Below are 103,228 nucleotides of genomic sequence, written 5' to 3'. Positions count from 1 at the left end.
ATAAGTTCTCAACTATTAAGTGACCATATATATATTTGAGAGAAACCTTCAAAACGAAGTTTTGAAATGCCGTGCGTATATATAATTGTGACCTTTTAGAAATGATTTGTTCAAAGGCGTATAAAGAACAAAACCGCATGATTGCAAGACTCCGTTCTCACACTGGCCATAGCTTTTGCAGAAGCGGTGGTTCCAACGCCTCGGCAGTGGAGGATTCGTCGCAGAAGCGGTGGATAAATATGGCCGGGTTAATCTAATCAGTAAGTTTTCTAATGAGTTTTACTTATTTTTTCAACAACCATTTCCTCGTTATCGGTGAATTCTCATTGCAGGCGTATGAAATAACCATCCAAAAATGATTCCAACGCAGGGGCGGTGGATACAGTTGCAACGCATTGCGGTGAATCACCGCCTTTGACTTTTTACTAACCTGAACTGCACTTTTCCCTGGGATACGACTATTACATCACTTTGACACAAGACAGAAATAGAAAATGGATGTTTAGTAATAATGTGCTATTATTTTTTACTTCCGTTTTCTGTCTGTTGAATGTAACATATATTTTGAACCATATGCTACTTAATCTACTGCTAAGAACTAACACCATGTTATTATCGTAATAGCTAATTGCAAATAAAATGTGCTGCATTTTGTATGTTTATAATATGAACGCATAAAAGAATACTTTAACATTCATTCCCCCAAAATATAAACAAAATTTCAATGGACTATATTTGATTAACGTCTGATCCGATTCGATTTTTACATCATATACAAAACAATACGTAGACATATATCCATAGAATATCATAAGTCAAAATTTCTTGTTTGAATATTGAAAACTAAACAAAGAAACAGATAACCAACTTCAAATAAAAGGCAATCAGAAAACCATGATACTTCTAAAAGGTTAGAACTTCAATTACCTCGCAAAAAGGACACAGTGCTAACCAAACATCAGAAACCTTGGGTTTTGATTTAGTTTTGAGATGAAACGTCATTTCTTCCCTTTTTCTTTCGAAATATTTTTTACAATCTCATTTACTGTAAGTATGGGATATTACTCTATTTTATACAATCGCAAAAAATACAATGAAAATATCACTTTGAGTTTCCGAAAACGATATTTTGAAACTTGTATATGCATCAAAATCTACAACTTGTGAACTTGATTTGATACCAACTAAGAAATTAAAGGAGCATTTTTCACAATTTGCTCCCGTTGTGACAGAAATTGTAAATCGATCACTGCTATCTGGTGTGTTCCCTGAGAAATAGAAAAGTGCTGTGATAAAACCTTTGTTGAAGAAGAAAGGTCTCCCACTTGAACTGCAAAACTATCGCCAGGTGTCAATTTAACATTTCTCTCCAAAATTCTTGAAAAAGCTGCACTAAACCAAATCAATAAGCATATTGAAGCTAACAATCTCCTCCCAGCTTACCAAAGTGCCTATAGAAAATATCATAACAGCAATGGTCAAAATGTATAATGATCTTTTGGAAACCATAGATGAAAATCAAATAACAACCGTGGTCATGATCGACTTGAGTGCAGCGTCCGATATCATCGATATCCCGATACTGATTCAAATCCTTCAAGATGAATTCGGTATACATAGCACTCCCTTGAAATGGATAGAACCTTATCTCACGAACAGAACAATGAGCTGCTCTATGTATATCATCTGCGGTGAATAAGAATATTGACAATAAAGAAATTTAAACATCCCGGCAATCGTTTTGTTAAAAAAAACTTTTAAGCGAATTGACAAGCAAGTATCCGTAGTTGCTCAGAAACTATGCAAAATCCATGTGATTACACGTAGTGATCGAACGTCCTTTATTCTGTTTATTTCTTTGTCCTTCAGTTTCATCCGTGATGAAATCCTAAAAAGACAATAAGCTCTCACTAAAATGCATGGCTACCAATTTAAAGCAAAAAGATGGGATAACGTGTTTTAGAATACCAAAATCAGTTTTAAAACTAAAATGATGGGGAAATATCAAATTCACTCTGAAAACTTATGTTACTCTGCACAAAATAGTATTTAAATTTTTGACTTATTAGCCCTATAAGTATGTGATTTATATAAGGAGTCTTGAGTTATTAGTCAGTGTGATGTAATGGTCGTTACCAAATCAAATCCAGGAAAAGTGCAGTTTTTGTAAGTTTAAAGCCTAGAACGGACATTAAAGGAATCGGACACACCGTAATGCGTTGCAACTGTATCCACCGCTCACTGTGTTGGAATCATTTTTGATCAGTTATTTCATATACCAGAATTGCCAATTCACGGAATACAAGGGAATGAATGTTTGATACTGTCATACTTACGCTATAATTCAAACGTAATGAAGGGCCATTTTGTATAATTTTTTTACAGAACTTTTTGATCGAAATTCTACAAAATCAGCAGTCCCTCATCAAACTGTACAGAAGTGTTACCCGTGATTAATAGCCTGAAGAAATTGCACTGAACAACAGTTTGTGTCTGGTAGAGTACATACGTGGGCTCCTGTCTCAATTGTTGTTTCCAGCAAAATATGAACAAATAAAGAAAAACTCATTTAGAAAACTTACCGATGACAGCGGAAATACGGTCACCCGGCCATATTTATCCACCGCTTTTGCGACGAATCCTCCGAAATCGGTATCTTAAAGTAACAAAAACATGTTTGAAATGCAGGAAAACGCACGAAATGGCACCCTCGAAATTTTTTTTTATCGGGATAGCATGCCATGACCTCCTAGAAAGTGCCTCCCTGTTTTTTTTACCTCTGGCTACAGGCCACCATTTCATACCTATATTTCAACATTGTCCAGGCGAAGAAATCCCCCTGAACCCCTAAAATGAGAGGTACCCCCAGCAGCATCTCAAAATTAAGACAAAAAAAAAAAAAAAGAAAAAACATGCACCCGAGGCAACCATTTCATAGATTTAGAATCTAGCTCTAGATCTACCTGTATTTCAAAATTTCAAAAATTTCCAGTGGAAGACCCCCTTACCCCCTAACACGAGCGGAGGTTCCCCCTCCCGTACATACCCCCTCTCGGCGCTATGGACCTCGCCGGTGACGCATTCGTCCTATGCTGATGACCCTAGTCTCCTCTCCCCGAAATAGGCCCTATTCAGTCTGGAACCAGGCCTGCTATATGGCCAGTACACTTTTGGGGGAACTGGCTTATACATGCAGTACTATATTAAATGACAGTATTGTAATATAGATCTAGATCTAGTATGAATTGGCAATTTTCCACAAAAATAGTTTGATACCCGACCCCTGTGAATTTAATGTTTTAAAGACATTTTATACAAAAAATCCATGGAAATGTCACTTTTATGCTAACTAAGACATGCTTATCCATTTGAAAATAATTTGACATCTTTTTAAACTTTCGGTGTCAAAACACGGCTGAATTTACATTAGATTTTTTTCTAGATTTCTGTTACATTTTAGAAAAATAGAAATCTAAATACTCAAAATCATTTTGTCAACAAATTTAAAACTCATCGTTAAAATAGTTCATAGATCTTTTAGATATACAACCGGAAGTTCTTTAAAATATCAGTGGTAGCTCTATTGTGTTATAATTCAAGAGAAAACTCTTGTGACAGAAAAGGATCAAACAGTTACGTCATAGATCTATAAAATTCCACATTTTATTTGAAACTTTTAGATAGATAGATAGAGTTTACGAAGTGAGGAAAACGGAGCGTAGCGGAGTGACCGACCGAGGTTTCTTTTTCTCGAAGAATTCTCTTCATGGACTCTATCTGACATAGTGTGAAATCTACGTTTGGCCGATCAGAATTGCAGAGTCAGTCGTGTCGGATTCTACGCCTACCTTTGTTTAACAAAAATATGTCGGCTTCGTTTGAAATACGATGAAAGGGCGGTCATTGGTACACATGCGCATTCAGTCGACGCTCTTCAGCATGTACAGTTGTTCTTCGAAAATTATTATAATATTGCAATAAAGAATATATGTCAGAATTAATATAGACATACTAGCTGTTTGATGACGTTGGTCCGTCTAATTCGTAAGTGGATTTTTCCGTCGATTGCGTCCTAGTTTTGCAAGATCCAGGCATAAACTATGGATATGTGGACAGAAAATGGATAATATATGATAAACTATAGACTACATCATTCTCACCAGTGGTACCATTTTGGCTTTTTAAGACATCTTTAAAGATGTCAACTTTATGGCAAAAAATGTGACCTTGTGCATACGATCGGGCAAAAATTGATCATGATTTCGGAAAAGTTATTTATACAAACAATACCCGGACGTGTAGCTTTTATGCTAAAATAGAACTATCCTGAAATTTTTATTACAATTCGTTCTCAAACAAAATCAGAGTTGAACTTTTAGAGATGTTCTGGTTAAAAATGGCTGACGATAAATTAACCAAAGCCTTGAGATGTCTGGTGGTTGCGGGTTTTGCTAGATTTATTTTCTGTTTAAATGCCGATCTATAAATATACATGTATAAGAAAATATACAAATGCGCCTCATATCTAAGAGTAACTCTGCCTGACCTTAGCTGGAATACCTTATCATTGATAGATCTTGTACAATCTAAATGGTCAGTGTGATGGATAGAGGTTGAATAAGAACTGCTTGATCATTGATAATTCATCCGCATTGTTCATGAATTGGACTACTTTGTGTAGCACATGAACATCCTTTGGATGTGATTTGAAATCAAATAAAGATGCTATATGATTGTCAGAAATACATTTGTAACTTTGGTAGCGGGATAAACCCGCAACCCAAAACTACTTAAGATAGCCTATTTTGAAGGGGAAAAAACCTATAACCACCACCGGAATTAGAAAAATCAAGGAAAACCTTGTTAGGACTTGAAAAATACTGACATAGGCTTAACTGAGATAAAATCATGCCTAGGGGTGGATCCAGGATTTTGAGTGTGCAGACTAATTAAAATCAAATACCTCGATAGTTCGTCTTTGTTTCTTAACGCTAAAAAATCTACGAAAGAACAGCATAACGTTACGCTGCAGATAATAATAATAAAAAAAAAAAAAAAACAGAGCTCAACATCATTCTCATGACGTCTTTCCTGTTTATGAACGTAAAAATGTTAATTTATCTGATCACCAGCCCTAACTTTAATGACATACAATATTTTAGGTATAAAGACCTACGAGCTGCTGTATGTATGGTCCCTTTCAGAGTTTCATAGTACCCAGTTTATAACTTTCTTTTCACCGTTCATTTTCAGAGCTCTATTCGTAATGACCCCATGCAATCTGTTCTTTTCCAGTTGCATCTCTTAGGTTCAAAGCTTGCGTTTCTGTCACCAGTCTCGGTGAGAAAGACCCCGGGTGTCCCTTCTGGAATTATTTCAGACACGGGCGGACACATGGGTAAAACCACCGACCTTCTACAAGCCAGCTTTGTGGCTTTCTCTACACCTAAAGTGAGTTTTCAGCTGCGATCCAGGACACGTGATTCAAAGTATTATAAACGGGACGGGACAGGTATCGCCAGTCAAAAGCTATCACGCTGTCCCAAAACCTCCTGTTATTTGGGTTTCAAGATTTGGGAACTTGATTCTGGATGTTGATACTTCATACATTGTAAAAGAATGGTTTTAATAGAATTCATCTTTTTACGGCTTTTCGGAAAACTTTGTAAATTTGACTGTTGAAATATTTGAATTTAAAGCGTTTTGACAAAAATATGATCAAACTGTTTGTCTTAATAGTGTAGTTTCATTACCCCTCATGAACAGACTAGATCAAACCGCATATACTATTACTTTGCTTGGTTACATTTTACGTTCTAAGCTTCCAAAAGATATTCTAAGACTAATTTTGTCAAAATATATATACATTTTATTATTATATTATATATGATACCAGATTTATATAGCGCTTTTTTCATGATAAACATGTTCAAAGGCGCTTTACAGATCGCAAAGGCAGCCACTAAGGGCCATGCAAATTCATCCTCTACTAATACAGACACAGAGCGATCTGACCGGAGGGAGTCTCCAGAACAGAGAGATTGAGGAAATTCTTTTAGATACAGACCTGTCCGGCTAACTTAGCCTCGCTCTTTGAGAATAGACACTCTGGTTTTATATCTGCTAGTGGCTCAGCCACTTTCCCTATGATTGTTATTAAAACGTCAGGAACACTTAAAACAAACAAACAAACAACAACAACAACAAAAAAAAAAAAAAAAAAAAACAACAACCACAACATCTGATGCCTTTCCAAATGTTACAGACATATTTTCCTGTCTAATATCTCTTCTCTGCCTGACACGTCCGTTTTTCACAAAAGTTTGTCTGCCAGCTGTTCCTGAAAATGCTATTTCTAATATTGCATTTATTTTAATTGTTAGAAAGGATATCAACCTATTTTTATAGACGCAATTTGTCGCCTTGTTTAAAAGGGTCGGGTACAATTATATATAGTAATGCTACATGCCAAATATCTAAGCTCTGTGCATTGTGGTTCAAGACAAGAAATTGTTTAAAGGTTTTCCCTACACAACTCTATGTAAAGCTAAATTTGCTCCAGGGTGGGGCCAACCCCAACCCTACCCCTAAACCCTAATCCTAAAGCGGAGTGATTCCGAATGTTTCGAAGGTGAATATAAAGCTAATAATTATTCTAGAATCCGTTGCTGCTTGTTTTTGTTTTTGTTGTTTAAAACTGAAGTCCTCAGTTGTTCACACACTCACACAATACCAAGATTATAAAAAATAAATATGGGGCTATTTTTACACGTCCAGAATATTTGTGTGATGTGGTTACATAGAAATAGAAGGAAAAACTCAAACGACGCGAGGTTGAAACTTGGTAGTTGATTTAGAGCCATAGCCAGTTGCTAAAGCACTGGCTAATAAGATGAACATTTACGATATCTATACTGGATTAGAAAGCGATATGCCAAGATTTGCAAAAACGACATTAATGCTGATACAAGGCACTGTGTTATTAATGTTAATATGACTGTTATATGACGAGTACTAGTATTGAAACTATAAGAAGCAACGTTGAAAGGTGTTTCTTGATTTTATTATCACGAAAGTTATTAAAAAATGTCTCACAACCTCATTATAGTATATCACTTATTCCTCGTCGGCCTGATCTTGCACTCCTGCCCTGAAAATCAAAATCGTATGGACATGTTCACACTAGAAAGTGTAAGATCACAAAAAATATCACAGAGAAAATACATGGGAAGAAAAATAAAGAATCACCGCTGGTTCAGTCTAACGTGTATACACAATATAAGAATAAAAAAGGCTACTAAAGGCACTTATACCTATCTTAGTTCGATCACACAGAGGACATAGAAGATATCTTTTCTTTCGCATGCAAGCGAATGCAAAAGCTCGGGGCAGGTGAATTGCGCATAGGCTACAACACTAAAACGTACGCACAAGAAAGAAAATATATATCTACCATGTCATATCATACTACTATTTGTGCTACTTGTCTTTAAAGTCGGACGAACTCACACATACCAGCTGTGTAGTTCACTGTTGCAATAGACATAATTCCGTACACTGTTCAAAGCAGTTTCTTCCGTACCATCTTCCCAAACATCACTGGTATCAGCCATATTTAGATCGGACGTGGTACTATTATTATCGTCACAACTTCTAGTATCAATCCAGCCTTCGCAACTGGCATCGCTTTGTTACTATCAAGTCTGTCATCGTCCGTCACTGTCAACTCTGCAGTCCGATCTACCTTCATCTCCTTCAAAATCAGTTCTGCCATTGCATCTCCCGTCGTTTTCGTCACTATCAACTTTGCCGCCGCATCTTTCATCACTTTCGTCATTATCAATTTTACTATCGCATCTACCATCGCCTATAGGTCAGAGACCACCAATTAAAAAAAGTACAGGGAACTTACTGGGAATGAGGTAAGTGTATACCTGGGAATAAGGTAGCATCTGTGCGTTCTGATTGGTCAGTCATGTAAACAATCCCAAGAAGTGATTATTTTTTCAAAATGGAATATTTTTACTGCATTTACAGTATTTCATTATACATTTTGACAAAATTTGCTACATTTTATGTGTATTGAAAAAAAGTGTCATCAAATGAACTTCTCCCGCTATGACAACGATGTAAACAGGGGGTCATCTCATTCACACGAAAATTATTTAAATAAAGTATCACTATTCATATGTTTTTCGTCCGATATTTTGGTGGAACTAAGATAGTTTTTGAACGAAATGTGATTGGATATATATGTTTCGATGTATGGAAGGCCGTACACGCCATAATGTTATTATGGAAGTTCTACCCTTTATCACTATTGATTCTGCTATCGTATCTAACATCGCTGTCGTCACAGTTAATTAATTGTGCCATTGCATTTATTGTTGCCATCGGTCGCTATCGGTAATATATCGCATCTGTCTTCACCGCCCCCACTATCAATTCTGCCATCCTATCTACTGCCTCCGTCACCTTCGACACTATATAGCAGTTCTGTTATCGCTTCTGCTGTCGCCGTCGTCACTATCATTTCTGTCGCTGTATCTACCATCATCTATGTCACCTCTAATCTAATATTATATAACCTCACACATGACTTCATTAACACAATACTTGTTATAGCTTCTATTGTCGTTTTCGTCAAAATCAGCACTATCATTGCATTTACCATCATCTTCGTCTATTCCGGCATATCCATCGTATACATCATTTTCTTCAATTGCATAAGACTTACCATCGCATCTATTTGTTTCGTCATGCACAGAAGCTTTTACATCACGTCTACCATCGTCCTTGTCACCATAAACCGTACCATTGAACCCACCATCGCTTTCTTTAACATCGGTTTTACCACAATCATAGCATCCATCGTTTTCGTTATTAACAATCCTGCCATCGCATGATTGTTGTCAGCACCAACATCTCCGCTGCTTTTTTGTAGTATTCACCTTTTTCCCCCTTGAAGCAGTGTTAACCTCTTCATTTATCCGTCGAACTTTTCTCTCCACCCTGTAGTGGGGTCGACATCCGTGTTTAAAGAGGATTGAGGACCATATCTACAACCATCGTGGATGGATTTGACTTTTGCTATGTATCTGACTTTTTAAATTCTTCTGATATTTTACATGTAGGTGGCTCCAAAATCGAAAGACAAATATCTATGCATGTAAACAGCTGTACTGAGTGGATATTAGTTAGATATCCAGAGTTCAGTCCAGAGTTCAAAGTCATAATGCAGAATTTAAAGGCTAGTCTCAAACCTAAAATTCCATCTTATTGACTGTTACTGGGCACACTTTTGACCTGCTGTTGTACGAGTGCCCCAATGTTACATTTGTTAGGCATTTTCTCTTATTTCAAACTGCTACAATTTATTTCAATAGCGGTACAATCTTAAAAATTCTTTCACTGCTATGACTTTATGGAAGATGGGTTTAGAACATGGTGGGGGTAAGAGTGAGGTTGGGTGCGCACCATAAACCGGTTTAAGCTCCCCAGTGGTGTTTTTGCCACTGACCGTTCCAAGGCGGTGCCCCACTGTGTTCCTTTGTTTGTTCGTTTTGTCCTGATGTGTTGGCTTTATGTGTGTGTGTGTGTGTGTGTGTGTGTGTGTGTGTGTGTGTGTGTTGGCTTTGTGTGTGTGTGTGTGTGTGTGTTCCTTTGTTCGTTTTGTCCTAATGTTCTGGCTGTGTGTGTGTGATGCACGCGTCTGCGTGCTGTGGGTTTCGTTTTGAGGAGGCTGCGTTTTTGGTGCGTGGCATTCCCTGTTTGATATTTGTCTTTGTTTTTCATTTAACTGTTAGCATTCCTTCTCCTTTAAATATCTAAAACCGAATTGCTTGAACCGAATTGTTTGGCAGCCCGCCTGCTTAGGTCAATAGGGAAAGCAAAGAGCTACGGATCGCGGGGTCGTGAGTTCGATCCTCAGGCGCGGCATATGTTTTCCGTGACAACTTGATAAAAGACATTGTGTCTGAAATCATTCGTCCTCCACCTCCACCTCTGATTCATACAAGGCGTTAAACCCAAAACAAACGGAATTACTTGATTTTCAAAATCCGTAATTTGCAAGATCCAGATATAATCTGTAAATCATCATTAAAGTCTCCATGCAGATTTATAATATCTTTATTATATGTCAGTGTTGTACTATGTATTCTAAAATTTACAACTTTTTACATGGAAATTGTGCTGATATCCTGGATGTCCATTGACAATCTATCAACAATCTGGAATAGCTGAATTTATAAACTTCAATCCCAGCATCAAAATGTTTTTAAAGACACTGATTCTGGTATGCCTGGTATGTGGCCTATGGAGATGATAAGGTCTGCGTATTGGCGATAAGGGCCAATACACAAGTCAGGACCATTGGTAGGCTTGCTTCTGTTTATCATAATAAGCTACTGTATAGCTACTGTGCAGTAAATAAATTGCAGGTGATATTTCTCACCTTTATAGCAAATCAGTTCTCACCTTTATATTTTTATTTATTTATTTATTTATTTATGTCTCATTCATTTACAAACATATAAAATTACATACAGACTAAAACAATTGTAAATGACCGTTCTAAATAGAACTATAAGAGACAATATACATACTCACATTTAAAAACATACCATATAACTTATAAATTCATATTAACTTAATTAAGAATTAAAATATAAAATCATGTGTACTATATTCAATATCATTTATGAATAAAATTCATCTGGTATGACACTAAATAAAAGTTGACAATGGCCAAGTAACTACATGAATACATCTATGGATGTTGTATGACTACCCGAATGCATGAAAGTTGAGTAACTGACCGAGTGAGTACATGAATGTACGGATGTTGAGGTAAGTAGCCGAGTGGGTACATAAATACATATGAAGATGATGAGTAGATGACCAAATGAGTACATGAGTGTAAGGATGTTGAGTGAGTACATGAATGCACAAATGCTGAGTAGCTAATCAAGTGAGTACATGAAAGTACAGATGTCGAGTGAGTACATGAACGCACATATGCTGATTAACTGACCAAGTGAGTACATAAATGTACGGATGTTTAGGTAGGTGACCGAGTGGGTACATGAGTACATGTCCAGATATTGAGTGGGTGACCGAATGACTACACGAGTGTGTGGATGTTGAGTGAGTACGTGAATGCACTAATGTTGAGTACCTGACCAAGTAAATACATGAATGTACAGATGCTGAATGAGTGCCAGAGTGGGTACATAAATATATGTACGGATGTTGAGTAAGTGTGTGTATGTGTGTGTGTATTCTGGTTAAACGTCTTGTTCAACAATTTTAAGTGACTAAAAGAGTACATGAGTGTACGGATGTTAAGTGACCAAGCGAGAACACGAGTGTACCGATGTAGAGTAAATAACCGAGTAAGTATATAATACCTGTATTAATGTTGAGTAAGTGACCGCCTGATTATATTTTATATTTATTCATTTCTATAGTATCATCTATGCAAATAACTTCTAATAGAATATAGCATTGTGCATATCCGTTCTTAAGATACAATAAAAGGTCATTGTGTCATTCCTTTCTAGTACACTATAATTACTTTTGTTAAGTATTTACAGACTAACACTTAAGAACATAATAACAATGTTAATCTTACAGAGAGTAATTGTTACATATTCTAAAGAAAACAGCAAATACTGTCATAACTGTTTATAACGAGTTTAGAAAGCTTGATTGAAATAGGGCTAAATAAACAAAGTGATAAGATACAACAGTGTTTTATCATATTTTTAATAAAGTAAGTTTTTTAACAATTACATCTCATTATTGCTGTTTTTTATTATCAAAAATATAAAAAATGCATTCAGGCACATAGCTTTTAGAAGTAATAAATTATTGTGTATTTTGAACAATGATATATCTTTATTGCTGGATTTTATTATACATAAAAGAAAGTTGACATTATTTAGACAACACAAGAGGAATTAAGCATTTTTAATATATAACATCCTTCTGTCTATATACCTTCTTTATCTATTAAAAATGCAACTGAACGCTTCTTTAATTTCTAATAAAATCCAGCAATTATCTTCTTTTTTTTCGTTTTTATTTTGTTACTTTTGATAAAAAGATCATAATCATTGAATAAACAAACTTGTAATTTCTCTTATTAAGTTTTGGATAATTATTTTATAGTGAGAAATGCTTTGCTATAAGAGTTATAATTTAATTGGCCAGGACATTACTCAACATGACTGAGCAATCAAAATTAGTATATTATCAATTAAAATAATTTTGTGTACATGCTGAGAAAAGACTGAAAAAAAACAACAGCATTTCAATTAATAAAATGCAAAACACAGGAAATAACCAATTTACCTGTAGGCAATAAAATCTATGATTCTCTGACAATAATTAGGCTACATGTCAAGTCTACAGGGGTTTTATGGACCCTTATCAGACTGGACCAGACAGGATCTTGTATATTGGGGATTAAAAAGTCTGGTATTTGGGGGGGGGGGGGGGGGGGGGGGGGGTCACTTATATAGGAGATTTTCTTTGCCTTTAATGCCATTGTGTCTACTCGTTTTTTACTAACGAAAGAATTATATACATTTGTATAGTAATTCATAATGCTAATGAAATTTCGTAGTAAAAGATTTTTGCAATTTTACGCATAAAACACCGCCATGATAAAAAAAAACTCCAAAGTACCAAAAGTGATGTGTAATTTTATTTGGTGAAACATAAACTCAAGTAAGGCTAGGCATTAGTGCCATGTGGGTGGATATTTTAAGCGAATAAACAAATAGTCACATGTCACATTTAGGCCAAGTATAGGACAAGCTATCTACTAGTATTGGCATCCTAGAGTACCGGATGTGGGACGAAACAGGGAAAACTTAAGAACTTTTCAACTGAAAGCCGAAAAGGTGCAAAAACGTCATTGAAATATACATGTAAATTATGTAGATTTCAACGACGTACATAAAAGGTGCCGACAGTGCCTGGTAGGTCGGTGTCTAAGAATGATATGATAATGCCAAACCAAAAAAAAAAAAAAATACACTTGTGTTACTTTTATTTTTTGCTAAATTGTATGTCAGCCAATAAAATCACTCAACCGATGCTCCTTTCTCTTCAAAATAGAACATTTTCTCTATATCCGGGTCCAGGTGACTTGCAGGTGCTAGCAGAGCCACAACCATAAGAATTACCACAACGACTGAAATACAGACATGTAATTTCGATCAGTTAGTAAATAAGTAAATGACCGTAAATATGAAAGAAAGCCCGAATAAGTTGCATTCGTGCCGTAGCAAAATAATTGCATTACGGGTTGAGTTGACAACAAATCTAATGGGACGTCTGGGACGTCTGAAGGGAAATCTAATGGGACGTCTAATTGCATGAATTTAGCCCACAGATTTAATTTTTGTTAGAACATCGATCTGTACCTGGTTATGTTCTGCAATGCGGCATCATGAAATCAATAAAATCATTGAATATAGGTTAGCTGCTAGCGCAAAGTGTACCTGAGAACATGCGCCAATATGCTCGAGTTTGGGTACCTTGCAGCTACTCTGGGAGAGAGTTTCAAATAAGCTTGGCTTTCTACTCAATCCTTCATGCTTTAATTATGTAGCGTTTCATGTTGTTAATGTATATATATGAATAAAATATTGTTTAAACCAACTACTCTAATGTGCAATTTTCTGCAAATGTAAACAAAATCAAGGTGCATTCATATAGTTCTCACATGTTTTTTTTTTTAATTTCTCATGTTTTCACACTAATCATGCCTTGTAATAGTTATACGAGATACTTATTCCAGAATGTCTTTGGTAAAATTGTATGCAAAACGTATAATTATAATAATCTATTTCAACGAACACCTTTATATTTCGTTCAAGAACGTTTGGAATAACGTTCACAACACTCTGTTTGGACCTTGGAACTATTTACACGATGTCATTGACAACATCAGAACACCGCGCCTATCTAAGAGTAACAAAATAAATTCATACCATATATAAGATACATCGCTGGAAACAGTGCGGAATGCTGATTAGGACCATACACTGGCATCTTTGCAGTGTCACAAACGGTTCTTGTCAAAAGGCAAAACACGTATGCACAATATACGAGCACATGTGGCCGCATGTTTTTGTATACCTGAAAAACAAAATGTTGCATATTAAACATATAATTAGGGAAATGCCAACGTTTTTACATCTTTGGCATATATAATAAGGGAATTGCCAACGTTTTTACATCTTTGGCACATATGATAAGGGAAATGCCAACGTTTTTACATCTTTGGCACATATAATAATAAGGGAAATGCCAACGTTTTTACATCTTTGGCATATATAATAGGGGAAATGCAACGTTTTTATATCTTTGGCATATATAATAAGGGAAATACAACGTTTTTATACCTTTTGCATATATAATAAGGGAAGTGCAACATTTTTATATCTTTGGCATATATAATTAGGGAAATGCAACGTTTTTATATCTTTGGCATATATAATAAGGGAAACGCAACGTTTTTATATCTTTGGCATATGTAATAAGGGAAATGCAACGTTTTCATATCTTTTGCATATATAATAAGGGAAATGCCAACGTTTTTACATCTATGGCTTATATAATAGGGGAAATGCAACGTTTTTATATCTTTTGCATATATAATAAGGGAAATGCCAACGTTTTTATATCTAAAGGGAAGTGTAACGTTTTTATATCTTTGGCACATATAATAAGGGAAATGCAACGTTTTTACATCTATGGCATATATAATACGGGAAATGCAACGTTTTTATATCTTTGGCATATATAATAGGGGAAATGCCAACGTTTTTACATCTATGGCATATATAATAGGGGAAATACAACGTTTTTATATCTTTGGCATATATAATAGGGGAAATGCCAACGTTTTTACATCTATGGCATATATAATAGGGGAAATGCAACGTTTTTTATATCTTTTGCATATATAATAGGGGAAATGGAACGTTTTTATATCTTTTGCATATATAATAAGGGAAATGCAACGTTTTTACATCTATGACATATATAATAGGGGAAATGCAACGTTTTTATATCTTTTGCATATATAATAAGGGAAATGCCAACGTTTTTACATCTATGGTATATATAATAGGGGAAATGCAACGTTTTTATATCTTTTGCATATATAATAGGGGAAATACAACGTTTTTATATCTTTTGCATATATAATAGGGGAAATGCAACGTTTTTATATCTTTTGCATATATAATAGGGGAAATGCAACGTTTTTATATCTTTTGCATATATAATAAAGGAAATGCAACGTTTTTATATCTAAAGGGAAATGCAACGTTTTTATATAATTGGCATAAAATAAGGTAAGTGCAAATTTTTGCCTCATTATAAGCATACAATAAAGGAAATGCAAGCGATATCTTCATTATAGGCATACAATATGAAAAACACAATCTATACCGCTTCACTATAGGCATACAATCAGAAAAGTGTAAATAATCGCTTCGTCATATGCATACAATAATGAAAATGCAAATTATCGTTTCACTGCAGGCATGCAGTAAGGGAAATGCAATGTATCGCTTCATTATAGGCATACAATAAGACAATTACATGGGTGGCGGCGGTGTCCCTTTTGGCGGTTTCAGACCACCCTGGTATGTTTTCCGTTCCAAGTTTTCAATAATGTAAGTTCATATGTAAATATTGTACATATATGGCATTTCAATAGATTATTATTATTATTTATTATTATACGACATTTATATAGCACTCTTTTCGTGCACATGTACACGGTCAAAAGTGCTTTACAGAATAAATTGCAAACAATACCAACAAATACGCATACAAAAATAATGCATTTCACATTAACAAAAATCATGAATGTAAAACATTTAGATAAAACAAGACAAACATACATACATATTTAAAAGTATTTAAGTGACCCTAACATAAAATACTGTTCTACGCTGTCTTATAAAGAAGAAGAAAAAAAACCATCAATGTATCGGCCAGTTAACGAAATATTGTACAAAGAAGTGGGTTTTTAGCAGGCTTTTGAAAGCAGCTAGCGTGTGAGCTTCCCTGATCTTGACGGGAAGGGAGTTCCAAAGCTTTGGAGTAGTGAACGAAAAGCTGCGATTGCCATACATCATGGTTTTAGTTTTTGACATGACCAGTGACAGCGTGTCTTGTGATCTTAGGTTTCTGACCGGTTTATACACTTCTATCATATCCCTAATATTGGAAGGGGACTGATTGTGTAAAGCCTTAAAGGTTTGGGTCAGAAGCTTGTACTGCACCCTGTATTTCACTGGCAACCAATGGAGTCCTACAGAACCGGTGTTATATGATTGCGACGGGGCGTCTTAGTGATGACGCGAGCTGCCGTGTTCTGGACATGTTGCAACTTGTTAAGTGTGCTGTTGGGAATACCACTTAACAAGGCATTACAGTAGTCAAACCGTGAAGTAACCAGGCTGTTGATAAGGGTCTTTGTGGCATCACTGGTAAGATACCGTCTGATGTGACCTATTCTGCTTAGTTGTGCATATCCAGCCCGGCATACAGAGTTGACTTGTTGTTCCATATCCATACTGTTGTAAAATACAGTACCAAGATTCCCAACACATTTTGTGGATTTTATCACAGAGTCACCGACCTTCACAGAGACGTCATCAATGTACGCCTATACCGAATCCCATTTTCACGTACTAGTGCCCGTTTGCCCTCATTCTGCCCTAAGTCATGCACCAATACATAAATACAAGCAGTCGCTACATCATATGCATACAATAATGGAAATGCAAACTATCGCATCAATATAGGCATTCAATAAGGGAAATGCAATGTATCGTTTCATTGTAGGCCTACAGTAAGTGAAATGCAAACTATCGCTTCATTATTGGCATACAGTCAGGGAAAATCTATCGCTTCGGTATAGGCATACAATAAATGAGATGCAATCTATCGCTTCATTATAGGCATGAAATAAGGGAAAAGCAATCTATCGCTTCGGCGGTATTGGCATACAATAAATGAGATGCAATCTATCGCTTCATTATAGGCATGAAATAAGGGAAAAGCAAACTATCGCTTCGGTGTAGGCATACAATAAATGAGATGCAATCTATAGCTTCATTATAGGCATGAAATAAGGGAAAAACAATCTATCGCTTCATTATAGGCATGAAATAAGGGAAAGCAATCTATCACTTCGGTATAGGCATACAATAAATGAGATGCAATCTATCGCTTCGTTATAGGCATGAAATATGGGAGATGCAAACTATCGCTTCGTTATAGGCATAAAACTTGGAAACGTTTTATTATAGGCATACAGTAATGCAATGCAAACTATCGTTTTACAATAGGCATACAAAATAAGTTGAAACTATTGCTTCATAAAAGGCATACAATAAGGTAAGAGCAAATTATCGCTCCATTATAGGCATACAGTTAGGGAAGTATAAAATAAGCGAAAGGTAGTTCTAGTGTAGTCTTTATTAGAGATTTTCAAATACTGCGTACTTACTGTAGGGATTTTCTCTAAATATTTAAAGGTCCGCAAGAAAATGTGTCTTTTACCTATATGTGTAGTAACTTTTGCCTTCACTGTAGAAATTAGTGTATTGTGATATAATTATCTGTTAATACGATACATACGTTTGAAAATATATGGATAGTGAACAGGTTACATTTAACACACGGAATCGCAATTTTCAGATGTCATATTCCATTAATTTTAGTTCAAGACATATTTTAACGATTCGGCTCCATAAATGTCTACATGTAGGATGCCTCTAGATTCAGCTAAATACTTTGTTGCATTTTACTCACCTTTAGCATGTTCTTCAAATATCTGTATGCTTTAACATTTTGTTTTGATATTTTGAGACATTTTTGGCGTTACTTATCCTCCGCGCGACTCGAACGACACGACATGTGAAGTTTCGAACCCACTGTACTACGATAATACTTAATTATGTTCATGCATTAAAAGATACAACTTGAAACATGGATTTGAAGATAACGGCGATTCATGGTTTTAATTTGTGTCCGTCCATACGATTCCTAGACTTGTTCTTCCTAGCAACAAGATAAGAAAAAAATGCAGTATAAAATATTGTGAAAAAATAATTAAACATCCTGAACAAAATGAACGTCCGTTTTTGTTGCATATTTCTGTGTAGACGTCTGTACGGAAAAGGTCATAGTTTTTCATTATTTTTGATAATTGTATCTAATGTTCCATAAAATAAAAGTTTTAATGAAATATCTTGAATGATTTAGTTCAACACTTTGTCTGAACATACAGGAAGTTCTCATACATGTATCTTTCATCCCCGTCGAGACGAGATCCGATACATTTACCATAATTTAGCGAAAACATCCAGAATTAGTTATGTATCAGCATGTTTGAAAATAAAGAAATGAAATAGCCACTTCATATTTTCATAATCTGACATCGGAATTGCATGTTAAAATTTAAGTTTTAAATTCTCAAATGGCTATTCAGTATGGATTGTCAGTCTCAATTAGACTTGATGTCTGACTATTTTGCCATGAATTAATTTTTTTTTCAATTGGCCAAAGATCTATTAGGATAAGATAAGATAAGATTTAATCGATTTATCAATTTGAAAAACAATACTAGGCAGTAAATCAAATTCCTTGATGTTGAATTAAATACATTGTATACCGGTATGTATTTTGTCAGCCCTTCTCAGATCAGAAGAAGGTATTCCTCTGAACTGTCAACAATCATAAACATAGTATTGCCAATGACTATAAGAGTTTTATGTAGATGATGTGTTTTTTTAACTACTTGTGATTTTTTTTTTCAAGTAAAATTTCCGTTTTAGTGGGCAACCACGATAAAATTATATGAATATTGTTATACAGATATTAAGGCTATAATGATATCATTTTATTGTACCAACATATCTCTGGTGGAGTGAATTGACTTTTTTTTCTGTCAAAACTATCGGAAACGGCGTGATGCAATCAGACAGATGGACTAAATCAACTTAGCAGCTCCTACTTATGACCTACTAATGTCCATGAATTCCTAGTCCAATACTACCACTTTATATTTCCCGCAGTAGCGTACTTTGACTATAATATTGTCACACGTAGGAACTACCAAAACTCCAGTTAGGAGTTAGTAATAGTACGTTACAGTTATTATATCCTACGTAGGATTTAGTTAACTACTGCGTAGCAGTTACTAAGTCGTACGTAGGTCTTACTACAAATCTCTCTGCTGGCACCAACACGCTTCCTTGTATAACATACCATTTCAACGAAAATTGAAAATCTGCTAAAATAAACTAACCTCTCATGTATGATCAAAGTACATGCAGACACGTCTACATCCAAATGCATGCAGGCATACCACTGAAAAACTACGTCAAGTAAATTGTACATTATATCAATTTATATGATTTATATTAAAATCAATAACCACACATACTTAATAGTTATTTTTTATTTGACGGACTCATCAAACTATACCGCAATGAAATTAAAGGTGTGACATCCGATATATTACACGGAAGCTAGAAAATTTTTAATTAATATAATTGCACAAACATTTTCCTTTCCTTTCCCTTCGTATAGTACAGATACCATCTGGTGTATACTCGTACTGGCGCAATGGTGATGTGAGTGGTTGTGAAGCTGTACAAGTGTCATCAAAATGTCTCTATTTACAGTGCATTTAAAAACAGCGTCTAGTACTGGTCTAACGGAGGGTGACTGCCTGTACTGCCCTCTTGAAGCTGTCAATACTGTCAATAGAGGGACAGTTGATGGTGGTCTGTGGCAGCCTATTCTGGGAGTCTGGAAAGAACGAGCGTTGGTACACCAGAGTATGGCCAAAGGGCACAAGAAAACTGTGCCCCCTGGCTGAAGTAATGTGTTGTAGGTGCGACAATGGGATGTCAACAATACCATAGACTATTCAATACATCATTATGACATTTGCTTGTGCTCTGTGTTCTTGTAAGCTGGGCCACTGGAGTTGGCGCAGCCTGTCTGTGACGCTACTGGTGCTGCGAAAGTCTAAACAGACCATCCAGACCATCTCCAGCTTCTAGATGTTAGCTGCCGTAAGCTGTCCCCAGAACACAGATGAGGGCGTATTAATGTTGTATAACATAGCTCTTTCGTCTTTCTAGGATATTGATAAATGTTTCGGTGTACAGACGACCTGGTGTAATTGGTCTTCTTAACTATTGGCTTATATGATGGTTCCAGCTCAAAGTCTTATGAAAATTTAAGCCCAGGTATTTCGCTTTGTCAGTTTCTCGAAGTATATGTCCAGAAGAATATTAACAATATTAAGTTAAACAAGTTTCACTTTTTGGAATTTTCATTTGCTGCCAAAATCGAGGAAGTTTATATTTTATACAAGCGATGGTTTATCTTCTTTTTTTTTTTTAAACAAAATTGGTAAACAAGCAGATGTTTAGTACGAATATTTTTACGTTAGAAATGAATTATTAGAAAAAAAGATATTTTATACATTTCAGATATTGACGATTAGAAAACGTTTTTATTTTTTGATTGATTGCTAAGAAACTAAAAAATTGATATTAGTATGTTGATTCCCGGGCAGTTTTCAAGTGAAGTGTTGGAAAGAGTGGGAGTGGGAGTGGGGGTGTGGGCGGCGAAGCACAAACTTCTTACATATACAATTTCTTGTTTGCTATATCGATATGTTAAGTACATGTATTTGATTTTCAAAATAGAGGTCATCCTAGAATTTGTACAAGTGTGTGCTAGGACGTATTAGGTTCTATATAAAGACGTAAATCAGCTTATTTTCACTGGTCAAATCTGAACATCATCCTTTGCAATACATGTCCACTGTCGTATATGTATTTGATGTAAAAATAGAACTAAATGGTACTAAATTTTGTTGCCATCTTTATGAATCTAAATGCAATATTCAACGTTGTTGTTGAATATATATGACTTAATTTTATTTTTTTAGTACCAAATTCATAATTGAGCCGTGCCATGGGAAAACCAACATAGTGGGTATGCGACCAGCATGGATCCAGACCAGCCTGCGCATCCGCGCAGTCTGGTCAGGCTCCATGCTGTTCGCTTTTAAAGCCTATTGGAATTGGAGAAACTGTTAGCGAACAGCATGGATCTGCAGGCTGGTCTGGATCCATGCTGGTCGCATACCCACTATGTTGGTTTTCCCATGGCACGGCTCATATTATGTTTACTGAGTGTTTGCTGTTTAATTTGTAGTATATTTCTGAGAGAAATTTTGGTTTGTTTTGATCAAGAACGTAAACTGACGTAGACCTCACGTATATTATAAGGATATTAGTACGATAGGATTTTCCCTACCCGAGGGACAGTGTGAAATGAAAAACCGGTAGCGAGGTTTTTTATCCAAGCTCTCTTACACAAGCAGACATGTTATCTAGATCATTTTTCTTGCCTATCACGTTAAAAATAGATCGTGGTTACAAATAGATTTAGCTATTTCCTGGCATTAATTTTATAGTTTAACATATATAGTGCCAGTACTAGATCTATGCGGCGTCACCTTAGCTATTTTTGAGGGAAAGACAGAAATATCTGTCCTTGTGCGTGCTCGGACAAATGTATACAGGCAGGCAAGAAATAAGTTTACTTGCTTTGATAGTTGACCATTGAAACGAAGGTAAAATCAGTTATCGCGTCACACCAAAACAAATCGAGAATTAATATAGATTGCAAAGTCGCCTCATATTTTTTGTAAACTCAAGAAATTCATATGAGAAACTGTTTACTTTTGTTAAGACTGCCAAGCGTTTATTTTTTCTTAAACTTTTGATGAGCCAGCTTAAGGTATCCGATCGTATCCAATATGATGTCTGGTAAGCCCATATAATTTTGGTATCATTTGAAAGTGTATTGTCTATTGAAAAAGAAAATATAAATTGCATGGCAAAAATATGTCATAGAATTTGTATTTTTTTTCACTTTATAGATCTACTGTAGATCTAGTTTTCAATGATAGTACCTAGTTATAACAGTGTAAGACTTATCATTTTGCAGTCAATAGTGATTCTTCATATTATTTATTGTCATCTTATTTACTAATTCTTGTTCAGCAGACACAACCCTTTCACATGATACAAAACAACAACACCAACAACAAACAAAACACACACACATGGGGTCACAAAAGATAATAGGTAAGGGTAGGTTTCTCGGAAGCACAGAGCACCACAAACACAGTCTCCGAGCCACGCATTTGCAAAGTAGGCCCACAACAAAAAAGAAGCTGTAAAGGAAAAATATTACAGACGGGTTCCTTCAAAAATCCACAAGTACTAGTACATTTTAATTTTATGCAAAATATAGATAGAGGGGGAGGAAGGGGTAATGGGTAAAAAGGGGGAGGGGGTTGAAGGGGAAAGTAGAACAAGAATGAATATACAAAGGGAATGCTACGTTCCTTGATCACAGTTACACTACAACGTAAACCACAGTAGCGAGGACATTCATGTACCAAAGACAAACACACCCGCCCACACAAGATATAACAATACTGTAGGGCACCGCCCAAGACATACAGACACACAAGCACACAAACGGACACGTATAAGCAGGAAAAAACCACAATCGGGCACTGCCTTAGGATTCCGGCAGCTCAAATTAAGGTGGGCACGAAAACTTACTCATAGTAAAGGGGAAGGGGATGCCAAAACAAGGGAGCGCAGTTGCAAGGGGAAAGGATGGGGGCGATAGGGGGAGTGAGGAGAAAGAGGAAAGAAACACTAATAACAAAAAAGACAACATACGCAACATATAAAATACAAGACAGACAGAAAACAAGTTGAAAATAGGGGCATCGCCTTGGAAGGCCTATTTGTTGATCGGATTCCTTAATTTAAGTAATTTATAGAACTATTCCTTGTAGGCCTACTTTTTTTACTGTGTACTACAGTATAGTCAAATTCATCGTTCTTTCGTTCATTCTATCATTAACGGAGCTATAAAAAATAACTTATAACTCTTTGGTTCATTTATTTGTTCGTTAGTTCGTCCGGTCCATAGGCGTAACCAGATTTTCTCGGAGAGAGGTGCGAGTACGAGTTGTGAAACGATGAGGGGGTAGGTGTGGGAGGGGGTTTCCCCCTGCCGCCCTCCCCCAGAAAATTTTTAAATCAAGAAGTCATTTCGTGCGATTTGGTGTGTATTTGAAAGCTTACTGTTGGGTAGATATGTGATTCATTTTATCGATTTTTTTCTGTGAATAGTAATTAATGTCTTTGTACGTTCAGTAAATTTATTTGTAATCAGAAAGTTAATAATAATACAAATGTAGATATTAATATAAAAAAAGACACAACTATTTTTAAATATTTGACAGATGCATAGAAAAAAGGTCATTGTTGTTTATGAAACAAAGTTTACATTGTACAATTTATTAGAAAATTAATGTAAATTTAAACTGTCATTTTTATATATTTCATTCCATTATTGTGAAAAGGTATATAACTATACATAATAATTTTTGCATAAAAGTAATGCTCTGATCTTTCTAAAATCATATTCTATGATACAAAGATTAATTACATGTATATATACACAGCTGAGAATATTTGACAAGTAATACCTACTTCACATTTGGCCCTGCGATGCGTCTGCGGAGCCCGTAGACTCCTCGTATCCTCCTTTCTGTACAGGATGCGGCAGTGCGATTTTCGTACGGGTTCAGGGGCTCCGCAGCCTCTACGATTTTGCTTAGTGAAAAATTATACAAATTAGAAAAATCGAAAGCCCGTAGCTCGTCGACGTGCCGCAGATGGCATTGCGCAATCCCCGCACGGGCATCTTTAGGAGGCCTTGCGCTGATCGTGCAGCCAACGCATGGTGCCCGAAAGAAATCGCATGGAGACTGTAGACTGGTTGGACCTTCGCACGGCCCTCGCACAGCTGTCGCAATTTTGCAGCTTGCTGCTCGTGCGGTACGCTTTTCTGTCAATTTAAATCTAATTCAATCTAAATTCACGAAAGCGCAGGAAAATTGCGTCTTTGAACGGAAATGTCGTCATAGCGTTTAGAAACCCCACGACAAAATATTTTTTTATTTTTAGCAGCTGTAGCGTGACACTGTATTTTTCATAAATATATCTATATTTGAAAAATAGGGACCTCCGTGGCCGAGTGGTTAAGGTCGCCGACTTCAAATCACTTGCCCCTCATCGATGTGGGTTCGAGCCTCACCCGGGGCGTTGAATTCTTCATGTGAGGAAGCCATCCAGCTGGCTTACGGAAGGTCGGTGGTTCTACCCAGATGCCCGCTCGTGATGAAATAATGCACGGAGGGGCACCTGGGGTCTTCCTCCACCATTAAAGCTGGAAAGTCGCCATATGACCAATCATGTGCCGGTACGACGTTAAATCAAAATAAAAAAAAAAAAAATGAAAAATACCCGGTATACTGAAAGGAAAAAGGCACAGCTATAAAATTTGATTTCATATGCAGTTTCATGTATAAAAATGCAGAACTATTTACGTTAGATTAATTCCTCATAAGGCTAGATCTAATACTCACTTATATAGCAATGCATTTATCATATCAGTACCTAATCCATACTGTATTCACTAGTCTTTTCGCACTTTCTGTAAATAAGACTTTTAAGCTCGAGTTTCCTTTGACGAACGTTGGCAAATCAGTCAATTATAGCTAATCAATCTAGAAATATAAGATGGTTGTAATAACAGTCCTCTGTATTGATTGATAGCCTACATCCAACCTTTCTTCAACATTAAAATATTAGGTAAAAGTCTGCAAAAAGCTGCCAGGTCTTTTGGGATATAGACGGTCATCAACAGACTTTATACAAATGTTACAGCGTCAGTAATAGAAAACACATGTAAGCTGGCGAGCGTAGCGGGCCGAAAAAAAAACAAAAAAATGGACATTCAAGGGTATTTTGGTGTAACGAAGAGGGTACACCTGACCCTCAACGTGTGCGACCGTGCCCTAGATAGGTATACGAGTCAGCTCCGTATACTTCTGGGAGACATTTTCTATTCATAGAACATAAAGTCCTTTTCAGTATGATAGCCATAAAATAGATTTATAACGATCGTTTCTATTTATAACATTATGAAGTCATTCTTAAAATAGAATTCAAAATGACCGCTGCGCATGCGTACTGAATTCATTTCTTATATGCACATGAGTTACTATTTATAGTAACTAGGTCATCCAAGATGGCGCCCGTTTGTTTGCAAGCAAACCGACGCCTATACTACTTCAATCCAACAGACTTTATACAAACGTTACAGCGTCAATAATAGTAAACATAATTATGTAAGTTGGCGAGCGTAGCGAGCCGAAAAAAAATTGGACATTCAAGGCATGCGCGGATCCAGGGGGGGGGGGGGGGGCCGGGGGTCCGGACCCCTCCTGGAAAATCCTAAAAAAAACAGGAAAGAAGAGAAGAAGGAAAGAAAATGTTTTTTTTCGAAAAGGCAACATTAGAACCGCATTCAAAGTGTATGTGGCTGCTGCTACATACGACCCCGACATAATTCATATTTATATTAATCATTCCAAAGAAACTAAGAATTTTACCTTTAAGAAAACTAAATTTTATCATTTTTCCCAAATTCAACAGGTTAGCACATAAAACTGTGAAAATAAGGGGTATATTGTATATATACGGTAACTGCATTGGAAAAGGTGTTCTTGAATGCTCCTAAAGCAGGAAATGAAGCGTTGAATATCAAAACTTTCCTGGGGACACGCCCCCCCCCCACACACACAGCTGGACCGCTAACTTTCTAGTCAACCTGTTCAACAAAAACTTATTGACGACCCTGTATCTTTAAACGGCTAAAATCCACACAACACACACATCAAATTATTTAGTGTGTGAAGACACATGTTTGTCCTAGCTGGAATACTTGTTAGATCTTCCTGGTCATAGTGAGTGGTTCGGTCAAGATACAAGATATAATAATAATAATAATAATAATAATGACTTTATTTTACGAGGCAAACATATTTGGAAACCAATCTTACATAATGGGCCTCAACATATATATATGTACATGAGAAAGAATACACTAATACAAACATAATTATTAAAACATAATAAAATTACAATGAAATACATTTAACGAAATACATTTAACTAAGTTAGTCTGTAAAATTAAATATTTATGGGATGGAATATTTAAGATTTACATAAGGTTTTGCTGTCCACCAGAGTACCACCATGACAAGAAAGAAGTTATAAATGTTGACAAGGAGCTTGATTGGCGGATATTAAGTGGGATTTTATTCCATATGAAAGGACCTGAGTAGGCCAGTGACTTTCTGCTAAATTCTAATCTTGGTTTAGGTACATTTAGAAATTGTTGTTGTGTGTGATCTGAGGGCAGTATTATTTGAATGTGAGAATAAGTTAGACATGTACTGTGGGAAAAGGTTATTGACTGATTTGTAAACAAAGATTGCGTTTTTATATGAAATTCGATCATGGATTTTCATCCATTTCAGTTCTTGAAAGAGTTCTTCTGATGGTGTGTCATGGTCTTTGTTGAGAATAATTCGTGCTGCTCTTTTTTGAAATTTGTAGATATTGTTCAGAAGATCACTATTACAGTTTCCCCATATTGTGCAACAGTAGTCTAGGTGGGGTAAGATATATGCATTGAAAAATAGTTTGCGCATTTCAGTACTCAAGTATTGCTTAATGCGTAAGAGAAGATATAGCAATGAGTTGCATTTTTTAAGAAGTTGGCCAATCTGTGTTTCCCAATGAAGTGTATGATCAACATGAATTCCTAATAACTTTTCACATTCACTGAATTCCATTTCTTGATGTTATAGGGTTACTTTAGTTATATCTGTTGATTTAAGTTCTGTATTATAGATCCTATTTGATGGTGATATTAACATTGCCTTAGTCTTCTGGGGGTTTGGTTTCATAGAATTTCTGTGACACCATTTGTTGATGGTATCAAGACTGTTCTGTAATGTTTTACGAAGACATGCTAGTGAGGTGTCATATGCACTGATGGTTGTGTCATCTTCAAATATGTCTGTAGGTGTGTTTTGTAGATGTAATGGCATATCATTTATGTATAAGATGAATAGAACAGGACCTAAAACAGATCCTTGAGGAACACCAGATGAGATTTCTTGAGCACTGGATAGTTTCCCTGAGATGGCCACCTGTTGTGTTCGATCAGAAAGATATAACTTGAACCAGTTGATAGCATCATTGGAAAAATTGTAATCCTGCATTTTATCGAACAAAAGAGAATGATTCAAAAGGTCGAACGCTTTTGTAAGATTAAGAAATATTGTACCAACCAATTTATTGTCATTGATAGCATTGATCCAAGAGTCTATTATTGAAGTCAGTGCTGTTTCGCAAGAGTGGGCTATGCGAAATCCGGATTGTGTAGAGTGGAGTAAACATTGCTGTTCAAGATATTGTTTGATATGTTCACCAACATGTTTTTCTAGAATTTTTGACAGAATTGGTAAGATGGACACCGGACGATAGTTACTGATGTCTGATTTGGTGCCTTTTTAAATATAGGTACAACTTTAACTTTTTTGAAAAATGAGGGAAAGGTATATGAAGATATGCTTTTATTGAATATTTGTGTAAGTGGTTGTGCTATTACTTCAGCTCCGATTTTCAAGTACTTGGCTCCAATACCGTATAGGCCAGTAGCCTTGTTAATTTCAAGGTTTTTAAGTTGTTTGGTAATGAATTCATTTGTTATAAGTGGAATGGTGAATTCTGGGGTTGAACTGGTTATTTTCGATTTGACAAAGTTGTTCAGGAATGTTTTGTCGTCGGAAGACATTTTGGAGCAATTATCTGGAGCAGATTTAAAGACTGTGGTGAAAAAAAGATTGAATGCTTCTGCTGTAGTGAGTGCATCATGGATAGGGTTGCCAGAGTTGTCGGTGATCATGTTTGTTTGGTGTTTTGTTGTTTTGCCAGAAAGGTCTTTGAGATTTCGCCATAGCTGCCGTGGATTTTTATGGTTATTATTGATGGTGTTTGAATAGAATTCTTTCTTCGCTTTTGATATAAGTAATTTGGCTTTGTTGCGCCAGTGCTTGTATTCATTTATGTCAGTTGATCTTTTAGCATGATCTCTTTTTTGTATGGCCTGTGTGATATCATCATTGAACCAGTCTGGCAAGTTTTTGTGTTTGACACGTTTTCGTTTCTGTGGTGCATGTTCATTTAGTGCTTGTGTGAACAATACAGTAAAGGTATCCATAGCATCATTTCTGTCTTCAAATATATCAATTATTGACCAAGGCTGGCTTTTTAGTGTTTGTATAAAATGTTCTTCGTCAATTAAAGTGTTTGACATCTCTGTATGTGATAATATTGTGTGTATGTTTATGTTCTAAAAGATACAAGAAGATTTATTTAACGTCGGATAAGTATAAACATATAACACTAGCTTAGAGCTATTTTCCGACAAACATATTTATAAGCTCAACATAAGGAAAACAGCTGTAATAAAATGCATATATGTTAAAGCACATTTAAAGCAAATAAAGCATCTGGCTCTAAGTAGATAAGAAACAAATCACAAATTATCACATACATGTTACAGCACATTAAAGCAAAATAGCACATAGGTACTAGCAAATAAAAAGAAAAAGCAATTTACAACATGTATACAGATTGAAACGCCCGCCCGCTTAGCTCAGTAGGTAAGAGCGTTGGTCTACGGATCTCGGGGTCGCGAGTTCGATCCTCGGGCGGGGCGTATGTTCTCCGTGACTATTTGATAAACGACATTGTGTCTGAAATCATTACTCCTCCACCTCTGATTAATCATGTGGGGAAGTTGGCAGTTACTTGCGGAGAACAGGTTTGTACTGGTTCAGAATCCAGGAATACTGGTTAGGTTAACTGCCCGCCGTTACATGACTGAAATACTGTTGAAAAACGGCGTTAAACCCAAAACAAACAAACAAATATAGATTGAAACACATTTAAAGCAACATAAAAAAAGATTAGCTGACACTACACAAAAATAAGAAGAGTCACATTTTACAACATGCATTTTAAAAAAAAAACATAAAAGAAGAAATCATATACATGCTATTAAAGCGAACATATGAACTACTTAAATCAGCTGAAGAGGACATTTGCATCACCAGCATAGCATTCTGTAACTAAAACTAAAAGACTTTTTAAAGAGGAAAACAAGGATTACACACACAGAACTAAAAGTACATTTAAATTTAAAACCATTGGTATTATACAATAAATACAATACAATACAAATTACAATACAATACAATACAATACAAATTTTATTTATTGTCGGTAGGCACAACAAAAACAACATTAGCTATGAATAGCTATTGACCGACTTAGAGATGACAACGCAAGCAAACCACAAAAAAGAAACTAAAACAAAAAACTAAGGGTATTTTGATGTGACACTGCACATAATACTCGCAGAGAGGAGCGCTGCAGTATAAATAGATAGATAGACGAAGCGGGTGGGGTGCGATCACACCCGTCGCACCCCGCTGGTTACGCCACGGCGGCCGTAATGACAAATACCATACTTATCACGTGACTGCTCATGTGATACATTATCTTCCTGTTTGACAAGATGGCGGGAACCAGGAAGGAACTGAAAACCGCAGAAATATTATTTTTCCTTGTTTTATTCGTTATCAGATTCCGTGTTAACTGTCTCAATTGTTTGTCACAAGACAATGAACCTATAGACTGGTAAGCATACACTTGAAAACACTGCTATTTAGTGGTAAACTTGTTTATTTTAACATTTTAACCAAGCTGCTGATAATTGTGCACATCATATGATTTTCGGTTTCAGTATTCATGATTCAGATTTCCTCGAAATTCATTACGTCGCTCAAGAATCTATCCACATCAGAATCTTGGTATAGAAATGATGTGTTAAAAGCATTGTACATAGATCATTCATTGTATTCTGTGATAACTGTTGAGGCAAACATTATGGCATCAATTTTGATTGATCAGGTCGGATATCCGGGAACTTCAGCGTAACGCGTTGCGTAGCAACAAGCGGAGGTGACAGCAAATGCTAAATTGTAATTGAAAAGCATTTCATGTTTCACTAGTGCTGGTTGTTTTTCTTTGCTTAAAGTAAAATTTTGGGCAATATTAATAAGTCAGTGAATTTATAATGTAGCATGATGTTCCAGAAATCACTCCTGAGAAAGAAAACTTTCTTTTTTAGGTTTCAGACGTGATATTCATTATTGATCCCTGTAAGCTGCAAGGTCCCATATTTGTGACTGACTGGAGGAAAATCATAATTTAAAAAATCAGAGGTCTTTTAATAAAAATAAATGAAATAGTGAATCTAGCTCACCTAATTAGATTTCTCCATTTGTTTCACTTTTCTCATTCTATTTTGTAGTCTGCCATTAAAATAGTTCAGAAAGCCAGATAGCTGAAACTGTGTTGTCAAAAGTTATTCAGTGACGCCAATTTTAATTAAATCAACACTTCTTAGCTAAATTCTGATTTGTGTGAGATTTAATGAGAGGTGTCATAATCTAAAGCTTAATAGTACCAGGAAGGTCTAATACGGGGAGTAGAAACTCCGTATAAATCAATACATTTATCTGTACTATGCTGTCGTCCATACCTGTAAATATCGACCAGTCGTTAGCGATCGATATTTTGTTTTCGCCACTATCGATTAGCGCGTAATTAGCATATTACCTCATGTTAATCATGGAGCTATAACACTTATTGTTCAAAGGGTTTACCAGTCACATGTTAAGTGGCAATAATTAGATGATCAGAGATTGATCTAAAGGGATTCTGAAGCCAAAACAGCATGCGACTGCATGTGGTGATATGCTTAATTATTATGAATTAACTCGAGCTCACTTCCCTGAAGAAATATTTTACCACGTAACTTCAAACCTTTATCAAAGGGCCGATTTTTGTTGGATTTGAATAAAAAAAGGAAAATAACAGAAAGCTGACACTTTGCTTAATCTTGTAGAGCCATAATTATAATTATTGTTTATAATGTCAGATTTCTACATACAGAAACAAACATTCTTCTTGAACGTAGGGAATGTTTCAAACGAAATTGTTGTTTAAACTCCAAAATTTGTTTAATAAATTTAATCTTAAAACTGATGTGTGAAAAATACAATGTATTTAAGTTAAAATAACAATACTTTTTTTTAAAAAAGGCCGACAACGAAGTTACATTTAGTATTCCGAACTTTTAGATAAAACTGCAGAAAATCATCTAGGTTTAACACGCATTTAAATGGTGAAGAACAGAGCAATATCATAAACAAATATTTTCAGGCAACAGTTTACAGTTTTGACTTGCTATTTTCATTAAAATATGTCCTAATTTTTTTTATTCTAAATACTCTGAATCAACAAGGCAAAAAAAACGACATCTTTCTCTCTGGGTAAGACAAGTCTAGATTTAGCCATTTTCACAGGGCGAAAAGTAACATTAATGTAGATATTTTCCATTTAAAAACAGATGCAGGCAATAATTTCATGGCAGAACTTTTGTTTTCAACAAAAAATTCAACAAATGCTTTCCCAGATTTTCACTGAAAGGACGAGTTAAACTGTAAGGCGTAAGTGTTTGAGTAATAGCAGAATAACCTACGGCATACGCTTCGATTGGACGACAGCATCAGATAAGATAAATGCCTGTTTCCAGTCCCCGTATCAGTTGTTCCAGATAGTACATTATGCGTAAATATTGGAGAAGGGATTTTTTCTCCCTCGAAGCGTATCAGAATCACAATGTAATATCTTTATCTGCATTTATAACACAAAGAGATTTTTTATACGTTACTATTGTTTTAAAAGTAATATGACATCTAGAGCTACTGTGTTAGACGTGAAGATAAAATGATATATGATAAGTGCATGCTAGCTTCTTTTTACAAAAAGCCAGGACGTATCAATAAATTGATGACTTCTATTTACGAAAATACTGATCTCTGCTTTGTAGTAAATTGTCAATTATTTAAAACTTCGCATCCATATTTTTTGTTAATTGTTAGATTGTCACAACTGACTGCTTCCACATGCCATAAAATTAAAGCATTTATTCCAGTCATAAGTCATAAATCACTATGGAAACCAATCAGTATGTGGTATATTAATGAAAATCAGTTTTGACCAGTTCCTAATGACTATCACTAATTAATAGATTGATTTCCTGTTTGTTTTATCCCTCTGATGTACCCCTTCGGGGCCTTATGGTAATTTCCTGTCTTATCCGTTTGATGTATGCCTTCAGGGTCTTATGATATTTGGAAGATGCACATTATTGTTATTTGCCTGTCAGCTGACAAAGGGATTAATAGAGCTACTACATAAAAAACTTAATATTAATACACATGCCCGAGCATAACGTTCTTTTGAAATTTTAAAATCAATTCACCAAACTAATTTTTGACTGGAAGGACATTTCTTCAAAAAAAAAATAAAAAGAATGCAATAAGATTGCACAGAATAAAGTATAAGTTTTCAACTTTATTTAAATGACTTTCATACTTAATGTACTTCGACATCATAGCATTTTACATAAAACTAAATAAAACATATCGCACAAAGTACATTTCAGAAAATGGCAACAATATAATTATTTCAGAGCATTAATACATTTAGAAAATCAGCCTTTTTTTAAAAGACATAAAAGAAATCAGAAAATTAATTTACTTATTTATTTGATATGTTCATTCTTGAAAAAACATTCTTTTTTCAAGACACTTAAAAGATTCTCTGACAGATGAAAGAAACAACTGCTACGATTTTAAGCAAGAAGTTGAATAAAAAAAAATGTTATGTTCTCAGATATTTAGTTTAGTTTAATACTTATATATGCAAACTGAGAAAATGTTGAATAAGCTTGGAAACTTGTTTTAATTATAACTGATCTGTAGCGCCGAAGAGCTGACAATACCTAATGTGTCACTGTTTCCAGACCGTTTTAAAATGCCACAAAATCAATTATTACAAAAACCCTACTTTTTTTGAAAAATATATAGATCGTACCATAGCGTAAGGACTGTAGATAATAAAAAATGACTCTTGATTTGTTTTTTTTGAAAATAAAAACATCACAACCCACACCGCTAGTTAAATTGCTACGAATAGCCGCGTCCTGCTTTCACCTCCAAGGTGATTTGCATAATCGATTGCTCCAGATGTGACGTCATGCCGACCTGATCAATGTCAGATAGTGCATCACATCTGTTTCAATACTACTGGATGAATGATGTTCAGCATAATTTCTATCTGTTTTAATCGGCATCTTACAAAGCAGATGTTTGGATATTTAGCCACTGGGGCTAACGCCCTTCTGAACTCTGAACCATGGCCCTGAGAAATCAGTCTTCAACATAAAGAATTTGAAGGCCTTCATTATTTGTTAAGCTTCTATTCAAGTTGTGCCTGTCTAAATGATTTACAGGTGGAAACCCTTTGTCAATCCACAAATTTTGTAACTATAATGTCCTTGTTTTTATCTAAGTATATGCAGGGCTCCAGATAATTTTTTTGGCCAATGAGTATTAACTCATCATATTTTTTGTGAAAGAGTAAAATTGTAAAATCTGAAATTGACTAGGAGTAGATTTAATTTTACTCCTGAAAATTTATAATGAATGTGAAAAAAAAAATAACAACCAGAAATGAGTTTTATAACATATTTATTGGTTCCTGATGAAGGTTGTTATACAACCGAAACCGGTAGAATATTAAATAATAGTTAAATTGACCTGGTGTTTGACGTGTCATTCCTCCTTTTGATTACTTACCAGTTTTTATAACATATTTATTGGGTACATAACACCCATGAATTTGTTTGCAGTTCAGTTTCAATTCAATATTCAAGGTTTTGCTTCTTTTTTTCTCCCTTGACTTGCTTTGGCTTCATTCACCAAAAAATATGAAAGTGCAACATTCAGTATAGATCTACCTTTAGTTATATTTTTGGAATCATTTTTGTTGGTTTAAAGAATTCATAGTGTTTGTTCACTTTTCCAGTCTTAGAAAAAGACATTTTTGTTGTTTACTCCGCAGTGGAAGTTGATATGATAAACCGACGCCCGCTTTAAAATACACTACCGTACCGTCAATATTAATTCCCAACTATTTGATTTACGCACGCATCAAGTGTATAATTAAGTTTAACCTAGGTCTATCGAGTACCATTCAATGCGTGTGTACATTCAATGTGGGAGAATGCTTACCGAATCAGATTTTTTTTTACGCTAGTAAAAAGTAATTGCGTGCGTTTCTGTAATTTCATATACGTTTTTATACGCTTAGAAATTATCAGACATGCATATATGCATTATTTCAAAGCGTAATTTACGCTAATACGCATCTTATCTGGAGCCCTGTATACTCTCTTGTAATATAGTTCCTTCGCATTTGGGTCCAAACAATGATTTTATGCATTAATAAAATTGCTGTTCCGGATATGTTATTTCTTAAATGAATAGAACAGAAGTGTAGCCACTGTTTGTAGAGACATGTTACCACTGTCTGCCCATCAGCCCAGTTCATTGTGAAGTATTTTTAAAAGACAGTAACTTCAGCTCCACTTGAGGTAGTACAACTGTAATGACAACAGACTTTTACCATTATATGACGTTTTCACTGTATGCAATTTTTTTAATTCATCAGTTGCTACGAAAATCTGTGTGACTCTGTGGGATACAATAATGGCTGAAGAAGGTTAAAAAGAATGTGTAGTCGGAAGGAATTTGCCAAAAGTTGTTAAGGGGCGACTGTTTTAAAGTAATTAAATATACCCTTGTGCAATCCCTGACTGTGGATTGGAAGATATGGAAGACATGTGCTTTAACTATTGAGCTTTAAATATATAAATACTGATGGGAGTCAAATGTCATATTAACTTTTAGTTTAAAATACCTGTTGCAAGCTATAAGAATGAAAACTATTATCTTATGCTAACTAATGAAAGACTGTATTCTATCAGTTAAATTTTTTTATATCTCATCACTCACGTTGTGAAAATATGAAATCTATATTTTCACACTGAGAGATATAGCTCCGCCCCCTCATACATTGTGTATGAATTTTAAATTATTTGCCTAAAACAGGATGAAAATTGTAGTCGCACTTTGTACTTTATAGTATATTTCTCGATTCAAATTATTTTACTTAATGAGAATTTCATAACGTTATGGAACAAAAAATAAAACAAAATGGAACTTTATGTTGTGTGCGTCTTTCTAACGTCACAACACGTCTGACGTCATGTCTGTTTCCCGCGCTGAGATTAAAAAATGTTGCAAAATGCACATCTCAATGTAATTAAGCATAATATAAAAAGAAAATTTGTTTGTTTTTCGTGAATATTGAATATATCTCACCTTGAAGTGAGAAAATGTTCACATTTTCACTCGCGCTACGCGCACATGAAAATATTTGAAACTAACTATATATATATATGATGCAGGCCATGTAAAAATAAATTAGGAGAACTACTCAGTCAGTGCTGATATTTCCATCCCAAGTACAAATTGTAAATGGCAAAGGTGTCTTTTCTTTTCTAATTAAAAGATATCAGTAACAAGGAACTATTAAACTGTTGATCTAGATATTTTTAGTTGCAAGTAAATAGTTGTATTAATAATAGTCATGTACACAATGTTCAAACATTGCACTATATACATAGTCAACGATGCGCATCATTTGTGTTTAGCAAAGGCTATACCATATTGCTGAATGGAAGTAAAACTTTCAAAAGATTGTTTAATCCAGATTCTTATTTGACTAACACAGTTTTTTAAAATATTTCTTCAGGTTTATTGCATACAAGCTTCCAGGATCAGAGAAAGATGTCCCAAAAAATTCATTTTTCTACATGGATGCAAAGTCACCAGCATGGACATTATCGCCAAAAACTTTAGAAGAAAAGGACCAGGCTATCTACAACACACTGAACCAGATATATAGGAAACAGTCACATGTAAAACCAAAGGTTTGGCTTAGTGACATTCACCACTTTACTTCAGATGTAATAGTCAAATTTTACACTTAAGTTTTATAGAAAAGTTTTAGGAATATAATATTATAACAACTGAGACAGCAATTCTTTCTTATCTGTACACTCAGATTCTTAAGTATCACTGAGAAGCAACTGTCAGAATTTTTCATTGATACAAAAACAATAACAAAAACCCTTTCCCTCTGGTATTTGTATATTCTGCTTTGTTTGTATACAGAATGTGAGCAGCCATACTGGAGAGTTGTTGTATCTGATGTATAATGATGAAGGTCCTGAACATAAGAGTGAGGGACATGGACATACCAAAGGTGATTTATTGTTTGTGTTCACTGACCTTTTGCAGCATATAGATACTGTAATGATAATTATGTCTTGAAATCTTTAAATGAATATATCAATTCTTACAAAAAATACCATACTAATTCACAGAAATGTCCTGTTTTAAGTTATCATATTGTTTGTTTATTTCTTAATTTCAAGTAAAATTAGTTTTATTCCTAAAATAACAAGGAGAAAAAAAACTTTCATTATTTACACAACCCAGATTTGAAAAGACATTTTGCTTATAATCTGTATTTACGTTATGTACAAGGTGTGTTCAGTAAATATGTAGACTTATGGTACAATATAAGAATCTCATATGACTGCCTGTTTAAGACAGAGTTTTCCCAAAACTGAGGGGCTACTTGGAATGGAAAACGGAGCACTAGGGATGCTGACCCAAGAGTTGGGAAAACACCCGCCTTACAGTCATGTTAGATCTTTTTCTTTGCCATCCGTTAATATAATTGAAACTTTTCAAAGATATTGAAAATTAAAAATCAATTTTACATGTACATTATGATGTCATGATATGATGTTAAATTATGTTGTCCATGTACACATGTGCTGCTTATCTTTTCCCAAGAGAAAAGATAAGGTAATCTCCTACCATCTTTCCCAGCTAGGTAGAAAAGAACTTTGTTTCTGATATATGTTATTAAGATAACTTGCTAAAACAGAATTAATCCATACAGCACAGAATTAGAGGTTATTCAATAACCATGGTAATGCTGTACTAGCCCAGCCAGGTAGTTGGCATTTTGAAATCTTAAAATCATATATAACTGCAAATAAAAATAAGAAGATCATTTCAGTGAAAGATCATTGTAATTTTGTGATAACAATTTTAAGCTATGTTTCCTTAGAATTTACTAGCATTTGTTGGTTATTTGAGTCTTTTATGGGTGTAATATCTTGGCCAGATTTGATAACCAGCTGGATAGTCTTAGTCACTCTTGAGTTATGGCCCTAGAATTACTCAAAATTCCCAAAACTATATCTCTATACCATCTCCATTAAGATAGATAATCAGCCAATTTGGATAAGTTTTCCAAGACTCAGTTGTTAAAGATTGGCATCATTTGCTCAATAGGTACAGTATCTTTAATGTTGAAATTTATTTTCTTGGACAGGCTTATTTTGTGACAGTTCGGCAGTCTTGTTTGGACTTATATTCTGTCGGCAATGTTTTCTGTTAAAAATAGATCTAATGATAGAAATTTGCTTATTTCCCTTCAGGTGTGATAGCTTTTGACAGCAAGAATGGTTTTTGGTTGGTTCACAGTACCCCAAAGTTCCCTCCTTCAGGTTCAGAAGGTTATAGTTGGCCATCGTCTGCAGATATCTATGGACAAAGCTTTCTTTGTATTTCCATGGAAACAGAAGGAAATGTTAATGAAATTGGTAAGAACAGAATTTAAGAGAAATCTCATTTATGTTCTGTTAGATATTGCAGTTAAATTTTTGTACGCCTGCTTGCTAAAGTCAAGACTCTTCTCCAAAGAGGTCACTGGTTTAATTTCCATTTTGGTCATAACCTGTAGCATCCCATTAAGCATCAGTACTGGATGCAAGGATAAGAACTGAATTTGAAGACCAGTCTTGAAATTCCATAATCTGATTGGTTGGTTCTGAGCACAATTTAGAAACTGGCCAATGGCAAGGTAGCACTCAAAACTCCAAGAATGGTCTCAAGTTTTAGTTTTATATTACCTTTGAGCCTGAAGACCAAACTTGTGAGTGATTCAAGCAAGCTTTATTTTCACAATCACTTGAAAAGGAACATTTTGACACAGATGCCATGTCCTTCATGATGATAAATATTACTTTCTGGAAATTAAAACTAATATGCCTCTGTCTAATGTGACTTCACAATTACATTTTGGTCAGTGTTTGGCAGGTGGCCTCCAAATGCAAATCTGATTGAAGTTAATTAATACCTCGGTTAACAACGTCTCTGGAGAGCAAAAAGCTCCTTTCAAAGGCAGATATTTTCCTTCCCTTTAGAAAAAATAAAGAATGTATAATGAATTAACGTCTTTTGAGCAACAACTTCATACAGCAAGCCTGTTTATTCGTCCAGGTGGTGTATACTATAGAGGTTGAAATGTATTGTAATTATGCAAGTTTTACTGATTATGCAAGTGTTACTGATACATCTTAAACCTTTAGCCTGCTGACGGCAAGTGATTCTGCTTTTGTGACCATTGCAGACCAAGATCAGCCTGATCTTCCGTGCAGGCAGGTCATGGTTTGCACTATTCGCTATTCAGTCAGTAAATTTTCAGTGAACACCCCTTTGAATAATAAATGGTATTGCCCAAATTTAATGATTTAGAAATTTAGCATGCTAAAGTTTAATTGATCCTAAATTAAGAGAAGTTGCACAATGGTTTCTTTTTCAGGACACCAATTACTGTTCAATTATCCATACATCTATGACAAGAATATCCCCTCCTTTGCTTCACGGTACCCAAATATGACTGATGCTTTAAAGGGAAAACATGTCACTGAAGAACCCTGGTACAGAGAAACTAAACTTACATCTACATCAGGAGTGGTGTTCCATTCATTTGCTAAATATTCAAAATTTAATGCTGGTAAGTATGTGACAGATTTAGCACAAGATAACATGTAGTTTTTGTTGAAACACTTGAACTTGGAACTATAAGTGTAGGTCGATGATCTGACATCCTGCATCAACACTTTAACTTAATCATCTTCTCTGAAACTGCTGGTAAGAATGACACCAAACTTGGTTTTTAGCATTGAAGCATGGACCTCTCTTAATTTTGTGCAAATTCTTCTGTATGGCCACTTTTAGGAGTAGCCACCAGAGCTAGAAATAGTAACACCTTTAAATTGCTTCTTCTTGTGAACCACTTGATGGATTTTCACTTAGCTTTGACTCTAGCATCCTTGTATGGATCTCTTTCAGAATTGTTTTTATGATTTTGCATTGCCTTTTTTTAGGAGCCAAAAGAGCTTAAAATAGAAAAAAATAGAAACAGTGAATGGCAAAACCTGAGTACAGAAAATTTGAAACAAATTAGAATTACATTCATTAAAGATGTGTAAGATAAGCATAGGCTTAATGAATTATAAGTATTTGTTACAACTTACACTGATGTGGCTGTATTTTATTTTGAATGGCTGTTTAATTGTGATATTTGCATCTACATGACACAGTTGTCAAATTTTGACTATGTTTAAAAACTTATTTCTCAAATATGTACAATCCATGTAAATTTTTCTGTATGATCTACCAGGGAACTGAAAAATATATTCAATGACTTTGTGTGTTGTTGGTATGCGGAAATTTGACCATATTTTTTTGGGTGGAGAATGACAGAGCATGAAACGAAGTGTGTCCTGAAATGCAGCACTGCAGAATTGAATACATTCATTTAATAAATATAATTATTATAGTAAATGGGTGCTGGATTTATTTTTTGATCCTGGACTGTCTGTGGATGGTTTTTTTTATTATATATAGCATCAGTATTGACCAAACAAATGTGCCGAATGCCTGTGATTCAACTTAGAAAATTTGGTGGAAATTTTATGTGCAAATTGTTAAATAAATGTTGGAATTTCAGGAACAGGAAAGAGGGTGGTTCAATTCACCTGTTTTACATAAAACACAGAATGCTTGTCCATCTGAAATCTAGGTCAAATCAAATACTAGATCACCTAGGGATGAAAAGCTGTATTAGGTGATCCACATAGGGCCTTTATGGCCAGGTGGTTAGAATTAATATTTGTCACATGAGTAAAGTAAATTTCTGAATTGCATTTTACAGAAGTATTAAAGTGTGATTTGAAGTCAAGATTGCATCAAACTATGTACATCTGTTTCAGATCTATATAGTGACATGTTAGCTCCAAGGTTTGAGAGCACATTGCTAGTGGAGACTTGGCAGAATGGAAGAGGGAAGATGTGTTCTAACTGCACTGGGAAATATAAGGTATGTAGAAGCTGTGTTCTGTCTTTACTGACACATTTGATGCATTATTTAACTTCAGTAGCAAGTATAAAGTGAACAGTCGAACAAAAGGTGATTTAGCTGTAAAGAAAATTATATATGTTTGGAATAAGTGTCATTTTAACATTGTTTTTGGTCACAAAACAGCGCTTTTTCTTTCTGTCTAACTGGAACATGCAGCTAACTAGTGCTACAATTACCCTCTAAATGGCTGTACACCCAAGTGAGAATTCTATTATATGATTGTTAAAAAATCTTTTATTATGACCTTGTTGGGGATTTGATTGGACCTATTTCATCTTTAGCTTGTCTGATTAAAACAAAAATTCTACAAGGTATTTTCATCTCTTGATCTGACAGTGTCATTGAGATTGGTTACTGTAAATTATTTGTTTACATCCATGTAAGGCCTAAACTCTTTGCTGTGTTCCCCTTAAGCCATATCCCAAGTTACATTGAACAGGCAGAAATGTTTGTCAACACAAATTGTTGTAATATATTTTCTTTGGATTATTTTTGAAGAAATTTGACAATTGGCCTTTAGATTACTCTACAACTGCCTCAGACTACAAAATAGTTAAATACTTGACCAGATGAGTCTAAACAAACATAGTTACTATGAAAATGAAATTGATAAACGAGAGCTTTTATGTATGTAATAATTGTAGACAGCTATAAATAAATGATACGTTCTTTGCTTTACTGAAGTTTATTCTTTCAGGTTTTCAATATAGCAACATTGGATTTTAAACAACGTGGTATGATGTTCAAAGAAACCCAAGATCATTCAAAGTGGGTTGTCACAAACTCTACAACCAATGTATGGACCTGTATAGGGGATATAAATAGACAGGTAATAGTAGACATAGTAGTTGAAAGATCAAAAGCAAAGTGGTTAAGGCGGCTTACTTCATTCACTTGCCTGTCATTTCTGTGGGTTTGAGCGCTGTTCAGGTAGTCAATTGAGGAATCTTTTCAGTAGTCTAGTGTTGAAGGTTGACTTTTCTACCCAGGTGCCAATTTCTTGTCCATTCTTAATGAAACTTGGTCTGACTGTTTACCTCAATGAAATCTGAGACAAGTTGGAAAAAATTTTTTTCAGGCTGGTCAGATGAACTTTTTTTTACCTTTATGATTATATGCAATCCCTACTTACCTACCCACAAAAAAAATTTGGGTCGTGTTACCGCAAACAATTTTTTAATTACGGCCTCATTGGGTCATATGATAGAAAAACATTGTAAATGTTCTAGAGGCCATATTTTCTTCCTGTTATATATAAAACTTTATTGTGTTTGTCTCTATGAAGTTTAGGTCAGTTTTGAAACCAGATTATCTGAAATAGAAAATTATGTCTCCGTGTCAAATCATCGAAAAAACTTGTTACCGCTCAAGTGGTCACATTTTCTACTTTATCATCATAAAGCTTTGTTAGATGTTTGTCTCTTTCAATTCAAGAATAAATTTGAAACGTGGTTACCTGAGGTCAATAAAACTAGGTCAGTGGGTCAAATAATAGATCAACCTTTAAACAGTTTGTCTGCATAAAATCTTGGTTATTTTCAAAACTGGAATGTCTGAGGCCAGAAACGTAGTTTCTAGGTCATATCATAGAAAAAGGACCACCATTTCTACCTGATTTTCATTAGCCAGAACATCACTAACAGGGACCACAATGGAAATAAGGGATTTCTTCCCTTTTTTGTGTTATCCCTGATATTGATTTACTGATATGGTTCATTATATATGTATATTTCATGAATTTTATTATTTTTTTCCTTGCTGATAAATCTTAATATCATATCAAGAATGTTGTCATTGTAGCCATGTTGTCAATATCGAAATAAACAAACAAAAGCCTTGGTCAGAGTATTTGTCTGTATAAACTTTAAGATAAATTCTAACTGCATTTTCTTTGATCTAAATCTAGAGCAATAAATAATTTGAAATCTTAGGAAAACCATGTTAATATTCTAGAAGCCACATTGTTTACCTGGTGTTCATGAAACTTTGTTACATTGCATTTATGAAATCTAGGTTAAATTCAAAACTTAATCAGCTTGGGTCAAAAACTAGGTCACAGGGTCAAGTCTTTGAAAACCTTTGTGAAAGTTGTACTTCATTTTTGTAAAAATATTGTCAGAATGTTTGATTTATTGAAATCTAGGTAAAACTGGATACTGTGACACCCCTTAATTTCTTAGGTATACAATTTTATGTTTTTTTCCAAAGCAGCTATTTTGTTTGGGTATGAATTTATGGATTTCCATTTGTTAACCCTTATCATGCTGGACACGATTGATTCTGCCTTTGTGGCCAGTGTAGATCATGACCAGCCTGCACATCCATGCAGTCTGAACAAGATCTGCACTGTTCCCAATTCAGTCTGTATGGTTTTCGGTAGGCACCTCTTTTAACAGTTAATGATACTGCCCAAATTGAAAGATGGACAAGTGCATTATAGAAATTTAGTGGGGTCAGTGTTAAGATAAAAGAACTGGAACTTTCCTTGTTTGTTTGGATTCCATTTTGTAGATTGAGACAACTGCAAAATCCATGAAAATTAGCCCCCATGAAAAATAGGCCCCATGAAAATCAGTGATTATTGACTTCACTGTAGTATGGTATCTCAGGTAAGATCTAGGTCAGGTTAGTGATAAAGGGCCTTCATGGCCCTTTTGTTGTAGCTTATCAGTGAGAAATGTAAATACTGAAATACTTGTCTGCTGGCCAATTAGGCCATGTTTCCACATTTCATCTCAGTACACAAACTATTTAGCAGTTTATATATTAAAATTCTATCCTATTGTTTAAAATAAACTTTAGACACATATTGTTTCTTGTGATGAATCACATCACGCTTATGAATAATAGCATAATATATAAATGAGCCGTGCCATGGGAAAACCAACATAGTGGCTTTGCGACCAGCATGGATCCAGATCAGTTCGCTAACAGTATCTCTAATACCAATAGGCTTTGAAAGCGAACAGCATGGATCCTGACCAGACTGCATGGATGCGCAGGCTGGTGTGGATCCATGCTGGTCGCAAAGCCACTATGTTGGTTTTCCCATGGCATGGCTCAGTTATGATTATTTATCTTATAAAGAATTTATTATCATTCAAGTCAGATTACTGTTTAGATGTGTGTGCTTTAAATGGCATGCTAAAAGATATCAATGACAGCATGGTTTTTAAACTGTGTTTCATACATTTATTGGAGAGATATGTGATGTATCTTCTATAAATATATAGCATAAGTTGTCAGTATACACTAGCAGAGATCTAGATAGTGCTGGAATCCAGGAACTCTTGACATTTGATTATGTTGCCATGAAATAACCAGTATACTTTCGAAAAATTGTTCAAAAAGTTGAATCGGATGAGAACTATCAGACATACAGTAATTGTCATTGCTGTTTCAACTACTCATATAATTCTGTTTTCAGATGTCACAGATGGAAAGGCCAGGTGGGACGGTGTGTTTCCAGAATAAATCAGTTTGGCAGAATTTCCACAACTTGATCATCTTGTGTCATAACTGTGGTCCTTACAAGAAGTGCATTTCACCATGATATTTTCAGGAAGCAATAGATCTGCAGATTGTTCTGTTATATTTTATTTTCTCTTTTCAAACAAGCAGTCTTAATTCCATTCCATTTTACAATTTGATAGACTATATATAAAGTCATAAATCTCAGCTGTTTGTTATGACATCAGTTATACAAAATTCATTTTGTCTGTTTCTCAGGTTTATGTGCTTGTGTATTTTGCTAATATTTTCTTGGTGCTTGCATTTGTTTATACTTTTTTTTCTATGACTTTTTTCTTCATTTAAATATAGCCACATAATTTTTGTATGCACTGTCTATTCGAAAGTTAAGATAAATAAGTGGAATTATAAATTCTTGAACATAGCGTTACATTTTAAGTAAATGAAATAATAAATTCTTGAACATTATATTACATTTTAAGTATATGAAATAATAAATTCTTGAACATTATGTTACATTTTAAGTAAATGAAATAATAAATTCTTGAACATTATGTTACATTTAAAGTATATGAAATAATAAATTCTTGAACATTATGTTACATTTTAAGTATATGAAATAATAAAGTTGCCAGACAGGAAAGTCTCTGGTTTTAAGTGTATGAAATAATAGTTTATTGGTAGGAATTTGAAAGTAAAGGTGTCACTTCTAGTACACAAAATGATAAGTTATGGAACAGAAATGCATTCCAGTCTATTAAAAAGTTAATATATAAGTATATTAAATATTGTTTTATTATGCAGGAATGTCTGTGGGTCTTTTGATATGAATTACATGTGAAGAGTTTGCAGAGAAAAACTATGAAAAGAATACTTGAATTTAATTATTACAGAAGGCATTGTTCGAAATTTCGTTTCTTCATAGCTGTAACTTGAAAAATAGGATACCGGTACTTAAAAAATTCATAATCATTCTGAAAAATAATCTTACTAAATGTTTACATTGAACATATGGGTAGTATAAACGTAAATAAAAGTTTTAATAGCTCATGTATTTATGTCAAAATATACATTGCATAATTTTATACTGTTGTTGGCCATATACTTTTATTTTTATAGTGTTATTTGTATATATTGCTTCATCAGAAAGAACATCAATGTGAGGATGCATTGCAAGTATTGAATTCATTTTGGAAGTTTTACATTTGTTAATGTTCAGCAGCTTTTAAAAAAAAAATGTTCATAAATCATGTTGATCATGAGAAATCATATTATGATGTATTACATACTTAATTATGCACTGCATTTCATATTGGGGCATGTTGCATCATTTGTGATGTCAGTTTCATGTTTGTTGTTGTATTTGAAAATATCTTAATGATGGTATTTTCAATTTTACTCACGATCAAAGATATTGATAGGATTTATACTATAGTTACTAGTGTAGATGTGTATGTAAGAAAACGATTATTTATTAGATTTGCATAGAGAAATACACACTCATTCTTGTGCAGAATAATATGCTCCTAAAGTTGCGCAATATTTCGACATGAGAACGTTTGCATATTTCTCGATACAAATCTAATGAGTAATAACCTATAAATGAGCCGTGCCATGAGAAAACCAGCATAGTGAGTATGCGACCAGCATGGATCCAGACCAGCCTGCGCATCCACGCAGTCTGGTCAGGCTCCATGCTGTTCACTTTTAAAGCCTATTGGAATTGGAGAAACTATTAGCGAACAGCATGGATCCTGACCAGACTGCGCGGATGCGCAGGCTGGTCTGGATCCATGCTGGTCGCATACCCACTATGTTGGTTTTCCCATGGCACGGCTCAAATGTGTATACATGTACTTGTTTGCTTCAATCTTTTGCTCTTTTCACTGTGCCATTTCTTTTTGGCAGCAATTATTTTATAATATATATAAGATTTATATGGTAGCTCATGTTTTATTATTATTATTGTTAATATTTAGAGCAGGACAAAGTGCCATGAAATTACTACTATATACATGTATATTTTTGTTATTATTCTTAATACCAACACATTTTGTAATCAAAGTACAGGCACGTACCAGCAATAGAATATCGAGAAATAAAAATGCTGTGTGTTTCAGTTCATTTGAACTAACACATAGATTGACAGCCTATCTATACCTGGCCTCGTAGAATGCTTTATATCCTGCCAGTGTACTAGAATAAAGACACAGTTCCTTCTGACTAATGCCCCCACCCCCTCCAAACTGTTTAATTGGACAAAGGCTGACAAATTCTATTTATCTTCATTTTTTTGTCATACTTATCCTCATTTTGAGATAATTGTTAAAAATGGATAATTTTCACTTTAATGTATTTTTCCAGTTCATGTTAAGTTTTATCTTTTTTTACAAATAAAATAAAAAGGGATGGTGGTGGGAGCGAGAGTTAGTTTGCCATAGTCAAAGTGAGTAGGCCTAGGGTGGGGGAAGTGGGGTGCAGAAGGATTTTGTCCTACATTCCAATGTGCCATGTATATTTTTTTGCAGGGGAAGTATATTTTGCCTTTTTTAGTGAATACTAAAAATGATAAATGTTTATTTCATTTAAGACAAAAGGAAACAAAGTCATATAAGTCTTTTTTGAAAACTTATTTTCAAATCCTATGTTTCTTCTGCTCATATGTAGTCCACTTGCATGTTATGTATACCTCATTTTCGAAACGGATACTGTTTAAACCAAGAAGATTTTGTATGAATATACTTGTGTATTTGAAATCTGTAAATAGAATGCTTTTTTACCAAAATGCAGTCTTGAATAAGAAATTTAGGTAGATAATTTTGCAGCTATAATTTAGTTTCCGTTTGAAGATTTCATAAGGAGCATTAATTAATACTTTGACTCAAATTGGCGTTAATAGTGTGTTTGTGATAATGTTAAACTGAGTGTTAAATATTTGTCACATTTTGCATGTTTCTATATTTAATTGCTTACTAGTAAATAAAGTAATAAAAAATATACAACTGCTACTTGTATAGTTTTGTGTAAACTGGATATTATGATTATCACCCACTGAAGATGGAGGAGTTTAGTTTTCATGTCTTGTTCAATTTGGTGTCCGACTACATCGCCTAAACCCATTGAATGATATTTAAAGAACTTTGGTGGAATTTTCATCGTACCAAGACATGCCAAACCCTAGTTGTGCCAATCCAAAGGTCAATGTCAATTAAAGGTCAAATGTTTGAACCTTGTTTTTCATGGCTGAGCGTCATGTCTTCTAAACCCCTGTATGAAGTGTATTTATATTTTTATCATGCCATTACTATAACAACTGCCTGATAGAGCCTGTCTGAGAAAAGCAGCGTTTCTCGGGTCACTGACCTGAGAACACTACACTGTGTAAATCTATGATAAGAGCCCCAACTACTTTATAGCCAGGCTACTTTCGCAATGATATAACTGCTATTAAACTGTTAAAAATGACAGAATAACAGGGTACTGTCTTATGAGTAAAGGATTTCTCGGACTCTGCTAATAGTACGCCTAGAGTTTTCAAAATTGTGACTTGCGTAGGCATTCTCTGAAGATGAACGACTACCACGATAAACGTTATCTACTAGGTGCCATAAGAAAGACTTGCCCGGTAGTCACCCTAGAGAGGCCCTTTATAGTGAAATAAACGAGGTCAAAAGTCATTCAGTGCATATTTTCATGTGTGTCACATAAAATACCTTGTACCTTGGTCATTTATCGGTGTTGAATAACAACAATGGTATCAAAATGAAGCCAGGGCTTTGTACATTTATTTACAAACACTTAATCAAAATTTTTCTCATTTACATACTTATGAATATTCATGAAAACTTTAAAAATGGGCAAATAATTCGTTAAAAATGATATTTTCAAATAATACAAAGATCAAATCTTCACTATTTGTGTTTATAAATGGACAAAAATAAGCAATATTACATTTGAAACATTACTTTATATAAATTTATATCTGTTTGTAGCATTATTTATTGTTTGCAAGAGTAAATACTGTCAAAAGTGGATGGGTACATTAATCATTAAAGAAAAAGACAAAAAATTGTCCGGAAGGAGCTCGGCAAGTTTCGCATATCAAGCCTCGTCTGAGAAACACTTTCTCAAAAGGCAGTAACCCGTTATTCTCTATAACTCGGCTGGTATGATCAACTGATCAAGGCAGTGTTTAAGAATACATGTTCAAAATGAGCTTTCGTCGTTCCTGTCCAAAATCGAGAACCTGGCGAATAGTCTTTAATGCTCTGGAGTAAAGGCTCTTGAATTAGTTGAACACAATAGATAGTTTTTTTTTTCAGCTCACCTGAGCACAAAGTTCTCGGGATGCGCTATTGCAGTCGCTAACCGTCCGGCGTCCTTCCGTCTATCCTCCATCTGTCGTCCGTCCGTCAACATATTTCTTCAAATGACATCTCCTCTTAAACTACTGGTCAAAATGAATTTCACCAAACTTGGCCATTAACATCCTGGCGTGGTCCTCTATCAAGTTTGTTAAAAAGTTTTAGGTTGGCCCCTATCACGGGCCGCCAGGCTAAAAAGAAATAGAAAAAAACAACTTCAAATGACTTTTTCTCATGAATTGCTTGATGGATCCCCATCAGACTTGGTCTGTAGAAACGTCAACTCTAAATTTTGTTCATATTGGGGCGCTTTGTCCCTTTTAGGGACCACTAGAGCTAAAATAGAAAACCCTATTAATCACGTCGTCGGAGGGGCATGTATACAGTAACCCCGAATTCTAGAATTGTCAAAGCCTCGGACTTGAATACTTCATTGTAGATCACGAGTTCTTTCCTCAAAGACTCGCGTACTGCATAAATTTCTGGTAAGTGCGATTTATTTACTTTATGTTAATTTGATTGACGAGCAGGTGATTCGGTGAGAAAACAGAAATGAAACAGAAGTTACAGTTGGCCTTAATTAAGCTATTTTATGATATGGCGGAACACGAAGTAACTTTGAATTCTTTGCGTGTCATCAGTGTACATTCGTGTTTTGTCATCCTGTTTTATGCATTGTCAAAAGGCCTATGGGCATTAGAAAAAAGGTTATGTATTCTTACAGTTGATATACATCGCAGAGTAACAACTCATTACCCTTCGTCGAAGGTACCGGCACTGCTGCCTATACTGACTGTGTAAGCGCTACTGCCTTCTTTTGAATCGGTCGCGAGATCTCCCAGCTTCAAGTAGATCTAGTTCTGCACGTTCGGGTCATTTTTTTTCCACAATGTACCGAGATTTTGATTAAACCCCGATTTTTCAAAACATCCGCACATTTCAGGCTAGTTTTAAGACATTATTTTGAATAATTTAAATGATTCAAAATAACGTCTTAAAACTAGCTTGAAATGTGCGGAGGCACTTACTAGTATCTCAAAACAAGCGAAAATGTTATATATATATAGTGAAAATTGTAATATTCCTATAGATATCGTATATGCGTCCATGCAACCTTAGGTGCAAGCGTTTTCTTTATCTTTTGAATGATTTTTAGTTTTTGTAAAATAAAAAGTTGATGCACCAAAATACGGTTTATTTTCACTTATTAGAAGAGTAATTAACTTTAGTTGTATTCTATAATAATGATGATGATGATAATAATAATAATATCATTATTAATAATAAAATCTTTCTCATATGCAGACGATATATTATGCCGCGTGAACATGTGGTATCATCGATAAAAACTCTTACAAAAACCAATCTCCCTTTAAGGATGTACGAGCGATGTTTTCAGCCATTTTGAAAAATATTTATTTGAATATTCCTTTCTATCAAAATTTATACTGGAAATAAATGCTAAATCATAGGAAGTATAAATTTAAACAAAAAGAACTACAAAATATAAAAATATCTAAATATCATCAGTTTTCAAACGCTTTTTTCTCTCTTAGATGCACGGCGACCCAAACATTTTTCTCTCCATTTTGAAGCATTTGTTTGTGCCATTAAATTCTTAAAACAGCAAAATATTTTGAAGATGTTAACATCTGATTTTTTGTTTTAAATTTTAAAACCATTGAAAAAAGTGGATGGGGTAATTATGTCAACAGATAAAAATGAAAGAGATTTCTTAGTGACATATAATTATGCTTATATAGCGTTGTATTCACAATAACCCGTAAGACCTTAAATCAGAACAGAACAGAAAAGAATCTTTATTAACTTGCACAACATGTACATCGTTAAATAACATATACATACAGTATATATACAAACACATACAATTGGTCACGACTTGAATAAATAAAACAACACATAATATTAATATTTAGAGGATGAACTGGCTACTACAATAATATTACCTTTGAATTAACAAATTTCTACGATTGAAGGAAAGTTTAATAAATTTACTTAGTTTGACAAGAGTATTTCTATCATTGCACTTAAACAATTCAATAAGCTTATACATACTTGGTCTATTATAGTAATATCGTTTAATATAACTGCGTCTTAGATCATCAAAGCATGGACATTTACAAAGAAAATGTAGTTCATCGTCAATATCATTTAAATTGCAATACATACAAAGACGTTCATTTCTAGGTATTCTATTTACTCCATACCTGCCTGTTTGAATTCTTAATGAATGTGATGACACTCGCAGTCGAACAAGACAATTCCTAAGATCAGATGGTAGTTTATCAAGATAGTTTTCATAACCAAACGTGTCCTTAAAATGATCATATAAATGAAGTACAGAGCTAGAAGACTTACTATTACACCATTCTTGTAGAAAACAATCAATCAATCTTTGTTTAAAATTGTCTAAAAATAAAGTTTCAGTCACAAGCGATGGATTTTCAAATACAAAATTAAATCCATAATCACATAACAACTTTTTAACACTGTACACCCAATTTTTCTTTCAATTTAGACAATTTTCATATGACATATTATAAACAGTTTTCAAAATTATATTATCTGTTTTAAGCACTTTAAACCAGTATTTTATTATAACATTAAGTGGGATATTATATGTTTTATAAAGTGTCCCATTTTTTCAGTATTTCAGTCACACAAAAAATAATAATTTACGAAAGTTAAGTGGATAATTGCGTCATCATATAATAATTATAATCCATCTTCAATGTCAAAGTCCACATTTCCGCATTTCCGAATGTATCTGTACATGGTAGAAAAAACTAATGCTTTCGTGGCATCCGTACACGTTTCTGAATGTTCACATAAACGTCTACAAATTATTCTTTAGTTTTGAGTATTGTGAGGATTTTTAGCATTTAAAACCATAAAATTTATATAATACCGTTATGTTCAGATTTCACGTTTATTTGCGTATAACAATCAATGTATCCTTCAACAGTTCAAACAAAATACTGTGGAAAATGTGAAACACATAGGTGGGTTTTCCATGGAATGTCAGGCAAACTTCTAATTACACCATTCAAAATGAAAAATGTTTAATTACTTAAACGCTTATTCTAAGCCCCACTAACTAACACATCTTATCCACACAAGTTGTAATACCCTATATATATTTCCCGTCAAAAACCTTGGCGATATCTGTATTGAAAAAAAACCAACAACAAAAAAAAAAACACAAAAAAAAAAAAACAAAACAACAACAACAACAAAAAAAAAAAAACAAAACACATGCTCCTTCTTTTGTAAGCGCATAAAAATTGAGTTTGATATTGGTGGGCCTGTATGCCCTCGGAAATATATTTTAAGTCTTTAATGCAACCTATATAATTATGTGTTCATGAAACGCGTGACATTCCGTCAGATGGAAACTTCCATGTTCCTTTCAAAATATAAACGTTTATTATATACCTATATAAATTCTGAAAAAAAATCGGCTTGTATTTCAAAATTAGATATGAACAGGCAGAAAAAAAAATCAGTATTGTACACACGGGGGAGGAAGTGTCACACGAAGGATGGAGTTCTTCTAATAACCTGTCATGTTTTCTTCTGATAACTGTTACGGAGTTCGTCTGATTTCTGAATGACGTGCCAAGGAATCGTAGAAAAAAAATGGTAATTATTTGTCTTTAAATAGAGAGAATGGGGTGTAAAACTAAAGTTTGATGATCAAGGTTGCCTGATGTCTTGTGCTATGCGTCAGAAAAAACTGTTTAGTCTAATAATCAGCCCCACTACTTTGAAAAGAAGACATTTTGAGTCAAATATCGAAATCGTTTGCTCATTCATTCATATTATTCTTCTTATTCACGTTCTTAATCCGCAGCACATGCAATAGAATAATTTTAGTGCAAAGTTGCAAACATATACCACTTTCTAACAATTTTATGCCCGATTCTTCAAATGTTACGGAATTCCGGTGATAACTCTGAAGATGTCACAGAGTTCTTATGATAACTTTTATTACTGCCAGGGTGTTTCTTGAGCTATGTTAAGATACATTTTAGCTAATTTTATTATTTAAAACGGGTGTTAACGATGTTCTAACGTAATATATTTATCCAAGGCACAGTATTGTGGTTATATAATGTACGGTATGAGTCTTTTGTAAAGTTTAAAACTATATGCAGTATAATGACATATATAGTAAAATACGAATAGATAATAAATGCAGTAAATTGTATTTTTTCGTTCTATCAATGGATGTGCTAATGTTCGTGAACAACGATTTATTGGTTTCCGTTTTGATTGATCACTGAATTGAAATCAAATCCGTTATCTTTAATTTAGGGTACATCTATTTGCTGCATTTGCAGAGGCTGTCTGTTTCTGAAGTGGTTGATCGGATTAATGATAAAAAATAATGCTATATAGTATGATTTACCATGATAATTATAATTTTACCATCATAATTTTTTAAATCCTTCATATAGTTGACACTGAAAAAGTTCAGTCACAATGCGACACTACACAACACAGAGGGCGAGCTACCGCTTCATGTGTAATCAATTGACATGAGTCATATGATGCTTTAGCATATTTACCACAGATTTGAGGCAGATAACCGACATGTTCGTAATGTGACTGGCGTTAATACTGCAGTATTGTCATTACATCTTACAGAATGCATATATTTTTCGATGCGCTGAATACTGCGTACCAAATAGGGGGTTGTCATCCTCATACGTGCATATACTATTTGTCATATAGAATATCATAATAAGTGAATAATGTGGATTTTAAAGTGCTATCTAAATGCTATAAGATGAATAGAATGGCATTTTAGAGTTTAGCTGGAAATATTATAAAGTAAGAGGATTCGGCACTTTCTTACAATAGAATCCACAATGTAATTTCCAAGGCTATTAATTAAGACATAATAAATATGTCCCTATATTTTATCAGTTAATAAAATATGGACAGGAGTTCGGATGCGTAATAATTAAATCACGAGTGCGTAGCACGAGTGATTTAATATTCGCATCCGAACGACTGCCCATATTTCATTAACTGATAAAATTATTGGAACATATTTATTATTTCGATTCTAACCACGCAAATTCTGCGCATTTTACAGCACTACATTTTAGCTCAATATGTCATTCGGCTGGCCATATGCTATTACAAAAACCTCCCACGAATGGAAAGCGTTGCATAAAACGGAATTTTCCGATATTCATTATATTTTAATTAAAGTATTAAGTTGTGAAAATGCTATTTTCAATAATATCTAAGGTCAGATATAGAAATCAGATGTAAATACTTTATTCAAACCTTATATATATGCAGTTTCTTAAAATAGTACACGTCACTACATGATGGCACTGAAACATACACGCCAGAACATTGCGGCATATAAACACGTAAACACTTGAGTCTGGAAGATTGGAACATGAATTATAATTTTATTTTAGTAATGTCAAAGTAGAATCTAGTTGACATTCGTGGTGCTTACAGCGCAGAAATTGTAAACTACGTACACGACCAGGTAGATGCACTGATGTTGAGGTTGAAACTTACCGGGCTGAAACATTTTCTTACGGTAAAAATATAAACAAATAAATTCATCAGTTAGAAATTGTTTGTTTCAGAAAATTTGATGTACATTTTATTACTACTGCTTAGCACTGAAAAAGTCGAGTATTTAGTCGGCATATAACGGAAGCAGAGTAGAATCTTACAGTCGTGTTACAATCGTAGGGTGGAATGGAACAGCTATATTTTATCGTAGATTAATGTATAGGCGATTTCGCTATATGTTTATATAGCAACTGCTGCGGATCGTGTTAGAAATGAAAATAAGAGTATATTTCTGTAACTGTTTAACACTGTACATCATTTATGTGCAATCTGTATTAAAAAAATTAACCATAGTTAGCCAGATCATCATTATTAGCGTACACAGTCCCTTTAAAAGTAACCGTTCTAGTCAGAATAACAAATATAACACTAAAAACTTATCATTGGAACTCAAAAACACACATACCGTACATTATATAACCACAATACTGTGCCTTGGATAAATATATTACGTTAGAACATCGTTAACACCCGTTTTAAATAATAAAATTAGCTAAAATGTATCTTAACATAGCTCAAGAAACACCCTGGCAGTAATAAAAGTTATCATATGAACTCTGCGACATCTTCAGAGTTATCACCGGAATTCCGTAACATTTGAAAAATCGGGCATAAAATTGTTAGAAAGTGGTATATGTTTGCAACTTTGCACTAAAATTATTCTATTGCATGTGCTGCGGATTAAGAACGTGAATAAGAAGAATAATATGTATGAATGAGCAAACGATTTCGATATTTGACTCAAAATGTCTTCTTTTCAAAGTAGTGGGGCTGATTATTAGACTAAACAGTTTTTTCTGACGCATAGCACAAGACATCAGGCAACCTTGATCATCAAACTTTAGTTTTACACCCCATTCTCTCTATTTAAAGATAAATAATTACCATTTTTTCCTACGATTCCTTGGCACGTCATTCAGAAATCAGACGAACTCCGTAACAGTTATCAGAAGAAAACATGACAGGTTATCAGAAGAACTCCATCCTTCGTGTGACACTTCCTCCCCCGTGTGTACAATACCTTTTAAATTATAGCGCACATAAAAAACTTCACTTAGTTCCATTTTGATATCGATAAACATAAAAGATTTCGCTCAATAACAAAACAACAAACAAAAAGGTACACGTATATATTAAAGGGTTCATTATAACAGTAGCTGGATCTGGGATTTTGTATTCGGCTTTCGCGGATTTTGCAAGGTCGGATCACACTCGGCGCTTGCGCGCCTCGTGAGATCCGATCTGGCAAAAATCCACTCGAGCCGAATACAGCATCCCAGATCGAGTTACTGTTGTAATATAGAGATAGTGCCTAAGTTTTTCAAATCACAGGTTTGAAGTTAAAAAGCTTTGAAATGAAGACAAAGGTCCATATATTTCTCAAAAACAGAAATATAGACAATATTTTAACCTGTGTGTGGAGTTATGAGCATTTAATATTTTCATGTTAACGAAAATTTTGTGATCAAGGAAATGTAACTCTTCTTGAACATGGAGAGCATAAACATCAAAGGGACATAATATAGTCAATATTTTCTAATTGGGTGCATTTGATTTAACATTCAACTTTGATCTGGATTGCTAAATAATGATCCATGATACTGTGTGCTAAAAATTTAGAACATCTGGAACAGTCTATTAACAGCAAAACCATGCTTTAGCAGAATCTAAATAGTTAAGCTCTAACTGGGACTCGAACCCAGGACCTCTCACACCTAAGGCAGACACTCTACCACTTCCCTATAACAGCAGTAGCTAATAGCTATGCAGTTTTAATTGCTGGATTACATTGCGTGAACTGGAACAATAATCGGTGAACTCCGGATTATCGGCGTATTCGCTTTGTTACCTAACGGCAATTTTTGTGTAAAGAAAAAATATAATCTAATGCTGCCAACGTCATAATCGGTCAAGTCTGCCCAAATTTCTCTGACGTGTTGTTCAGGGTATGAACTTACTAACTGGTAGTACCAGTGAAATATTACTTACACTGAATCTTTTATATTTGCCCTTTTTGCAGCTGTCGAACGGCAAAGACGGTGAGTTTTGGCAAAATTTAAGTAATTATTTTACCAGTTTTGAGAGGATTTCAATTGATGGGAAATTACAGTTACAAACTAAATACCTTTCTGCAACACATGGAGTCATTAGCATTCACTGTCAATCAGTATTATGACTAAGATCGACTGTCATTCATTCATTTCAAAGTTTCATAGACAGAGTCCGTTGTTTACATTTTTTTATCGTAACCGGTGCACTTGTAAAAATCACTTTAGTTTGAAAAATCAAAGTATGCAAAGAGCTATGGTACGGTCTCTATGTAATAACCCTACTATATGTGAAAAATATATTTGTTAGGTTCATAGTGAAGCATATCAAATATACTTTTGCAGTACTCCAGTTGGGACTACTTTAAATATATTCCCCCTTAGAGAGCCTCAGACACTGTCACCCATTACGATAATAACTTTAATAAGAATAGTTTTTATTCGTCTTTAGCTTCCGTCTCGATATGCGCCGTGTATTAACAACGCTTCAATGAAACATTATCCGCATCTGTTATCATTGATCTTGGAACAAGAAATTGTTTCCGCGTACACGTATAATTACCCTTGCCATAATCAAAAATGAATCTAGAATTTGTTTCGGGAATGTCACAAAATTTCCTTCCTCGCTCCACCACTGGTGAGAGTACTATTTTCGATGTTCACTTGATGAAATAAAATTGTTTATTCCGTAAATCAGTTAACACAACTAATAGCAACACGAGAATCCCGTGCTAACAAAAGTCCAATATTACGACGGAAAGAAACACGAGAAAAGCGCAATCGTGCGTTGTGAGAAAAACGTGCGTAAAATGGTCATGAGGACCTACAGAGTATTTCATATGGCCAGTTTTTCAACTCTAGCACTTAAAAAGTTTAAACCAGTATTAGTTAAGTCATCGCTTAATCTTGTTTTCTAACGAATTTTTACTAATACTCGGCGGGTATATTTGCAATGTGTTAGCTAAGCTGTTGTCACACACTATGAACAGGTAGATATAGGCATTGAAACTGAAAATATTAACTTCAAGTAGGAGCTATCTATATTAGATGTATGTGAAGGTAACTGCATCAAAATACAAGGACTGAAAAAATATTAAAATATCATTTCCTGAAGAAGAGTTATTTGAGCTGAAAAAAAAATGATCCCGGATGAAATATTTGGAAAAAATGGAGACAACTCCGCAAAGACTTTATGATAGGCTTAGGTGACTATTGACCTAGAACCTCATGCAAACTATGCACTTTTTACTTCTAATCATGAAAAAAGCATGCATACTTGCCACATGGATTAGCAACCTGAATACAAAACTATGTAAAGATCAAATAATTGATTGCCCTGGGGAAGGTACTAATAAGCTTTGATAATGTGGCAGTTGAGTCCAATAAGTCAAGGGGTGTTCAAAGATAATCCGTCACAGATCTATTGTAAGACAATCATTGGATTTACCTGTATTGAAAAATAAATAGTGTCGATTGTATTAAGGTCAACTGTCACATTATCAAAGTTTATTAGTAGGACATTTTTGTGGTGAAATTTGTCAACAAACAGATGATTTTTCTTTAAAAAAGTCTAAACCCACAGAATTTCACAAGGTGAAATATGTGGAAAAGGCTACTGCTGGAAAGAGAACAATCTCAAGTATGGGAAAAATATCTAGAAATACGAGAAAATCGAACAAATCAATTTCAAGACTGTTGCATAACTGTGTTATCATACATGGCATTATTCATAGATAGGCTACTTTTCCTTTGCACTGATATAACAGGGGCAGGATTAGGATCATGAAACGGTGTTCACTCAACAATATCACTATATAAACGGATTGTTTCCCTGGTGTAAAGAAGGCTTTATACCCCCTTCACATCTACGATTTTTCTTACGATTTGTGACGAATTGAACAAAATCGTAAAAGGTCACCGATTCCCCACATTTACGAACTATTTAAGAGCTGTTAACGATCAAACTGTGATTTATTCCGAGTTATTACGATGCATTTACGACTAAAGTTACCGATTTGTTGCGAGTAATTACGGATCAATACGATCGTTTTACGAGCTATTTACGAGTTATTTACGAGCTGTTGCGAGTGAATTACGGTATATCATGATTCACCAAAGGCTTTACGAGTATATTACGATTTGTTTACGAGTTGTTACGAGTAGTTACGTGTTAGATACGAGTATTTACGAATATCATGTTTTTATGATTTAAATTTGCACGAAGGCGAGCGTGCTCTCCTCTTTTTGTTGACTACCTTCTTTTTAGGTGGCATTGTTGCAGATAGGATTGAAGTCTCACTCCTTTGACGTATTGACAGCAACTGAAAGGAACTGTCCGGTTTGACAGCTTTTATAACTCACATAAATCGTAAAGCATACGTACGTACTTGTAAAGTACTCGTAAAGTACTCGTAAAGTGCCCGTAACAAATCGTAATCCCCTCGTACCGCATCGTGAAAGAAATCGTAAGAACTCGTATACACATCGTAAACACATCGTATTTAATCGTAAAACAAAGTCTTTACGATACATTTACGAGAGCTTACGAGTGGTTTACGTGTTGTTTACGATACTTACGACTTGTTACGAGCTCTTTACGAGCTATTCACCGATAATTCAAATCGGGGACAATCGTAAGAAATTTTTGACATGTCAAAAATTTTACCTCAACGTTCACGATTGCTTGCGATCTCCTGCGAGTAGTGCCGAGCTATTTACGACTACGACGAGCTGTTTACGATTGCCTGCGACTGCCTACGAGTTGGCAAATCGTAAGGAATCGTAAGAAAAAATCGTAGATGTGAAGGGGTAATAAGGGTAAGTCTCTAGTAGATACAGTCATCGGGCCGTCTCGCCGTATTTTTACCTATAAAAAAACGTGTTACTTTACCATGTCTAAACGTACGCAAAATTATACAACTTTTGAAAAAGAAGTTCTAATTGAAATCGTCGAAAATAAAAGCACTAATGCTCATCTGATCAATGAGAAAAGTGTTTGCTGGAAAAAGGTGAAAAGTGAGTTTAATTCAAGGTAAGACTACAAGCATTCCTTTTTAGCTCGACTATTCGCAGAATAGGGGAGCTGTCCTACTCGCCCGGCGTCGGCGTAAGCGTTAGCATGAGCGTGAGCGTCACACAAATGCTAAAGTTTGCGTACCACCCCAAATATTTTCAAAGTCCATTGAGATATTGCATTCATATTTTGCATACTTGTTTACCATCATGACCCCGTTCAATAAACAGGAGCAGACAACTCTATCAAGCATTTTGACTGAATTATGGCCCCTTTTCGACTTAGAATATGCTTATTGTAATGTTAAAGTTTGCGTATCACCCCAAATATTTTCAAAGTCCACTGAGATATTGCTTTCATATTTTGTATACTTGTTTACCATCATGACCCTAGTCTGTAAACAGGAGCGGACAACTCTATCAAACATTTTGACTGAATTATTGCCCCTTTTCGACTTAGAATATGCTTATTGTAATGTTAAAGTTTTACTCATAGCTTATATTATACTATCAAACACTGAGAATAGTCGAGCGCGCTGTCAACTGACAGCTCTTGTTTTGTTCATTGTTTTATTGTTATCATTATTCCTAAATATTGCGACTTTCATGTACAAAACACGTGCAATATACTTTTGTAATTAAAAATGCATTTGTATTAATAGTTACTGTACATTTACAGGTACATGCGTACATTTAAGTGCATAAAAATAGCCTTGCATGGACACTTTTTTTGTCAAATGCACCTGTACATATATAAGGATGTACTTATATATTATCAACTACAATTGCACTTGCAAATGTATATGTTCACGTATTAATTTACAAATACACACGTCATTAAAAGGATATATATATACATGCACTTATATATTTATGCGTGCACATATATTTTGAAACGTGTTCAAACCTAGCAAATCTAGTAAAGTATAAAGCAAAGAGTTGAATCTGTTACATTTTAATACACAGTTTTTGTATTTTGAAATTCGCTTATATATTATATACATTAAAAGATATCGACATGATTTGTATCTGTTGCATAATTCATTTTAGATCGAATGTAAACCCAACTAAAACAAGTCTGGAAGAATGAAAAGTCCAAAGCGAAAACAGATGTACCAGATGTATCCAAAAAGTCCAAATCGTGGTACATAACGAAAGGGTCTGCTCTGTCCCGTATCATTCTCTCCCTCCTCAAAAGTTCTGCTATTACTTCATGCTGGAAATTTAAATCCATGTCTAAATACTCCGCCTCCATCTTTTCTTAAACCACCTATGCCCCAGGTTTAAAATAACAATAGAGAGATAAGCCATTGCTGACACCGCTCAAAGCAGAAACATCCAATCGAAGGTTTAACATTTAACGAGCCCCGTTTTTCACATGCTGACTTAAGCGTTGTAAATATATCCGACACGGCTTAAGTCGGAGCGTAAGTCATTACTTAACAGTTGAAAAACTGGCCGATAACCATACAGCAAATGGCTCTGAATAAAATGTACATATGACTTGAGAAAAACCCTGGTATACACCTAAAATACTAACTAGATTATGACTAGGCAAAAGATAGCGCCTATTTAAATGGGTATAGTTCTACAAGATTTCTATTAGCTGTTTAAGCTTTTTCAGTATATATGAGCCGTGCCATGAGAAAACCAACATAGTGGGTATGCGACCAGCAAGGATCCAGACCAGCCTGCGCATCCGCGCAGTCTGGTCAGGATCCATGCTGTTCGCTTTCAAAGTCTATTACAATTAGAGAAACCGTTAGCGAACAGCATGGATCCTGATCAGACTGCGCGGATGCGCAGGCTGGTCTGGATCCTTGCTGGTCGCATACCCACTATGTTGGTTTTCTCATGGCACGGCTCATATATTGATCCCAGTTATAAAAGTACAGATATCGCTGTAGTGGACGCATTAGTATCGACTTATTCTACAAATATTTAGTTATGACATTTTCATTGTCACCACAAGATAAGAATGAAATGTAACTTTTTATTGCACTTTTATATAAAGCGTAGTAAATTGAATGTTAGGGATGAATTTCAATTTGAAATATTCATTTAACTACGTTGTTTTTCTAACCGGTTTCGGATTATGTCTTTGCTTTATTCTCACACATACTTGGATGAAAGTGACACCGAGGACCTGTTCTAGCGTCGCTGTGACTACATCAGTTCATTCAAGGAGACGTTTTGTTGAAAAACACACAATGAAGAAAGACAACACATGGATTGATGACTTTCAACCTGTGACTATCGAGGAAACAGTGATTGTATATTCAGCTTACGCGGATGGGTAAGTTACTATACACTCAGTTCCAAAAGAAAGTGTGCACTTAGTTTTCTGTTATTTTTTGTCGGTTATTTTCATGAAAACTTATAATATTTGGTACCAAAATTTAAATCAGTTCGTAAACAAATTTTAGATTTTGAGTTATACCTGAGAGTTAGTGTATGAAAAAATGAAACAAAAACGTCGGGGAATTTTTTTAAATATATTTAAACTTAAAAAGTGCACACTTTCTTTTGGAACTGAGTATAGTTCTTCATTGTGTATTGAACCACTGTTACATAAGTAAATAGATCTACAAAACCACATAATAGGTAAAACTCAGGTAAATTAAAGAAAGTTTGAAAACAGGGATGAATGCTAAACAAACCACAAGAAAAACAAAAACAATTAAAAAAGAAAATGTTTTGCGATGACCCGAAGCCTGACTGCTGCTAATTTGAGGTGTCATCTTGGACATTACTTTAGGCACGGTCGGGCGTCTGACTGACCAGCCGACTCTCCACAAAACAGGCCAAATATTAACACTTAAAAGACACTGAAAGTGTGGTGACATTCTTTATCTTTTATTTACTAATCTGTTATAATACACTTTATTTGTAGGAGACGATAAAGGCCTACAGTACGTTATAAGTTTGCGCTAAATGTATTTCCTCTCAAAACCATACGGTAGGAGAGATCTCTTTACACTTTACACATTTTTAAAAGTAAAAGACATTTGAGGAAGGTAGGCTATGTGTATCTATGTTATATTTTGTTGAAATAAATGTTCAATTCAAACTAATTTCGAAAATTGATCCTTGTATAACTGAATTGTGTAAAGGAAGAACATAACTTAGATATGGACAGAAATGTCGGACATCGGGGTCATAGTTTTGACTGTTGACCGCCAAACCATTCAATATGTATTTACGTCATTAAGAGAGTATATCATCAAACGAAGCGGGCATGTGCATATTGTCGGGGCTTTTATGTCCGATTATTTTTTCTGGAGTTATAATCTTTTTTTTTATCAGACATCTTATTTATCGATATGTGACACTGACATCACATCATCTAAAATGTGAGTTTTTGGTGAGAATGATCCGCAAAATATTATTGCCTAACGCTGTCATTTACACAACTAGATGCAATCTAATTACCGAAGTATTAGTGATCACTTATACTATAAGCGGGTACTAATACTAGTATGTTTTACAAGATCACTAAAACATACAAAAAACTAAAAACCAAAATAAAACACATAAAACTATAACTTATAGATCGTTTAAAAAAATTGATGAAGTAAATTTTAGGAATGAACTCTCTATTGCGCCTTTTGATACTCTTGAAACAGTGAATGACCCCAACCTGACTTTACAGCTGTTCTATAACATTATTAATGATGTTCTTTCAAAACATGCACCTTTAGAAGCGTGATACTCAGCAAGCATGGTTTAATGAAGAAATAAAACATGCGATTTTTCAAAGAGACCAACTGCATTAGAATAAAGAATTTAAAAGGTATAAAATTCTGCGCAATAATATTTCATCAATGATTAAGAAAAGTAAAAAGGATATTTACAATCAGGCTGTAAAAGGAAACAAAAGCACAAGCTATCTTTGGAAAAATATTAGAAATATCTCAAACATGAGTACTGTAGACGAAGGCATAGTTTTACCGGCTAAGTTAACGAGTAATGGTCGAGTTATAGAGGGATTAAAATATTAAATATGCTAAATCAACTTTCACCAATATATCAAATATTATTAAGAAAACAGGTTTTGTAGAATCAGATCGCTCAAACCTTAAGGACTTTGTTGATAGTAAACCCATACATATTTTGTTATTGAACCTATAACACCTTTCAAGGTTAAAAAATATATTGATAAATTAGATGTGCATAAATCAGCAGGATTGGATAGAATCGGTTCGAATATATTGCGCTACTGTGGAGACCATATTACAACGTCGATTGCTTTTATAATAAATACAAGCATTGTAAATGGTTTATTTACCGATGCTCTCAAAGAGGCTCACGTTCTCCCAACATTCAAAGTCGGTGATAAAGAAGACCCAAATAACTACAAGTCCATATCTATTTTGCCAACAATTTCAAAAATATTTGAGAGACACATAGCAAATCAGATCCATTCATTCATTAAGAAAACTAACATCATTCACAAAACTCAATCAGGATTTAGACAGTATCATTCATGTCATACAGCACTAACTAGACTAATAGAAACACGGTTTTTCGAAAACGCCGTCTAAATTCGTTTTCGTTACCTATGCCACCTGACTTCAAACTGCAAATCAAACTGCTTGATAACGCATAATAGATAATTTATCAAAATGAAAGATTTATGCAACACTCTGCCTGATTGGACGAGAGTGTCAATTTCTTTCACTCTGTTGATTGTGCTACGCTGAGTGAAATGTAGACAAAGCGTTTATCCTAAACGATGCTGTTCACAGTTTTAAAGCTAACTTTGGCTCAGTATATTTAGCAAGAATATTGATATATCTCAAAATGATAAGTAAGTTTAATAAATATGATAAAAACCTGTTCAAATACCAACATATATGAAATTAAAGAAAGAGCTGAATACGGTCTGCGTATCACATGAATAAGGGTGTGATAGGAGTCTTTTATGTAGAGAAGTGCTTTTTAAAAGATTTTCCTTGTTACAATTGTCGTCTGTGTATGAAAAGGTTTCTTGCTTTTGTGACTTATTCAGATTGCATATTAAAATGAGTACTTTTTTGCTTTGATATATTTGTTATGAATTATTTAACTGATTTATTATATATGAATATTTTCTTTAGTATGGTATGCAAATATTGAACTCAGTTGAAATCTGTTTCATTATATATATGCTATATAATGACTGAATCTCATTACACTGTAATGAAGGTACGATGAATACAGTTTATCTATGTGATATGACTATGGTCAAACTTTGCTTATGAAACAGAAATATTGAAATAATTCCAATTGTATGTTTTGCTTGACCTTCACTTTTTATAGGTGTGACGTCATTGTCCAAAGAGTCATGAATAGCGAATATGCATTTGTTAAAGCGGGATCAGCTGGCCTATTTTAGAAATAAATAAAAATAATAAATAAAAAAATCCTTTAATTGATTTTTTCTCATGTATTCTAATCAAACTTGATTTGTAGCATCATTATTAGGCCCGCAGCCAACTTTGTTCAGCTGTGACATTTGACCCCTTTTAGGGGCTGCTAGAGCTAAAACTAGAAATGCCTTTAGACAGCGTCTCATGAACAGCTTGGTGGATCTTTGTCATACTTGGTCTGGAGCATCATTATAAGGTCCTCTTCCAAATTTATTTATATAGGAACTTGGGCCCTATTAAGGACCACTATAGCTAAAAGTAGATATGCCTTTCTTCGCATTAACCACTAAAATTTAATGGATTTTTATCAAACTCGATGTGTAACAATATCGTAAGGTCTCCTGCTATTGTGTTACAAATGGGGATAGGGACCAATTTAACTAAAAATATAAACACGTTTAATGACCTCTTCTCATGAACCGCTTCATGAATCTTCATCAAACTACTGCTGTAATTATTCTTCTAAGGATAAACGAAACAAAATTGCAAACCAACGAAACCTTTGCGAAAAATTAAAAGAGAACCATTTAAATTGTTAAAGTGCGGTGTTTAGTTTTGCAATTTGAAAAATGCTAGATGAAAGATGAATGTTAGATGAAAAATTCATAAACTTCTTTCCTTATTACAATTCGCCGACCATCATTTTTAAAGATATTTCTTGTTAGATATAGATTCTGGTAAATATGTCGGAACTGGATTTTTGGATTTACGAAAAGCTTTTGATCTTGTTGATCGTAACATTTTATTGCATAAATTGAAACTTTATCATTTTTTTTTCAGATAAAAGTGTTGAATTTTTCAAATCGTATCAATCAAACAGAAGCCAAATGATAAAAGTGGGAAACACCAAATCTAAAAGTATGTTTGTAACCTCTGGAGTTCCTCAAGGTTCTATTTTTGGCCCTCTTTTATTCTTATTATATATCAATGATATTGCTTCAGCTTCAAAGAGTGGCAGTATAGACCTGTATGCTGACGACTCTACTATGTATGAATCAGATTTTGATTTAAATAAAGTGCAAACTAAACTCCAGCAGATTTTAGATGTTGTGCAACAATGGTGCAATTTAAACAATATGTCATTTAATCCAAACAAAACAAAATGCATGGTTTTGTGTACTAAACAAAAACGTAACAGTTGTAAAGACCTATTTTTAAGTATTTCCTAGCAAGTAACAGAAAATGTCAAGGTTCAAAAATTATTAGGTCATGGCCAGCTTTTAACGAGAATTTGCAAGAATTCTCTCCCTTGATTATTGACTGTGTTAAAGCAATTCCCATTAAATTGGATTGCCTCCCTTACATTAGCTAAAGTCGTGTCATTCATGACCCAAGTTAATAATTCTTTGTCATGGATTTTGCATTGATCTAAAATTTTGCATTAGATATTAGACGGAAATTAAGCCCGCATGTTACTCCATAGAAAGCAACAAAACATGTAGCCAGTTTTTGATATTAATCATGTTGTTTTATAGATTCATATAGAAATATTATTCTTGTAAAGATATAAAACATTTCTGTAAAAAACCATTATGTTAGCTTATGATATTGCGAAATTCGTGTTGTCTTGTAACAGAAAATGAAAACATTTAAATAAATTTCTTTTCTTTTGAAACTTGAATCCCGCTAAACATTGAAATCCGAAAATTATTTCATAAACGAGCTTTCCCACAAACACATGTATAATAGTTTTCCTCGAGAAAAACGAAACTTGTGTGAAGATACATGTATTCCCATTTTGTCTGATTGTTCTTGTCCATATTAGGTACTTTCGTTTAACTTTCATGCCTAGAAGTTTACTCTTTAAAGCATGATAAAAAGAGGACATTTGTTTGTTTCAGTGAAGTATCAATTTTATTTCACAAGTGAGCATCAAAAACTGATATTTTCACTGACACAAACAAATTTTCTTTTTATTTCATGTGTAAAACTCTACTTTTGTTGCGTAATTTATAAAATGTCGAAAATCGTGGGAAAGATCAACAGAAAGCATAACACAAATGACGTCATTTTAACGACGTCATCGTCATTATGGCCCCCGGTATTCATAACGCTCGGTATACAATTTGACTTCAATCGCGACGGAGGACCGGAAGTAGTTCTGCAAAAACAGTGAACAATAAAAATGATAATCTACTGTTTCAAAACTGTGGATTATCACTTTTATTTCACTGAGAAAACTCTATAATTCACTGGAAAACAGAAAATAAAATAAAGTAATAAACTAAGCAATACTGTATTTGACAGGCAATGGCAAAGAAAACCCCGAGCAATTTAACAAACTTAAAAAACATACATATTACTACATGTTTTATTAACTGGCCTTGATCCAAGGTGATTCACCCTGTCTACTTATTTATAGTGTCTAAGTTACTTGTATAATCAATGATATACATAAATCAAATATGCCATTCAGATATGTGTTTGTAAATATTATACAATTCAATCATGAAACCAAATTTATCGTGTAAACTAAAGTCTTTAGCTGTAAATGTGGCTATTTTATATGCTTTCCACGAACAAAACCGTGACAAAAAATTTAGTTCGTACTAAAGAGATAATCCTACCGTGCAAACTCATGGAAAGCATACCATTTTTTGTTATTTCTTGATACACTTTTGGCCTGTTTTTCAACTATCAAGTAAAGACTTAAGCTCCGACTTAAGCCGTGTCGGATATATTTACAACGCTCAAGACAGCACGTGAATAACGGGGCTGGACAAAAGTTGAACCTTCGATTGGATTTTTCTACTTTGGGCGGTGTCAGCAATGGCTTATCTTTCTATTGTTATTTTAAACTTGGGGCATAGATGGTTTAAGAAAAGACGGAGGCGGAATATTTAGACATGGACTTAAATTTCCAGCATGAAGTTAAAGCAGAAATGTTGAGGAGGGAGGGAATGATATGGGACTGAGCAAACCTTTTCGTTATGTACGACGATTTGGACTTTTGGATATATTTCGTCTCAGTAAAGCTAGTATTAGAGATGTTTTACTTTATAAAAAAACTTAAACCAACGGCGACGCCGACGCTAACGCTGGCGCTGAGGCGAATGCAAAGGCTCTATTTTTATTCGAAAAGTCGAGCTAGAAATGTAACAGATTCAACTCTTCAATTTTAACTTTACTAAATTCGCTACGTTTGTACACGTTTCAAAATATATGTGCAAGCATAAATATATAAGTGCATGTAAATTATAATTACATGTAACGCAAAAATATGTAGTTGAACATAATTATATATATGGATACGCACGTCTACATATATACGTCTCCTTTCAATGACGTGTGGATTTTGAAATTCATGCATTTGCAAGTGCAGTTTGAGCACCTATACTATTAATTTAAATTTACAAATGCATTCCTAATTACAAGTGCATATTGCACGCGTTTTGTACATGAAAGGTGGAACATTTAGGAAAAATGAAAACAATAAGACAATGTGCAAACATAGAAATGCTTGTACTAATAAACTTTGATAATGTGGCAGTTGAGTCCAATTAGTCCAGGTGTGTTCAAAGATAATCCGTCATAGATCTATTGTAAAGCAAATATTGGAATTACCTGTATTGGAAAATAAACAGTGTCGATTGTATTGAGGTCAACTGCCACATTATCAAAGTTTATTAGCAGTCTTACTTTGAATTAAATTCACCTTTTTCCCAGACTTTTTTTTTATTCATTAGACGGGCGCTAGTGCTTTTGTGTTTTAATGTGTCTTTGTATTTTTCTATGATTTCTATGAGAATTTCTTTTTCGAAAGTAGTAAATCACCAAAGTAACACATTTATATACTAGCATTTAGGAGTGACCTGTCGCTTTTATTAATAGATTTGAAAGGTTATTGGAATAAACCACTTCAGTAAGGGGGTACCCTACCTTTTTATAACTTATTTCTATAATAAATATTTAAATGGCTGCCTTCTTCGGCAATTAGACGCCGTGGTGCAGTGGTAAGCGTGACGGCTCTAGAATCTAACTTTTGTTAGTTCGAATTCCAACGGAGATCAATATATTTATTTTTTCATTTTATATTTTGCTAACATACATTTTAAAATGATGATAATGTTAAACATGTATTTGAATCGCATTATTTGTATCCTTTTGCTATTTTCGCATATAACATAGGTTTTTCAAATATCTTCTTGATTATGAATTATTCAACATGGTTGACATAGCCTTGACAATTTTGTCATTCAACTAGCTGATGACACTGATTCTTAGGAAACCGACACCGCTAGCGAGTGTGAGGATGCTCCACTGGGTGTTTGAAATGTATTGAATTTATTGAAATTGTACGAATGAAATTAAAAATGAAATTGAAATAATGAAATAAAAAAATCATGAAAAATGTAAATAAAACAAATTCAATCATAAAACAAATCGCTCTGTGTGGGATTCGAACCCACAGCCTCCTAATCGCAAAAGTTGAATCACTATCAAGATTCCTCAATTGTACCAACTGAGCTACCGATACAATTTTAATCTTCACATTATTTGAAATATATTTATAGTTTTAAAAACGTCAAATATCTTTCAAACCCTTATTTAATAAATGGAACAGTCTGGAAAATCCAAATCTAAAAATAAAAGCGGCAGGTTACTCCTAATTGCTAATACGTAAAAATACAGCGAAACAGTCCGGTGACTGTATCTACATGTTCATAGTGTGTGACCAAGGCTTAGCTAATACATCGCAAATATACCCGCCGAGTATTAGTAAAAATCCGTTAGAAACCAAGGTTGAGCGATGGCTGAACTAATACTGGTTTGAGCCTTTCTTAGTGCTAGAGTTGAAAAATTGGCCATTTGAAGTAAAATGGAATAAAGAAGCCTTTACCCTATTACATTTATAATTATATTTTTGTATTGTTTATAAAGTCAAGAATACCTACATATGTGATAATAAATTGTCATGCTTTGGAAAATATGATTTATTTGCCTCTAAAGTAAAAGAAATTGAAAAGTTTAGTGTTTTTCACTATATGTTCAATATAAGCGATGGTGATACTTTAAAACAAAATTGGAAGCAAGAAGATGTTCAGTTAGAATAAATATTTTCACATTAAATTGAAGAGAAGAAATTGAAGTTTACTGTCATATCTGATAAAATATTCACAAACCAAAAGACATATTTGAAATTAATCATTGAAAATAAATTTCCTATATAATCTTTTGCTCAAAGTAATATCAATACTGAAACCAATATTGATTATCGGATAATATTCAAGGGGGACAACCTACTATGATAAGCCAGTCAAATGTAATAAAAGCTGGGATGGTTTATATAGACAACACATTGTCGTGGAATGTTCAAACTGAAACAGTTTGCACTAAACTTAACTCAAAAATAGCATTGTTGAGACGTATATCGTACTATTTGACAGATGAAATGAAAAAGTTATTCTATAAGGCATATATAATGTCAATATTTGATTATTGTTGTACTGTATGGTGTCAAGGAAATAAACACTTCTTTAAAGAAAATAATGAAAATTCAAGGTAGAGCTGCAAGAATAATTTTGAACCAAACGTTCCAGACGAGAACAAATGATATGTTAAAAGAACTTGGGTGGATGTCATTTAATGAAAGATGTAACTTCCACACGGACTGTCTTATTTACAAAGCTTGCAACAATTTAGCACCTTCATATATCTCTGAAATTTTAACTTTTTCCAGCAATGAAACATACAATCTAAGATCTGCTGCTCATAATGACATAGTTATACCTAAATGTCGTATAAATTATGGTAAAAAAAACCTTTTGTTACAATGGTGCAAACGTTTGGAATTCAATACCAAATGAAATTCTCTCCACATGTTCTCTAACATTTTTTAAAAAGAAATAGAAAAAGTATATCTTGCAGCTGACTGCCTAAAAAATCTCTTTGTTTGTATCAGCTGAATTATAACTATGCCATTATAATAAAATTAATTATTCTAACTAATTGATTGCCTAAATGAAAATTGTATAAACGGATACTTAAAGGCAATATCTATTTTAGGGGTATTTGTCTAAGAATGAATGTGATATTAATTAGCTTATGTGATAGTGTAAATTGTATTTGGATGTTGTTGTTTTTCAGAAGGCCACATTTTAAATTAAGATGTATTATTTGTACTTTGTACTGATCTATATCTTCATGTGCTACCTTCTATAAATAAAGATGTTATTATTATTATTATTATTATTGTTATTATTATTATGTCATGGGGTCGATACAGGTTCGAGTTCTTGCTTGGGTAAATCACGTTTGTATCTTATGTAATCAACTCCCCCTACAGTTTATGTTTAAGTTGACTTTATGAAGGGTATACATGTGCATATATTTGGTGATATCATAAGCATATTGCTCTAAATGTGTACTCGATTTCTAATGTTTCCAACCAGGTTACATTAAGCATACATCCACATACGCGTATTGAGGTGATTTTTATATCCGATTATTGTTTGTTTTGAGTCAGTCAATTCTAAGTATTTATAACTCATTTTATCCAGCATATTCAGGTAACATGTGCCATACAATGGTGACATATCTTTGTTCTATCTCTCATTAAAATGACGGATAAAAGAGAAAGCAGTTCAAAACGTCACTGGAGTGTAAATTTGCTCTTGTAAAGTTAGTCTCATTGGTATTTTAAGATTTTCTACCTTGTGTGAATGCTCATACCAACATGACAGCATTTTGTGCAATTTAAAGTAATTCTTTCTTTTTTTTCCAGGAAGACGAAAGTTCGAGTAATTGGTATAACAAACGACACAAAAGCTGATTTACACTGTATATTATGGTACAGTTCCTTTAATGTAACAACAAAGCTGGTGAAAGCGTCTATAGCAAATATCAACGAAAATCACGGCAAAAGGTACCAAACACCACCTCCTCTCCCATTTTTCCTACCAAATCACAATGAAATTTAAACAGAAACAAGCTTTAGTTTAGACCTTTGCTACCATGCCATGTGAAAAATTAGTGTTCAAAAAACTGTCCGCCATTACGCGACTAGACCAGATGGCTCCCGCGCTGGTTCATTTACTATAGTTAGGCCTGGTGGATGCGGCGGAGGGAGGTGGGTGGTTGGAGCGGGGGGGTGGGGGGGGGGGGTTTGATGTGTTGCTCAGCAAAGCAGAATATACTGTCACGGGGTCGTCAGTTCGATCCCAGGGCGAGGCGTATCTTCTCCGTAGTGACTTGATAAAAACATGGCGTCTGAAGTCATTTCCCTGCACATCTATAATGCATGTGAAAAGCTGACTGGTACAAAATCCAGGGACACTGATAAGGTTAGCTGCCTGCAATTACATAACTAAAATACTGTAGAAGAACGGCGCTAAACCAAAAATAAAAAGAGGAAAAATGTAAAACGTAACAAATGCGTTTGCTGGATGTAGTTTTAGCCTACGCACGTAACGCGTAGGTTCGTTTCACTTTTGCATCGATAAACGGCATAAACATTAAAAATTACCAAATAAAAAAAGTTTTTCTTTCGGTTTCTTAAGCATTCTGTACTTCAGCTTTACTTACAGACAATTCTTGTGATAAAGGCAAGTCCGTTTAATACCTTTTTTCTAAACCTGACAGCTGTGTATTTGCATACACTTGTTACAATGGATTACATTGCTTTGATCTGATATATTTATCTGTACTGGCACTGAATACTACTTCACAAAATATATAACCCTTGATAATTTGTTATACTATGCGTTACAGATGCCTCTATAGACATCTCGGGTGAAACATACGCGTACTTCGCCAGTGGGATAGTTTTGTTTTGTTGGCTAAAAGGTGGACCAGTGTTCGCATGATTCTGGTCTTTACTACGAGTACCCTGCGGGTGCACATTTAGCCGCCGTTTTGATTAGTCGTCGTGATTTGACCGTTATGTCTCATATTTGAAATTATTCACACCAAATAATCCAAAACTTTCGATTTAAATACTTTTTTAAAATGTCCAGAATTTGCCGATGAAAAAAATGACAAGTTACGTATTTATATAATTATCATGCCATCTTTTCAACCAACGGAAGTGGACTGAATCCGGCTTGGCAAAGAAAACGACAAAATCCGCGAGTAAGGTAAAAAGAGCGAGATTTCCGGTTTGCGCATTCGTTTTCACTGCCAAGCCGGGCTCGGTCCACTTCCTTTGGATGAAAAAGGCTACAACAAACTAAATAGCTGGTTTTCTTTAGTCTTTATGAAATCGATATATTTCCTATGGCTGTAGCACACATCAGGACCCATTTAAATGTCTTTTACTTACATTTTCTTGAAGAATATTGTCAATTCTGAATAAAAATCAAAAGAAAAATGGGGGTCATGTTTGATGCAAGAAAAATATTTTCTGTCAAACACACAAACTGCAAAATCAGTGGCAAAGAAATTAGGACCACAAGTATAATGTTTGATACAGATTTCAATATTCATCTTGAATAGTCTTAATCATGTCCTACTGAGCTACTTTCTTGTATTTGAAGGTACAGCATAGAAATTTGGAACATGTATAACTTTTGATACAAATTTCAATACTCGTCTTTGATAATCTTAACCCTGACCTACTGACCTACTTTCTTGCTTGTTTTCGAAGCTACGACAAAGAGATTTGGACCATGTGTATAATTTGTATACAGATTTCAATACTGCTCTTGAATAGTCTTAATTGTGATCTACTGATCTACTTTCTTGCTTTTGAAGTTACAGCATAGAAATTTGGACCATGTGTATAATATTTGATACAGATTTCAATATTCACCTTAAATATTCTTAACCCTGACCTACTGACCTACTTTCTTGTTTTTGAAGCTACAGCAAAGAGATTTGGACCACCTGTATAATTTTTAATACAGATTTCAGTTGTCTTAAATTATAGCGAGCTCGAGAATCGAGCTTTACGGTAACGCAGATATACTTTCAGACTTGGTAATGAATTGTAAAAGTTTCGTCGGAAATTGTTTAAATCGCACCCTAGCGGACAGGTCCTGACAGGAAATACTTCTCTCTGCAGTGAATACAGAACTTCATTCGATTGCTGAAAGTTATTAATCACTCAAAAATAATGCAAGAAAATTTTCCAGTTGTTTGAAAAAATATCATTTTTTTTTAAAGATCAAGCATTGGCCAGAAAGTGGAAAAAATGCCATTCATAAGCATAAAGCCACGGAAACGCGACGTCACCGTGACACCGGCTTCCCATTAATTTTGCAACGTTACAGGTATGATGGTTATAACACACTAAATAGTTGTTGGTCTTTATTCTATATAAAATTGACCTAATTCAAATGACCGCAGCACACATCAGGACCCATTTTAAATTTCTGTAAGCTACATTTTCTTGAAGAATATTGTCAGTACTAACTAAAAATCAAAAGAAAAGTGGGGGTCATGTTTGATGCAAGAAAAAATTATTTCAGTCAAATACACAAACTGCAAAATCAGCTAAAAAATGAGACCCCAAATTATACTGGTGGTGTATGATCTACGTTTCCATGAAAAAAATTGTAATGTTGCTATTTCATTATGAAAATACTACCTACATGACAAGCATAGATCTGTCATGTGATTTTAGCAAAAAAATAGCAAAGAAAATAAGGAAAATAGCTCTACAGAGCAAAAAAACAACAACTGAGGACTATTTGTATCCGCCATGACTACCATTTTTGTTCGTGCCATTTTTCTTTTTAGTGTCTGTATGCCTGATGACACTGAATGTAGACTCTTTCTTTTCAAGTGAATAGGTTCTCGCGAATTATTTTGAGTAGTGAATAGTTTCTTTGTTACATATAAATGATGTATATATTTTTAGCTTAACCTGATTTCTTTGAGCTCGCTTTGAGGCTTTGCCTTATTTCATATTATTTACCTTGACCTACTCGCCTTCAATTTTGTTTTTGAATCTTTAACGCAGAAATTTGAGCCACAAGTATAATTTTTCATACAGATTTCAATACTTATCTCAAATAATCTGGTTAGAATGGATACAAAGGTACTGTCAAAGACATCCGAATACCAGTCGGGCGCCGCCATCTTGGACTCATGCATATTCATTACAAATAGCCTCTATGTGAATGAGTGTTCGCACGCCTTTACGTAAATCTGTTGTGAAATGCATGTTATTAGAGAGTTTCAGCTTACTTCGACGCGTACTGCTGACCACGGATTGCGGACTTACTATAGGGGTTTTCTCAAACTGTATATAAATTATTTATGAATAACTGAACAATAGCATATTTAGCATCTGGTTCTAATGCCGTAATACTGTATCCGAGGAAAGACAGTTATAAAGATTTTTTAATATCCGTTTATTGTATATATGAATTACCGATATATTTTGCTTCACAAGCATTCTTAACAGCGCGGGCATATTTTTTTTAAAAAAAAAAAAAAAAAAAAAATCCTTTTACCTGTTATATCCTTTTTTTGGTTAATGAATCTATGCAAAACTTTCGACTACCGTATCTATAAACAAGACATCGCAAACTTGTTCTTTTTTATTTGAAGAACTGCAACTTAAAGTTACTTATTTATATGCTTGCTGTCAATTTTGTGAGGTTCTAGCCAGTATTCGCTAGCCGCTGAAAACGGCTGTTGATTCAACGATCAATCCAAGATTTGAACCAATGACCATCTGGTGAGGAGACAGACACTCTTCCTATTTTAGATCAGGCGACCCCTAAGCGTAGGGGATCACAGCAACATATGTTACAACTTATTTCTTAATTGAATATTTGGTATCAAAGAATGTTATTGTGATTTTTGAAACATGGAGCTTCGTACTATTGCACTCGCGACGCTGAAATGCTATTGTACGACGCACAATTTTGAATATTCACGATACGATGCATGACATTTTAATGCACCGCGGTAAAAAATGTCGCACGTTTTATTATACATGTATACTCTTAACCATTTCAAACATTTTATACGGTACTGAATTTATTCAGTTTTCCCGGTCACCTTATCATTATATACATGATGGCTACATTATGATTTTTTAAACCAATATATACCTTGAGTTTTCATGAGCTTAAATCTTTGTCCAAGTTCCCTGAAGCAGAATATCTATACATAACATATGCGTGTGTTCGAAAAGGTACTCGACTAAAAAGGCTTTGTCAATAATGATAAAAGGCTAGTCTCGACTACTAAGTTGATTGTATCAAATGACCACACAGAATTGCTCAAATGGTGTCATTGGAGTTGGCTAAGTGAAAATTAAAATATCGTTGACAATTCTATGCATGTACTGGCCATACGACATTTTTGGAATATGATCGGAATTTTGACCTTGGACGCTTCCCAGGCCCCATGTTCACAAACAGTTTTTAGACTGAAATGTTGACAGCTAGTTTTAATGGTACTTAAAGATTAAATTCCAGTTGAGACTGACAATCCATATTGAATTGTCATTTAAAAATAGTCATGAATTTAAAACTTGAAATTTTAACATGCAATTCTGGTATCAGATTATGAAAATACGAAGTGGTTATTTCCTTTTTTTATTTTCAAACATGCCGATACATAACTAATTCAGAATGTTTTCGCTAAATTATGGTAATGTCTCGATTATCGTTTCGACGGGGATGAAAGATGTATGAGAACGTCCTATATGTTTAGACAGTGTTGAACTAAATTATTCAAGATAATTTCATTAAAACTTCTATTTTATGGATTATTAAGATTAATGAAAAACAATGACTTTTTTCGTACAGAAGTCTACGAGCACACAATAGTGATACTATGTAACAAAAATTAAACGGACGTTCATTTTATTCAGAATGTTTATTTTTTTTTCACAATGGTATTTTGGACTGCGTTTGTTTCTTATTTTGTTGCTAGGAAAAACAAGTCCAGGAATCGTATGGATGGGCACAAATTAAAACCAGGAATCGCCGTTGTCTTCAAATCCATGTTTCAAGTAGTATTTTTTTCATGCACGAACATATTAAATTAAAGTATTATTGCAGGACAGTGGGTTCGAAAAGTCACATGTCGTGTCGTTCGAATCACGCAGAGGATAAGTAACGCCAGAAATGTCTCAAAATATCAAAACAAAATGTTAAAGCATACGGATATTTGAGGAACCTGCTAAAGGCAAGTAAGATGCGACAGAGAATTTAGCTGAATCTAGAGGCAACCTACATGTAGACATTTATGGAGCGGAATCGTTAAAATATATCATGAACTAAAATTACTATATAGTAATAGAATATGACATCTGAAAATTGCAATTCCGTGTGTTAAATGTAGCCTGTTCACTATCCATATATTTTCAAACGTATGTATTGTATTAACAGATAATTATATCACAAGACACTAATTCCTACAGTGAAGGCAAAAGTTCCTACACATATTATTAAAAGAAATATATATATCATAGGCTTGTTTTCTTAAATATTTTGAGAAAACCCCCACTGTTAGTACGCAGTCCGCTATCCGCAGTCCGCAGTCCGCGTCGAAGTAAGTTGAAATATGAATTTGAAGATAACGGCGATTCCTAGAAAAACAGTTTTGTTTTAATTTGTGTTCGTCCATACGATTCCTAGACTTGTTTTCTTAGCAACATAATAAAAAAAAAACAGTAATTATTGTGATCTTTTTTTTTAAACATTCTGAATAAAATGTGTCAGGATACGAGTTATATGACCCAGGGAAATGCCTACGCCTTTAGTATCTTGATCAATAATTTGGTGTGCCAATGATTCGTAAATGATTTCTGTTAAGAGCTAAATAATTTCAGGGATCAGGCAAATCACTAAATGTTTCAAACTAACAATCTTCAATTAATGATAAATAGCTCAAACTCCTATAGGCTGGAGACTCTATACTTAACTGGTCTTTTGTTGAAGTTCCCGTCAGACAATGTCTTTGAATCAACAACATACGAGTCCTATCGCATAGATGCTCGGCCTCTGTCCTCTTAATCGAAATTGCAACTCTATATGATTACCTTGACTCCTGGATGCTCAGCGCCTATATGCTATCATATGTAGCATGCAACTATTTTATAGGTATGTCCCCGATGCCTTGGCTGTACTTCGCCAATAACGCTGAACCGTCTATAAGTTGGAACGCTCCTACTATCTCAGTAGATTACCAAACTCTGGATCTCTGTCTCAGCTTTCCGATGCTAAGCCTATATTTGCTATCATCTATAGCATTCAACTACCCTATAGCTCGAAATCCTCTTGAAATTCTGCAACACTTCTTTAGTCTATTAACTTCGAACTTTTTCTTTTTAATAATTTATCCGCTCTGACAGTGTAGTTGCAATAACTTCCTCATCAAGGTACTGGGATAAATTATTATTTAAATCCTCGATGTGTCTTCGTTGGATACCGAATGATCTCTCAGTCATCCATCTACCTATTTATACTTTAACAGACGTGAGCTTTGATTGGTGCTATTTATAGAACGTGTTCTGATTGGTCCAAATTTATACATAGTATCTTACAACGAGTACTTGCTCTATCAAAATTCTGGTCCCCTTTAACTATTGTATATGGTCAGAGACCACCAATTGTTTTCCCATAGACTTACATTGTAACATTATGGCGTGTACGGCCTTCCATACATCGAAACATGTATATCTAATTACAAGTTTTTCAAGAACTATCTTAGTTCTACCAAAATATCGGACGAAAAACATATGAATAGTGATACTTTATTTAAGTAATTTTCGTGTGAATGAGATGACCCCCTGTTTACATCATTGACATGGCGGGAGAAATTCGTTTGATAAAACTTTTTTTCAATACACATAAAATGTAGCAAATTTTGTCAAAATGTATAATAAAATACTGTAAATGCAGTGAAAAAAATATCAATTTTGAAAAAATAATCACTTCCTGGGTTTGTTTACATGACTGACCAATCAGAACGCACAGACGTTACCTTATTCCCAGGTATACACTTACCTCATTCCCAGTAAGTTCCCTGTACTTTTTGGAATTGGTGGTCTCTGACCTATAGATGAATGTTTCGTATCACATTTTCCAATTTTACAGTGATATTGTGAAACATGATCCAATACCAAATGTCTTACAAAGTTTCATCAAGAAATGAACAGTTTTAAGAAAGATATGGACAGTTTACTGAGGTCACCCCCTGTCGATTTATATGCCCAGACTCGGTCCCTGTCGTCGTGAGATTGCAATTTTTTGTGAAAATTTCAATTGTCTGCTTTTGATTTGACTTGGAAGCTGAAATACGATTCATTCCGTAAAAAATAGAAATAAGGTCTAATAATTTTGATCATTCTCTAACATTACAGAGATAAAAATGATCCTTTTTGGCCAAAAAGCCCAGATAAAAATGGGCACACCTGTTAAAAAAAGAGGCCAAAATTAAAAAAAAAAAATCAAATTTCACGCGTATTTTTGCACGAAAACGTCTTTCTACATCATTTACAACAGATTTGTGGCCATTTACATTACCTGTGATGACTTCCGACGAAAGTCATGTTTTAGCTCTATTAAAGGTCAGAGACCACCAATTGTTTTCCCATAGACTTACATTGTAACATTATGGCGTGTACGGCCTTCCATACATCGAAACATGTATATCTAATTACAAGTTTTTCAAGAACTATCTTAGTTCTACCAAAATATCGGACGAAAAACATATGAATAGTGATACTTTATTTAAGTAATTTTCGTGTGAATGAGATGACCCCCTGTTTACATCATTGACATGGCGGGAGAAATTCGTTTGATAAAACTTTTTTTCAATACACATAAAATGTAGCAAATTTTGTCAAAATGTATAATAAAATACTGTAAATGCAGTGAAAAAATATCAATTTTGAAAAAATAATCACTTCCTGGGTTTGTTTACATGACTGACCAATCAGAACGCACAGACGTTACCTTATTCCCAGGTATACACTTACCTCATTCCCAGTAAGTTCCCTGTACTTTTTGGAATTGGTGGTCTCTGACCATATGACATAATGTGTGATGCTGGGATCCAGCTATCAATGTAATTAACCAAAATCGTCCATAAATGACCCAAATCCTATTATTTACAGCAATTCAAAAATAATTATAGCAATGGTAGCATGAAAAGGGAGTCAAGCACTATCTGTGCTTATGTGTTACGTTATCAATACATCAAATATACAAATTATTCTGACAAAATGAACGTCCGTCTAATTTTTCTTGCATAGTATAAATAGTGTTCTCGTAGTCTTCTGTACGGAAAAAGTCATTGTCTTTCATTAATTTTGATAATTATAGAATGTTCTATAAGATAGAAGTTGTAATGAAATATCTTGAATGATTTCGTTCAATTTTGTCTAAACATACAGGAAGTTCTCATACATGTATCTTTCACCCCCGTCGAAATGAGATCCGATGCATTACCATAATTTAGCTAGAACATCTTGAATAAGTTATGTATCAGCATGTTTGAAAATAAAAAAATGAATAGCATATCTGAAACATTACCATAATTTAGCGACAACATCCTGTTAGTTATGTATCAGCAAGTTTGAAAATAACAAAAGGAATAGCCACTTCGTATTAACATAATCTGATATCAGAATTTGAAAAATGATCAAGACAGACTCGGTCTTGATGACTGAGGTCACGCAAAGACATTTTGAGTCAGCTGCGTTTTCAGCTAAGTTTTAAATTCATGACTATTTTCAAGTAAATATTCAGTAAGGATTGAAATGTCTCAGCTGGAATTTAATCTTTAAGTACCGTAAAAACTTGCTGTAAAAAATTCAATCTAAAACCCAGCTGAAACGGAAAATTGTTTTGTGAACAAAGGGCCTGGAACGCGTCCAAGGTCAAAAGTTTCGATCATATTCCAAAAATATTTTATGGCCAGTACATGCATAGAATTGTCAACGAAATCAAATTTTGACTTAGTCAAATCCAATGACACCATTTGAGCAATTCTGTTTAGTCATTTGATACAACCAGCTTAGTAGTCGAGACTAGCCTTTTATCATTATTGACATATCCTTTTTAGTTGGGTACCTTTTCGAACATATGCATATATGGTATGTGTATAGATACTCTGCTTCAGGGAACTTGAACAACGATTTAAACTCATGAAAACTCAAGGTCTATATTGGTTAAAAACCTCATAATGTAGCCATCATGTAGATCACGATAGGGTGGCCAGGAAAACTTAATGAATTCAGTACCGTATAACTGAAAAACTGAATTTTTAGGGTTTCCAATGGTTAATGATACGTAATAGCACATGCGACATTTTTATACTGCGGTGCATTAAAATGCCACGCATCGTATCGTGCATATTCAAAATTGTGCGTCGTACAGAAGAAGTTCAGCGTCGCGAGTACAGTACGAAACACCATGTTTCCATTAACACTATATACATTCTTTGATACCAAATATTCAATTATTATAATAAGTAATAACTTGTAACATATGTTGCCGTGATCCCCTACGCATAGGGGTCGCCTGAACTAAAATAGGTGAACCTCTTGCGGCGCAGGGGAAGAGTGTCCGTCTCCTCACCAGGAGGTCATTGGTTCGAGTCCTGGATTATAGGGTGTGTTGATCATTGAATCAACAGCCGTTTTCACTGCTAGCGAATACTGGCCAGAACTACACGAAATTGTTAGCAAGCATATAAATAAGTTGCAGCACTTCTAATAAAAAAGAACAAGCTTGCGATACAGATCCTCTAGCTTCTTGTTCATAAATACGGTAGTCGAAAGATTTGAATAGATACATTAAACAAAAAGCGATATAAAATGTAAAATGGTATTAAAACAATTTAAAAAATGCCCCCACGCTGTAAAGAATGCTTGTAAGACAAAATATATCGGTAATTCATATACAGTAAGACGGATATTAATAAATCTTATAACTGTCTTTTCTCAGATATTTTAAGTGGAAACAGTATTACAGCATTAGAACCGGATGCTAAATATGCCATTGTTCAGTTATGCATAACGTCCTCATATACAGTTTGAGAAAACCCCTATAGTAAGTTCGCACAATCGAACATCTCGGAAGAGCTCTTCTTATTCCGGCAGATCTTCCGTGGCTTAAACGAACGGGGCAAATGAACCGCCAGTAAAACAATAAATTTGTTTTATTGAACGAAAAATTAACGTGATTCAATGCTTATGCATATCTTTGAATACTGTGAACAAAGAATAGTAAATATATGTCTATATATTTTGCTATTAATAACTGAACCGTTTCCAACATTTGTAACAGTAGTATTACACTATATTTCTTTATTTTAAACGAACAATTATTTTCGTCTTAGAGGATTTCAAAACTTACTTGTACGCAAGCGCATTTGGCCGTTTTAGACTGGCTCAACGTAATTTGCGCTAGAAAGTGAAATCTGACGCCGTAAAATGAGTAGATTAGTCTAAACCATCCTAGTTTGAAAGACAACACTATTGAAAGGTCTTGATAGATCTCTCTCTAATAAACATATACTAGTAGCAAAATCGCATATACATGAACCTATGATAAAATATATCTGTTCCATTTCACCCTACGATTTTAACTAACATGACTGTGAGATTCTACTCTGCTTCAGACATTTTCAGATACATTCGTATGGTATCATCGTAGAAAAGAAAATACATTTCATAAAAAAACCCCAATATATAGACTATATAAAGCTTACTATATCAAATCCCTTGACTATTTTTCATATATTTTTTTCCCAACAATAGTTGAGAGAAAAAATGTTAGAGAAAAGTCAGAGACCTATAAAAATGTATATTCTATCGGATGGTCACACCAACACCATATCAAAAAATGTGCCGAAAGAGGATACTCTACGTTTTTATGATAGGCACCTTGTGTTTACAAATGTCTCTAATTTCTACACTTGAACCCATTTAACTTGCGGACCTGCAGTTACAGAACTTATGTAAGAGCAATTCAGCTGTCTTCATTAACCCCACCCCCCCACAAAACAACAACAACAAAAAACGTTAAATAAAAGAAATAACAATCATTTATCTTTAGAAGTCCGCCAAAACAACGCACCCAGTGTCGCTGACAGTGTCCCATATTTACCGCAAGGTGCTATGCTATCGTAATTTGGTGTTGTTGTCGTGAAATGTAGCTTAGACCAATATATATTATCAAGGGCGGATGCCCTCTAAAATCCGGGGCGAGTATAACATATCTTATAGCCTTAAATCGACACATCAGTCATTTTAGTCAAACTTTCGGCTCCATCGGCAGTAATTAATAATGGAAAGACGTCTGGTTCAGACAAGATTCTTTTCCGCTAGTACACTTTGTAAATCTTACAAAAAGATCCACGCACGTGTTTTATCTATTCGGCATTTCACTAACTTGCTTTGTAATATAATCTTTATTGAAAACCAGTTTCGGGGACTACAGGAATGCGCTTTTCCGTCCGTCCGTCCGCAATTTGATATGCGGTCCATAACTATGTCATTCATTAAAGGATTTTAATATTACTTTCATTTTGTGACGACGTGTCATGCGCAAAACCCGGATCCTTAGTTCAAAGGTCAAAGTCACAGTTGGAGGACAAAGGTCAACAGGTCTTTTTTCTCTGTCCGGTCCCTAACTCTGATTTTTAAATATTACTTGGCAAAATGTACTTCATAATAAGACGATGTGTCATGCACAACTTTCAGAACCTTAGTTCAAAGGCCAAGATCACACTTGGCAGTCAAATGTTAACAGGGCATGAACAGGGTCTGTTTCGTGTCCGGTCCATAACTCTTTCATTCATCAAGGGTTTTTAATATTACTTGGCACAAATGTTCCCCATGATGAGACGACATGTCATGCGCAAAACCTGGATCTCTGGCTTAAAGGTCAAGATCACAGTTGGAGGTCAAATGTCAACAGGCTTTTTTTCTGTCCGTTCAATTACTTTGTCATCCATGAAGGGATTTTAATATTACTTGGCACAGATGTACCCCATAATAGAACAATATGCCATGTATAACTTTCAGACCCCTAGGTCATAGGTCAAGGTCACACTTGGCAGTCAAATGTTAACATGGCATGAACAGGGTCTGTTACGTGTCCGGTCCAGACTATGTCATCCATCAAGGGATTACAATATTACTTGGCATAAAATTTCCCCATGATGAGACGACGTGTCATGCGCAACACCCAGAACCCTAGCTTAAAGGTAAATGTCACACTTGGAGATCAAAGGTCAATAGGGTTTTTCCTGTCCGGTATATAACTTTGTCATGCAAAATAGGATTTAGATATCAGCTGGCACAAATATTCTCCTTGATAAGATAACGTGTGACGAGCTTAACCCGGGCGCTTAGCTGAAAGGTCAATGTCACACTTGGAAGTCAAAGGCCAAAAGGGTTTTTCCTGTCCAGTCAGTAACTCAACAATCCTTAAAGGGATTTTAATATTACTTGGCGCAAATGTTCACCACAATTAGACGGAGTGCCAGACGCAAGAACCAGGTCCCTAGGTCTAAGGTCAAGGTCACACTTAGAGGCCAAAGGCCAGATACAAGAATAACTTTGTCCGGAACATTTTTTCTTCATGCATGTAGGGATTTTGTTGTAACGTGGCACAAATGTTCACCACCATAAGAACCTGATCACACTTAGAAGTCAAATGTCAAATTCAAGAATCACATTCTTCAGAGCATTTGTTCTTCGTGCATAGAGTGAATTTTATGTAACTCGGCACAAAAGTTCACCACAATGAGGCACCTTTGTGTTTAGAATTACTTCCCTTTGTTTAATTGTAAATAGCTTATATTATCACAATTTTTTACTTGCCATAGGGAAAAATCGAGACCATTTTTCTGTGGTACAACATGCATGTTATATCCAATTTTAGGTGTATTTTGACTTATCTCTTCCTGGTAAAGGATTTTGTGTGGACTTTTATATACAATGTTTTGTGTAGAATTTGTTTATAGGATTAACGTCCCTTTGTTGTTACTAAGCTTTTAGAATTGGCCAAAAAATTCCATATGAACATACAGGTGCAAGTATAAAGAAATTTTTCACCTAGAACCTTGAAACTTCATAGGTATGTTGGTCTTGATGTGTACATGGCCCCAGTTGATTTCAGAGTCACTGGGTTAAAGATCAAGGTCTCAGGAATCTAAACATTAAATATTGTTTCCGCTCAATAGCTGGACAAGTATTTTACCTAGGACCTTGAAACATCATAAGTATGTTGCTCTTGATGTGTGCATGACCTCTATTGATTTTGGGATCACTGGGTATTTGGGCTGTCTGGGCGAATGGACGGGCGGAGGAATGGAATAATGAGTCTCATGTTAACCTTTTTGTTCATTCATTTTTCTCAACAACTACTTATCCAATTTTCAAGAAACTTGGTCAGAATGATTCCCTATTACCCTAATTGGTCCAAAGTTAGAATAGAGTCATTGGTCAAAGGTCAAGGTCAAAGGGACCTGAACTTTGAAAATGGTTTCGCTCAATATCTGGACAATTATTTCACCTAGAGCCTTGAAACTTCATAGGTATGTTGGTCTTGATGTGTACATTTTTTCTTTTGATTTCGAGGTCACTGGGACAAAGATTAAGGTCACAGGGATCTAAACATTGAAAATTGTTTCCGCTCAATATCTGGACAAGTATTTCATCTAGGACCTTGAAACTTCATACATATGTTGTTCTTGATGTGTACATGACCCCTGTTTATTTTTAGTTCTAAGGTCGTGGTCACAGGGATATAAACATTGAAAATGGTGCTTTTCTTACTTTGATTTTACTTTGATATTTTATACCAATTTATTTCTTTAATTTCATGTTCTTACAGTCCATTACTTTTTTCCCTTTTCCTTCAATAGTGCTTAATAATTTGGGGGTTATTTATTGTATGCCTTTATTAAAACTTTAACTCAATATCACCTAATTCGGAAAACCGGGCCAAAACGCCGTTAGGCGTTAGCTGCTTGTGTTATAACATATTTTATTCTATATCTGTTTTATCTATCCAATCCTGAACGTTCATTTGCAACACGTAACCGTACAATATATTACCTTATTGGACGCACATGCGTACAAAAATCCTATATTTTTTTCGCATTTGGACAGTTCAAAAAGTCCCATGTTAAACATACGATAAAGCCCGAAACGCGTGAAAATGTTCCGAGTGTACATCGGGTGAAGTAGGCGCTCTATATGTACAGAGTTTGATTCTGCGTCTTGAAATCAGGGAGACAGAAATACAATATTCAGTGAATCATCTTTAATTTAAACTAAAATAAAATAGATATAGAACATAAAGTTTTTAACATTGAACTGTACAATACGAGATATATTTGGACTCGCCTGGCGGCTCGCCCAATATGGTTTTCTCAGCTGGGTACTCGTTCTAATATATATCTCCATATTGTACAGAACAATGTTAAATAACCTAACAGTATAAACTACTCCCGCACGATAACTTAAACGACAGCATGCTTATATTATTGTTTGATTTTTATGGTTCTCATGCATCGTTGAACTCAAAAAGTTAAGTGCATATTGTAATGTTATACAAAAATATTTTCTTTATTGAAACATTTTATGAAGAAAACTAATAATTTCAAATATGTTATTGTTTGAATTATCATGCGGGATTTATATAATGCAATATTGTTTATACACCATTGGGAGATATCAGTTCATTATGTTACACTGCAGTAGAGAAAATTAGGCGCCTTTCAGTAGAGAACTTTGTATTGCATGGCAATACTTCATTCAGTTGTTTTTGTTTTCAGTCATACGGCTGCCTACTTTGTCTGTTACCTGAGTGGCTTAGATGTGCCGGATGCTGTTTCTATTGTGACGTTTTCTACCATTCATAATCCACTTAACATTTTACCCGTGCACGTTAAACCTCAATTAAAGACACAAAAACATTTCACAATGTGCTTGTCGCCTATGCATTCATCATTCAGTGACAGTTCGCAGCTGCTAGAATGGATTGAACTTCATAAGATCCTAGGTGTTGAAAGGTTTCTGATATACGTCCAAAGTATATCCAATGACGTGAAACAAGTACTAAAATTCTATGAGCAAGAGAATAATTTAATGGTATCATCGTTGCCATGGTCTTTATCTGATGATCTTTGCAATGATGTTATATTGCATTACTGTGGGCAACTTGCTGCTCTAAATGACTGCCTATATCGCAGCAAAGGTTACAGCTATTACATTGCTGCCACGGATCTTGATGAGGTCATTATTCCGCAACACAAAGATGATTTCACTTGGCTTGATATGTTACTTAATCTTCCGGATCATAGTGTTTATCTGTTCAGAAACTCGTTTGTAATTAGAAGTCTAAAGAATAGTGCAGGTATTAAAGAAAATAAGCATTTAATGACTGATTATTTAATGAGGGATGACTTTATATACGGACCACGTGACCGCTCAAAGATTATCTCGTGGACTGATGACGTTGTTACATTAGGTATACACAGTGTTTGGGCAATGCGATCAGGGGACGAGTATGGAGTGGATCCAAATGTTGGACTGCTACATCATTACCGGAAGTCAGCCGTGGCGTACCCAGAAGGCGTGCATGTTACCAGACTAAAAAGTAATGTTACAGTAAAATATTCCCAGGACCTTAGAGAACGAGTATCTTTGGTTCGAGAAAAAATTAAAACCAGTTCGCCAAAACACCGATCTTCATGACTTTTTATGGCATTATTTTCTAGTCAAGTGTTCAACGAACAGTTACGTTATGAATACACTTGCCTTGACAATATGACTCAGTGAAAGTTAAATGAAAATATTCAAAATGTATTTTTCAGCTTCTCAGTATATATTTTCTCATTGCTTGATTATATATCCATGTAATTTTTACTATATCTTTGTTTTTGTTATTCAATGTTAAGTTTATTCATACTGTAAACATAGTTATTACTCTGTTATTATTCTTATTGTTCGATGTTCTTATATAAAAGTCATTTTTGCTATTCTGTAATGTTTGTTTGTTACAAGACGAATAACATTAATTGCATGCTTTTCAGTGAATTACCGAAATATTAGAATGAAATATAGCTGGTATTTTCACAGTGAAAAATATCAAATATATTTTTCACTGGTAAGAAACTAATAAAATGGGTAAATTTAGTCAAAGCATGAAATAAAAAGAAAATTTCCGGTGTAAGACTGAAATATATTTCACTCGTGAACACCATAATTTACATTTCCACTCGCAGTTGCTGCGCTACTCGTGAAAATATTGTATATGGTGTTCATTCAGTGAAATATAGTTTTTATCTTACACCGAAACAAATAAATATCCTCTATACATTCAAATAAGGGAGATAATGGAGTGGTAATAGCCATATTCAGTATCGTAAGTAAGCTGATGTCAGACTAATTAAATACAGTAAATATGTCACATGTTAAACAGACATTCAAAAATTAAAACCCATTCGACCAAACGATTTTCGAATTTTTATGCATTTTTTGGGAGTGTTCAACGACAGTATTGAATAACTTGCCTTGATATGCCTCATGGTAAATAATATTAAATGTATTTTTCAGTTCCGTAATATCTGATGCTTGATTTTTCAGAATTTTTATTATCTGTTTGTTATCAACTGTTAATTATTCATACAACATATTAAACATGTCAATAAAAGTCATTTGCCTGTAGGTTTAAAGGATAAAATATTATTGCATGTTTTCAGTGAATACCAATATGAAAAAAAATTATTTCAAGGAAAAATCTAAAAATTTTTTTGGTAAAAACTATAATGGGTATTCACTAATAAAGATTTGTATATGCACTTATTTCACTCGTGAACCATTTTACAAGCTTGTCGCTATGTGAAATATGTTATGGTAGTCATTTAGTGAAATATGAGTTTCTATTACCCGGGTATATCCTTAAACTTTCTACCATCTGTCTTTTATGCTACAAGCAGTACACCTTTTTTATTTTTCACGTTTAGAAAAATGTGTTGTAAATTACATGTTGAAAATCCATGTGCAATGCTCTCATTTTATTCTTTTTACTATCTCTAACGATACCTGTTTCTAAAAGGTCACAAAACTGAGATGCATGTACTGTTTCTTTTTTGAAAACGAGCAAATAACATATGTAAGGGTACGGAGTGGTAAATTTTGAATTTGTGTCTTATATATTACTTCATTTGACGTTTTTCTTAGATATGTTGTGATTAAGAAGTCATTGCGCTTCCCGTCCTGAAAATTATAAAATGGATTATTGCTTTTATGTGTATTTTTGGGTTGAGTTTGTAAATGAATTAAAATGATCATCACCCTTTTCAATTTCAGTGAAATTTAAATACGTGATTTATAAATTATAAACAATTCTTCTAAACATGTGATAAATTTCAATATATTTCATTTATAACATGAAATATTTTTTAGGATAACGCATGTTTTTTTCGTGTTATAATATCTGCAGAATCCCGAGATATGTTACATATTACAAGACGAAATGAACATGCGCTTACGCTATTAAAACGCATAAAAAACTACTGAATGGATATATTGTTCATCAAGGACTTTAAATTCCCATCAAATGCGTGGTAATGTCAGCGTTGTTTTATGACGTTGACGTCAGTTCTTTTTTAAGAAATGAAATGACTTTTTAGGTGTTATTGCGAATATAATGTAAATCTAAGAAATGAAACTATTTTTTTTCGGTGTTCATGCGAAATGAACGACAGAATAGGATCGGCAAATCCATGAATCGCGCTACATTATATTTCCTTTCCATTTGTAAACAAGATAATATTATAAATTGCACATATTTTATGGCATTTAACATTAAAATCAGCTTCCCGGCCATTCTGTTCAACACACGGAATAACTGCGACGTCATCTAAGGAACGTTCTCCATGACTATACGCGGACGTCGTCAAAACAACGGTCGGTTATCACAAAGCAGCGATGACGTAAATTTCGCGCCTTTCTTTTTGCTGTACATACGAAATGAACGTCATAATTTTCAATTGGAAAGAATAGGGCGGATGTAGATATTTTTGAACCGTAATACGGTTACGCTTTGCCTCGGAACGCGCATAATAAAAGGTGTTTGAACAGCTCGAGAGCGCGAGAAGCTCTCTATTAACACACGTTTACTTTCCTGATACTCACACCCCACCGAAAAGTGACAAGAACAGCAGTTTTGTGCTAGAACGCAAAAAAAGTATCGAGGGAACGTTAAAGTTTCGTTAGTGCACAGAAGCAATAACAACGTTTACAATATGAATAACAAAACATTGAAATACAACAACAACAACAACAACAACAACAATAAAAAATAATATCTTTATTTAAGGAAGATAACATAAAAGTAACAAACTTTCGGGAGCATGAAACATAGACGAACGGATTATTAACAAATTATTTGAACATACAATAATAATAACATGGATATATTTAAGAAATAATTTATAGCAATACAGTGCTAGTGTTTTAACACTATTTATGCATTTTTGGGCGGTTATATATCGAGCGTAATAATTTCACGAGGGCGTAGTCAGAGTGAATTATTTCGTACGACGTGTAACCGCCCGAGTGTATAAATAGTGTTAAAATACGGGTTTGCCATGAATTATTTCAATTATAATACGTCTATATTGTAAAAAAAATTGTTCAAATGTGATAGAACTTTTCTTCGCGGATGTATGGCGCCAAATGGCAGGTCGTCACGCTCCTTTGTTTATACACGCCTGGACCTGAAATGGTAATACATCTTGCGAAATAATTCAATTAGAGCGCAAATGATGGCGAATTATTCTGCACAGCGAATTACCAACTGAGTGTGTGCAAATTAATCAAGACAGTTGTGCTTTGCGACATTTCGTTTTAACGTGTTTTTAGCTCTACTGAGCACAAAGTGCTCACGGTGAGCTTTTGTGCTCGCCCTGTGTCCGTCGTCGTCCGTCCGTCGTCGTCAACAATTTGACTGTTAACACTCTAGAGGTCACAATTTTGGCCCAATCTTAATGAAACTTGGTCAGAATGTTACCCTCAATAAAATCTTGGACAAGTTTGATATTGGGTCATCCGGGGTCAAAAACTAGGTCACCAGGTCAAATCAAAGGAAAAGCTTGTTAACACTCTAGAGGTCACAAATCTTGGACGAGTTCGATATTGGGTCATCTGGGATCAAAAACTAGGTCACCAGGTCAAATCAAAGGAAAAGCTTGTTAACACTGTAGATGCCACATTTATGACTGTATCTTCATTAAACTTAGTCAGAATGTTAATCTTGATAATCTCAAGATCCAGTTTGAATCTGGGTCATGTAGAGTTAAAAAGTAGGTTACCAGGTCAAATCAAAGGAAAAGCTAGTTAACACTCTAGAGGCCACATTCATAACCATACCTTAATGAAACTTGGTCAGAATGTTAATCTTGATGATGTTAGGTCAAGTTCAAATCTTGGTCAGATGGGGTCCAAAACTAGGTCACTAGGTCAAATCAAAGGAAAAGATTGTTAACACTCTAGATGCCACATTTATGACTGTACCTTCATGAAACTTAGTCAGAATTTTAATCTTGATGATCTTTAGGTCAGTTCGAATCTGGGTCTTATGGGGTCAAAAACTAGGTCACCGGGTCATATCAAAGTAAAAGCTTTTTAACACCCTAGAGGTCACAATTTTGGTCCAATCTTAATGAAACATAGTTAGAATGTTACCCTAAATAAAATCTTGGACCAGTTCGATATTGGGTCATCTGGGGTCAAAAACTAGGTCACCAGGTCAAATCAAAGTAAAAGCTTTTTAACACTCTAGAGGTCACAATTTTGGTCCAATCTTAATGAAACTTAGTTAGAATGTTACCCTAAATAAAATCTTGGACCAGTTCGATATTGGGTCATCTGGGGTCAAAAACTAGGTCACCAGGTCAAATCAAATGAAAAGCTTGTTAACACTGTAGAGGCCACATTTATGACTGTATCTTCATGAAACTTGGTCAGAATTTTAATCTTGATGATCTCAAGGTCCAGTTTGAATCTTGGTCATGTAGGGTCAGAAACTAGGTTACCAGGTCAAATCAAAGAAAAAGCTTGTTAACACTCTAGAGGCCAACTTTATGACCATATCTTAATGAGATTTGGTCAGAATGTTAATCTTGATGATTCCTAGGTTAGGTGAGCAATACAGGGCCTTCATGGCCCTCTTGTTTAAGTAAAATATTTGATCAAATTTGAAATCGCTATTTGTCGATGCGTAGATGGCGTTAAATATCACGTCGACGTGACGTCAACATAATATTGTTGTGATGATTTAAGCATTGCATGCCTGGTCATATTAAAATATTTAGTAACGTTTGGCATGCTATACCAGTACAGTAGCCCCGTACCAATGTAATTTTATTTAATAATATCATTGTAAAGAAACAGTGACTATAACAGAATATAATATACCAGCCTTAATACTAGGCTTGTACTTAACGATAAACCAAAATGTGACAAAGTATGACACAAAGGTCTTATGTCCAAACTAGAACATGCAGGTATTACTATATCTCTCAGACAGGCGTCAACGGGTTATACTTTCAGGCACTCAGTCATCATGGGCTCATGTTAAAGCAGGTGTTCCCCAGGGGTCACTTAGGCCCTCTGCTATTTCTCATCTTTATTAATGATATTGTACATGAAAAACGACCTTGTATATGTAAATATCTTCGCAGATGACAGTAGCCTCTATGTAATAGTAGAACAACCTGATTCAGCCGAAACATTTCTCCTGTCTGATATCCAGACAATCTCGTCCTGAGCCGACAAATGGTTAGTGACATTCAATCCATCGGAATCTGAATCTCTTCTTGTAACCAGAAAACGTAAAAGTCTGCAACATCCGCCTCTACAAATGTTCAACCAAGAAATACCAGGGATCCTTGAGCATAAACACATTGGTGTTTTTTTCTATCTAGTGAGTGTACATGGCATAAACTTACTGACTGGAAATGGGTTAACATCATGCGCAAATTAAAGCATCCCCTAGACCGTAATTCCCTAGAAGTTATTTACACAACACCCATTCGACCAATATTAGAGTATGCTGCCGTTGTTTGGAGTAATTGTGCTCATTACGAATTCGATCAACTTGACAAAATACAAAACAAAACGAGAGGACCAAGATGGCCCTAGGTCGCTCACCTGAGAAACACACCATAACACACCATAACAGTGTAAACATGTTTGACTTAGTGATTTCATGGAAAAAATATTCTGACCATTTTCTTTGATTTGACCTAGTGACCTAGTTTTTGACCCCATATAAACCATATTCGAACTTGACCTAGATTCCATCAAGGCTATCATTCTGACCAAATTTCATGAAGATCAATTGAAAAATACAGCCTCTATCGCATACACAAGGTTTTTATCTGATTTGACCTAGTGACCTAGTTTTTGACCACATACTACCCATATTCGAACTTGGCCTAGATTTCATCATGGCAACCATTCTGACCAGATTTTATGAAAATCCAGTGTAAAATCCAGCCCCTATTGCATGCACAAGTTTTTCCTTGATTGACCTAGTGACCTAGTTTTTAAACCCAGAGAATCCATATTCGAACTTGACCTAGATTTCATCAAGGCTATCATTCTGACAAAATTTCATGAAGATCATTTGAAAAAAAATAGCCTCTATCGCATACACAAGGTTTTGCTTTGATTTAACCTAGTGACCTACTTTTTGACCCAGATTACCCATATTCAAACTTGACCTAGATTTCATCAAGGCAATCATTCTGACCAAATTTCATGAAGATCAATTGAAAAATACAGCCTCTATTGCATACAGAAGGGTTTTCTTTGATTTGACCTAGTGACCTACTTTTTGACCCAAGATAACATATAATCAAACTTAAAGTAGATTTCATCAAGGCAATCATTTTTACCAAATTTCATGAAGATGAATTGAAAAATCCAGCCTCTATCGTATACACAAAGTTTTTCTTTGATTTGACCTAGTGACCTAATTTTTGACCCAAGATGACCCATATTCAAATTTAGTCTAGATTTCATCAAAGCAATTATTTTAACTTAATTTCAGGAAGATCAATTGAAAAATATAGCCTCTATCACATACATAAAATTTTTCTTTGATTTGACCTAGTGACCTTATTTTTGACCCCAGATGACCCATATTCAAACTTGTCCTAGATTTCATCAATGCAATCATTCTGAACAAAATTCATGAAGATCAATTGAAAAATACAGCCTCTATCGCATACACAAAGTTTTTCTTTGATTTGACCTAGTGACCTACTTTTTGACCCAGGATGACCCATTTTGAAACTCGGTCTAGATTTCATTAAGGTTATCATTTTGACTTAAGATCAATTGAAAAATACAGCCTCTATCGCATATACACGCTTTTCCTTTGATTTGACCTAGTGACCTATTTTTTGATCCCAGATAAACCATATTCGAACTTGACCTAGATTTCATCAAGGCAATCATTCTGAACAAAATTCATGAAGATCAATTGAAAAATACAGCCTCTATCGCATACACAAGGTTTTTCTTTTATTTGACCTAGTGACCTACTTTTTGACCCCAGATGACCCAGTTTTAAACTCGGCCTAGATTTCATCCAGGTAATTATTCTGACCAAAATTCATGAAGATAAATTGAAAAATACAGCCTCTATCGCATACACAAGGTTTTTCTTTGATTTGATCTAGTGACCTAGTTTTTGACCCCAGATGACCCATTTTCAAGCTTGGCCCAGATTTCACCAAGGCAATCATTCTGACTAAAATTCATGAAGACTAATTGAAAAAAAACCTCTATCGCATACACAAGGTTTTTCTTTGATTTGACCTAGTGACCTACTTTTTGACCCCAGATGACCCATTTTTAAACTCGGCCTAGATTTCATCCAGATAATTATTCTGACCAAAATTCATGAAGATAAATTGAAAAATACAGCCTCTATCGCATACACAAGGTTTTTCTTTGATTTGACCTAGTGACATAGTTTTTGACCCCAGATAACCCATTTTCAAATTTGACCTAGATTTCATCAAGTTAATCATTCTGACAAAATTTCATGAAGATCAGTTACAAAATACAGCCTCTATTGCATACACAAGCTAAATGTTGACAGACAGACAGACGACAGACGCCGGACATTGAGCGATCACAAAAACTCACCTGAGCATTGAGCATTGCTCAGGTGAGCTAAAAAACTAGGTTTTCCGAACGTAAAACCAGGTTTTTCGAATACAAACCTATATTTTCGAGCGAAAACAAAGGATAACGCCATAAACCATAGTTCACGCTCGTAAACGTAGGTTCAAGCTTGTAAACCCAAGTTCACGGTCGTAAACATAGGTTTACGTTCGTAAACATACGTTTACGAGCGTGAACCGGGGTTTACGAGCGTAAACATAAGATAACGACCGTAAACATAGGATAACGACCGAAATTCGTATTCAATCGAGAAACCTAGTTTATCAAACATAAACCTGGGTTTACGGTCGATATATAAGGATATAAAATCAGCTATGAATTTCGAGCGTGAACATGGGTTTACGGCCGAGAACCTGTTTACGAGCGTGAACCTACGTTTACGAACGTGAACCCATGTTTACGACCGTGAGCCTAGGTTTATGACCGCGAACCATAGTTTACGGACGTGACATGTATGGCAGTTGTCCAATAAAAAGGTTCACGGTCGAAAAACTAGGATTAACGATCGATAAACTAGGTTTTTCAAACGCAGAAACATGTTAACCTATTCTTTCGAGCGAAAACAAAGGATAACGTCGTAAACCATAGTTCATGCTCGTAATCGTAGGTTCACGTTCGTAAACCCAAGTTTACGGTCGTAAACATAGGTTCACGTTCGTAAACTATGGTTCACGCTCGTGAACCCCGGTTCACACTTGTAAACATAAGATAACAACCGAAATTCATAGTTCAGTCGAGAAACCTAGTTTATCGAACGTAAACCATGGTTTACAATTGATATACTAGGATTATATACCTATGTTTACGGCCGTGAACTTGGGTATACGAGCGTGAACCAAGGTTTACGTTCGATAAACTAGGTTTCTCCAACAAAACTATGATATTCGGTCGTAAACATAGGTTCACGTTCGTAAACTATGGCTCACGCTCGTGAACACAGGTTCACACCTGTAAACATAAGTTCACGCTCGTAAACTTACGATAACGACCGAAATTTTAAATTCAATCGAGAAACCTAGTTTATCGAACATAAACATGGGTTCAAGAGAGTAAACTATGGTTTATGCCCGTTATCCTATTTTTTTCGCTCGAAAATATTGGTTAGTATTCGATAATCCTAGTTTTTCGACAAAGAACGTAATTATTGGATAATTGGCTTGCCGTCAACCAAAGTTTACGGACGTGAACCTATGTTTACGAACGTGAACCTAGGTTTACGTTCGATAAACTAGGTTTCTCCAACAAAACTATGATTTTCGGTCGTTATCCTATGTTCACGAGCGTGAACCTATGTTTACGGTCGTAAACCCATGTTCACGGTCGAAACCCAAGTTCACGCTCGTGAACTTAGGATAACGACCGAAATTCATAGTTCAATCGAGAAACCTAGTTTATCGAACGTAAACCTGGGTTCACGAGCGTAAACTGTGGTTTACGCCCGTTATCTTATGTTTTCGCTCGAAAATATAGGTTAGTATTTGAAAAATCTGGTTTTACGTTCGAAAAACTTAGTTCATCAATCGTTAATCCTAGGTTTTCAACTGTAAACCTGAGTTCACGTAATCATTGGACAATTGGCGTGCCATACACATACGGCTTCGCACTAAATGCAGTTCTCTCAACCAACACCTCTTTATGAAAAATATTTCTCCGTCTCCCTTATGCATGTGTGGAAAGATTGAATCAAACTTTCAGTTCTTTTTCGAATGTAGATTTTACAGTGTCTCCCGTAACGTCTTACTACTTATTCTACAAAATTATGAGATTGATCTCAACACAGTGCTCTTTGGAAACCCATCCCTTACCGACCAAGATAATACTATGATATTCACGCATGTTAGGAATTACATATCTGAGAGTAAGAGATTTTCGTGATACATTTCTTTTTCTTTTGAGACAGTACTCCCCTCTACCTTTTTCTGTCTTTTCCCTTTCTAATTACTTTAGTCTTTAATACTAAACGCTGTTCTTTTTTCTATCTTTTAATTGTCATTATTATTTTATAATATACAGTTTCTTGTATATGACCACTTCCCACTCAAGTGTAACATAACGCTCTCTTGTATTTACATACAGACCGTATTGTCCGCTTAAGAAGAACAATTCTATAAGATATCTATGTTATGTACTCTTGGGAATAAATATGTTTAAACTAAAATGTGTCTATCTATCAGTTGAGACCTTTAGATATCAAAATTACAGAAATTTGCAATGGCAATGGATTTTTGATGATAAACCAAAAACTTACAGATATATTTTGGAAATGAAAACGTTTCTATTTCATAACCTCGATTTTTTAAGACTTATGTACATATATACCGAGTTTAAAAGCCTTCGAAGAAACGATCTTTGACGGAACAGGTGAATAAAACAAAAAGTCGACATCCATTACCTCTTGTAAAATCTTTACTGTATTTTATTTTCAAAACAATAACTTAAGTCGACGTATAGGCTTGGTAGGACGATAATCTTTACAAATGATCAAGGACTTCGAGTGGTTTGTAGTCTGATCTATCACGGTTTACTGTTCAGATGCGCAGGAATTGAACCACGAGGGCGTTTCATTGAAAAATTTTAATACAGATCTTGCTGGATCTCATGTAACCGAGTAGTAATGAACTGGCCCCGTGTTCAGAAAACATTTTCAGTCTCAGCTGAGTTTGATAATGAAACTTTATTTGTCATTTATATCTAAAAAGCATGTTTAAACTAAATTTTAAGTTAATAACTATTTTCAAGTAGCTGTTCAGTATTGATAGTCAGTCTCAGTTAGAATTTAACCTTGAAGTTATAGAAAAATGGATATTAAAATTTCCAACTCAATCTCAGCTGCGACCGAAAATTGTTTTGTGAACACGGGGCCAGGACGTCAAACGGCAATTGGACGTCACTATTGACGCCATAATGCTCTCTTACCGGTCCGCGCGTCAACCGTTGTTAGTTGCAGAATATAGGAATAAGATCAGTAATTCGGTCGAAAATGTGCTTCCGTGGTGTAGTCGAAAGAAGTCCATAATAAATAGATCCTAATTTTCCCATTTTTTGCGCAAATTCGTGTAGAACGAGTGCTTTAATCACCATTTTTCACTACTAGAATACATTCTGCATGAAATGAGACGGTTTTCATGTTCATACACCCCACATGGCAAGTTTTGCAGCTCGAAACCGGAAGTAGGTGTTTATTGCACGGACGAGAGCAAATATGCGCCATTTTTAGGGTAGCAGACCACAACTGACTGGCATTTCACTAGGAACTACATAACCCCCTATTTTCTTTTCATTTTTTCGTTAATTTGTGATAGAACTTTCATGAAAAATAGGTGTAGGAAAAAGTGATGTTCTCTAAAGATACGTAAAGACGACCTGAAGTTGTCGTTTTTTATATGCAACAAAGAAGGATTTGAATTACTGACCTTTAACCTATAAGAACTTACTAACATACCATTGCCCAGCCTACCATCGTGCTTTGATATTAGGCGGTTGACGATGTTACAGTACTGCGTACATAACTGCAGTTGAATAGGCCTGAGAACATCTGATGCACTGTTCAAAGGTGCACGATTATCACGCTACTAATATACTAGTATTAGAACAATGAAAAAATAAAAATTCAATTAAAACATTGAATATTGTACAGGCGAGAGCGCCATCGACATTTTTATCTTTATATGCCATTTTGAAACAAGATGATTTACGTCTCAGTCGTGAATTTACCAAATTACTTCATATCCGCTTACTAGATATAGATCAACTTCAATGTGACACAAGTGCACAGTAACTTGCCAATTACAATAAGGAAGTGGTTACGCGGAAAATAATTGCTCTGTTTAATGAAGTTTTGAGTGAAAGACCTGCAATCAATGGCATAATTGAATAGAGGAGATATGTACGGAATCATGTTAGGACCAAGTCGTATGTCGCCCGTCGTGCTTTGAGGGCGACGCATGACAATGCGACACGATATCACGACAATGCAACACGACACACGACAATGAGACGCGACATATGGACAATGCGACACGACACAACAATAATATCATAGTGTCATGTCACATTGTCGCCTTTCAGAAGCTCGATATTTCGCATTGTCGCGTCGCATTGTCGTGTCGCATTGTCGCGATGTCGTGTCGCATTGTCGTGCGTCGCGGTCTGCGTTTTTTGTTGCTCGCGACACGCGACAACGCGACACGACACGCGAGAACGCGACGCGACGCTCGACAATGCGAAGCGATTTTTCGCATTGTCGTCTTGCCATGTCCTTCGTCATGACTGTGCCGGAATCGCAACACACGACAATGCAAAACGACACACGACAACGCGACGCGACACTCGACAATGAGAGTGTTCCTGAAAATGTTGCAGACTAGTGCAAATGAACATTAACTTGTAAGGGATGTCTATGAGAGGAAGAATTCGTTTTGCATCGCTCCTGAAAGTCTGTGAGTGCTCCTTAAAGTATCGTAGACAAGTGGAAATGGATTGGAACCTGTTGTGGATGTCTTTAGGAGGAAGAACTCATTTGGCATCGCCTCCTGAAAGTCTGCGAGTGTTCTTGTAAATGTTGCAGACCTATGCAAATGAATATGAACCTGTAAAGGATATCTATGAGAGGAAGAATTTGTTTGGCATCGTCTCCTGAAAGTCTGCGATTGTTCCTGCAATTGTCGCAAACCAGTGTCAATGGATTCTAACCTTTTGGTGATGGATACGGGAGGAAGAACTCGTTTGGCACTGCCTCTTGAAAGTTTGCAAGTGTTCCTGAAAGTGTCGCAGAACAGTGCAAATCAATTGGAACCTGTTTTGGATGTCTTTAGCAGGAAAAACTTATTTGGTATCGCCTCCTGAAAGTCTGCGAGTGCTCCTGCAAGTGTCGCAGACCAGAGCACTGAAATAGTACGTACATGTACAATTTGACAAGAATGAGAATGTCAGCATATGCATAACATGACTTTTTGATTATGACCAGTTTTGCCTGTTAGCGGCTATTTAGAGAGTATTTTTCTTACGCATGTGATGTGGTTACAGATTGCGGAAAATAGAGCCGGTCAACCCCATATTTACTGTGGCTGGATTTTTTCTCTCTTGAATAGTTGATTTGACAAAAATCCTGGTATATACCCAAAGTACCAAATGGATTATGATTAGGCAAAGGATAGCGCCTGTTTAAATGGGTATAGTCCAACAAGTTTTGTAAAAGCTGTTTATGCTACCTGCTCCCCCCATTGTTCAGTATATACTTGTCCCATTTGAAAGTGCAGATATCCCAGTAGTCGAACGCATTACTTAAATATAACTTCCGTATAAAGCGTAGTAAATTGCATGTTTGGGATGAAAGTGAACTTGAAATATTCCTTTAACTTCGTGGTTTTTATAGGCGGTTTCGGATTATTTCTTTGCTTAATTCTCACACAGAATTGGCTGAAAGTGACGATGTGGACAAGTTCTAGCGCCACGGTGACTACATCAGTTCATTCAAGGAGAAATTATATCGAAACACACACAATGAAAAAACGTAGCACATGGATTGATGACTTTCAACATGTGACTAGCGAAGAAACAATGCTTGTATATTCAGCTTACGCGGATGGGTAAGTTACTTATAGTTCGTCACTGTGTATTGAACCACAGTAAGTAATTACTCTAAGTAATAAATGAATACAAAACCACATAGTAGATACAACTCCTGTAAATTAAAGAAAGTTTGAAACAGCAACGAATGATAAAAAACGAAAAAGAAAAAAAACATAAATAATTAAAAAAAAGGTAAGTGACATGCGTTGGAATCGAACTTGTTTTGCATTGATTCGAAACCTGACCGCTACTAATTTGATTTTTATGCCCCCGGCATCTAGTGAGTGTCCTGTCCGTCCGTCCGTTCGTACGAGATTAACCAAATGGGACCGTTTCGTCTAGCATCAATACCCCTTGCTAGAGTGACTTGATACTAATGCAGATGTAACCTTTGAACATTCCTCATCTTCAGACATTACCTGACCTCAGTTTGACCTTGACCTTGACCTCATTTTGGGATTAGGTTGCTTTATATGGGCCATCTCTTGGTTAACCAAATGGGACCGTTTCGTCTAGCATTAATACCGCTTACAAGAATAAATTGATACTAATACAGATGTAACCTGTGACCATTCCTCATCTTCAAACATCACCTGACCTCAGTTTGACCTTGACCTCGTTTTAGTCTTAGGTTGCTTCGTATCGACAAGGATGCCACCGGGGGCATCAAGCGTTTATTGAACGCAGCTCCGTGTTTTTTTTCAAATTTTATTTTCCAACTTAGGTTTACATCAAGTAAACAACATAAGCATCATATTCTAAGTTATATAGTGAGTAAAGGCGGCATATCATATTAACAAATTTCTGGTCAATGGAGAACGACAAGCATATTATAAGTAGCAGTATGATAAATGTATGTATTACTACAGAACATATCAAATGGTGATAATATACCAATGTTCTACCAATGTTGCAATAAATACATTAACGTAAAAAGTTCTTTATAATTACATCGACAAATATACTTAATTTGTTCAGTAAATTTATATTTGTGCTAGAGAACAATTCTTCCAATTTGAAGAAGTTATGATTAACATAATAATAGCGTTTCAAATACTTTATTTCGACAGGTAATCTATAGTTTCTAGTGAAAAAACGCATAATCAATAGACTACGTTTAGATGACAAAATATTGATATAAGCACTTCTATAAAAATCATTTTTTTAGCCTTGTAAATATTAGTGTTTGATGTAATTTGTAAATCAGAATTCCATTTCTGTATAAAGTTGTCTCTAATTGATAGATACGTTATTTATCATACAGTTGTTTGAAAAAGCCAATACATATACATGACTATCCGTTTAAAAAGCCAGAATTTGAGGTCAGTGACCAACTATACTGTCATTTCTTTCTAATATTCAAAATCAAATACTATACCAGACCTATATTTGATACAGTCACCCGTGACAGGTATGCTATGTGATGCATATTACTATTGGAAACGCACCTTTAAATAAATAAAACTCTCCATTTCCTGTAACTTTATAGAGCAGACACAGTGTTCCAGTAGCAACACTGTCTGCTACGAAACCAGGGTTCATGAGTTCGAGCCCCCGCTCCTTCAACTAAAATTACTAACAGGAATATGTTTACTCTAAAGAACCAGGGAAGCTTCCGAAATAGGAGCGGTTTCTGTATCTTGCATTATCCTCGAAGTAAAATTACCAACCGTCTTATACAGGAGCCTCCGCTATGGGTTACTAGTGGCGACTATGAATAAGTTTATTAACAAACAAAGACCTGATAAACAAACTGAACTGTATTTAGAGTTTTATCTATTGGTTGTTTTTCTTTAAATTTTATTGTAAGTTGAGCCGACACAAAATGTGACATAAAAAGTATTGCCAGCTTTAATTCTGGTGATCGAAGACCAAGAATGTCACCCTTGACAGTATTTCAGGCACGGTCTGGCACCTGATTACGGAATCCTGTTTGGACCTTTCGCAAACCTATTTTAACAAAATAACAAACATGTATGCGGACGTGCTTTATCTTTAACGTTACATAACAACTGTAACTCCTACGCCTTGTATCAGTTACTACGATAAGGCCTGTCTCAAAATATTGAGATTTGCTGTTGTAAATGTGTAGATTTCACGTTGTGAAAATTTCTTAAGGACGTAGTATACCTTGTTACCAGGGTAAATTCAAATTACTTGAACCGTAGCAATTTATTGTATTTCGTGTAATTTAATGTTTTAGCTATTACAATATTACAATCATCTCTGTCCCTTCAAGTACAATTTTTATCCAGGTTTAAAGTATATGACCCTCCAAAGGTATTTTATATTGAAAGAAGAAGGGAAATACGGATATTTAACTCTTTACAGTGTATCTGTGTAGTTGATAATTTTACTAGCATGCGCGTTAGCTTTCTAATATAAGCTTAAATGTATATGTCGCGGGGCTCGTGTTTCCATAGTAATGCATTTTCTCTCATTTTTATACAACTATGTATGATAACGGGTTTTTCGACGGCTTTTTGACATTCTGTTAATGACCAACATGGAATATTAGCGTAATATTATTAGCAGAAAACCAAACACTTTACATAGTACCCTATTTAAGGTTTAAAGTAACCATGGCAACATAGATGATTAAAATATCCAATATCTTGCTTTTTATCGTAGTGTCTTAGAAAAATATCAAATAAAATTATCTTTCTCGTTTAATGTAGCTTCAAAACATTTTATTTCTAAAGTAAGTAATATGTTCGTGTTTTTTGCATTTATTTAAACAAATTTCAAAGCTTAAACTACTTACAGAAGTACCTGTCGTCTGACATTTTCATGGAAAAATCATTGCGCTTGCACTGTATTATTCTCACGGATCATGTTGAAAAACAGGCAAAAAGCTGAAGCTGTGTTCCTTAAATGGACCAGTGTCAACCACTTTGAATTCTACATTTAGATATATAGGTAACGGGATTCGATTCCATGGTAACATTAATTTAATTCAAGAAATCACTATTTTCTACTGAAAGGACATCGGACAATATGCTAGGGATTTTGCACAAATTTCAATGCCATTCATGACTTCAATAGCTGATAATTTTATTTAATGGCTTCAAATACTCATAAATAAGTTGTATTGCTATCAAACTGTCACAAAAAATATTTTCATTTCATATTCGTTTTCTTGAAATTCGAACAGTTTATGACTAAGGGTCATATT

At 34.7% G+C, this 103,228-nt stretch overlaps 3 protein-coding genes and 1 long non-coding RNA gene across 4 annotated transcripts in view; 3 read left to right on the top strand and 1 right to left on the bottom strand.

The window, feature by feature from the left end:
- Positions 1 to 13,047: 13,047 nt before the first annotated feature.
- Positions 13,048 to 19,437, bottom strand: LOC123560278 (uncharacterized). Its single transcript, XR_006688164.2, has 3 exons — positions 19,352 to 19,437; positions 14,007 to 14,154; positions 13,048 to 13,204 (listed from the first exon to the last, which is right to left on the bottom strand). It is a non-coding gene; the product is annotated as an uncharacterized LOC123560278 (long non-coding RNA).
- A 10,190-nt stretch (positions 19,438 to 29,627) lies between these two features.
- On the top strand, positions 29,628 to 46,271 carry LOC123561497 (plancitoxin-1-like). Its single transcript, XM_045353922.2, has 8 exons — positions 29,628 to 29,783; positions 35,877 to 36,054; positions 36,299 to 36,389; positions 37,642 to 37,806; positions 38,808 to 39,002; positions 40,264 to 40,370; positions 41,110 to 41,241; positions 43,840 to 46,271. Exons 1-8 carry the CDS (start codon positions 29,662 to 29,664, stop codon positions 43,963 to 43,965), a joined length of 1,116 nt encoding a protein of 371 aa, XP_045209857.2. The 5' UTR covers positions 29,628 to 29,661; the 3' UTR covers positions 43,966 to 46,271.
- Positions 46,272 to 60,855: 14,584 nt separating this feature from the next.
- On the top strand, positions 60,856 to 87,351 carry LOC123561498 (glycosyltransferase family 92 protein F13G3.3-like). Its single transcript, XM_045353923.2, has 3 exons — positions 60,856 to 61,231; positions 71,071 to 71,211; positions 86,049 to 87,351. Exons 1-3 carry the CDS (start codon positions 60,963 to 60,965, stop codon positions 86,968 to 86,970), a joined length of 1,332 nt encoding a protein of 443 aa, XP_045209858.2. The 5' UTR covers positions 60,856 to 60,962; the 3' UTR covers positions 86,971 to 87,351.
- Positions 87,352 to 99,771: 12,420 nt separating this feature from the next.
- Positions 99,772 to 103,228, top strand: part of LOC128559945 (glycosyltransferase family 92 protein F13G3.3-like) — a 19,895-nt gene continuing 16,438 nt past the window's right edge. Inside the window, exon 1 of the mRNA XM_053553134.1 lies at positions 99,772 to 100,070. Within this exon, the coding sequence (XP_053409109.1) occupies positions 99,802 to 100,070 (269 nt within the window). The 5' untranslated portion in view covers positions 99,772 to 99,801. The remainder of the gene's footprint in view (positions 100,071 to 103,228) is intronic.

This window comes from Mercenaria mercenaria, chromosome 10, assembly GCF_021730395.1.
Source record: "Mercenaria mercenaria strain notata chromosome 10, MADL_Memer_1, whole genome shotgun sequence".
NCBI lineage: Eukaryota > Metazoa > Mollusca > Bivalvia > Venerida > Veneridae > Mercenaria > Mercenaria mercenaria.
This window is presented reverse-complemented; position numbering and strand designations above follow the sequence as displayed.

What these genes read in the sequence shown, in the direction of transcription:
- LOC123561498 (XM_045353923.2), top strand. Translation starts at nt 60,963, where the DNA reads ATGTTAGGGATGAATTTCAATTTGAAATATTCATTTAACTACGTTGTT. An exon ending in TATTCAGCTTACGCGGATGG is followed by an intron (nt 61,232 to 71,070) that starts GTAAGTTACTAT and finishes TTTTTTTTCCAG; the next exon opens with GAAGACGAAAGTTCGAGTAA. An exon ending in AACGAAAATCACGGCAAAAG is followed by an intron (nt 71,212 to 86,048) that starts GTACCAAACACC and finishes TTTTGTTTTCAG; the next exon opens with TCATACGGCTGCCTACTTTG.
- LOC123561497 (XM_045353922.2), top strand. Translation starts at nt 29,662, where the DNA reads ATGGCGGGAACCAGGAAGGAACTGAAAACCGCAGAAATATTATTTTTC. An exon ending in GGGACATGGACATACCAAAG is followed by an intron (nt 36,390 to 37,641) that starts GTGATTTATTGT and finishes ATTTCCCTTCAG; the next exon opens with GTGTGATAGCTTTTGACAGC. An exon ending in ACTGCACTGGGAAATATAAG is followed by an intron (nt 40,371 to 41,109) that starts GTATGTAGAAGC and finishes TTATTCTTTCAG; the next exon opens with GTTTTCAATATAGCAACATT.